Source organism: Pleurodeles waltl, chromosome 1_2 (genome assembly GCF_031143425.1).
Source record: "Pleurodeles waltl isolate 20211129_DDA chromosome 1_2, aPleWal1.hap1.20221129, whole genome shotgun sequence".
In the NCBI taxonomy this organism is placed as follows: Eukaryota; Metazoa; Chordata; class Amphibia; order Caudata; family Salamandridae; genus Pleurodeles; species Pleurodeles waltl.
Window position 1 is genome coordinate 532,951,291 of NC_090437.1, and position 144,179 is coordinate 533,095,469.

The following is a 144,179-nucleotide window of genomic DNA, read 5'->3' on the forward strand; positions in this document are numbered from 1 at the left end:
TTAAAAACAATCATTGGAGCTCTTATCACTGGGCAGCCGCGGATTTCTTCACCACGGGCCAAGACGGGTGTCACTACTCTAATGCATGGGTGATCCCCCCCCTTGCCACATTGTCTCTCCGTTTCACTAACCCAGGGCGGTAGCTCAACCAGTTTAAAAAAAAAAAAATTCAGATTCATTCCTCGGTCTCAAATTATATTGCGACACTCCACAAGTCGTATGGTCCGGGAAGACCTCTGCAGATTCCTCAGGTGATATAGCACGGCCTTTCTCCGTAGTCAAAATCTCTTGATGATCGGTCAGCACAGCAGGTTCCACCAAGGTAGGTAGCACTCTCTTGCAGTGAGTACTATGGACCCAATTCTTTCAGTTCGTCACTCGAACTGCTGTCCTTGTCGCAAAGAGCACCTGCTCTGGGCCTCGCCACCTTGGTTCCAAGCTGCTTGATCTTTCAAAGGACTTAATCATCACCTGGTCACCAGGTCGGAATTCATGGCCTTCACCTGTAGATCTGTCAGGAAGTGCTTCTCGAACCTGTTGATGAATAGAAACCAAATTGTCGGTTAACTGTGCCAAATAATCATTCATCAGGACACAAGGTACATCATATACAGATTTTGGTTTACGAACTCCCCAAATGTTCATTGGCCTTCCAAACGCTATTTTGTGTGGGGTAAGGCCTATTCGAGAGTGTGGCACTGACCTAATAGACAATAATGCCAATGGTAATGCATCCGGCCAAGTTAAAGATGTGGAAGCCTGTATCTTCACTAACTTCAGCTTCAAAGTAGCATTATACCTTTCCACCAACCCTGTTGATTCTGGGTGGAAAACCGCATGGAACTTCTGTTTGATCCCTAATCCTTTCAGGACATACATAATAACTTCCCCAACAAAATGAGGTCTGTTATCATTCCATAAAAGTCTGCATACACCAAACCTAGGGAAAAATTCTTTCAAAAGCTCCTTCGCTGTGGTAATGGCAGTATTATCCTTTGTGGGGTACGCCTCTATCCATTTACTGAAGGCACATACCACCACCAAGACATACTTTAAATTGTTGCAGCGTTCAAGCTGAATATAATCCATTTGTAGAACTTCAAAAGGTGCAGTTGGTGTAGCAAACCCTCCACAGGAGTTTGTGTCCCTTTTCCAGGATTGTATTGTAAACAGATCAAACAAGACTGTACTACTCTCTTAGCTGTACTGGAAATTTCTGGATGTTCCCAAACTTGCGTAAGCAACTTCGTTATTGTTGAATCTCCAACATGTGCCAGCCCATGTGCCATCTGAACCATAGGTTGTACAAAAGCTATAGGAAATTTCCATTTATCCATCTGCTTATTCCGCCAACAGCCCTCATCATCCAATTCTCCATCTTCAGACCCTTGCTCACGTTCTTTCACAGAAGCAGATTTCTGTATATCTAATACGTCTTGTCTAGCATTATGCCAGCGTTCAGCTTGTGAGTTCACTACATACATAGAAGTAGTACTTCGCTGCATCGCAGTCTCACGTGCTACGCGGTCCGCAAGGGCATTACCTTGCCCTATCTTATCAGTCACTCTCTTGTGTGCACTACATTTCACAATCGCTATTTTCTTTGGATATGCCAATGCAGTCAAGAGGTTATGCACTAATTCTCTGTGCATTATTTCCATCCTGTGGGATGTGAGAAAGAATCTCTCCTTCCAAAGCAAACCAAAATCATGAGCCACTCCAAAAGCATAGCGGCTGTCTGTATAAATGTTCACACATAAGTCAGTACTAAGCTCACATGCTCGTGTCAAAGCTATTAGTTCAGCTGCTTGAGCTGACTTCTGTGGTATACAAGCTGTCTCCACTACCGTGTGTATCGTGGTGATTGCATATGCAGCTGAGGTCATACCGTCTGGCAACTTCAAACAAGACCCATCAACCCACAATTCCCCGTCTACATCTGGAAGGGGCGTATCTTGCAAATCAATACAACCCTTTGACTGTTCTTCGGTAAGGAATATACAATCATGTGTTTCTTGTGACTGAGGCCAAGTCACCGGATATGGCAACAAAGTGGCTGGATTTAGTGTTGCACATCTCTTCAGTGTAATGTGAGGAGCCAGCAATGTCAACTCATATCCTGTGATACGAGCGCTAATTAAATGTTGTGTCTTTGTTTGATTTAAAAGAGCATCAACCGCATGGGGTACTAATACCAACAGCTTATGTGACAAAACTATCCCTTCACTCTGACGTATTGACACAGCTGTTGCGGCAACTGAACGAAAACACTCAGGCAACACTCGAGCGACAGGATCAAGTGCTGCTGGAAAATATGCACAGGGACGCTGCTTATCGCTATGTGTCCGTACTAAAACTGACAATGCACATCCATCTTTCTCATGTACGTAAAGTGCAAAAGGCTTCATGTAATCTGGAGTACCTAACACTGGTGCTGAACAAAGGGCTTGTCGCAGCTGCCCGAAAGCAGTCTCACATTTATCTGTCCATGGGAGGGGCATTGGTGTATCTTTAGTCAAAAGTGCTAGCAAAGGTTTGACAATATGTGAAAACCCTAATATCCATTGCCTACAAAAAGAAGTAAGACCAAGGAATGCACGAACATCTTTCTGAGTAGATGGTAATGGTGTGTCTGAAATTGCTTGAATACGATCTGATGTAAGTGCACGGCCCTCCTTAGACAAAAGGTGACCTAAATAGGTTATCTTTGGGCTGCAATATTGCAATTTCTTTCGTGACACTTTATGATGGTGTGAAGCAAGAAAAGAAAGTAAGGACAAAGTGCACTTTTCACATTGCTCAGGGGTATCAGCCGCCAACAAAATATCATCGACATATTGTATGAGAGCCACACCTTCAGGCAAAACAAAAGAATCAAGTTGTCCAAAGGCATAGTACAAGAACTAATTGCTCCCTCAACTTCCTCATAAAAGGCGGCTGTATTTTTCCACGGGTCAGGAAATGCTATTTTAAGTGCCATTACTCTGCCCTATTGCAAGGAGTATACACCCAATTATAAATAAAATAACCCTTAGCATCAACAGACGTTTTATCATCACTTGTACCCAATCCTTCAGGAAGAACATACAAAGGCGTGGCCTCCCGCATTGGTTTCGCGTGAACTATCATAGTCTTATCTGTTCCGAAGATGGAAGCTTGCACCCCACCGGTCTGAGATGTCCGTGCAACTACGTCCACAGCCCTTTTCTCCTCTTGCAAGCGGACTGCCACAACACATAATTTCACCAAACGCCTGATTGCATCAGCCACCTGGGAGAAAACAAAAAGACCATCGCGCATTTGCTGATGATCAGCTGCTACATCATCGGGCTCTAACTCATCAGAATATTTCCGATATAGTTCAATAACTTCGGAGCCAAATGCCTCAGTAAAATATAGCTGCTCCTTTTCCGTCCACCCTTTCATGTTATCTAAAAGTTCAGAAGCAGAGACAAAGCTATGAATTGTTTTACGAGCAATAGATCTAAGCTCAGACGCACGGTCAGCAGGCAACATAGAGCGACTGTCTCGCATCTTCAGTTGCTCCGAACTAGAGGCCTTAAATAACTCAAGAGGGGCAGAAGGAACGACATACGGAGGTGGGGGGCGATCTAATAACAAGAAATCATCATGTGGTTTATTAAGGATAGGATAAAGAGGTTGCCTAACGGTGTATTGGCCAGTTACCTGTAATGTACGTTCTTTCTCTTCTAGCTCCTTTAAGTCATTTATTTATTTATTTCTCATTTCCAATGCTTTCACATATACATTCTTCCGCTGCTTTTTCTCAAGCAAGGCTTGCTCACGCTTCACTCGTCCACGCACTTCTTTCTCCCACATTCGCACACAGTCAAACATATCTTGCCTAGACTTTTGCTTACACATACATTGTTCCACATACTCAATCTTTCGCAAATCAAATGACCCATGCATAGGCCAACGTAACTCAGGATCCGCACAAGTGTATTTATTCCATAATGTGCTGTACATTATAGAAGAAAGACCATGTTTAACATACATATCTCTATTGGGCACCCCTCTGGGGGTGGTGGTTGCGATTCTTCCAGTCTCAAATTGGTACCATTACAAAAGCAACACATCCTACAAAGTGCGCTAAAAACAGGCATGCCAAAAATAGTGCAGAATATGCAATATTATAATCAAAGTAGCACTTAGGTGCCATTCAAATCAAAATTAAATTGGAGAAAAATCTCCTCATTACCTGCCTATATAAATTGCTATTTATATATCAATTCAAAGGACACAAATTGACTAGTCACCCAAAACACGAGAGCCACAGTAAGTAGTGCTAAACTACATTACCAAACAAAGGCATCAAAACCCACAGCAAGTGCCGTAAAACGGCTCTTACCAATCACAGGGTGTCCAGGTTCCAACTGCCAAGTTCTAAAATCGACCAAATGGTCACTGCATGACGAATGAACAAAAAGGATCTCAGTCGAGGACCGGCGCCACCTGGATGTCAAGTCAGAAGGAAGGGAAAAACACTGTGGTTGCCAAGACTCCGGTCTCCTCAGGCATTGATCGTCCGCAGCGAGAACCCAATCCTTCATCGCGACCAATCCGTTGGGCGTCCGAGTCGCCGATAAGTCCCTGTTCGGGCGCCAATTTGTTGAAGTAAGCCTCAGCAAGGCCTACTAGTGCAAGGGGTTCACCTTTCTCTGCACAAAGTCCTCAGACCATGTAGGAAGAAGTTGGCACAGAAACTGAAATAAAAGACAAAGTTTATTAACCTCATGAGGTGGTACTACAGTTCAAACAGCACCCTTCGGTAATGTTTGAAGTAGCACCCTGAACTGAGAGAGCATGGTCCTTTTATACCCACGCAGGGGCTAAAAGGAGTTGGTACAATTATAGAAGCAAGACTTGAATACATGTAAGGTCATGTGGAAATGCACAGTCGACAGGTAGGAGAAGCTGACAGGTTTCAAGGACTAACAGCTGCAGACCTTACTGAGCATGTGCGAAGTGGAAGATGCTAAATATAACTTGTCACTAGGCAGATTTTCAAGAGTAGTTAACAGAAAGGTAGGACAGAGCACATGGTGAGCACATGGCAGCATGTGGCAGAGAAAATGGCTGCCATAAATACAAAATGGATTCAGTGAAATGTTCACAACAGATACTGAATACAAGAATTCTTCTGCTAATGCTTAATCTAATCGCTACTAAACTTCAACAACCCCATTCACGAGCTTCTCCAACTCCTCCGATATGAAGGCAGGGGCCCTTTCCCCAGATGCATGAGCGATTGTCTCTTCCAGACCGAGGTCACAGCAGCACTTGCAGTGTAGTTCCTCTCCTGTCGAAGATCAGGTATTGAGTGATTGAACAGATAGAAAATGGCGGTCACCTCCGCGGCGGTGCGTACCGTCACCACCGGCGTACATCGTCATTGGCTCCTGGGACCCATAGGGTCCAATGTTAACCAAAGCAGAATTGCGCCCCGGTCTTCGACCGCCTACTGTGAAGGTGTACAACACCAGCGCAGTTACCTCACATCCCATTGTCCCACTTTACAGGTCAGGCAGCCGCCATTTCAGGGGCCCACATGGCTTCATTTTCAACTGCATCACACATACCTAGGCCTAGACTCAACACACATACAGACCACCTTTTCTGTATGATTGGAGTTCTGGGTAAACTGTGGGTACATACATCTGAGTTGTTTGACTCTGTGCTCGCTGTTGTCCTTCATAGGCACTGTCCGCTGGGACATGTGAGGAGATGGCGGCATCCTCCGGTGTACTGACCGTTGGTGGACCTGTCCACAATGGAGGAGCGACATTTGCTAATCACCTACAGGCTTGACCGTGCCACAATCCAGGAACTGGGTACCCAGTTGGAGCCAGACCTGATGTCAGCAATCCGCCATCCCACAGGAATCCCCCCTCAAGTGCAGGTGCTGTCAGTGCTCCATTTCCTTGCAAGTGGCTCATTTCAAACTAAAGTGGCCATGGCATCAGGGATGTCCCAGCCTATGTTTTCCAACGTACAGTATTGTCCAGAGTGTTGTCTGCCCTTCTGAAACACATGCAGAGCTACATTGTTTTCCCTCAGGTGGAGGATTTGCCTACAGTGAAAGGTGATTTCTATGCCCTGGGACATATCCCCAACATCATAGGTGCCATTGATGGGACCCATGTGGCTTTGGTCCCCCCCCCACAGGAGTGAACAGGTGTACAGAAACCGGAAGAGTTATCTTTCTATGAATGTACAGATGGTATGTTTGGCAGACCAGTACATCTCCCTTGTGAATGCCATGTTCCCTGGCTCAGTGCATGACGCCTACATCCTGCGGAATAGCACCATCCCTTATGTGATGGGTCAACTCCAGAGGCACTGTGTGTGGCTATTAGGTGAGCACCTGGAAGCTAGTCAGTGGGAATGGTTGTCTGGGGTTATCCCTTCAGGTTAGAGCATGTCTAACAGTTGCCCCTCGCCATTTGCAGGTGACTCTGGTTACCCCAACCTGTCATAGCTACTGACCCCAGTGAGGAATCCCAGGAAAAGAGCAAAGGAACGCTACAATGAGGCCCACAGGCGAACTAGGAGGGTGATCGAGAGGACCTTCGGCCTCCTGAAGGTCAGGTTCAGGTGCCTCCAAATTAATGGTGGATCCCTATTCTACTCACCAAAGAAGGTGTGCCAGATCATCGTGGCCTGCTGTATGCTTCACAACTTGGCTTTGCGACTCCAGGTGCCTTTTCTGCAGGAGGATGGTCTAGATGGTGGTGTTGTTGCAGCTGTGGAGCCTGTGGACAGTGATGAGGAGGAAGCAGAGGAAGAAGACATGCAGAACAGGGACTCAGTGATCCTGCAATATTTCCAGTGAGACACAGGTAGGAATACAAACCTGCCTACTACATGTACTTTGACAGCACTACCTCTCTCCTGTCTGTCGTTTTCACCCAGTGTATGGTCACTGAGTTGTCACTTTCCCTTACGATTTCACAGATGTGGGTCCCACTGTGTGACATCTGCTTAGATTCCTCATGGACTAGAGCTGTGTGACATAGGTATGTTGACATTACTATTTAAAAAACATTTTGTCACTGTAATTGCTAATACACTATTTCGAAATCACAGACTCCAGATCATTTTGTGCTTTAGGTGTGTTTATTTAAATGCTCAATATTGGAGGGGGTAGTGAAACAGTGAGGGGTGATGGTGGAGGAATGTCCATGGCAGAGTCCAGTCTATTAATCTCACAGGTGCATTGCTCACATGGGCATAGTAAGTGTAGCTGGGGCAGTTTAATTATGGACAGGGTGACAAAGTGGGACAGTAGGATGACAATCAGGGTGGTCTCATTTCTTGGCGGGGGTCACTGATGGTCCGGGCTGGTCATCTAGATCCAGTTGGACAGAGGTGCTGTCATCACTGTGGGCCTCTTCAGTTGGTGGTATGGATATGTGTGGACCCTCCGGTCTGGTGACGTTGAGTAGGGGTCTTGCAGGGGTATAAAATGATGTTTATTAAATCTGTGTGTGTAATGGTGTGCAATGGGTGGGTGACCATGTACCCCAGTGCTAGCATTCCTGTGTGGGAGCTTGTGTGATGATGGTTTAGGGTGGTGTATGGGTGTGTGCAGTGTGCATACTTTGGTGATGGGTGTTCATGCTTTGTTGTTGCATGCAGGGCTTGGTGTTGGGATGTGTGGTCTGTGATGTTGGGACATATGTGAGGAGTTGGGGTGCTGGGGGTGAGGGTGAGGGTGGGGGTATGTGATAGCATGCAGGTAGGGTGGGGATGTAATAGTAAAGCTTTGTCTTACCAGAGTCCATTCCTTCACCTACTCCTGTGAGGCCCTCAGGATGCAGAATCGGCAAGACCTGCTCCTCTCATGTTGTTAGTTGTGGGGGAGGAGGTAGGGGTCCGCCGCCAGTCCGCTGAACCGCCAGGTGGTGTCTTGAGACCACGGAACGCACCTTCCCCCTTAGGTCGTTCCACCTCTTCCTGATGTCCTCCCGATTTCTTGGGTGTTGTCCCACTGCGTTGACCCTATCCACTATTCTTTGCCATAGCTCCATCTTCCTAGCGATGGAGGTGTGCTGCACCTGTGGTCTGAATAGCTGTGGCTCTACCCGGACGATTTCCTCCACCATGACCCTGAGCTCCTCCTCTGAGAACCTGGGGTGTCTTTGCCATGCCATGGGGTGGTGTAGGTGATGTGTGGGGTGGAGTGTGTGGTGATAAGTGTGGTGATATGTAGTGGTGTGTTGTGTGAGGTGCATGGAAGTTGTGTGGGCGATGGTGTTGTGTGCCTGTGGATGCTGTTGTTCTTGCTGGTGCTGTCTCTCTCTGGCCTTCTTTCTGAATTTTTGGTTGTAGGGGTTTGTGGGTGATGTGGGTGTGTGTTTTAAATTGTATTGGGTGTTTGGGAGTGGTGTATGTATGTGTATCAGGTGTGTGTATTTTGAAGGGTCCAATGTGGCTGTGTTTTGTAAATGTGTGTGTATTTTGAGCGCGGCGGTGTGTACCGCCAATGGAATACCGCGGTTGAAAGACCGCCGTGTGGATTTTGTGGGTCGTGATAGTGTGGGCGTATTTCTGTTGGCGTGACAGTGGAGGTTTTGTTTTCGCCAGTTTATCACTGACCTTTGGTGTGGCAGACTTGTGTGGGTGTCTGATTTTTGGCGGATTCCGAGATGTGGGTCATAATAGCTGTAGCGGAATTCCGCGGCCGCGGCGGTGTGTTGGCAGTCTTCTGCACGGCGGTAATCGCCTTTTACCGCCAATGTTGTAATGACTGCCCTAGTGTCCCTATTTGGTGAGGGCCAACGCCCAGGAAGTCAAGACCACTCACTCATAGCCTAGATCACAAGCCTTTTGCCTACCTGCTAAGAACAGCAGACATGTGACAAGGAGCAAGCACATGTGGGGAATGAATACCAGCAGGGATCCTATGGAGTGGATCCCAGTGAGTGAAGTGTGAAATGTCTAGTCCAGTTGGAACAGTTGCATGAGTGCCACCTGTCTGCCCGTCTCGTAGAAGTCAGCAGCCGTCTATGCCAAATGTGGCCACCATGAAGTTAGGGCTATTTCCCTTGTTGTTGAAGAAATTGATCCCTGTATGTCAGGTAAGAACCACTGTTAAGTTAACTCTCTCACCTTTACTGTATAAAGTCATTGATACCTATATGCTAAGTGGAGGCCACCATAAAATTCAGACCGTTTCCCATGCTGCGTGAAGTCCACAACTCCCATTTGCATTTCAGATAAGGGCACCTTCCTGCATCAAAACAATTCTAAGAGGCATTTCTTCTCTCTATAAATTCAGAACACAGAGAAAGAGGAAGTAACCAGGAAAAATAATTATATTTCTCCTCATGCTTAATCTTGGGGCGGTGTAGGATTGTGATGCATTCCCAGGACTACAAGTAATGGTAATTCTGGGAATGTGCCAAAATTAATTGGTGGATGAGTAGGAACACTCACGCTCCACCCATAGAACGCATTACCAGGGCAGAGTAACACAGAACAGTGATTTGTGCTGCGTTGCGTTACTCTAGATTTATCAAGCCAGGCAATGCCCCAAAAGGTGATAAATCTAATTTAAGAGTTGCTTCGCTCCTGCACCCAGTTATGTGGTGAAAGAGCAGCACAACTCTTTGTTAAAAATGCCCCTCAACATATATAAATGAGATTTTTACTGTTGGCCCAAAAAACACTAGAATCTTGGAAGGATTATCCCTCATGTAAATGCTGTAAAGGTAGTGGATATTGTTTGGGGTCATTAGCACATGCAATCTGTATCTGCCCACATTTAATGGACCTGATTCACAAAGCTAAACTTACACTTATCTTTTTATGTGGAGTGTCTCCACACCTGTATATATGCTACTGGTAAATGTCTTTGTGAATAGCAAACAATAAAAGTTTTACACTCATGTTTAAAAAAAAAAACTTGGTGTAATGTTGCTTAAGGAAGCCATGACATTGTGTATGAAGGGTGTAGACCCACAGTTAATTTGATGATTATTAGATTATCTTGAACAAGCAATATTAGCATTGCAGAAAGTGGAAATGGCTTCCCACGCTCTTGCCTAATTTGCATTAAGTCTGTGATTTGAACAATAAGCAGAATGTATGAGTTTTATCATCATACAGAAGCACAGATCACTTTCATCTCAATGTTCCAGAGAACAGCAGTTGAACAAAAAACTGTCCCTGTGAGCTTAAACAGTTTACTTAACTGTGAGTTTAAATGGTGCACATTAGCACACATCACCTTACTGCTAATTTCCTTGTTCTTTAACTTTTGTTAATTGAAAAGGTAGGTTCATATAGGGGGTCATTACAACCTCGGCGGTCTTTTTACAAGACTGCCGAGGGACCGCCGTGCGGAAGACCGACAGTAGTGGCGGTTTGCCGTCCTGCGTATTATGACCGTTGGCTGCCCTCCGTCGTTTTTCCGACGGAGAGCTGCCAACAGCCATACTTGCGGGCGGCGGGGAAGTGGAGGTTGCTCCACCTCCACCGCCACACCAACAGAACACCCACCAGCTGATCACGTCCTGTGATTCTGCGCAGCGGTGTTCTGTTGGTGGTGTGGTGTCGGCGGAGCTGCCCCCATGGCTCCTGTCCCCTCCCGGCGGATCGACGGAACAGTTAAGTCGATCGTCCGTTAGGGGAGGGGGGTGGAGGGGTATTGTGTGTTGTGTGGGTGCATGGGGGTGTGCGTCTGTGTATGTAGGGGGTGTGTGAGTGTGTGTATGCTTGCGGGGGTGTTGCATGTTTTGGGAATGAGTGCGTAAATGTCTGTGGGTGTGTGTGTATGTTTAAATGTGGGTGTACGCTTCTGACTGTGTGTGTGGATGTTGGCATGTATGTCGCTATGTGAGCGTGTATGTGTGTTGGTGGTGCCTGAGTGCGTGTCGGGTGTGTATGTGTAAGGTAATGTCGGGGGTCGGGGTGGGGAGGGGGGCCCTGCCACCTTTGAGGGGTAGCAGGGGTGGTGGGGGATGTAGGGGAGGGAGTCGGGGTGGGGGTGGGGGGCGGCAGAGACCCCTATCAGTGCCAGGGAAGGAATTCCCTGGCACTGATAGTGCTTACCGCCATGGATTTCATGGCGGTTTCTACCGCTGGAAATCCACGGCGGTAAGCCAGGTCAAAATACCGGCGGTGGTATTGTGACGGCCGCCGGGCTGGAGACCCAGGTCTCCAGCCCAGCGGGCAGAACGGAGAACCAGCGGATGACCATGGCGGTAACCATCATGGTCATGATTCCACAAGGTAAGACCGCCAGCCTGTTGGCGGTCTTACCGCCGGTTTAACACTGACCGCCAGGGTTGTAATGACCCCCATAGTGATCACTGGCTGGGGTTACATGAATAACATGGAAGGAGGGCATCACTCTCCAGCACTAGTGAAGGCAAAGACGGAAGGGTGATCTTTGTGAGAGTTTATTGCATTGCACAAATGAGTATAAATTTGATGATTTTGATATTTTTAACATTTCATGGAATGTACAACTACTTTTATTGTGGTAATGATTTAAATTAACCGCACAATACATACAGTTTGATTAAATAGAATAATGGCACAGTGGTCCATATGCTGGACAAAACCCCTACCTAATCCTGTGATTCTGTGCGTTGCACAGTAAAGACGCTCAGTTTATTTAAGCTTCTCCTATTTGCAGTAGGCGACAAAGCCCAAAACATTATGGATCCTGGTATAGCTTAGACATGAACATTTAAATAAATTAGGTTTTGTAAAAGTCTACTGAATTTAGGATAACCATCAATTTTATCACATCAAATACACACAATTACATGTTTGGTTTTAAGAAATACATTATGTATTTTCTGTCTTGTTGAAAAAATGCCTTTTAGTTTTGTTGGTTAACATTTAAAAATGTAATGTACTTAAATACCTGAAATTGGGATGCAAGAGTGTATCTTAATTATTGTTATTTAGGGGTGCCATTTGAGACAACTTTAGTTGTTTCTCCATATTATTGCTTTTCAAAAAACATCAGAAATAATATGCAACCACAGAGGAGCTTTTGCCACGGGCATCCTCCACTGATCTGGTAAATTGCTTCTTACTGTATATGACTCTTTGGCTTCATTCACTGTGAGTGACCCCACAAAACATGTGAATATTGTTCACATCTGCTTGAAAGTAGATTCTTTCTATTCAGAGTCACATCCGGTTCAAGTGTATTTTATTTTTATTTAGTTTTTATGTTGTCTTAAAATACATTGGCCCTCATTACAACCCTGGCGGTCGGTGGTAAAGCGGTGGTAAAACTGCCAACAGGCCGGCGGTAAAAAAAATGGAATTATGACCATGGCGGAAACCACCAACATAGACAGCCACTTTAACACTCTGACCGCCACGGCGGTACAAACAAACAGCATGGCGGTCACCGCCAACAGACAGGCGGAAGGCAATGTTCCCCCCACACTATTATGACAGGCCAATCCGCCACCTTTTCTGGGGCGGATTCAACGCGAACAAAAACACGGCGGAAACAGGACTTGGAAGGGAAAACACTCACCTCTACACACCCCACGAGATACCAGGACGCCATGGAGCCTGAACTCCAAATCCCCCCTACGATAGTCTTCCTGCTCCTCTACCAGGTGCACGAACGACAGTGGCGACGACCACAGTGAGTACTGCACTTACAGCACAGGGGAGGGGGAGGGAAAAAAGAGTGACACACACGCAACACCCCCACCCCAACCCTCACCCACAACAACATACACACAAATACATGCTGCAACATTACCTTGACACCCCCCCCCCTTCCTGGAAGAACTCAATGAATAAAGGAAATGCTTGTAACCATCATAATCAACAATAATCCATTAGTAAAAAATGTATATACACTATAAACAATTATGTACACCAAGAATTCAAGTCCAGGTACTGCACCTATATAGTCCGTGGACCACTGGGCCCAAAATGCATGGGCAAGGCCCACACTCGATACCCGACTGAAATGGAGAGAACACTGCAGGGGCATCAGATCGAAATAAAACAGGCACCTCAGGGGGAAGGGAAAGGGGGGACCTCAGCTGGATGAGTGCACGAAGCCAGCTCCACGAGGGGGCTCTATGCCCATTGATGTATCCTGGGGAGTGCAAAGCCACAGTCTCTCAAGTCTCTCCAGTGGGTGGTTTGCCCACTGTTGCATCCTGGGGAGTGCAAAGCCACAGTCTCTCAAGTCTCTCCAGTGGGTGGGTTGTCCACTGCTTTATCCTGGGGAGTGCAATGTCACAGTCTCTCAAGTCGCTCCAGTGGGTGGTTTGCCCACTACGTTATCCTGGGGAGTGCAAAGCCACAGTCTCTCAAGTCTTGCCAGTGAGTGGGCTACCCACTGTTTTATCCTCTGGAGTGCAAAGCCACAGTCTCTCATGTCTCTCCAGTGGGTGGTTTTCCCACTGCTTTACCCTGAGGAGTGCAAAGCCACAATCTCTCAAGTCTCTCCAGTGGGTGATGTGCCCACTGCTTTATCCTGTGGAGTGCAAAGCCACAGTCTCTCACGTCTCTCCAGTGTGTGGTTTGCCCACTGCTTTATCCTGGGGTGTGCAAAGCCACAGTCTCTCAAGTGGATAAGTCTCCACTGGATCTGGCGGGGGCTTTGTGCCCAGAGTGCTTCAACCTGCCAAGGACTGAGGTAGTGGATGTCTTTCTCCACTGGTTCTGGAGGGGGCTTTGTGCCCAGAGTGCTTCATCCTGCCAAGGACTGAGGTAGTGGATGTCTTTCTCCACTGGTTCTGGAGGGGGCTTGGTGTCCAGAGTGCTTCATCCTGCCAAGGACTGAGGTAGTGGATGTCTTTCTCCACTGGTTATGAAGGGGGCTTGGTGCCCAGAGTGCTTCATCCTGCCAAGGACTGAGGTAGTGGATGTGACACTGATGGTGGTGCAACATGCAAGCTGCCAAGTCCCCTGGAACTGAACACCAACCTTGTACGAATGACCACTGGGGATGGCAGCCATGTCTGCGGTGGTGCCACTGGCTCAGGATGTCGCAGGGCCACTGGTGGTGCTAGCGGTGGGGTCAGTAGAGGCGTTGCTTGCAGCGGTCACTGTGGGGGTGGTGCTGGCCTCACTGACTGAGGTGCAGGTGGCTGGCTCACTGACTGCCGTGCTGGTGGCTGGCTCACTGACTGCCGTGCTGGCGGCGGTGTCAGTAGAGGCAGTGCTGGTGGCGGGCTCACTGACTGCGTTGACTTGCCTTTCATTTTCAGGCCTTTCCCCACCTTGGATGGTGGCGCAGCTGTCTTGCCACTTCCAACAATTGTCTTGTCTGAGCCCTTGGTGGCAGGTGTTTTGGTCTTCTCCCTCTGGGATGTGGGGAATTTTTTTTTGTTTTGGAGGAGGAGGAATGTCCTTGGCCTCGCTCCTTGGGACACTGGCAGCCCTGTTGCATGGTGCACTCCAAAATCTGGCTATGGCTGGCACCACTGTGCCCGGTGATGTGGTGGCTGATGTGCTGGTTTGGGACCTGGAAAGGCGGGCCCTAGGGGACGGACGGGGTGGGGGAGGTGCAGTAAAGAGGTCAAGATTTGATGGGAAAAGCTTTTTAGACACACTGGGACGGGTAGATGGAGGGGGTTTGGGTGTGGAGGAAGAGGTAGTGGTTGTAGGAGGTGTTCGTTTACTGACTTTGGGTGAAGGTGCATGGGCTGGAGGCTGTCGTGAGGTGGATGGCTGTTGGGTGGGTGTGTGACTGCGTTTGTGTACTTTGGGAGGAGGGCTCACAGACACACTGGGAGAGGACACCGGGGATGTGTGAATGGTAGTGGGGGTGGTGAGTGCACGTGAGCGGCTTGTGGTGATGGGCGTGCTGTTGATGGAGGTAGTGGTTGAAGTTGTAGTGCAGGCAGGTTTGAGTGGATATGTGACAGGCAGGGAGGAGGGAGACGTGGAGGAGGTGGACACAGTGGAGGCAGTGGATGTTGGTATGTGTGCATGGGTATGATGCTTGTGTGAGTGCCTGTGGGATGTGTGGTGCTTATGTTTGCCAGAGCCACCCTTGTGTGTTGAGGTGTGTGCATGCTGGTCTGATGGTGTGCTTGGGATAAGCTGAGGTACTGGGGATTTGGTCTGGATGGAGGAAGTTGGAGGGGGGGGGCTGGACACAGGGACAAAGGCTGCCATCAGTGCAGAGGCCAGAGCCTGAAAAGCTCGCTGTTGGGCTGCCTGGCCAGAATGAATGCCCTCCAGGTATGTATTTGTCTGTTGCATCTGCCTCTCTAGACCCTGGATGGCATTCAGAATGGTAGACTGCCCAACAGTGAGGGATCTCAGGAGGTCAATAGCCTCCTCACTGAGGGCAGCAGGGCTGACTGGGGCAGGGCCTGAGGTGCCTGAGGTGCCTGGGGTGAAGGAGATACCCACCCTCCTGGGTGAGCGGCCACGGGACACACGCTGAGAGGCTGCTGGGAGGGCAGTGCTGGTAGGGGGGTGGTGGCTGTACCTGTGATGCAGTGGGCACAGAGGGGCCCACCACAACAACGGAGCTTCCATCAGAGGAGGAGTCGGTGTCGCTGGTCTCTGCTCCTGTCCCCGCCGTGGAGCTCCCCTCGCCCTCCGTCCCACTGGTGACTTCAGACTCCGTTGTCTCGCCCTCCAGGGCCATGTGGGATGCAGCTCCCTCCTGCTCCGGTGGCACAGCTCCTCCGCCTGATGATGCTAATGCACACAAGAAAAGGGAGACCACAAAAAGAGGGGGAAGAAAGAAGAAAGACATGTTCAGTGAATGCAATATCGCTACCGTTGGCGGACACTACAGACACAGCAGCCCTCTGCACTACGCCATGCACTTAGAGTTCCCTAATTAATCACAGGGATATGGGGTACATGGCCTATGCCCAATTGCTGCACACATGGAAGTCATAGGAGCCTGACTAGGTGTAGATGGCTCTTACCACTGGTGGGGTTGGGGTGCCACTTAGCCTACCTCACAAAGGGTCCTTGCTGACAAAGCTCGCCCTAGCCTAGGGGAACCCACTGCCCACCTCCCCCACCCAGCCACTGCCAGGATCCGGAACATCAGGGGGTTCATGGTGCGACGGGCACCCCTCCTACATTGGTGTGATGTGAAGGCAGGGGCCCTTTCCCCAGACACATGAGCCATTGTCGCTTCCAAACTGAGGTCACAGCATCACTTGCAGTGTAGGTCCTCTCCTGTCAAAGATCAGGTATCAAGTGAGTGAACAGACAGAAAATGGCAGTCACGTCCACGGCGGTGCGTACTGTCACCGCCGGCATACATCGTCATTGGCTCCTGGGACCCGAAGGGCCCAATGTTAACCAATGCAGGATTGCGCTGCAGTCTTCAACTGTTTACCGCGACGGTGTACAATGCCAGAGCAGTTACCTCATATCCACATTACGGGACAGGCAGCTGCCATTTCAGGGGCCACATTGCATTACTTTTAAATGTGTCACACATATCTAGGCATTGCATACACACAAAGACAGTCACATAGCGGATTGACAAATGTGTGCAATAAAATTGTTTTTTTACTACCTCAGTGTTGGCTGACTCTGTGCTGCTGTTCCCATCCATAGGGCACGTCCGCTGGGGCAGGTGAGGAGAAGGCGGCATCCTTTGGTGTACAGACCGCTGGTGGACCTGTCGACAGTGGAAGAGAGACATGTAATAGTCACCTACAGACTTGATCGTGTCACATTCCAGGAACTGTGTGCCCAGTTGGAGCCATACCTGATGTCAGCTATCCGCCATCCCACAGGAATCCCCCCTCTAGTTCAGGTCCTGTCAGTATTCCATTTCCTGACAAGTGGGTCTTTTCAAGCAACAGTGGCCATTGCATCAGGGATGTCCCAGCCTATGTTCTCAAATGTGTTGTCCAAAGTGTTGTCTGCCCTGCTGAAACATATCCACAGCAACATTGTGTTCTCTCAGGTGGAGGATTTGCCTACAGTGAAAGGTGACTGATATGCCCTGGAACATATCCCCAACATCATAGGTGCCATTGATGGGACACATTTGGCCTTGGTCCCCCCCCCCGCAGGAGTGAACAGGTGTACAGAAAACGGAAGAGCTACCATTCAATGAATATGCAGATGATGTGTTTGGCCGACCAGTACATCTCCCATGTGAACACCAAGTTTCCTGGCTCAGTGCATGACGCTTACATTCTGAGGATTAGCAGCATCCCTTATGTGATGGGGCAACTCCAGAGGCACTGAGTGTGGCTAATAGGTGAGGACAAGGACCCTATACCCTGTGAATAGTTCTCTGGGTCTGGGGATGTCCCTAAGGGTTAGTGTGTGTGTAACAGTTGTCCCTCGACATTTGCAGGTGACTCTGGTTACCCAAACCTGTCATGGCTACTGACCCCAGTGAGAAGTCCCAGAACAAGGGCAGAGGAACACTACAACGAGGCACAACTTGGCTTTGCGACGACAGGTACCTTTTCTGCAGGAGGATGGTCCAGATGGAGGTTTTGTGGCAGCTGTGGAGCCTGTGGACAGTGAAGAAGAAGAGGCAGATGAAGAGGATATCGACAACGGAAACAACGTGATCCAGCAATACTTCCAGTGAAACACAGGTAAGAAGATGTCACTGGCTCACACATCTCATATAATTGTTAGACCTATCATATGTCTGTCACTTTCCCCCGGTGTATGGACCCTGACCTGTCACTTTGCCTTTCCATTTCACAGATGTGGGTCCCACTGTGTGACCTCTGCTATGTTACCTCATGGACTAGAGCTGTGTTACATAGATATGTTGACAATACAATGGACATTGATATTTTCCTCAGTTATTGCAAACACACATTTGTGAAAGCACAGACTGACTCCAGCTTGTTTTGTGATTCAAGGGTGTCTATTTAAGTACAAAATAGTGGAGGGGCTGTAAAATGGTCAGGGGTGATGGTGGAGGAATGTCCATGGCAGAGTCCAGTTATTTGTCTCACAGGTGCATTGTCCAAAGGGGCATAGGAAGGGCAGCTAGGGTAGTTTAAGGATGGACAGGGTGACAAAGTGGGACATAAGGATGACATTCAGTGTGGTCTCATTTCTTGGCGGTGGTCTTGGCATTGTTCTCTGTTTTTGTTCTGGATCTCAGGGACCGTTTGTGGGATGGTTCTCCATCTACAGGGTTTGGGGTGCTGGTGTCATTGTCCTGTGGTGGTGCCTCCTGTCCACTTTTGTCGGCGGAGGTGATGGGCAATTCATGGTCCAGGCTAGTGTCAGGGGCCCCTTGTTGTGTCACAGTGTCCCTCCTGGTGTTCACAAGGTCCTTCAGCACTCCTACAATGGTGACCAGGGTGGTGTTGATGGACATGAGTTCCTCCCTGAACCCTAAATACTGTTCCTCCTGCATCCGCTGGGTCTCCTGAACCTTGGCCAGTACTGTTGCCATCGTCTCCTGGGAATGATGGTATGCTCCCATGATGTTGGAGAGGGCCTCGTGGAGAGTGGGTACCTGGGCCTGTCCTCCCCCTGTCGCACAGCAGACCTCCCAGTTCCCCGGTTTTCCTGTGCCTCTGTCCCCTGAACCGTGTGCCCACTGCCACTGCCCCCAGGTCCCTGCTGTTCTTGGGTTGGTGGGTTTGCCTGGGTTCCCTGTAGTGGTGGACACACTGCTGCTTGATGTGTCCTGGGGACAGAGGTATGGGCCCGCTGGGTGGGTGCTGTGCTGGTGTTTCTTGAGGGGGAGGCTCTGTGGTGGTTTGTGACTGTGTCAGGGGAACTGACTGTCCCGAGGTCCCAGAAGGGCCGGGCTGGTCATCTAGATCCAGTTGGACAGGGTCATCTAGATCCAGTTGGACAAACCTGCTGTCATCACTGTGGGCCTCTTCTGTAAGGGGGGTGGACATGTCTGGAACCTCCTGTCCAGTGACGTTGGGTAGGGGTCCTGCAGGGGTGGAAAGGCATAATTATTGCATGTGTGTGTGCCATTGTGTGCAATGGGTAGGTGACCCTGTACCCCAGTCTTACATTCTTGTGTGGGACCTTGAGTGATAAAAGTTTTGGGGTCTGTGTGGGTATCTGTAGTGGATATGCTTTGGTGATGGGTGTCCATGCTTTGTCGTTGCATGCAGAGCTTGGTGTTGGGATGGGTGGTTTGTGATAGTGGGACATATGTGAGGTGTTGGAGTGATGGGGTGAGGGTGGGGGTATGTGATAGCATGCAGGTAGGGTGGGGGATATGGTTGTTAAGATTTGACTTACCAGAGTCCATTCCTCCAGCTACTCCTGCGAGGCCCTCAGGATGGAGTATAGCCAAGACCTGCTCCTCCCATGTTGTTAGTTGTGGGGGAAGAGGTGGGGGTCTGCAGCCAGTCCTCTGAATTGCAATCTGGTGTCTTGAGACCACAGAACGCACCTTCCCCCGTAGGTCGTTCTACCTTTTCCTGATGTCATCCCGTGTTCTCGGATGCTTGACCCTGTCCACGATTCTGCACCATAGCTCCATCTTCCTAGCTATGGAGGTGTGCTGCACCTGTGATTCGAATAGCTGTGGCTCTACCCAGATGATTTCCTCCACCATGACCCTCAGCTCCTCCTCAGAAAACCTGGGGTGTCTTTGTGCTGATATGGGGTGGTGTGGGTGATGTGTGAGGTGGTGTGTGTTGTGATGTGTGAGGGGATGTGTTTGTGTGTGTTGTGTGAGGTGCGTGGATGTTGTGTGAGTGATGGTGCTGAGTGCCTGTGGACGCTAGTTTGTTGATGGTGTTGTCTCTCTCTGGCCTTCTGTCGCAATTCTGGTCGTAAGGGTTTGTGGGTGATGTGGGTGTGTGTTTTATATTGTATTGGGTGTGTGGGAGTGGTGTGTGTATGTGTATCAGGTGTATGTATTTCAAATTGTCCAATGTGCTTGTGTTTTGTAAATGTGTGCGTATTTTGAGCGTGGCGGTGTGTACAGCCAGTGGAATACCGCGGTTGAAAGACCGCCTTGTGGATTTGTGGGTCGTGATAGTGCTGGCGTATTCCTGTTGGTGTGACGGTGTCAGTTTTGTTATCGCCAGTTTATCACTGACCTTTGGTGTGGCGGACTTGTGTGGGTGTCTGGATTTTTGGTGGATTCTGAGTTGTGAGTAGTAATAGCTGTAGCGGAATCCTGCGGCCGCAGCGGTGTGTTGGCGGTCTTCTGCACGTCAGTAAGCGGCATTTACCACCAATGTTGTAATGAGGGCCATACTATTTATTGTGTCTGCCCTTCATCTGCCTTTTGGATGCCCCATTAAAGGGTATTCCATTTTCCAGCTACATTTTCAAGTTGCTGTCATAAAGTGCTAGGCAACGCTGTGTAACACTATAGCTGCCTGAAAAAGTAGAACTTGGTTGAGAGGTGATTTATTTGTGTCTTCAAAAATAGTAACATGCAACTGAAAGGCTTGGTACTCAAAAAAGGCACTGGTAAAATGGCTGCTTCAGGGAATGTTTTATAGTTTTCAATTGTTTCTATCCCAGACCTTTTGTGTCCCTGTTTAGGTCACTGCACATTTAATGTATCCGTTTATTTGGTGGTATATGCTTGCAATAGCAAATAAAAAATAGTTGAACCATTGCATAAGCTTGTGAAGGCCAGTCTTGTGGGCTTTGTCAATTATTGTTTCTGGTGTTTCCAATTTACCATATTGCTTACTTATCACTGCATGGTTAAGTGCAAAATAACACCCATTTTACCTCCCATACCTTTGCATATTTTTGTCAGTGATCAAACCATGCAATGGATACATTGGAGAAACAGTGAAAATAGTTTAAAATTAAAAAAACGAGGGCCCAAAATCCAAAGGTTGGGTCTCAAAACAGTCAGTCTTTTTGCACACTAAGGGGGTCATTCCGACCTTGGCGGGCGGCTACTGCCGCCCGCCAGGCAGAAACCGCCATGCGGCCGCCAATGCGGCCGCACTCCCGCGGCCCCCATTCCAACATTCCCGCTGGGCTGGAGGGCGCTAACCAAGTTGCGCCCGCCGGCCCAGCGGGAATGAGGCCGCAACACAGAAGCCGGCTCCGAATGGAGCCGGCGGTGTTGCGGCCGTGCGACGAGTGCAGTTGCACCCGTCGCGCTTTTCACTGTCTGCTAGGCAGACAGTGAAAAGCTGCCCGGGGCCCTGTTAGGGGGCCCCTGCACTGCCCATGCCAGTGACACCCCTTACCGCCAGCCTCTTCCTGGAGGTGAAAACCGCCAGAAACAGGCTGGCGGTAAGGGGGTCATAATCCCCAGGGCAGCGCTGCAAGCAGTGCTGCCCTGGCGGATTATAGCCGCCGGGGCAGAAATGGCAGAAAACCGCTGGCCCCGGCGGACCGACCACGGCTTTACCGCTGCGGTCGGAATAGGGAAAAAAGCACCGCCAGCCTGTTGGAGGTGCTTTGGTCTTTTTTACCCTGGCGGTCTCGAACCGCCAGGGTCAGAATGACCCCCTAAATGTGAGAGCCAGCCTACAATTGTATGTGCAGTGACTGCACAAAACTCTTCCAGCACAAAATCATCATTGGCCAGGATTTGTAGAATTCTAACCCATTGATATTATTGAGGTAATAACTTGTCTGTAAATCTGACCAAACAGTCTTAAAATGCAGATGTATGGACCTGCAAGGGACCACAGACTTCCATTCCTAAACTTACATTTACAAATTACCAAAACGAGTTTTAAAGTAGTCCATGTTCCTTTAAGAAGGAACACACTTCAGTTATGTGAATTGCAGGCCTTGTGATTGTAAAATGGTCATATACATTGGTCCGTTGTGTCCTATCAAAAACACTTCCTCTCTCTCACTCAGCAGTCTCTCTATTTCGTTCTCTCTTTCTATGTCTCCCCTCCCCGCCCTTTCCTCTCCATCATTGTGAGAGATCTCAAAGGGGCTGGGACAATACAAGTTGTCACAAACAAATAAGTGCCTTTGTTTTCAATGGTGCACTTCGTCTTGGGTCACCCCAATCCTCGTTTTACTATTTTGAGGTTATTTAAAACATACATTTTATGATTTAGACAAGATTTGAGTCAGTAAGGCCAGACCATATTTTACAATACACAACAAAGCTACCTAAATTAAAGACGTGCGGTGAGCTACAGCTATGATAAAATATTGTACAGATAGTGCTAAGAGAACACTATGAAAAGTTTTGGTTAATGTTTTACATGATTGGGGTTAGTGTTAATGTATGGGATAAGTGCTTAAACAGTGATCACTGCAAACAATCAATAACACTGACTAACTATGGTATTTAAAGTTGCAAAATGGGTCACTGAAATAAATAATGTCAACCCAACCGAATATTGCCTTAACCACAAATATTACCTGTTAACTATCTTAATAGATCTCTTGAACATAACAATGACATTCTTTCACAATTTTCTCACTTTATTCAGTTTGGACATGTATTTATATGTTCCTCACTGTTGTTGGCTGCACCTACTTTAAAGAATCTTGCACAATTAATATCTATCCTGAAGCAATCTTGCCCTCACATTGAAGAGGTAAAGTTCTGATTAAATATGCGTTTTCACCTCTGTGATGGCTCCTGGCCAGTAATCTGCTTTCAGAATCCATGAAAACATTATTGGTCCATCGCTCTTTTGTCCATAAAAGTTGGGCTCAATCATTTGAAGAACCCTCAGACTCTCCAGAACTAAAACATCTAAAGCAATGAGCTCGAATGGCCTGAACAAAACTGGAGGACAATGAGATACAGACATTATCAGTAAAAGTGAAAATCTGACTTTGATTAAAATATATAAAAAGCATATTTGCCGCTCACATGGTAGTCAGAAAAAGTTTCCTGGATTAAAAAGCTCAAAAAAGCGTCAAATAATTTTGTTAACTCCTTTTAGCTGATTAAATCAAGCACTGATTAGCCTGCTTACTCTTCTTCTATAAGTCCATTAAAAACATTCTGTAGTTATTTTTACACACATTGTAATGATATAATTTGACAAACAGACAGAGGTACTCTCCTCCTGAACTGCGAATGTGGCTGTTTCGAAGCAAGATACTCCTGTTCTTCTTCTCAATCAAGCATTATCACTTTACTAAATTAACAAACACCAGCTGATGCAATCAGAGATCCAGAACCAACATGACTCCTCAAGCAATGGTCTTCCATTTTTCCGCTGTTGTGGAACTCATTCATTTATCAATTTTTGTGTCCTATTGAAAGATGGGGATTATCACTCACATCATCAAGGGTCCTTTCCTGCCTTTCAAAACTCCAGTTTGTTGCAATCTGTTAGAAATGGGGTCTTTGGTTGACAGTCAGGTTACCCCCTGTTCAAGCAAGGACCCGCACTCTAGTCAGGGTAAAAGATAATCACCCTCAGCTAACCTCTGCTTACCCCCTTGGTAGCTTGGCAGAGCAGTAGGCTTAACTTCAGAGCGCTAGGTGTAAAGTATTTGTACCAACACACACAGTAAATTAATGAAAACACTACAAAACGACACAACACCAGTTTAGAAAAATAGGAAATATTTATCTAAACAAATCAAGACCAAAACGACACAAATCCGACATACACAAGTCAAGTTATGAATCTTTAAAGATGAAACTAAAAAATACCGCTTAGAAACAAAAATGCTTCGATGAGATGTTAACACAGCGTCATGATGGAGTCGTTCCCAACAAGCCGACACCAGCGGCGCCGGACACGGAGTCGTGTAGACCCCCAAGAACAGTACCTTTGGTGAAGAGTGAAAACAAGCCGATGCGCGAAGTCGGGGATCGCGGCGTCTGTGCGAAACATTGAATACACACACTTCGAGCAGCGTCGGTGAGGACGGGGTGTGGCGACTTCCACGGAGACGTGGACTTCAGCGGGGCTGCAGCGGCGTCGGGCCTGCGAAGAGCGTCGCGTTCCAGCGAAGGTCACGGCGTCAGGTGCAGGCGGCGTTACCGGATTCAGCAGCGGCGTCGTTCCTGAGTCGTCCGAAGTCGATGTCTTTGGATTTCCACCAGCTTTCCTTTCAAGGGCCCAGGGACTGGATAGGGCACCACTTGTCAGAGCAGGAGTCTCTCCAGAGACTCCAGGTGCTGGCAGAGAGAAGTCTTTGCTGTCCCTGAGACTTCAAACAACAGGAGGCAAGCTCTAAATCAAGCCCTTGGAGATTTCTTCACAAGATGGAAGGCACACAAAGTCCAGTCTTTGCCCTCTTACTCTGGCAGAAGAAACACTGCAGGAAAACTCCACAAAGCACAGTCACAGGCAGGGCAGCACTTCTTCCTCAGCTATCAGCTCTTCTCCAGGCAGAGGTTCCTCTTGGTTCCAGAAGTGTTTCTCAAGTCTGTAGATTTGGGTGCCCTTCTTATGCCCATTTTAGTCTTTGAAGTCACCTTTCTTCAAAGGGGACTCACACCTACTTGTGAAATCCTGCCTTGCCCAGGCAAGGCCTCAGACACACCCCAGGGGGTTGTAGCCGGCATTGTCAGAGGCAGGCACAGTCCTTTCAGATGAGAGTGACCACTCCACCCCTCCCTCCTAGCAGAGATGGCTAATCAGGAAATGCAGGTTACAACCCAGCCCCCTTTGTGTCACTGTCTAGTGCGAGGTGAAAAACAACCCAACTGTCAAACTGACCCAGACAGGGAATCCACAAACAAGGCAGAGTCACAGAATGGTTTAAGCAAGAAAATGCTCACTTTCTAAAAGTGGCATTTTCAAACGCACAATCTTAAAATCAACTTTACTAAAAGATGTATTTTTAAATTGTGAGTTCAGGGACCCCAAACTCCACATGTCCATCTACTCTCTAGGGGATTCTACACTTTAATCATATTTAAAGGTAGCCCCCATGTTATTCTATGAGAGAGACAGGCCTTGCAACAGTGAAAAACGAAGTTGGCAGTATTTCACTGTCAGGACATATAAATCACATTACTATGGCCCTCATTACAACTTTGACGGGCGGCGGAGGCCGCCCGCCAAAGTTGCGCCACAGGAATACCGCACCGCGGTCTGAAGACCGCGGCCGGCATTCCAAGTTTTCCCCTGGGCTGGCGGGTGGCCGCCGAAAGGCCGCCCGCCAGCCCAGGGGAAAACGACCTTCCCACCATGAAGCCGGCTCGTAATCGAGCCGGCGGAGTGGGAAGGTGCGACGGGTGCTACTGCACCCGTCGCGTATTTCACTGTCTGCTAAGCAGACAGTGAAATACAAGCAGGGCCCTCTTACGGGGGCCCCTGCAGTGCCCATGCCATTGGCATGGGCACTGCAGGGGCCCCCAGGGGCCCGCGACTCCCCCTCCCGCCATCCGGTTCCCGGCGGGAGAACTGCCAGGAACTGGATGGCGGGAGGGGGAGTCGGAATCCCCAAGCCGGCGCAGCAAGCTGCGCCGGCTTGGAGGATTCCTTGGGGGCAGCGGGAAACCGGCGGGAGACCGCCGGTTTCCCTTCTCTGACCGCGGCTAAGCCGCCGCGGTCAGAATGCCCCGCGGGGCACCGCCGGCCTGTCGGCGGTGCCACCGCGTCCCGCGGCCCTGGCGGTTACAAACCGCCAGGGTCGTAATGAGGGCCTATGGCCCTCATTCGGACCTTGGCGGGCGGCGGAGGCCGCCCGCCAAAGTCCCGCCGTCAGGTTACCGTTCCGCGGTCGAAAGACCGCGGCGGTAATTCTGACTTTCCCGCTGGGCTGGCGGGCGGCCGCCTTCAGGCCGCCCGCCAGCCCAGCAGGAAAGAGGCTTCCACGATGAAGCCGGCTCGGAATCGAGCCGGCGGAGTGGAAGCTGTGCGACGGGTGCAGTTGCACCCGTCGCGTATTTCACTGTCTGCGCAGCAGACAGTGAAATACATTTAGGGGCCCTCTTACGGGGGCCCCTGCAGTGCCCATGCCAGTGGCATGGGCACTGCAGGGGCCCCCAGGGGCCCCGCGACCCCCCCTACCGCCATCCGGTTCCCGGCGGGAGAACCGCCGGGAACTGGATGGCGGTAGGGGGGGTCGGAATCCCCTCGGCGGCGCAGCTAGCTGCGCCGCCTTGGAGGATTCCAATGGGCGGCGGTACACTGGCGGGAGCCCGCCAGTGTTGCAGGTCCGACTGCGGCTTTACCGCCGCGGTCGGAATGCCCATTGGAGCACCGCCCGCCTGTCGGCGGTGCTCCCGCGGTCCTCCAACCCGGCGGTCATGGACCGCCAGGGTTGGAATGACCACCTATATGTCCTACCTTATCCATGCACTGCACCCTGCCCTTGGGGCTACCTAGGGCCTACCTTAGGGGTTCCTTACATGTAAGAAAAGGGAAGGTTTAGGCCTGGCAAGTGGGTACACTTGCCAAGTCGAATTTACAGTGTAAAAATACACTTACAGACACTGCAGTGGCAGGTCTGAGACATGATTAGAGGGTTACTTGTGTGGGTGGTACAACCAGTGCTGCAGGCCCACTAGTAACATTTGATTTACAGGCACTGGGCACCTCTAGTGCACTTTACTAGGGACTTAACAGTAAAACACATATACCAATCATGGCGAACCAATTACGTACACATTTTAAACAGGAGCACTTGCACTTTAGCACTGGTTAGCAGTGGTAAAGTGCCCAGAGTAACAAAAACAGTAAAATCAGAGTCCAGCACACATCAACAACCTGGGGAACAGAGGCAAAAAGTTAAGGGAGACCACGACAAGGATGAAAAGTCTAACACAATCCTATTACAACCCTACTGAATCTGGCTTCGATTTTGGAAATTGAGGTTATTTAACAATTTCAGTCTTTTCTGAACCTCAAGTATATCTTGTATCTTCAATTCAAACTGTTGCATATGTTTGAAAAAGTCATGGTAAGATTCTGAGAGAACTCCTTTAACTTCACTGATGCGGGGGCTGTATCACTTCCAGTGATACTAGACTTCTCTACAGCTGACACTATGGTGGACCATGGCATGCTGTTCACACACCTAGCCACAGTGGCCATAGCCACTGTAAAAATCATTAAATGGTTCCATTCGTTTCAAAACAGTAGCCACATGACCTTTTTATGGATTAGCTCTTTCTCCAGCACTGTTTCACATATATATGCAACCTCTGTTTGATCTGGTTAAAGATCCATGAATTCAGACTGAACTATGAACAAATGTTGCCATGGTTCATAGTCTCATCAGCATATGCAAAGCCATGGTTTGATTAAAGAGAACATTTTACAGCTCAGTCAATCCAAAAATGGACATCAATTTATTGTTGACAGATACATGCCAATAACCTATTATTACAACATCAAGTACTATAATTAAACTGCATTAAACATTGCCAACTGTAGCACTCAGTTTGGCCAGTAATGCTCACATCAAGAAATTATATTGTCAATAAATTAGGTGGTAGTCTTGGAATCACAGTTTGAAATCTGCTTACTATCAGTGCTGTCTGCAATAATATTAAAGAACATGTAACACAGCTTTACATGTGTTAAACTTGGCATTCTTGGCGTGGTGTCCCCTAACTTTTTGCCTCTGTTTCCCAGGTTGTTGATGTGTGCTGGACTCTGTTTTTGCTGTTTTTGATACTCTGGGCACTTTACCACTAATATCCAGTGCAAAATTGTAAGTGTTCCTATGTAAAATGTATGTGTAATTGGCTTTCCATGATTGACATACTTGATTTACTAGTAAGTCTCTAGTACAGTGCGTAGAAGTGCCCAGGGCCTGTAAATACTTCTAGTGGGCCTGCAGCACTGGTTGTGCGACCCACATGAGTAGCCCTGTAAACATGGCTCAAACCTGCCACTGCAGTGTCTGTGTGTACAGTTTTAAAATGCCAATTCGGCCTGACAAGTGTATCCACTTGCAAGGCCTAAACCTTCCCTTGTCCTACATGTAAGGCACCCCTAACGTAGGCCCTAGGTAGCCCCATGGGCAGGGTGCAGTGTATGTTTAAGGTAGGACATATACTAATGGGTTTTGTATGTCCTGACAGTGCAATACTGTCAATATATTTTTCACTGTGCAAGGCCTATCTCTCTCATAGGTTAACATGAGGGCTCCCTTTAAATATCATTAAAGTGCATATTCCCCTTAGGAGCATATAGAAATATAGAGTTTAGGGTTTCTGAGCTAAAATTTGAGTGAAGTTGGTTTTTAGATTGTGTGTATGAAAATGACACGTTTAGAAAGTAGGCATTTTCTTGCTTAAACCATTCTGTGACTCTGCCTGTTTGTGCATTCCCTGTCTGGGTCAGTTTGACAGTTGGGCTGTTTGTACCTCTCTCTAGACAGTGGCAAAAAGGGAGCTGAGGTGTAGCCTGCATATCCTGATGAGCCATCTGTGCTAGGAGGGAGGGGAGGAGTGGTCACTCACACCTGAAAGGGTTGTGCCTGTCCTCACACAATACAGTCTCCAAGCCCCTGGTGAGTGTCTGGGGCCTGGCCTGGGCAAGGAAGGATCTTACAAACAAGAGAGACTTTCCTTTGAACTTTACCTACTTCAAAGGCAGAAAGAAGTATAAGTAGTGGGCCCAAAACCCCTGAAAATGAGATCACTTCTGGATCTCTGCGAAGGAGAAGAACTGAAGAGCTGAAGAGCTGAGGAGAAGTGCTGCCCCTTCCTATGATGGTGCTTTGTTGGGCTATCCTGCAGTTGCTGCTTCTGCCTGTGAAAGGGGGCAAAGACTGGACTTTGTTTTACATTCCTGCTTGAGAAGAATCTCCAAGGGATTGGACTGAGCTTGCCTCCTGTTGTTGAAGTCTCAGGGCCATCAAGGACTTTCCCTGCCAGCACAGGACTCCCTGCTGAGACTCCTGTCCAGCCAAGTGGTACCCTATCCAGTCCCTTGGCCCTTGAAAGGTGAAGCTGGAAGCCAAGAACTGAAAATCCATGCACAGAACGCCGTGCAGCTTTATTTTTTACGCTTACCATTTACTTTGTGTAACAACAGCATTCTCACTGTTTTCTAAGGATTAAAGTGGTCATTACAACGATGGTGGTAAAAACTACCTAACGCCGCAGTAACGGCTGCCAAAATACCATCACCGCAGCTACTATCTGTCCACCAGATTATGAGCACTGCCAGACTTTCGCCACAAGAAGGGCAGAAATCCGGCAGTGATCATACTGGCGGACGGTGGTAAGCTGGCACTGCTACCACCAACACCGCCACGCCAGTTGAACGCCACAAGCAATATCATGTTCTGTGATAAAGCGTGGAAGTGTTCTGCTGGCGGGCACTGCTGGCAGTAGCAGCGCCCCTTCCATTCCCTGACAGAAAACCCCCTTGACAAAGGTAAGTCGGGCTTCCGACTTAGGAGGAGGATGAGGGGTGCTGTGTGTGTGTGTCTGGTTGTGTGCGTGAATGTGTGAGTGAGTGTGTGAATGCGTCTGTATGCGTTGTGTTGTTTGCGTGTTTTATGCATGTAAGTGAATGCGGGTAATAATGGTGAAGTGAGTGCATGTCTGCATGTCAGTGTGTTTGTGTGTACGAATACGAAAGTAGACCCTTCTGAATGTCCCCTTTGTGTCCCACCCTGTCACCTTGTCCACTCTGAACTGCCTTTGCCCCCCTTCCTTTGGCCCCTTGGACACTAGACCTGTGCTACAAACAGACTGGAACAATACCCTGGAATTACCTCTACGATCACCCCATTCAATTTCACCTTTCCATCTATAATTTTCTCTAAAATAAACACCCTTGAACACAACTTAAGTGATTGTGTTTTATGTGCTGAAAATGTGCAAGTATGGAAACAGTCACATCCTGAGTAAATGATCTGAACACTGTGATAGCATACAAATGATGACCAGTAGCTCTCTGTAGTCATCACATCAGTACACAGTTGTCATAACACCAACATCTGCAAAATGGGAAGGCATAGGGGACAGTAAGTTGAGATGCAAAGGAAGTGAATGCCATCCTGCTACAGCCACACTGAAAACATCAATAGTTAGAGGAATGGTCAGTTCCAGTGTCTCACCTGTTTGTTATTGGAAGTATTGACGTATAACTGATGATCTGTTGTCCACAGTCTCATCCTCTGCCTCCTCATCCTCACTGTCCTCAGGGTCCACTGCTGCCACAGGGGTATTTCCAATCATCTCCTCCTGCAGAAAAGGCACATGTTGTCTGAGGCCAGGTTGTGCAACATGCAGCATGCTACTACTATCTGTCAGACCTACTCAGGTGGGTACCACAGGGATCCACCTGTCAGATTGAGGCATCTGAACCTGGCCTTCAGGAGTCCGAAGGTATGTTCGATGATCCCCCTGATTCGCCCATGTGTATCATTCTACCGATTCTCAGCCCCTGTTATAGCATTCCTCACAAGGCTCAGAAGCCATGATAGGTTTGGGTAGCCAGAGTCACCTGCAAGTATTGGGGGACGAACATTAGCCTTACACAATGGTATGGGGATAACTCCTGAAGGCATACACTGACATTCACTGTGTGGAGACTCAGGCTCAATTATTAGCCACAGCCTGTACCTTTGTAGTTGTGCCATCACATTTGGGATGCTGCTATTCCCTAGGATGGGAGATGTACTTGGCCACCAGGCACACCATTTGGACACTGAGTGAGTGAAAACTCTTCAGATTCCTGAACATCTGTTTATTGTGGCAGTGGGAGACAAATGTAAAATGTGTTCCGTCAGTCGCCCCAATAATGTTAGGTGTATGTCCCATTGCATAGAATCCTGCCTTCACAGTGGCCAAATCATCCACCTGGGGGAAAGCAATGTAGCTGCACATGTGTTTGACCAAGGCAGACAAAGCCCTTGCCAGCACTATTGAGAATATTGGCTGTGACATTCCTGCTGCCAAGCCCTCTGTCACTTGGAAAGAACCAGTTGCCAGGAAATGGAGCACTGAATAAACTTGCACAAGAGGTGGGGATCCCAGCAGGATAACAACAGCTGATATTGGGCCAGGCTCCAATTGATCACACAGCTCTGTGATAGTGGTCCTGTCCAGTCTATAATTGAGTACTATGGGCCTGTCCTCCAGTGTAGCCAAGTCCACAAGGGATTTGTACACAGGATCTTGTCTCCTCTGCCTATTCATCTGCAGTGGTAGGTACCTAAGGGACACAAAAGTGAGTATGGTGTCACAGTTTGAACAATACAACCACCACCTCAGTGTACATAGAGCATTAACGTGATGGGACAATGGGAATGGCAATGTATGTGAAATTTATAGCAATGATGCTGTTCTCGATTATCTGAATGTTGTCCACCACCATAAAATGACGACTGCCTGTCCTGTATGTAGGGACAGGTGGAAGTGACATAACTCCGCCGGCATTGGGCATCATGGCAGAAGGCGCTCTTGTACCACCATGCTAGTCCTCATTGGCTAATACAGGGCTCTATGGAGTACAGTGGCCAATGGGGATCACGAGCGGCGGTGACGGTGTACACCGCCGTGGACGTGACCACCATAGTCTGTCTATACCCGCACTTGATTCCTGACTTTAAATAGGACAACACCTACACTGTGTGTACTGCTGTGACCTGTGTCTGGATCCTGCCATGGCCCATGTGACCGGGTAAAGGGCCCCTGCCTTCACTTTGGAGGAGTTGTAGCGCTTGGTGGATGGGGTCCTACCTCAGTATGAACAGCTGTCTGTGCCTCTAGACCAACAGGTGAGTCCACTTTGGACACAATGCATTTGACAAGGTTTCATGGAGATGTGTGTGTAAGCATCATTTGGGGGGTGGTATGTCTAGTGATAGTGTACATGGTGGACGCCGGGTGATGTGTGTGCCAATGGAGATGTAAATGGGATTTGTGGGCCATATGTGTGACAGGCTGGATTGTATGTGTAATGGTGTCCTCCTGTCTGTATTACCCCTGCAGGTCAGCACCCATCAGAAGAAGGGATTGTGGTGTGCCATTACCAAGGATGAGCAGAATCTGGGGGTCTACAGCAGGCAAAGCACCCATTGTAGGAAAAGGTGGGAGGACCTGAGACGTTGGGCCCAGAAGACCGTGGAGACCCATCTGGGGATGCCCTCCCAATGATGGAGGGATGCCCATCAGAACCTGACCCCCCTGAAGGCCCGCATACTGCTGGTGGCCTACCCAGACCTGGATGGGCTTGTGAGGGCATCACAGCAGCCACAAGGGGGTGAGTACAGTGAGCGTAACAACAATTATTGGTATGTGCTGTGGTATACTGGTGGTGGGTTTCAGTTATTGGGTGCCCCTTAATGCCAGGTCAGACATTGCAGCGTGATTCAGCTCGAGGTAAATGGGTGTCTTGCAAAATCTGGTAACCTAGCTAGGTTGAATTCCATGTCAGACAGGGCTTAGTGGGTCTCAGGAGGGGTGCAGTTGGCGGTGGTTGGCTCTCATCATGCTGTGGCACCTAGCCAATTGAATGCCAGTGTGGTGCATAGTGCACAATCCTGATCACTGTATGTCATGGTAATGTGTATGCCAACTGAGGTGTTGGTGCTCTAATTGACCCAGTGCTCCCTTTCTCTCTCTCCCCCTTTTTTCTTCTGTCATCCTGTCCATGTCTTCATTGGCATCATCAGGCGGAGGAGCAGGGGCACGGCGACAGAGAAAGCTGCATCCCACAGGATCCAGGAGTCAGAGTCCACAGACGCTGAGGGAACCTGTGGGACGGAGGGTGAGGGGAGCACCACAGCGGAAACAGGAGGTGACAACACTGACTCTGATTCCTCCTTCGATGGAAGCTCAGGTACAGCTTCCACCCCCTGTACAGCCCCACCCTTCCTGTACCTCCCACTGAGTTGCCTGTGCCTGTTCACCCAGGAGGGTGGGCATCTCCTTCGCCCCAGGCACCTCAGACCCTGCCCCAGTAAGTCCTGCTGCCCTCAGTGAGGAGGCTATTGACCTCCTGAGATCCATCTCTGTAGGGCAGTCAACCATTGTAAATGCCATCCATGGTCTGGCATCCCAATGCAGTGCATTCCTGGAGGGCATACACAGTGTATTGGCAGCCCAACAGAGATTGTTTCATGCTCTGGCCTCCTCTCTGATGGCAGTCAGTGTCCCTGTTCCTACCGTCCCGTCTCCAACTATCACTTCCCAGTTACCTTAACCCAACCCATCCCATGCACACATACAGACAAGCATGCACACAAAACATCACACAAGAGTGGCACAGACAAACACAGGCAGCACATTTCAGGCCACAAGCACTCCCACAAACACCAGAGAGTTGCACACACAATAACATCCACTGCCTCCACTGCTTCCCCCTCCTCCTTCTCCCTCACAATCACATCCGCACTCACACCTGCATGCGCACTATCAACAGCCACCATCACCATAATCACACCAAGCAGCACACAAACCACACTTGCAGACACCTCCACAACATCCATCCACACGTCCCCTGTGTCCTCTCCCACCCTGTCTGCCAGCCCTCATAAGAGACACAGACACATACACTCAGACTCCCAACAGCCATCCACCTCACATCAGTACACTGCCCATGCACCTGCACCAAAGTACACTTCCAACAACCACTCCCTCAACCTCCACTCTCCACTCTCATCCCTCTACCCTCATCCTGCCACACCATTCCTTGCCCAAACATGACCGCTTACCCCCCATCACCCTCCTGTTCTGCCCGTAAGAGCAGGGTCCCAGCGACGCAGCCCAGTACCTCAGTCAAATAGTCTGCCACTGCTCCCATCAAATCAACAGCTGCTGGCACAATGGGGCCCCAGAGTGTGACGGCTGCCATTCCTACTGTGAGCACACCCCTGCCTAAGAAAGGGAGGGCTAGGGTGGTGAAACCCAAGGGACATTAGACGGGGACAGTGGAGCCACCTCATAGTAGTGGAGGCAAGAAAGGGAAGGTTCCCAGTCTACCACCCAAAAAAGTGAAGGATCACACTCTACCACCCAAGAAAGGGATGGATCCCATTCCAGCACCCAAAAAAGGGAAGGTTCCCACTCTACCAACAAAGAGAGGCAAGAGGCCCCCTCCACCAGCAGTGGGCAAGGAGCCCTCACCGCAAGCAGAGGCAGGCAGGGTAACACATCAACCAGCAGTGGTCAAGGAACCCTCTCCTCCAGCAGAGGCAGGCAGGGTAACACCTCCACCAGCAGTGGACAAGAAACCCTCACCTCCAGCTGAGACACAGCAGCCCTCACCTCCAGCAGAGGGCATGTAGGTCACCATTCAGGGAGCGTTGTACAAGAAGCCCCCTCCAGAGCCAGTGGGCAAGTTTCCCACCTCAGAGACCGTGACCGTGCACTCCTCAGCAAAGGAAAATGGGCATGGAGTCCCCTCCAGAACCAGTGGGCAAGTTCCCCACCTCAGAGGCTGTGACCTTGTGCTCCCCACCAAAAAGAAATGGGCATTGAACCCACTCCAGAACCACTGGGCAAGTCCCCCACTTCAGAGACTGTGATTTTGTACTCCCTAGCAAAGAGAAATGAGCATGGAGCCCCCTCCAAAACCAGTGGGCAAGTTTCCCACTTCAGGTGATGTGCCCACCCCCCCCTTCCCCCTGAGGTGCCTGCCCGTTTCCAACATGATGCCACTGCACAGTGTATTGCAGATATTGTCAGGAAACAAGTTGGGGCTTGGTCTGTGCCCTGTGGCCATGTGGGCCTTTTGTAGTTCGGACTGGCCATTGGCCCTTTCTGGACATTTACTCCTATTTTTTTTCACATAGACAATATGGTGGTTGTTGGCATCAAATTACAATATCAGGTGAACCTAAATGAAGTCCTTGCATTATTATGACATGGGTCCTGTGACATTTGTTTTCCTCTGCATCTGGTTGTGTGTATGGTGTGTCTGTGAATGGTGTGCGTTGTGCATGTGTGTGTGTCACTCTCCTTTTCCTCCCTCCTTCCCTTATGTGCTAGGTGTCTGTACTCACCGTTGTCGTCTTTGTCGGCGTTTGGTGTTCCAGGTGGAGCATGGCATAGAAGAGCATCGGGAAGACTTGAAGTTCCAGTTCCACGGCGACAGTGGTCTTCTCTGTGTCCCTGATGGTGAGTCTTTCGTTTTCTGTACTGTCTTTCTGCCAGGTTTTTGATGGTGTTGGTACTGCCCCAGAAATCCTGGCAGTTTGCTATGTCATAATACAGTAGACGGTACCATGGCTTCTGCCTGGCTGTAGGTGGTTACCCACTTATCTTTCGTCTGTGACTTTCGGGGAAGTGCTCTGTGGGTCATAAATTACACCCACTATAACAACAAAAAGTAAATGAAAGGTCACTGTACACAGCAATTTGTGGTCCTTCAGAAAGAGTTGTTTGAGTTGTCCCCTTCGGTTTGATGCCAGGTTCAGAAGGCGAGGTATAGCAGTTTGATACACAACATCTCAACACAAACAATCTCCCATCTACCGTGTGACACATGGCTCATCCCTAATTTCCACGTGGAGCAGTCAGTACCCCATTCAACCACCTGACAATAGGACAGTTAGGAAATTGCTGTCTACTCACCCCCTTGTGGCTGCTGGCTGTCCTCAAATGCCCATCCAGCTCTGGGTAGGCCAACTCCAAAATGCAGGCCACTAGGGGGGTCATGGTCCGATGGGCACCCTGCCCACTTTGGGAGGACAGCCCCAGCTGGGCATCCTCGATCTTCCGGGCCCAGCGTCTCACGTCCTCGCACCTGTTTCTGCAGTGGCTTTCCAAATCCCTTTATTCTGATGGGCATTGATCTGCATGGCTGCAAAAGACAAGACAAGAAATGATGTCCTCAAGTCCCATCCAAAATGGCTCAGTCACAGTCATGTCACTACACAAATCTATGAACATTCTTTTTTGTCCAAACTGTCCAAGTGTGCCACATACCAGCCACTGAACACAGGGATATGACTAAAAGCACTTCCCAATCTGCGGACCAAACCACCACCCTGCTCAGTCCCTCCACTGACTACGTAGGCCAACTGACATCTAGTGGGACATGCTCTAGCAATCTGACTGAGAGCTGAGGAAGCATGGGACACGTCACACCTCTGTGGCTTCTGAATGTTACACTCCTTACGCATGAATGCATTAATACACTTGCACTTTGTGAGAATGATTACCTGCATTCATTCACTGCAGGCTACTGACAGAGTATAAACAAAAGCATTACACATGGGTAATGGTGAAGGGACTGGTTTGATGGGTATAGAAGGTGTCTAACATGTCCATGTGTGGACATGTGGAATGACAAATGCATACTCATGGTACCTCATGTGGGGTGGTTCTGTATCATGTACCTGTACCTCTGAGCATTCTTCTGTACATATGTTTCTCCCCTACAGAGATGGCATCCAGCTAACAAAGGCATGCATTATCCATTTTCTGCGATGTGACCAAACAAATGAGTCACATATCTTGGGTTCTCAGGATTCAGAAATCATCATATCATCATTTATTTTATGCAACAAGCCTTGACAGGACAAATATGACCTGCATGATGATGTTAACAGGGCTGTGGGAGAAGGGACCTATCAGGAGTCAGATGCACAGACCATTGCCTCCCTACAGGGAGTTCTCATCAACCACTCCTTCACTTGAGTAAGTATGTAATGATATGTGATTACTGTAACTGTATGGGGAACTGTAGGGGTCAGGATGTGTTGAGTAGGGTATTTTCTTTCAGCATATAGGAGATCTCATGCTATGCAGTATACAGCCAAGGAATGCTTGCTAAGTCAGACCAATGTTGCTACCTTGATGTTTTGCTTTGTTTGTGTCACTCACATTGCAATGTCAGTGGATCCACTGACGTTTGATATGAGGTTTGGGTCATATGTATTTTTTCCTGCCTAAACGCCTTGTATTGTGTTTTATCCAGGTGTCAATGTGTTTCTTCATTGCAGGCAACAGTGCCTGTGCCACAATACTAACATAGGTGTCAAAACCAGAGCAGTACGCGCTCTATTGGCGACAAAAATGCAAAAACCCAGCACTCTCAAAACAACGTAATTTATGCATTGTGCTGATATGTTGTGGTTTAACCTTTTGCATTGCAAAGTTCAATCCTGAAAACTTATTTTTAATATGCTTACAAATACTGTTCCTTTGCAATGTATTGCTGCAGGTTTTCAGAGTGTGTTAGGGTGTGGCCCCTTTCCAGGGCCTTCCAGAGACTTTCCCTGCAACATGCCTGGGCGTGGTTCTGGGCTGGGCCAAGACTCTATAAAAGAGAGCCAGCCCAACTCCCAGTGCTCACTATTCAGAGGTCCCGGTGCATAGCAGCAGCTTCTTCCTGATCTCCTGTCCCGGCGGCCTATTTGGATCTTCCAGTCTTCTGCCCTTCATCCTTCATTGGTGATCATTGTTCCAGGCGGTAAGACAGTGGTTGGACTGTTCCGACACCATTATTGAGAATTTTCATATTCTTGGTTTAATTCTTAAATGAGTAACAGATTACTTGCGCGCTACAATTTCTTCACATTTATATGGTAGTTTACAAATAGGGAAGACGCGCGATTTGTTTCATAAAGGTTTGACTTTGTTATTCATTGCGTGCTACCATTTCTTGACATTGGCATGGTGGCTTAAGAATCGGCAAGACGCGCAATTCATTTTCTGGTGTTTAAACATTGTTGTCCACTGCTCGCTACTATTTCTTGACATTTACATGATGTTTTACAAATTAGCAAGACGCGCAACTCGTTTCATGAGGATTTGTTGTTCATTGCACGCTACCATTTCTTGACATTTACATGGTTGCTTAAGAATCGGCAAAAGAAGCGCGATTCATTTCATTGTACTTTGATCTTGTTATTTATTGTGAGCTGTTATTTCTTGACATTTACATCGTGTTTTACGAATCAGCAAGACGCGCTATTCAATTAATGATGATTTGACTTTGATATTCATTGCGTGCTACCATTTCTTGGTATTTTACATGGTGACACTTGAATCGGCAAGACTCATGATTCTCTCCTCGAGTTTATTTCATGTTGTTTATTGTATGCCACTATTCTAAGATATTTATTATGTAATATTCAAGTTGACAAGTTATGTGATTTGTTTCCTGAATCCATATTGTGTTATTCATGGTGCTCAATCCTTTTATGATGTTTACTATATATATATATATATATATATATATATATATATATATATATCTGCAGTATGCGCAATTTGTGTTGAAACATTTTAAGAGTACACAGAAGGCCAGAGTTTCTAGATGCAATATTGTATGGTCCTAGTATACATTCTCAAAACAGGATTTATATGACTGGTTTAAAATTTCGTCAGAATGTTTTTTCTGATTCTCATGTAAAGGAAAGTACTTGAATATGAAAGTTTTCATTTAATTCATCTTGATTCCCTTACAGGTATCTGGCCATCTTGAAACTTAGTCATTTTAAACTTAACTCTTAGATTGTTCATGTTTTCAGAGTGACTAGGCTTAGAATCATAGTCTAGTATTGATTTCAGGAGATATAATTTTCATATTGTGTGTTCTAACCTTTTTCTTACTACAGGTCTCCTTCCCAGCTGTTCCCTTCCTAATCCCCTCTTCCCCTCTTGAACTCTCTCAGTCTCTGTGATTTATCTATCAGAGTCTTGGAGCTGTTCAGTGGTGGATGTGTTGGGAACGTGCACAGACCCCGAGGATCTGGTTACTCTGACAGAATAGTGAGCCCACAAATTATTATCCTCCTGGCTTGTGTATGTTCTCAGCATGGCCACGCTAGACGAGTTAGTCAAGGCTATCACCCAGCTCCAAGCGGAGCTGGTATCATCCAAAGAATTGACAAGTAGCTTAGCAGAGAGAGTGAGTCAGTTGCAAGATAAGGTAGAGAAGAAGGAACAAAGTCCCACAGGTGTGTCTTGGGCAGGTACTTCTTCTCAGTCTTCTGGAAGTAATCCCTAAATGTTCCTTCTGCAATTCCTTTAGCTCCCCCAGAACGTTTCTCAGGTGACCCTTTGAAAGCGCAATCTTTCTTGGTTCAAGTGGAACTACACTCCATCTGCAGACCAAATACTTTCCCCGATGCCCAGTCCAAAGTAGCTTTCTTGTTATCATATCTGTCTGGGGATGCAGCTACTTGGGCAATTCCTCTTGTGCGTAAAAATAGTCCCTTGTTGTACAACTGGAGAATTTTGTTTGTGAATTTGAGAGAGATTTTGATCGTAGAACTGTAACACAGTCAACAGATTGTGAATTATTAGATTTACGCCAAGGGAATCAAGACCTAGGGGTTCATTACAACCCTGGCAGACGGTGTTAAAGCTGCAGTAATACCGCAAACAGGCTGGCGGAGAAAAAAAGTGAATTATGACTGTGGCGGAAACCGCCAACATAGACAGCCACTTTAACACTCCGACCGCCACCGTGGTACAGACAAGCAGCGCGGCGGTCACCGCCAACAGACAGGCGGGAGACAAAGTACCGCCCACAGTATCACAACCTACCAATCCGCCACCTTTTCCGCGGCGGATTCACCGTGGATAAAAACACGGCGGAAACAGCTTTTGCAATGGGAAAACGCTCACCTTAACACACTCCACGAGGAAGGAGGGCACCATGGAGTCCGAACTCCAAATACTCCCTGCGCTTGTCTTCCTGCTCCCCTTCGAACATCAGCAACCGCGACACCGAAGACAACGGTGAGTACTGCACCTACGACATAGGGGAGGGGGAGGCAAAAGTCAAGGACACACACAAGCAACACCCCCACCCCCACCCCGAACCTCACCCACTACAACACACACACCAATGCATATCCAAACATCACAGTAACAACCCACAACCCCCCCCGGAAGAATGCAAATACAAAAGGGAATCAGTGTAACTATTGTAATGAATAAAAATACAGTAAGCTCATATATACAGAAATATATACACATTCCAAATATATACATCACGATTAGTAGTGCTGGTATGCACAATTCAATGTCCGTGGACCACTGGGCCCAAAATGCATGGGCGAGGCCCACACAAAATACCTGTCCAGAAACGGAGAGAACACTGCAGGGGCATCAGATAGAAATACAACAGGCACCTCAGGGGGAAGGGAAGGGGGGGGCGCCTCAGCCGGATGAGTGCAAAGCCAGATCCACGACGGGGCTCCATGCCCATTGATGTATCCTGGGGAGTGCAAAGCCACAGTCTCACAAGTCCCTACAGTGGGTGGGTTGCCCACTGTTCCATCCTGGGGAGTGAAAAGCCACAGTCTCTCAAGTCTCTACAGTGGGTGGTTTGCCACTGTACCATCCTGGGGAGTGCAAAGCCACTGTCTCTCAAGTCTCTACAGTGGGTGGCTTGCCCACTGTACCATTCTGAGGAGTGCAAAGCCACAGTCTCTCAAGTCTCTACAGTGGGTGGGTTGCCCACTGATCAATCCTGGGGAGTGCAAAGCCACAGTCTCTCAAGTCTCTACAGTGGGTGGGTTGCCCACTGTACCATCCTGGGGAGTGCAAAGCCACAGTCTCTCAAGTGGATAACAGTCTCCACTGGTTCTGGAGGGGGACTGGTGCCCAGAGTGCTTCATCCTGTGAAGGACAGAGGTAGTGGATGCAGTTCTCCTCTGGTTCTGGAGGGGGAGTGCTTCATCCTGTGAAGGATTCAGGTAGTGTATGCAGTTCTCCACTGTTTCTGAAGGGGGACTGGTGCCCAGAGTGCATCACGCTCCTCGTGACGCTCCCAGTTCCGTCACTGTCCCAGCCGCACATGGGCTAACGATGCTTGAGTTGGCGGTGCTTGCCCTGTTCAGTGGTGCTTGCCATGGCAGTCTTTGCCCTGTTCAGCGGTGCTTGACTTTGCTGTTTCTGACCTGTTCAGCGGTGCTTGCCCTGTTCAGCGGTGCTTGCCATGGCAGTCTTTGCCCTGTTCAGCGGTGCTTGACTTTGCTGTCTGTGACCTGTGCAGCGGTGTGTGGCATGACGGTCCCTCAGTGCCCAGCGGGGCTGTGGGTGCCGGGGCCCTCCAGGGCACTGACGCTGGCGGTGGTCTCCGGACAGGTGACGATAGTGCTGCCCTCCAGGGCACTGATGCTGGCGGTGGTCTCCGGACCAGTGACGATAGTGCTGCCCTCCAGGGCACTGACTCTGGCGGTGGTCTCCGGACCAGTGACGATAATGCTGCCCTCCAGGGCACTGACTCTGGCGGTGGTCTCCGGACCAATGACGATGGGGCTAGCGGTGGCGTCCTGGCCAGTGGGGAGGATGGCGGCCTCCTCCGCCGTGCTGCTCTTACCAAACTTTGGAGACTTCTTCTGCCCCTTCACCACCTTGGGAGTGGTCACAGCTGACTCAACACTCCCCCCGGCACCCTTGGGGCCAGCTTTGCCGGCAGGAGTCTTCACCCTCTCCCGTCGGGCACTGTCCAACTTCTGGTGCTTTACAGGGGGTGGACTGGCAGTGCTTTGGCTCCGTGTCACACTGGCTGCCCTGGTGGCCGGTGCACTCCACATACCTCTAACACGCACCACTGGTACCGGACTTTTTTTGGCTGAGGTGCTAGTACGGGACCTATGAATTGGAGGGGTGGGGGAGGTGGGACAGAGGTCAAGGTTGCTCAGGAAAAGTTTCTGACAAACACTGGGACGGGTAGCTGGAGGGGGTCTGGGAATGGAGGAAGAGGAGGTGGTTGTAGGAGGTGTAACTTTAGATGATTTGGGTGCAGGTGCAGGTTCTGGAGGCTGTTGTGAGGTGGATGGATGTTGGGTGTGTGGGTGTCCGCGTTTGTGTACTTTGGGAGGGGACGTCACAGACACACTGGGAGAGGACACAGGGGATGTGTAAATGGTAGTGGGGGTGGTGAGTGCAGGTGAGCGGGGTGTGGTGCTGGGTGTTCTGGTGCGAGTCCTAGTGGCTGTAGTGGTAGTGCATGCAGGTGAGAGTGTAGACGACGCTGGGAGGGAGGAGGGAGACGAGGAGGAGGGGGACACAGTGGAGGCAGTGGATGTTGCTGTGTCTGTATGTGGGTGATGCTTGTGTGAGTGCCTGTGGGATGTGTGGTGCCTATGTTTGCCTGAGCTGCCCTTGTGTTGAGGTGTGTGCAGGTTGGTCTGATGGTGTGCTTGGGATAGTCTGGGGTTCAGGTGATTGGGTCTGGGTGGAGGAAGTTGGAGGGGGGAGGTTAGACACAGGGACAATGGCTGCCATCAGTGCTGAGTCCAGAGATTGCAGGGTTCGATGATGGCAGCCTGACCAGAAGGAATGCCCTCCAGGAATGCATTAGTGTGTTGCAACTCCCTTTCTACACCCTGGATGGCATTCACAATGGTAGACTGCCCAACAGTAAGTGACCTGAGGAGGTCAATGGCCTCCTCACTGAGGGCAGCAGGGGTGACAGGGGCAGGGGCTGACGTGCCTGGGGCGAAGGTGATGCCCACCCTCTTGGATGAGCGGTCACAGAGCGAAGGCTGAGGGGCTGCTGGGAGGGCGGTGCTGGTAGGGGGAGTGGCAGCTGTACCTGTAGAAGTGGGGGGCACAGATGGCGCCACCACCACAAGGGAGCTCCCATCGGAGGACGAGTCCATGCCGCTGTTTGCTGATCCGGTGACTGACATGAAGCTCCCCTCTCCCCCCGTCCTACTGGTGTATTCTGTGTCTGTGGTGTTGCCCTCCATGGCCATCTGGTATGCAGCCCCCTCGTGCTCCGGTGCCACTGTACCTCCGCCTGAAGATGCTGATGCACAAAAGAACAGGGAGAGCACAAAAAGGGGTGGGGAAACAGAAGAAAGACAGGTTGAGCGCATGGCTTACCGCTACCGTTGGCGGACAATGCAGACACAGCAGCCCACTGCACCACGCCGTGCTCTTGGCCTCTACATATTCAGTTCCTGGGATATGGCCTACATGGCTATGAGTGTCATCTAACCACATAGATGACACAGGGGCATGTATACCTGTACTAGGCACTCTACAGAGGTGGGGTGGAGAGGCACATGACCTGGATTCCGGAGGGGCCTAGCCTATGGAACTCGCCCTGGCCTAGGGAAACCCACAGCCCTCCTCCCCCACCCAGACCACTCCACTGCGCGCAAAGTCATGAGAATGTGAGTGTACTCACCCCCTTGTGTCTGCTGTGATGCCCTCAAGCGCCCATCCAACTCAGGGTAGGCCACCGCCAGGATCTGGAACATCAGGGGGGTCATGGTTCGACGGGCACCCCTCCCACGTTGGGAGGCCATCCCCAGTTGAGCCTCCGCCGTCTTCTTGCTCCAGCGGCGAATGTCCTCCCATCTTTTACGGCAGTGGGTGCTCCGTCTCTGGTGGACCCCCAGGGTCCGGACGTCCTTGGCGATGGCACGCCAAATATCCTTCTTCTGGTGGGCGCTGACCTACATGACATGTACAGGGGAAGAAGAGAAGTCATTAGCAACAGCACCGTCAAAGTGAGTGGCCCACATCCCTGCCTTGCCATGTGGCACATGCAATCACACTTCTACATGCTCGCAGGACTCTGCCCCCTTCCTACTGACATCCAGCCCTCTTCACCCAGGCATAGCCAATACAACGTGCTCCCTGTGTACTTACCTGTTGGTCTGGAGGACCGTAGAGTAGCGTGTACTGGGGGAGGACCCCGTCCACGAGCCTCTCCAACTCCTGTGCAGTGAAGGCAGGGGCCCTTTACCCAGACGCACCAGCCATTGTCTCTTCCAGACCGAGGTCACAGCAGCACTTGCAGTGTAGGTCCTCTCCTGTCGAAGATCAGGTATCGAGTGATTCAACAGCTAGAAAATGGCGGTGACGTCCGCGGCGGTGACGTCCGCGGCAGTGCGTATCATCACCGCCGGCGCACTTCATCATTGGCTCCTGGGACCCATAGGGTCCAATGTTAACCAATGCAGCATTGCGTCGCGGTCTTTGACCGCATACCGCGACGGTGTACAACGCCAGCGCAGTTACCTCACATCCCATTGTCCCACTTTAGAGGTCAGGCAGCTGCCATTTCAGGGGCCCGCATGGCTTAATTTACAACTGCGTCACACATACCTAGGCCTACACGCAACACACATAGAGGAAGGATATTGGGGCATATTTATACTCCGTTTGCGCCGAATTTGCGTCGTTTTTTTCGACACAAATTCGACGCAAAACTAACTCCATATTTATACTTTGGCGTTAGACGCGTCTAGCGCCAAAGTTCATGGAGTTGGCGTAATTTTTTGGCGTGAACACCTTCCTTGCGTTAATGAGATGCAAGGTGGGCGTTCCCGTCTTAAAAAATTACTCCCAGGCATGTGCGTGGTATTTATACTCCCGGGCAAAAATGACGCCCGGGAGTGGGCGGGGCAAAAAAACCCGCATTTGCGCCTCTTTTTAACGCCTGGGTCAGGGCAGGCGTTAAGGGACCTGTGGGCTCAGAATGAGCCCAGAGGTGCCCTGCCCCCAGGGACACCCCCTGCCACCCTTGCCCACCCCAGGAGGACACCCAAGGATGGAGGGACCCATCCCAGGGAAGAAAAGGTAAGTATTTTTTTTAATTTTTTTTTGTGGCATAGGGGGGCCTGATTTGTGCCCCCCTACATGCCAGTATGCCCAATGACCATGCCCAGGGGACATAAGTCCCCTGGGCATGGCCATTGGGCAAGGGGGCATCACTCCTGTCTTTGCTAAGACAGGAGTCATGTTAATGGCGTCTGGGCGCCAAAAGAAAATGGCGCAAATCGGGTTAAGACGATTTTTTTGCCTCAGCCTGACTTGCCCCATTTTTGGACGCCCAAACGCCATTTTTCCCTACGCCGGCGCTGCCTGGTGTACGTCGTTTTTTTTCACGCACACCAGGCAGCGCCGGTCGGCTAACGCCGGCTAACGCCATTCAATAAATACGGCGCCCGCATGGCGCTTCAGAATGGCGTTAGCCGCGCTCATTTTTTTGGCGCAAAACTGCGTTAGCGCAGTTTTGCGTCAAAAAGTATAAATATGGCCTATTGTATTTAGTGTCGTGTTCTGTGTAGCTGTGGGTACATACCTTAGAATTTGTTGACTCTGTGGTCGCTGTTGTCCTTCCTAGGCACCGTCAGCTGGGACATGTGATGAGATGGCGGAATCCTCCAGTGTACCGACCGCTGGTGGACCTGTTGACAATGGAGGAGCAACATTTAATCATCACCTACAGGTTTGACCGTGCCACAATCCAGGAACCGTGTACCCAGTTGGAGCCTGACCTGATGAAACCAATCCGCCATCCCACAGGAATCCCCCCTCAAGTGCAGGTGCTATCAGTGCTCCAGTTCCTAGCAAATGGGTCATTTCAGACAACAGTGGCCATGGCATCAGGGATGTCCCAGCCTATGTTTTCCAACGTGTTGTCCAGAGTGTTGACTGCCCTGCTGAAACACGTGAGGAGCTACATCGTTTTCCATCAGGTGGAGGATTTGGCTACAGTGAAAGGTGACTTCTATGCCCTGGGACATATCCCTAACATCATAGGTGCCATTGATGGGACCCATGTGGCTTTGGACCCCCCCCACAGGAGTGAACAGGTGTACAGGAACCGGAAGAGTTATCATTCGATGAATGTACATATGGCATGTTTGGCAGACCAGTACATCTCGCAGGTAAATGCTATGTTCCCTGGCTCAGTGCATGACGCCTACATCCTGCGGAATAGCAGCATCCCGTATGTGATGGGTCCACTCCAGAGGCACTGTGTGTGGCTATTAGGTGACTCTGGTTACCCCAACCTGTCATGGCTATTGACCCCAGTGAGGAATCCCAGGACCAGGGCAGAGGAACGCTACAATGAGGCCCATGGGTGGACTAGGAGGGTGATCGAACGCACCTTCGGCCTCCTTAAGGCCAGGTTCAGGTGCCTCCATATGACAGGTGGTTCCCAATTCTACTCACCGAGGAAGGTGTGCCAGATCATCATCGCCTGCTCGATGCTTCACAATCTTGCTTTGCGACGCCAGGTGCCTTTTCTGCAGGAGGATGGTCCAGATGACGGTGTTGTGGCAGCTGTGGAACCTGTGGACAGTGATGAGGAGGAAGCAGAGGAAGAAGACATTGATAACAGGGACTCTGTCATACAGCAATATTTCCAGTGACACACAGGTGAGAACAATTTTGTATACTATTACAATCACTTTCACACTTCTACCTCTATCCTGTCTGTCAATTTGAAGTATTATCTGCTAACTGAGTGATACATTTCCATTACGGTTTCACAGGTGTGGTTACCAACGTGTGTCATCTGCTTGCAACCTTCATGGACTTGTGATGTGTGACATAGGTATGTTGACATTACTATTGAGAACGGAGTTTGTCACTGTAATAGCTAATACACATTTTCAAAATCACAGGCTGACTCCAGATTGTTTTGTGGTTCAAGGGTGTTTATTGAAGTGCTAATTATTGGAGGGGGTGTCAAAATGGTGACGGCTGATGGTGGAGGAATGTCCATGGCAGAGTCCAGTCTATTAGTCTCACAGGTGCATTGCCCATATGGGCATAGCAAGTGGAGCTGGGGCAGTTCCAATATGGACAGGGTTACAAAGTGGAACAGTGGGAGGACAATCAGGGTGGTCTCATTTCCTGGCGGGGTCTTTCCACCTTGCTCTGTCCTGTTCCTGGATCTCAGTGACCGCTTGCGGGTTGGTTCTCCGTCTGCAGGGGGTGGGGTGCTGGTGTGGTGGTCCTGTGGCAGGGCGTTCTGTCCACTAGCGCCGGCGGAGCTGGTGGGCAGTTCATCATCCATGCTAGTGTCAGGGGCCCCTTGGAGTGCCACAGTGTCCCTCATGGTCTTTTGTATGTCCTTCAGCACCCCTACGATGGCGCCCAGGGCGGAGCTGATGGTTCTGAGCTCCTCCCTGAACCCCAAATACTGTTCATCCTGCATGCGCTGGGTCTCCTAAAACTTGGCCAGGACCTTTGCCATCGTCTCCTGGGAGTGGTGGTATGCTCCCATGATGGAGGAGAGGGCCTTGTGGAGAGTGGGTTCCCTTGGCCTGTCCGCCCCCTGTCGCACGGCAGCCCTCCCAGTTCCCCTGTGTTCCTGTGCCTCCGTCCCCTGGACCGTGTGCCCACTACCACTGCCTCCAGGTCCCTGTTGTTGTTGGGGTGGTGGGTTATCCTGGGTTCCCTGTAGTGGTGAACACACAGCTGACTGACGTGTCCTGGGTACGGAGGTATGAGCCCGCTGCGTGGGTGCTGTGCTGGTGTTACCAGAGGATGAAAGGTCAGTGTTGGGCTGTGCCTGTGCGAGGGGAACCGACTGTCCCGAGGCCCACGATGGTCCGGGCTGGTCATCTGGATCCAGTTGTCCAGAGCTGCTGTCATCACTGTGGGCCTCTTCTGGGGGTGGAGTGGAGATGTCTGGACCCTCCTGTCTGGTGACGTTAGGTAGTGGTCCTGCAGGGGTATAAAAGCATGATTATTGCATCTGTGTGTGTCATGGTGTGCAATGGGTGGGTGTGCGTGTACCCCAGTGCAAGCATTCCTCTGTGGGGGCTTGTCTGATGATGGTTCGGGGGTGTTATGGGTATGTGCAGTGGGCATGCTTTAGTGATGGATGTCCATGCTTAGTTGTGTCATGCAGGGCTTGGTGTTAGGATGGGTGGTTTGTGTTATAAGTACATTAGTGAAGAGTTGGAGTGATAGGGGAGGGGGTGAGGGTGGGGGTGTGTGATAGCATGCAGGTAGGGTGGGGGATATGATAGTTAAGATTAGAGTTACCAGTGTCCATTCCTCCACCGACTCCTCCGAGGCCCTCAGGATGCATAATGGTCAAGACCTGCTCCTCCCATGTTGTTAGTTGTGGGGGAGGGGGTGGGGGTCCGCTGCCAGTCAGCTGAATCGCGATGTTGTGCCTGGAGACCACTGAACGCACCATCCCCAGTAGGTCGTTCCACCTCTTCCTGATGTCCTCCCGATTTCTTGGGTGCTGTCCCACTGCGTTTACCCTGTCGATGATTCTTCGCCATAGCTCCATCTTCCTGGCTATAGAGGTGTGCTGCACCTGTGATCCAAATAGCTGTGGCTCTACCCGTACGATTTCCTCCACCATGACCCTGAGCTCCTCCTCTGAAAACCTGGGGTGCCTTTGGCGTGCCATGGGGTGGTGTAGGTGATGTGTGGTGTGGTGTATGTGGTGATGAGTGTGGTGATGTGTAGTGGTGTGTGGAATTTTGTGCGTGGATGTTGTGTGGGTGATGGTGTTTTGTGCCTCTGTGTGGTGGGGTTCTCTATTGCTGTGCTCTCTCTCTGTCGCCTTCGTCTCTGATTTTGGGTCGTAGGGGTTTGTGGGTGATGTGGGTGTGTGTTTTATATAGTGTTGGGTGTGTGGGAGTGTTGTTTGTATGTGTATAAGGTGTGTGTATTTCAAATTGTCAATGTGGCGGTGTTTTGGAGATGTGTGTGTATTTTGAGCGCAGCGGTGTGTACCGCCAATGGAATACCGCGGTTGAAAGACCGCTGCGTGGATTCGTGGGTCGTAATAGCATGGGCGTGTTTCTGTTGGCGTGACAGTGGAGTTTTCATTTTCGCCAGTTTATCACTGACGTTTGGTGTGGCGGACTTATGTGGGTGTCTGAATTTCGGCGGATTCCGAGATGTGGGTCATAATAGCTGTGGAGGAATTCCGTGGCCGCGGCATTGTATTGGCGGTCTTCTGCATGGCGGTAAGCGGCTTTTACCGCCAATGTTGTAATGACCCCCCTAGTGTCATATTTAGCCAACTTTAACCGGCTGGTTGCCGAGACATACTGGCCTGAAGAGAAACAAGCGGTCTTGTTTTACAAGGGACTCAAAGAGGAACTAAAAGATATCTTAGCGCAAATCGACCCACAACCTACAGACTGTCAAGAATTAATAAATCTTGTCTTGAGACTTGATCATCGTTTAGCAGAACGTAAAGGAACGCGTAAAAAGATTGAAAAATATTCATGGTGCGTGCATGATAACAGAGACTCAATAACTCCGAAAGAAAGAACGCCGGAACAGATGGAAATTGGAACCATCAGAAGACTATTGACCAAAGATGAAAAGGACCTACGCAAAAAAAATGGAAAATGTCTTTATTGTGGGCGAAAAGGTCATTTTGCCAAAGATTGTCCAATCAAACCAAAGAAAAAGCAAGGTCCAGTTCAGAAGGTCGCAGCCAATGCACCAGTCGAGTTGGAAAATTAAAACACCCAAGATGCAGAGAAGGGTTGCTCTTGGGTGTCACCATGGACCCTTCACAATCTAGACATCTTAAACTGGAAATAAGAGTTCAGGTCAAGAAAAAGATCTATTTCAAAAAAGCTCTAATCGATTCTGGGGCTACTGGGAACTTTGTTGATGTCCAATTGGTTCGTGCATGGGGGATCCCATGTGTTGAAAAGAAGACCCCAGAAATCATCCAGGCAGTCGATGGAAAACTCTTGACTGGAGGTCGGGTAACTCTTCAGACTATCCCCTTGTTGATGATTTGTGAAGATAAGAATCAAAGAAAGAAACATAAAGAGAAAATCATCCTTGACATGATTCATGCTCCCCAATATGGGATTATCCTCAGCTTGCCATGGTTAACTCATCACAATCAGGAGATCAATTGGGCAGAATGAAAAATCGTGTTCTCATCCGCGCTATGTAACAAACAATGAGGGTCATTCTGACCCTGGCGGCCGGTGGCCGCCAGGGCCACCGACCACGGGAGCACCGCCGACAGGCTGGCGGTGCTCCAATGAGCATTCTGACCGCGGCGGTTCAGCCGCGGTCAGAAGCGGAAAGTCAGCGGTCTCCCGCTGACTTTCCGCTGCTCATTGGAATCCTCCATGGCTGCGGAGCGCGCTCCGCAGCCATGAGGATTCTGACCCCCCCTACCGCCATCCAGTTCATGGCGGGAAAGCCGCCATGAACAGGATGGCGGTAGGGGGGGTCGCGGGGCCCCTGGGGGCCCCTGCCGTGCCCATGCCAATGGCATGGGCACGGCAGGGGCCCCCGTAAGAGGGCCCCAAAATGTATTTCACTGTCTGCCTTGCAGACAGTGAAATACGCGACGGGTGCAGTAGCACCCGTCGCACCTCCCCACTCCGCCGGCTCGATTACGAGCCGGCATCCTCGTGGGAAGGTCGTTTTCCCCTGGGCTGGCGGGCGGTTTAACTGGAACCGCCCGCCAGCCCAGGGGAAAACTCGTAATACCCGCCACGGTCTTTTGACCGCGGCGCGGTAATTTGGAGGGCGGGATCCTGGCGGGCGGCCTCCGCCGCCCGCCAGGGTCATAATGAGGCCCAATGTCTCCAAAAGATTCAAGTACCAAAAGTTTGCAACTCTTACATAGCTACTGCCGCGGAGAAAGAAATTCAGCTGCCCAAACAGTATTCATCTTACAAAGAAGTATTTGATGAGAAAGGAGCAGAGACTCTACCTCCTCATAGATCTTATGACTGTCAAATTGATCTAGCCCCAGGTGCGATACTTCCCAACTGTCGTGTATATGCCCTGTCAGAACATGAAAATCAACATTTACGAAAATACCTAGATCAATTTTTGGAGAATGGCTTCATTCACCCCTCCAAGTCTCCTGCAGCTTCGCCTTTGTTTTTTGTTCCAAAACCTAATGGAGAACTTCGAACTTGCATCGTCTATAGGGGTTTGAACAAAGTCACCATCAAGAATAAATATCCTTTACGCCTAATTCCGGTCTTATTGGAACAAGTAAAGAGAGCAAAAATCTACACGAAGCTTGACCTTTGATTTGCTTATCATTTGGTCAGAATGAGAGAGGGTGACAAATGGAAAACAGCGTTCAAGAGAAGATATGGCCTTTTTTAATACACTGTCATGCCTTTTGGTCTGTGTAATGCTCCAGCAGCATTTCAATTTTTCTTGAATGACGTTCTTAGAGAGTACCTCAACATATTTGCCATAGTCTACATCAATGACATTTTGATCTACTCAGACAATGAAAATGAACATGTCCAACATGTCAAGAAAATTCTTGCAGCCCTTCGAAAACACCATTTATATTGAAAACTAACCAAGTGTGAGTTTCATGTTATCACAGTTGAGTTTTTAGGGGTTATTCTTACCCCTCAAGGTATGGTGATGGCAGAAAAGAAAGTAAAAGCCGTATCTGATTGGCCCACCCCAAAGACTGTTCGTGATGTACAATGTTTCCTGGGGTTTGCACATTTTTACCGGAGGTTCATAAATCATTTCTCCCAGACAGTGGCTCCAATCACTAAGCTACTAAGAAAGAAAGAAACGTTTGTATGGTCCCCAGAAGCTGATCAAGCCTTCTCGACTTTGAAGGAAGCTTTCTCCACTGCCCCAGTCTTGACTCATCCTGATGCGAATCAACCTTTCATAGTGGAAGCTGATGCTTCAGATGTAGCAATATGAGCCGTCTTATCACAATGAAATAAAGACAATGGTCAACTTCATCCTGTAGCTTATATGTCTCGGAAGTTGAAAGAAGCCGAACAGAACTATGTCATTGCTGAAAAAGAGCTTCTGGCGATTTGTGACGCCTTTAAAGAATGGAGACATCATTTGTTGGGTGCCAAATACACTGTCACATTATATCCTTGAATCTTCAATTCATGAGTTCCGCCAGACTTTTGACCCCTCGGCAATTATGCTGGATGCTTTTTTTTGCCGAATTTGATTTTGTAGTAACCTTCCGGCCTGGTAAAGATAATCGCAAGGCTGACGCCTTGTCTCATCAAGAGTCTACCACGTTGCCTGCATTTCAAGCCTCCAGAGCTATCATTGCTCCTGACAAGGTTCTATGTATCATAAAAACTGAAGATTTATTTGAAGAAATTCGCAACTCTTTCACTGTTGAAAAATGGCAAACATGGGCCCAAGTAGATCCCAAAAGGTCAATCAAGCAAGGTTTACCCTTTCATGACGCTCGTTTGTTCGTACCCACTACCAAACTTCGCAAGATAGTGTTTCATTGGTTGCATGTTATACCTACGGCAGGTCACCCAGGTACTCCTAAAACTCTTGAACTGATCCAACGCTATTTTTGGTGGCCTACCCTAACAAAAGATATAAAAGCAATGGTAAACAACTGTGAAGTTTGTGCTCGCATTAAAACAAGTCATTCAAAACCGAAAGGGTTGTTACATCCACTTCCAACCCCAAATCGTCCATGGGAGCACATTTCTTTAGACTTCATTACCGGTCTGCCAGTGGTTCAACAGCATTCAGTAATTCTGGTGGTAGTAGATAGTCTCACGAAATATGGACATTTCGTCGCCTGTAAAAAAGTGCCCACTTCTAGTGAATTGGCAACTATTTTACTGAACAGAGTGGTTCGTTATCATGGCCTGCCAAAGGTTATCCTCTCCAATCGGGGTGACAATTTTCCTCCAATTTCTGGAAGTAAACACTCCAAGTGACATCTACGCTATCTACTAGTCACCATCCTCAAACAGATGGTCAAACGGAGAGACTAAATCAGAATTTGAAACAATACCTACATGCCTACGCTGAAAAGGCACTTCATTCTTGGACATCTATGCTCTGGTTAGCTGAGTTAGCTTACAATAACTCATTCCACACTTCTATTGGCGTTACACCCTTTTTTGGTTTATTTGGCTATCATCCTGACACCTTGCCCATCACAATTCCTCAAGAAAGTTCTCTTACTCCAGCTGTGTCAGAAACCATTCAGCATTTACATCAAACCCAGAAACTGATTCAACAGCATTTAGAAAAAGCCAAACAAAAATATAAAAGGCATTATGACAAGAAACATTGTGAGGGACCGCAATATCAACCAGGTGACAAGAAGAAGCACATGTTTAACCCCAAATTCATAGGTCCTTATACTGTCCTTCAGCAAATCAATCCAGTGACCTATAAACTACAATTCCCCAGATCCTTACGGATTCATCCAGTGTTCCACACTTCCCTCTTGAAAAAGGCAGTCCAAAAGGTCCACCCTCATCCAGCTCCTGTTCTAGTACAAGGGGAAGAAGAATACGAAGTCAAGAAAGTGTTGGATTCTAAACTGAGAAGGCGTAAACTATGGTACTTAATCTCATGGAAAGGTTATGGTCCTGAAAGTAACTCATGAGTTTCCGCATCTGATGTTCATGCTCCAGTACTTGTGAGACGCTTTCATCGTCTTAATCCAAGCAAACCAGGCCCTAGAGCGCGTCTGGGAGAGGAGAGTACTGTCAACACCAGAGCAGTACGCGCTCTATTGGCGACAAAAATGCAAAAACCCAGCACTCTCAAAACATTGTAATTTATGCATTGTGCTGATATGTTGTGGTTTAACCTTTTGCATTGCAGAGTTCAATCCTGAAAACGTATTTTTTAATATGCTTACAAATACTGTTCCTTTGCAATGGATTGCTGCAGGTTTTCAGAGTGTGTTAGGGTGTGGCCCCTTTCCAGGTCCTTCCAGAGACTTTCCCTGCAACATGCCTGGGCGTGGTTCTGGGCTGGGCCAAGACTCTATAAAAGAGAGCCAGCCCAACTCCCAGTGCTCACTATTCAGAGGTCCCGGTGCAGAGCAGCAGCTTCTTCCTGAGCTCCTGTCCCGGCAGCCTATTTGGATCTTCCAGTCTTATGCCCTTCATCTTTCATTGGTGATCATTGTTCCAGGCGGTAAGACGGTGGTTGGACTGTTCCGACACCGTTACTGAGAATTTTCATATTCTTGGTTTAATTCCTAAATGAGTAACAGATTACTTGCGCGCTACCATTTCTTGACATTTATATGGTAGTTTACAAATAGGCAAGACGCGTGATTTGTTTCATAAAGGTTTGACTTTGTTATTCATTGCGTGCTACCATTTCTTGACATTGGCATGGTGGGTTAAGAATCGGCAAGACGCACAATTCGTTTTCTGGTGTTTAAACATTGTTGTCCATTGTGCGCTACTATTTCTTGACATTTACATGATGTTTTACGAATTGCCAAGACGCGCAACTCGTTTCATGAGGATTTAACTTTGTTGTTCATTGCGCGCTACCATTTCTTGACATTTACATGGTGGCTTAAGAATCGACAAAAGAAGCGCGATTCATTTCATTGTACTTTGATCTTGTTATTTATTGTGAGCTGTTATTTCTCGACATTTACATCGTGTTTTATGAATCGGCAAGACGCGTGATTCGATTAATGATGATGTGACTTTGATATTCATTGCGTGCTACCATTTCTTGGTATTTTACATGGTGACACTCGAATCAGCAAGACGCACAATTCTCTCCTCGAGTTTCTTTCATGTTGTTTTTTGTATGCCACTATTCTAAGATATTTATTATGTAATATTCGAGTTCACAAGTTATGTGATTTGTTTCCTGAATCCATATTGTGTTATTCATGGTGCACAATCCTTTTATGGTGTTTACTATATATATATATATGCAATATGCGCAATTTGTGTGGAAACATTTTAAGAGTACACAGAAGGCCAGAGTTTCTAGTTACAGTATTGTATGGTCCTAGTATACATTCTCAAAACAGGATTTAAATGACTGGTTTAAAATTTAGTCAGAATGTTTTTTCTGATTCTCATAAAAAGGAAAGTACTTGAATAAGAAAGTTTTCATTTAATTCATCTTGATTCCCTTACAGGTATCCGGCCATCTTGAAACTTAGTCATTTTAAACTTAACTCTTAGATTGTTCATGTTTTCAGAGTGACTAGGCTTAGAATCATAGTCTAGTATTGATTTCAGTAGATATAATTTTCATATTGTGTGTTCTAACCTTTTTCTTACCACAACACTCCTTCCCAGCTGTTCCCTTCCTAATCCCCTCTTCCCCTCTTGAACTCTCTCAGTCTCTGTGATTTATCTATCAGTGTCTTGGAGCTGTTCAGTGGTGGACGTGTTGGGAACGTTCACAGACCCCGAGGATCTGATGACTCTGACAATAGGTTTGTGTCATGCCACTAGATGCTTGCTCATTGTAATAGGATGGACTCATGATCAGGGACTGTTTACTGCTCTCTGTCTGTGCCATGGCGTATGTTAAGTTGGCCGACATGGTTTTGCTATGTGATACTGCTCTAGCTAGTCACAAGATACACTAATTTGTTAGACTATTCTATGGACAAGGCGTGACAAAGCCCTTTCTTCTGTGGTCTGGGGGACAGTACTTTTGTGATATCTAGTCTGACTCAAGATGGTTCTGTCATTCTTGGTTATGACTGTTCAGATATTTTAACAGCCTATGTGCTGTTCTGTGCAACAAAATGTTTGACATGACCAGACACTTGTGTCATGATGTTTCTAATTCTCCTCAGCATGACACTGCCTGAGACATATCCTCCTTCCATTACCATCTTATGTCTTCCTCATGTGCATCACACGGGTTTCCATGGTGGGAACCCCGTAAGGGAGCAGAGGCCAATACTTTACACTGTTCCCACCGGGCAGCCTTGCAAGAACCTCGTAATACAATGTTCCTGCTGGGCAGCCCGGATGGAACATTGTAATACAGTCGGGGGATGCCACTGCCATGACAGTAGCATACTCCCCTGAGTTTGGCGGTCAGCTTGTCCGACAGCTAAAGTCATAATGAGGCCCTTAGAATCAATAGCCAAAATCATAATATAAAAAAATATATTTTCTACATAGCACCCAAAAGACAAACAACCTTAACCAGCATAACCAACTTATTTTTAAATAAATATTAAACACATACATAAGTCAAAAAATATACAACTAAAGTTTCGTATAAGACTGATGGATAAAATTATTATGTATATTAATTATTCAAAAAATACTAAAAAGTCAACAACCAAGAAGCTCAAAATTGCAAGTAAAATCAAATACAAACAAAATAATTAAAACCCATAAAATTGTATATAACAATTATTAATCAAATAAAATATACATACACAAGAAAATATAACATTTCCCAGAAAAAAAAACTTTCTTATAACCTACTATTCTGTAGCTCCTGATCTTTCTTTATATCGAAGTAGTGAAAAATATATTCCACCAAGAAGGGAAAAAAGTTCAAAAAAGTTCAAAAATGCTCCCAGAATTGGAAAATAAACAGGTGCAATTGGAATTAATCAAAGCAATCCAAAGAGTTTGGCCCTTATTACGAGTGAGGTAATCTTATGACTCACAGAGGCGGTCTGGATCACCGCATATGCAATGGTCTGAATGCCACATAACAACCCTGGAGGTCAAACCGGCCAGGATCTTGGATTCCAGCAGTCTGGCGGTGGCAGAGATCCTAATCCACCAGGGCAGCACTGCAGGAAATACTGGTGGAAAACAGGTGCAGGAGGTGACAGGCGGACCCTTGGCATGGGCAGTACAGGGACCCCTCTGCCCAGCCCCATAGCAATGTTCATTGTCTGCTTTGCAGACAGTGAACATCGCGAGGGTGCTGGTGCACCCTGCTGGCTACAGCATTGCTCCAGGCTTGATTACAAGCTGGAGACAATGTTGAATCCTGTTTCATGCTAGGCTGGCAGTTGTAAACTGAGGTTTCTGCCTGCCAACCTAGCAGGAAACTCTTAATGGGTCCAGTGGGGAGGTAGCCAGTGTGGCAGCAACCTCCCCACTGGAAGTTCAGTGGACAGTGCAAAACGTCCGCTGAACTCCTAATCAGGCCTTGAGTATTCCATCAAAACAAAACTGAAAATGTTTTAAAAGGACACGTTCCTGGAAAACCCGAATAATGAAAGGAAATCAAAATTAAACATATTGGTTTACTAGAAAATCTAAAATGAATTAATTAAAAAAATATATCAAATTAAAATGTTCATCACATCCGTAAACCTGTAAAATAAAATACAATACTCACCTACAAAAAGCAGTATCTTCAAACATATCACAAAAATCAAAATTAATCTATACAAATGAAATATATAACATACTATTATAAATATCAACAATACATTGCAAACAACCATAACCTAAGCCTAATACAAAACACCAGTAAACAAAGCTACCAGCTAAATATTTGAAAAAAAAAACCACAGACAACATTATAACTACTATGTACTAGCATCACTTACATCCCCCCACTCTCAAACCGCTATAAAAACCTTAAGAAAAGTCCTAACAGCAGCAACTTTCCACAACCTGAACCATGAGAATGAACTAAAAATTGGACATATTGTTTCAAAAGTTAGATTATAGTAAAAAATGGTCCCTAAATGAAACTAATAAAGGACTATATTCCTATAGAAAATAATGGGGATTTTAATACAAATGTTTAAAGGTTTTACAAAATATACATACGCTTACATATTGTGTAACATGTCATTAAAGTGATAAGAAAAGAAATATGTGATAAGAAAATATGAAATAGTTATATATAGTGCAAAATAAATACTACTGAAAATGTAGTATATTTTAGGTTAATTTTATTTGAAATTGTTTAAAAATGTTTTAAACCAGCTCCACCATGTGACAGAAATTAACAAGTAGAACTGCATAGGATGGTCTAAATATTGCTTACAAGAATTATGTATTATTAAAACTATAAACACAACTTTTGAAATGTAACTAATGATTTTTTTCCTATGTGTACAATTATAGAAGTGATAAAAATGTATACATATATTTAATATAGTGTTAGTACAAAAATGAAAATGAAAATTACAAGCTGTCTAATGTACCTTTATTATTATAAAAATACAAGTAATATTTAGTATGTGGAAATTTCAATTTCCCATCTTTGGGAAATTCTTGTATATGAAAGTGTTTAAACTTGATATCCCCACTTCAATCTACACTACTTTGGGGAAACTGCTGGACACTAAGGGGGTCATTCTGACCGCCGGGGCCAGGGTCGGCGGGAGCACCACCGACAGACCGGCGGTGACCCGCAGGGCATTCTGACCGTGGCGGTTCGGCCGCGGTCAGACAAGGAAAACCGGCGGTCTCCCGCCGGTTTTCCGCTGCCCCTGTGAATCCTCCATGGCGGCGGAGCGCGCTCCGCCGCCATGGGGATTCTGACACCCCCTACCGCCATCCTGTTCCTGGCGGGAACAGGATGGCGGTAGGGGGTGCCGCAGGGCCCCTGGGGTAGGGGGTGCTGCAGGGCCCCTGGGCCCCCATAAGAGGGCCCCACTTTGTATTTCAGTGTCTGCTTTGCAGACACTGAAATACGCAACGGGTGCCACTGCACTCGTCGCACCTTCCCACTACGCCGGCTCAATTCTGAGCCGGCGTCATCGTGGGAAGGTTGATTTGCCCTGGGCTGGAGGGCGGCCTTTTGGCGGTCGCCCGCCAGCCCAGGGCAAATCCCAAAATACCCTCAGCGGTCTTTCGACCGCGGAGCGGTATTTTGGTGGGGGAAGTCTGGCGGGCGGCCTCCGCCGCCCGCCAGACTTAGAATCACCCCCTAAATGTTTACCTTTATTATTCCCATTCCAATCAAAGCCATTTTGAGGAAGGTGTTGGACTAAAGGGTTTAATATCATATTACCTGTGGCTTGGATTTGTTAAATACTCTGCAGTTATTTGAACACTGCAATATAAACTATAATAGCTGCAGTTTGTACTTGTAACTGATTGTGCACAGCAAAATCCATCCTAAGCCAAATGGATGCACACAAAGTCAGAAAGAAACTTGCGAGGTGCCACTGCGCGCAGCCCATTGAACCAACTAGAGAATTTTTACAGAATACATGATAGATGTGAGATTAATCTGGAATACTTGCACTTTCTTTTATTAATCAGGGTTTTAAAAATGAGTGTAATCGTAAAGATTTTAATTAATCATGGACAGCTAATTATATAGAGTCCTAAATCCTGAAAAATACAACCCTGGTTATGCTTACTACTTCTACTCCAATATAAATCGCTGTTGGGAAGGTGTCGTAAAATAAAGGGGTTACTTTTAAAATTTCCACTTATATTATTTTGGAGAAGACGTTGGACACCAAAGGAGTTACATTTATTAACAATACTGCATAGGAAAACATGTAAACAAATGTGTTTTCAAATAAATACAACCATTACCTATAACAAAATCTTACCTGATAAATATTCCATATATATCCAACATTGCTAATTAGCATACTAAATAATGATTTATCATTCATAAATATAAATTAATTACAAATTACATTTAATAGTATAACTAAATAATTTAAATAAATACTGTACAAAAATCAAAATAAAGCCCTTCATATTCTGATTAATATTATAAAAACATTTATTATTATATATTTAACAATATACAATGCATACATTTAAATATCTATAGCTATTTCTATCTAAAGCTCTATCTATGTATATATAGAGCTATATCTATATACATATTTATATAGCTATATCTATATATATCCATATCTATCTATCTATATCTATTCACTTTGAAAAAGGCTAAAGGGACGTTATAGTTAGTTTGACATTTTACCCAATCAAAACAATAGAAATTCAGCAGTTATAGTTATACTTACATTTACATTTATACTTATAGTCATACTTATGTTAAGTAACTATAAATTGTAGTCTAAAATTACTAAACAGCACGTTATCGTCTTTGGTCTTCTCAGTGAATTTCTATGTTTTTTTAACCTCAATATAATATATATTTACCATACATTAACACAACCACAATGACCAGGGGCTGCGGTCAACCCCTCCAAATGTACCCAACCCCACACTGCGTGCATCCTTTGGCCATGCATGACAGGAGTTTGGTGTATGAATAGGTGTGTGTTTTTTAGGACCGCTTTGGATCCACTGATCCATCATGGATTTACACTGGAGATCATACTGAGCCCCGAAAAAGACCCAGAGATTTGCGGTTTAGCTGAAAAAACAAAACTAAATTGTGCACTGTTTTTGCCTATGAGGGGCCCCTCCATGTGACCTATGGGGTCAGAACACCTGTATCCTGACCTCTTTGGGTTTTTCTCCCTTTTACTTCTCTTCCCTGCCCAATCGAGAAAGAAAATGGCAGCTCCGACATTCCTGTCAGGTTATGTCAGCCAATCAGAGCCTTACTTTTTCCCAGAATATGCAGATCCTCTGTGAACAGGTCAGCAGAGGATTTGCATCCTTAGATATATAATTTCTTTTTTCTTTATTAACTCTGAAGCTACTGAACAGATTTACACCAAATTACAAAAATGTATGATTTCTGTACTAAGATCTAGCTTTCTGCTAAATTTGGTGTAATTCCATCCAGCAGTTCATACTGCAGTCATGTTTGAAATCCCTATGATAAATTGCATGGGGAAATAAGGTTTTGGGACCCCCGCCCCTCTTTTTCTCAGCCCCCTCTCAATGAATCACCCCAAAACTTTCCAACCAGAAGTAAAACTGAGTGGCAAACCAGTTTCAAAAATGTTGCAGAGGGGGCGTGGTCTGGCTGCCGGATTGAATGGGTGCCTGATGGAGAAGCTCCGTGTGCCGGGCTGGATTGGGGCCTCGACGGGGGCACCATTCTCCGCTTCAAGCCTCCTCTGCAGCTTCACAGACCCTCAGGAGGCTGGTCCAGGAGCCATGAAGACCCGCAATTCGGAACGGCCGTAATTGCTTTTTCAGAAACCCAACCGGGTGAGACCCAACGAGGTGCGAAGAGCCACGCCCTCGAGTGACCGGGGGCGTGCGAGGCAGCAATGGCGTCCGAGAGCGCCTCAACACCGGAAAACGAATCCGCCAGCGCCCCGCGACTTGCTCTCCAAACGGGGCACATGAGTAAGGAGTAGAGCGGGTGTGCCCTCCCAATGATGGGCCTCTTCAAAGGAACACTGACCCTGGCACCCCAACTCTGAATGTACATTGTGAGGCTTACTAGGAACACCTCTGGCGCATATGCAGGATCACCAACCTCGCCAACCTCGGAGTACGGCAACTCGTCACCACACCCACCCACATCGCCGGCCACACGCTTGATCCCACCTTCACCACAAGCGCCTACGTCACCTTCGACCACACCACCGAGCTCTACTTGACAGATCACCACTGCATCCACTTCACCTTCAAGAAACAAACCAAGAACCACCGCCCCCAACAACCACCTCGCCGCTGCTGGAGCAAAGTCACGGAAGAGCAACTCAACAACACCCTTGCCCAGAACCCTCCCACCGACCCCACCAACCCAGACACCGCCGCTCTTAACCTCAGACAATGGATCACCAACTGCCCCAACTCCCTAGCACTGCTCAAGAACCCACCCAACAACCAAGCCTGCAAAAAAGCCACCTGGTTCACCGACGAGCTCCAAGCCTCCAAACGCGCCTGCTGCAAACTTAAAAAGAAATGGCTTCACGAACGCACCCCCGACAACCACACAGCCCTTAAGGATGCCTCCCGCAAGCACTACCAATTCATCAGAATAACCAAGAGGTCCTCCTTCAAAGACCGCCTGGATAACAACGCACATGACAGCAAAGAGCTCTTCAGCATTGTGAAAGAACTCTCCAACCCCAGCACCAACGTCAACGACATCCCACCATCTCAAGAACTCTGCAACTTTCTGTCCACCTACTTCCTCCATAAAATCACTGACATCCACAACAGCTTCTCCACCACATCTACGCCAGACCCCATCCCCGCTAACACCACCCACACCAACCACCTGACCTCCTGGGCTAACGACACAGAGACACTCAAGATCATGAACTCCATCCACTCAGGATCTCCGTCGGACTCATGCCCTCACCACGTATACAACAAAACCGACGCAATCATCGCCCACCAACTACGGAAGGTCATCAATATCTCCTTCGAAACAGCAACTTTCCCAGAAAGCTGGAAGCATGCCGAAATCCACACCCTCCTGAAGAAGCCCAAAGCTGACACTCAAGATCTCAAAAACGTCCGTCCCATCTCCTTGCTCCCGTTCCCGGCGAAGGTCATCGAAAAAAACGCCAACACGCAACTGACCTGCCACCTCGAAGACAACAACATCCTGGACTCCTCCCAGTCAGGGTCCAGACGGAACCACAACACCAAGACCGCCCTCCTAGCCGCCAGAGACGACATCAGACGCTAACTGGACAACGGAGAAACATCAGCCCTCATCCTCCTGGACCTATCTGCTGCCTTCGACACAGTCTGCCACCGCACCCTGATAGCCCGCCTCTTTGAAGCCGGAATACAAGACAAAGCCCTCAACTGGATCGCTTCCTTCCTCCACGGCCGAACCCAAAGTGTACGACTCCCCCCCTTCCAATCAAAAGCCACCGACATCATCTGCGGCGTTCCCCAGAGCTCCTCCCTCAGCCCTACACTGTTCAATATCTACATGGCCCACCCTCGCACAGGTGGCCTGCCAATATGACCTCAACATCATCTCCTATGCCCATGACACTCAGCTCATCCTCTCCCTCACCAAAGACCCGCACAACGCCAAAACCAACCTCCACGATGGCATGAAGGCCATCGCCGAATGGATGAGAAACAGCCGGCTGAATTTGGACAAAATGGAGGTCCTCATCCTCGAACCTACCCCCTCAGCCTGGGACAACTCGTGGTGGCCGACCACACTGGGAACCCCTCCAACTCCCACCAACCATGCACGCAATCTAGGATTCATCCTTGACTCCTCCCTCTCCATGTCCAAACAGGTCAACGCAGTCTCCTCATCCTGCTACAACACCCTCCGCATGCTCTGCAGGATCTACAAGTGGATCCCGACCGAAACAAGAAGAACCGTGACACAGGCCCTTGTCAGCAGCAAGCTAGACTACGGCAACGCACTCTGCACAGGCATCCCTGCCAAACACCTAAGACGCCTCCACCACATCCAAAATGCCTCCGCCTGACTGATCCTCAACGTACCCTGCCGCAACCACATCTCCCACCACCTGAGAGACCTTCACTGGCTCCCCATAGACAAGAGGATCACCTTCAAGCTACTCACCCACGCACACAAGGCCCTCCACAACACCGGACCTGCCTACCTAAACAGCAGACTCAGCTTCTACACCCCCACCCACCAGCTCTGCTCCTCAAACCTCACCCTGGCCACCGTCCCCCACATCCAGCGAAAGACCTCCGGCGGCAGATACTTCTCCTACCTCACCGCCAAGACCTAGAACTCCCTCCCTACCAACCTACACCAGTCCCAAGACCCACTCACATTCAGAAGACTCCTCAAAACCTGGCTCTTTGATCAGTAACAGCACCACTCCCTCCTACCCCAGTGCCTTGAAACCCTCACGGGTACGTAGCATGTTTTATAAATTCTATGATTGATTGATTGATTGCAGGAGAGGGCAGCACAGTTCTATACAGAGTCTTCTTGGACGAAACTGGCATCATTCCCCGAGGACCTGACAGGGAGATCCTCGTTAGGGTGACATGGCTGATTATTTCAGCGGAGCATTTCAAAGGGAGGGGTCTCTTACCTGTCTACAACAGCACTATGATTGAGATCACAATTAGCCTGCCACCCCGGATCCCTCACTGCGGCCACCGTTATTCTACCTCCTATTCCTCCACTTCCACATCAATTGGGCAGTCTGAGGTGGACTTAGACCTAGTACAATCTGTTCCCAGCAGTCCCGGAGACAGGGTTTATGAACACCCAGATCGTCTAGATGAGAAGGAGGGACGCCACCCAGTGGACGTGCAGTTATACAGCCTACTCATCAAATTTGAAAACCCTCCTCCAGACCCAAACTGCTGGATTGACAATGGCTGCAGTCTCAGTAGCCTGACTGACTACGCTACGGACTACGAGAAGCAGGAACGGGGTCCGACACACACGTTCCTACCAGGTACTTTATTTCTAGGGCCTTCGTAACTTTGGGGAAATGCCAAACAGGAAGCCTTCAGATAAACACTCCCATCAGCTGCTGTTCTCTGAGGCCATTGCACAACCAAAAACCATGGCGGCGCAGACGGCCCCTCCGTGTCCCACGCCCTCGCCAGCTGACCTCCCTATGTTGGAGGCGACAGACTGTATATTGCAAGAGGAACCTGGATATTAAGGCCCATATTTATACTTTTTGACGCTAAACTGCGCTAACGCAGTTTAGCGTCAAAAAATTTTGCGCCGTCTAACGCCATTCTGAAGCGCCATGCGGGCGCCGTATTTATGGAATGGCGTTAGACGGCGCAATCAGACCGGCGCTGCCTGGTGTGCGTGGAAAAAAACCACGTAGACCAGGCAGCGCCGGCGTTGGGAAAAAATGACGTTAGGGCGTCTTAAAATGGCGCAAGTCAGGTTGATGCTAAAAAATCGTCTTAACCCGATTTGCGCCATTTTTTCGACGCCCAGACGCCATTTCATGACTCCTGTCTTAGTAAAGACAGGAGTCATGCCCCCTTGCCCAATGGCCATGCCCAGGGGACTTGTGTCCCCTGGGCATGGTCATTGGGCATAGTGGCATGTAGGGGGGCACAAATAAGGCCCCCCTATGCCACAAAAAAAATAAAAAAATAAAAAAAATTATACTTACCTGAACTTACCTGTACTTCACTGGGATGGGTCCCTCCATCCTTGGGTGTCCTCCTGGGGTGGGCAGGGGTGGCAGGGGATGTCCCTGGGGGCAGGGGAGGGCACCTGTGGGCTCATTCTGAGCCCACAGATCCCTTAACGCCTACCCTGACCCAGGCGTTAAATTCAGGCGCAAATGCAGGTTTTTTTGACCCGCCACCTCCCGGGCGTGATTTTTGCCCGGGAGTATAAATACGACGCATTTGCGTCGCCGTCATTTTTTTAGACGGGAACGCCTTCCTTGCATCTCATTAACGCAAGGAAGGCGTTCACGCAAAAAAATGACGCTCTTTCTTCATACTTTGGCGCTAGACGCGTCTAACGCCAAAGTATAAATATGGCGTTAGTTTTGCGCCAAATTTGCGTCGAAAAAAACGACGCAAATTCGGCGCAAACGGAGTATAAATACGGGCCTAAATATGGCCTTTTTGAACCAGTTCGTAGGTGGATTACATATAACGGCAAATCCAGATACTTTACCAAACCCAAGGACCTCGGCTCCTTCCTGAACAGTCTTGCCCCCCACCCCATGGACACTGCCTCCGCGCATCTGGAATTTGACTCCCTCCATACCGGGGATACCTTCGCTGCTCCATCCCTGTTGTATCAACCTCGCTAAAGAGAGGCAGAATATACGAACGATCACCTAAATCTCAGGACAGTCTTGACCATGTCCTTCAAGCAGTGAATGACCACACTCAGGACCACGGCAGAGACAAGTCTCGTTCTCCCTTGAAACCAACAATCTACAAGCATCCATGACACCCGCCCTCTGGGTGCCCGGAGGACTTCTTCATCTGAACCGGCACCAGGCTTCCTCCCTTCGGACAACAATGTGTCAAATTCAACTGTTATTATTGATGTCTTCCACTCTGGCGGGAGGAGATTTGGGAGGGATTTGGGCCAATGCAAAGTATTATCATCAGTGATAGGTTTGAGGTGATCTTCTCCTGCTTTATTACCAACACTTTGTTGTTTTGGGGTTAGAATCACGGTCGGAAATGTGGAAGCCACAGTGATGGCAAACGTCCTGTTAAATTACTGTTGCATATTTTCTCTGATACAGTTGCTATAAGAGGCATTTATTTAATGTTATTGTATTATGTATGGCATTGATTACCCAATGCGAATCATATGACTTACCTTTGGCTGTGGGTTATGACCCTACCGACAGAGGCCATTTGTTCCCTCTCTCCTGCACTTCCCCACCTGAGTTCTCTATTCTATCTCCCTGTAGAACTGTGGCCACAGGACGTCTCCTACTCCCCTCATGACAAGTCTCCCCCATGTCCCATCAGCATTCTTCATATCCCGGCAAAGGGAAAGGCTAGCCCTCCCCCTGTAAATTACTTATTCACACTTGCCAAACTAGAGGGATGTAGTGGGATTTTGGCTCTCACATCGTGCTTTCCGGGGGCCATCACGCCTTCCCAAGATGTCCCTCAGACAGAGTTACACAGCTACCCCCCTGTTCACAGCCCCTGACAATAGCGGTCGTACATTTGCCAACCCTCGAAGCAGACTCCCTTGATATTGTTAGCCCCGGACTGAGATGGAGGCTGCACAGCCCTCACCCTTTCTTTCTGTTCAGCAGGGCACCACCTCATGATTACTTACTTGGGTAACCGGCCAGATTACAACCCCTCCCGCCACATCTCTTCGTACAACGTCCCATTATACTCCATATTTCATATTCCCTATCTCCTAATTAATAATTCATAAGCCATGATCCATTATGTCCCGCCTTCCCAAACTTCATCCTTCATACTTCTAGCTTTTTTGCACCCTGCCCCTTATCACTCAACATTGCCCAACAATGAGGCTCCTTAGCGGACCTATCGGATTGTAAGTGAACTATCAGTCCCCTTCCTCTCCCCCTATTGGTGTCCTCCCGGCGCGCGGGCCTTACAGGTTCTGACCTGCAGTTTAGTAGGACTCCCGGGAGCGAGATACAGCTTGCCCACTGCTGTCTTCATTCATCTCCCTTTTTCCTATACTCATTTACTTCTTTTCCTCTTTCCTCACTCTTTACACCCCTTTTCTCCCTCCTGAGCTTATTAGATTGTTTGCTCTTTTCCGTTCATCTGGGGGCTTCTTATCCCTCTCTATTTCTTTCCTCCCCTGCTCACCCTGCGTTTTCCATATCTCCCTGTCTTGCACCTTTGACTGCTTGACTTCTTTTCTCTTGTGGCCGAGGGCTTTATTCATTCCTTCCCCCTTTCTTTATTTGTCTTTCCCCAGCACACGCCCGCTCGAAGCTTTATTACTCATATCACCTCTTTTCCTTCCCTCTATCATCGAACACAGAACCCTTTGCTTCCCTTTGACTAGGCTTCCACTACGCCCAATAATGGAGTCGACAACCCCACTCACGGTTATGTCTTGGAACGTACACGGCATGACCCACTATATCAAGCATCAGAAGGTCCTATCTTATCTCCGCTCCCAAAAAAACGGCATTTCCCTACTTCAGGAAATACTCCTCTCCCCATCAGAGTCAGAAATACTCCGGAGAGATTGGGTGGGCAGGATGCTTTTCACCATCTGTACACAGTGGAACGCAGGGCTCAGGGAGGAGATGCGGAGTGGCAATACTTATTCATCGTTTCCTACAGTTCCGGCTTCTTAAGACATGGTGCGACCCGGAAGGGATCTACGTCCTCACCAACCTCACCATAGGCTCTTCTACAATCTGTATCAGTTCCATATATGCTCCCACGGGCTCCAAACGTTCCTTTTTCCTCTCTCTCAATCGTCTATTAACACAGATTGGCACCTCCCAATATATACTAGGTGGGGATTGGAACATTGTGCAGGACGCCATCCTGGATCGCTCAAGTGGTCTTGATACGGGCAATAATGCAGACCGGGCCCTCCTACATGACGTCCTATCGGATCATGGTCTATTGGATTACTGGCGCCTCTCCCACCTCTCCGACTGAGAATACACTTTTGTTTCCTCGGTCCTGGGGACTCAATCTCGGCTATACTATTTTTTGATTAATCATCTGTTATTGCAGTCGATATGAATGTCTGAAATTCTTCCAGCCGCACTGTCTGATCATTCCCCGGTTTTATTAACCTTGGAGCCAGGGTTGTTCTCACCCAGCCGTAAGCCTTGGCGTCTTTCAAATCCCAGATACTGAACCCCGATCCCAGATACTGAATCACACGTCGCCACATACTTTCAGAATAATAAGGGCTCGGTTTCCTTGCCCCAGCTTCTCTGGGCAGCGGCGAAGGCAACGATTAGAGGTCATGAGAGATGAGGCCATTTCCAATGTTCAAAGGAGGTATCAACAGAGCAAACTAGAAGATTGTATTGACCAGGCCGCCCGGGAGAACACCCAAACGCCCACCCTGTCCAGTCGTCGCCGCCTAGAACGAGCCAAAATGGAGCTCAACTCCCTTTATACCTCGCAGGCGGAATATGCCTTACAACGGATGAAAGGTCGCCACTATGAACACAGAGAGAAGGAAGGTCGCCTACTGGCTGCCCAACTCCATCAAAGGGAGGCAGCACTAACCATACCAGCAATACGCAATCATGACGACACATTTATTACGCACCTTCAGGCAATCGCGGATGAGTTAGGCTGTTATTCCAAGCCCTATATACCCCAGAAACAAGTGAGGATACAGATCGCATGGACGCCTTCTTTGGGAGAGCAAACATACCCTGTCTCTCGGCTAAAGGCAGATCGCTCCTAGAGGGTGACATCAGCAAGCAGGAGATCCAACAGGCGATAGCCAATTTACCATATCATAAAGTACCTGGGGAGTATGGGTTCACGTCTGAATTTTATAAATGGACAGCAGCTGACACTGTAGATTCCTTATACAAGGCATTCTGGGGGGCTAGACGGGTTCCTTACACCCAAAGCCTCCATTACAGTCTTACCCAAGCCAGGTAAGGACCCTCTTCTGTGTGGAAGCTACCACCCCATATTGCTCCTCAATGGGGATATAAAGATGTTGGCAGGGATATTAGCATCTCGCTTCAAGAAGGTCATTCCCTCCCTGATTCACCACACACAAGTGGGTTTCGTGCCGGGCCGCTTATCAAGAAATTTCCTCCGCACACTCTTTCATGCTAGCTGGACAGCGAGACTCGCGAGAGGAAGCGCTTGCTCTCTCACTGGACACCGAGAAGGCATTTGATCGAATAGAGTGGTGATACCTCTTTGAAATACTAAAACATTTTGGCCTAGGGACTTGTTTTAGCAACAGAGTGCACTTACTATATGAGTCCCTGATGGCCCAGGTAAACTGTGGAGGATTCCTCTCGGACACCATCCACAGAGGGACACAACAGGGCTGCCCGCTATCCCCATTATTGTTTCTATTGGCCGTGGAACAATTAGCAGTGGCTATTCGCAGCTCCAACCTTATATCTGGAATTTCAGTCCCAGGCGGAAGTTCTGTCATTTACTTATGTACGGAAAATATTTTACTTACTCTTACCGACCTGACCAATTCCCTCCTAGCCCTTAGAAAGATCCTAATGGAATTTGAACTTCTTTCGGGCTATCAAATTAACTGGGATAAGAGTGAAGCACTACCATTATCTCCTGTAACAGTCCCGGTCAAATGGAAACAATCACGCCTTCATTACCTGGGCATTGACATTAACAAAGGTTTGGATAAAATGGTGACAGACAATTTGGGCCCATTGCTTAGCAATATGAAATGGGATTTTAAGAAGTGGAACCATTTAGGCCTCTCTATGTGGGGCAGAGTTCAGGCGGTGCGAATGGTGACCTTACCAAGATTTTTATATGTCTTGGGCATACTCCCCTTGCAAATACCCTTATCCCTCCTTCGAGAGATAGACCGTTGCATCCAAGCTTTTGCCTGGGGGTCCATACGTCCACAGCTACCTAGATCTGCACTACTAGCCCGGCGTGAGTTTGGAGGTCTGAGTCTTCCCTCAGGCAAACACTACACCTCCGCATTGCATCTCTCACAATTGATCTTTTTACTCCCGGGAGTAAGGGGTCCGCCACTCTGGGTGGAAGTAGAATGGACACTTACGGGTGCCTCATCAGGCCTCCAGATGCTCAATGATGCTGGTCCGGAATATCAGCGAACCACCAATCCTATGATTGGAGCTATGCGGAAAGCATGGCGGTCCTTAAAAGTGGATCCCCATATACATGATAGAGCCCCATTATGGGGCAATAAAAGTTTTCAAATTGGGGGTAAGACTATTTTCTGGAGAGAGTGGTGCTTGAGAGGTCTCACGTGAGTAGATCAGCTCATATCGGGAGACAAATGGAAGTCGTTCTCAGAGCTCAAGGAAGAATTTGATCTTCCTGAACATTATTCATGGTGTTTCCTCCAGCTCTGACATTGTCTAGTGAGATGTCTCGGTTACCCCCCCCCCCAACGGGGACTTATACAATCCCCAGTACTCCAATACCTGGAAACCCGGGGTCAATTGAAGTGGGCTGTATCTGGACTGCAGGTATTGTTAAACCGACATCTCTTCTCACTCCCCCTCCTTAATTCCCTCAAGAATAAGTGGCAGGTGCACTTACAGATCGACTACGACCTAGAGGATTGGGCAGATTTATTTGATTCCAGAGACCAGGGGTGCCTGATAGGTCGGCTTGAAATCTTGTCTTTTTAAAACCTTACATGATTGGTATTGGACCCCCAGAAACTGCGTACTACAGGATTACTGTCTCACGCCTCTTGCTGGAGATGCCTGCACGTTCATTGTGATTTACCCCATATTTTACATGATTGCCCGGCCATTCTGCCTTTTTGGCGGTCGGTGGGGAATACACTTAGGGAAGTGTTGCCCCTACCGTCTCTCCTCACCCCCTCCCTTTTACTACTGCACGAAACTGGAGGGCTCTATGAACTTTCCCGACCACAATGCCGTTTATTGCGCACCGCACTGGCCACAGTAAAACTATGGCCCTCATTACAAACCTGGCGGTAAATCCAGTTTACCGCTGTACCGAAGACCGCCAACATACCGCTGCAGCCGCAAAATTCCGCTACAGGTATTACGAACCACAGCTCGGAATCCACCACAGTATAGACACACACACAAGTCCACCACACCAAAGGTCAGTGATAAACTGGCGATAACAAAACCAACACCATCACGCCAACAAGAATACGCCCACGCTATCATGACCCACGAATCAACGCAGCGGACTTTCAACCTTGGTGAACCATTGGCGGTACACACTGCCGCGCTCAAAATACACACACATTTACAAAACACCACCACATTGGAAAAATTGAAATACACACACCTGATACACATACACACACCACACCCACACACTCACACCACTATAAAACACACACCCACAAACCCTTTGTACCAGAAATTTGATAGCAGGCCAGAGAGAGACACTACCTTAAACAACACCAGCATCCACAGACACACAACACCATCACTTACACAACATCCACGCACCTCAACAACACATACCAACGCATCCCCTCACACATCACAACACACACCATCTCACACATCACCCACACCACATCATGGCACATCAACGACACCCCAGGTTCTCTGAGGAGGAGCTCAGGGTCATGGTGGAGAAAATCGTCCGGGTAGAGCCACAGCTATTCGGATCACAGGTGCAGCACACCTCCATTGCAAGGAAGATGGAGCTATGGCGCACAATTGTTGACAGGGTCAATGCAGTGGGACAGCATCCAAGAACTGGGGATGACATCAGGAAAAGGTGGAATGACCTACAGGGGAAAGTGCGTTCCGTGGGCTCCAGACACCAGATTGCAGTACAGAGGACTGGGGGTGGACCCCCACCTCCTCTCTTACAACTAACAACATGGGAAGAGCAAGTCTTGGCAATACTGCATCCTGAGGGCCTCGCAGGAGTAGCAGGAGGACTGGACTCTGGTAAGGCAAATCTTTACTACTTTATCTCCCGACCTACCTGCATGCCATCACATACCCCACCCTTACCCTCGCACCCATCACCCCAACAACCCACAGATACCCCACCAACACAACCCACATATCCCAAAAACAAGCCCTGCATGTAAAACCAATGCATGGGCACCCATCACCAAAGCATGTCCAGCACAGATACCCACATAGACCCCAAACCAACTATCACACAAGGACCAAGCCAAGAATGCAAGCACTGGAGTACAGGGTCACTCACCCATTGCACATGATGGCACACACAGATGCAATAATCATGCTTTTACACCCCTTCAGGACCCCTACGCAACGTCAATGGGCAGGAGGTGCCAGACATGTCCACTCCCCCCACAGAAGAGACCCACAGTGATGACAGCAGCTCTGCACAACTGGATCAAGATGACCAGCCCGGCCCATCAGGGACCTCTGGACAGTCGGTTCCCCTGACACAGTCACAAGCCACCACAGACCCTCCCCCCTCAGGAAACACCAGCACAGCACCCACACAGCTGGCCCATCCCTCTGTCCCCAGGACACGTCAATCAGCAGTGTGTCCACCACTATAGGGAACCCAGGCAACCCCAATAACACAGGACGATCAGGGACCTGGGGGCAGTGGCAGTGGGCACAAGGTTCATGGAACAGAGGCACAGGACAACAGAGAAGCTGGGAGGACTGCTGTGCGAAAGGGGGGGGACAGGCCCAGGGAACCCCCTCTCCATGAGGCACTTTCCAACATCATGGGAGCTTACCATCATTCCCAGAGGACGATGGCAACAGTACTGGCCAAGTTTGAGGAGACCCAGCGGCTGCAGAAGGAACACTACCTTGGGATCAGGGAGGACTTGAGGTCCATTAACAACACCCTGGTCACCATTGCAGGTGTGCTGGCAGACCTTGTCAACACCAGGAGGGGCACAGTAGCACAACAAGGGGCCCCTGACACTAGCCTGGACGATGAACAGCCCTCGGTAGTGGACAGAAGGCACCGCTACAGGAACACGACACCAGCACCCCACCCCCTGCAGATGGAGAACCACCCCGCAAATGGTCCCTGAGATCCAGGAAGAAGACTGAGAACATTGCCAAGAACCCTGCCAGGAAAAGAGACCCCCTGAATGTCACCCTTCTGTCCCACTTTGTCACCCTGTCCATCCTTAAACTGTCATTGCTCCACTTCCTATGCCCCTTTGGACAATGCACCTGTGAAACAAATAGACTGGAGTCGGACATGGACATTCCTCCACCATTCCCCCAGCCCATTTTACAACCCCCTCCACTTATTAGCACATAAATAAACACACTTCAGTCACAAAACAATCTGGAGTCAGTCTGTGCTTTCACAAATGTGTAATTGCAATAACCATGGAATATAGGAATGTCAATTTACTTGTGCACATTCCGATGTAACACAGCTGTAGGCCAGGAGGAAGTATAGCAGAGGGCACAAAGTGGGACCCACATCTGTGAAATGGAAAGGCAAAGTGACAAGTCAGGGTCCATACACTGAGTGAAAATGACAGACTTATGCTAGATCCAACAATAGTATGAGATGTGGGAGGTACTGACATCTTCTTGCCTGTGTCTCACTGGAAGTATTGCATGATTATGTTGTTTCGATTGTCGATATCCTCTTCTTCTGCCTCCTCTTCTTCACTATCCGCAGGCTCCACAGCTGCCACATGAACACCAGCTGGTCCATCCTCCTGCAGAAAAGGCACCTGCAGTCGCAAAGCCAGGTTGTGCATCGCACAGGAGGCCACGATGATCTGGCACACTTTTTTGGTGAGTAGTATAGGGAACCACCTGTCATATGGAGGCACCGGAATCTGGCCTTCAGGATGCCGAAGGTGCATTCGATTACCCTCATAGTTTGCCCATGTGCCTCATTGTAGCATTCCTCTGCCCTTGTCGTGGGATTCCTCACTGGGTCAGGTTGGGGTAACCAGAGTCACCTGCAAATATTGAGGGACAACTGTTAGACAAACGTCAAACCCTTAGAGACAACCCCATACCCAGACACCTATTCACACAGTATTGGGTCCTTGGCCTCACCTATTAACCACACACGGTGCCTCTGGAGTTGCCCCATCACATAAGGGATGCTGCTATTCCTCAAAAAGTAAGCGTCATGCACTGAGCCAGGAAACTTGGCATTCACATGGGAGATGTACTGGTCTGCCAAACACACCATCTGCACATTCATCGGATGGTAGCTCTTCCGGTTTCTGTACACCTGTTCACTCCTGTGTGGGGGTACTAATGCCACATGTGTCCCATCAATGGCACCAATGATGTTGGGGATATGTCCCAGGGCATAGAAGTCACCTTTCACTGTGGGCAAATCCTCCACCTGAGGGAACACGATGTAGCTGCGCATGTGTTTCAGCAGGGCAGGCAACACTCTGGACAATACGTTAGAGAACATTGGCTGGGACATCCCTGATGCAATGGCCACTGTTGTTTGAAAGAACCCACTTGCTAGGCAATGGAGTACTGACAGGACCTGCACTAGAAGGGGGATAGCTGACATCAGGTCTGGCTCCAACTTGGCACACAATTCCTGGATTGTTGCACCAAGTCTGTATGTGACTATGATGTGTCTCTCTTCCATTGTCGGCAGGTCCACCAGGGGTCTGTACACTGGAGGATGCCGCCATCTCATCACCTGCCCAAGCAGACGTGCCCTATGGAGGAGAACAGCGAGCAGAGAGTCAGCCAACACTGAGGTATCACAAAATGTCATTTGCAGAAATGTATTAATCTTCAATGTGCTTGCAATTGTGTGGATTCCAGGCCTAGATAGGTGTGATGCAGTTATTATTAATGCCATGTGGCCCCCTGAAATGGCAGCTGCCTGACCTGTAAGGTGGGACAAGGGGATATGAAGTAACTGCGCCGGAGTTCTTCACCGTCGCGGTGGCAGGTCGTAGACTGCGGCGCAAGTCAGCATTGGTTAACGTTGGGCCCTATGGGTCCGAGGAGCCAATGACGATGTACGCCGGCGGTGACGGTATACACCGCCGCAGAAGTAACTGCCATTTCCTGTCTGTTCACTCACTTGATCACTTGATGCGTGTCCTTCAACAGGAGAGAACCTACACTGCAAGTGCTGCTGTGACCTGTGTCTGGAAGCGACGATGGCTCATGTGTCTAAGGGCCCCTGCCTTCACATCAGAGGAGTTAGAGAAACTAGTGGATGGGGTCCTCCCCCAGTCCACGCAACTGTACGCTCCTCCAGACAAACAGGTGAGTACACTGTGAGCATGCTGAATGGACAATGCCTGCTTTCAGTGGTGTGGCTGGAAGATACATGGGGGGCCTGAGACCTACATGTGCGGATGGTGAGTGTATGTGTGTCAGGGCATGGGTGGGAACTGGTGGGCAATGAGTATGACAGTCCAGACGGGTGAGTAGTGTCCTTTCACCCTGTACCATTCCTCTAGGTCAGGGCCCACCAGAAGAAGGACGTCTGGAACCTGGGGGTCTCCCACAGACGGAGCACCCACTGCCGTAAAAGATGGGAGGACTTGCGCCGCTGGAGCAAGAAGATGGTGGAGGCCCAGCTGGGGATGGCCTCCCAACTTGGGAGGGGTGCCCATCACACCATGACCCCCCTGATGTTCCAGATCGTGGCGGTGGCCTATCCGGAGTTGGATGGGCGCTTGAGGGCATCACAGCAGCCACAAGTGGTTGAGTACACTCTCATTCAGCTGACTCTGCACGCATTACGAGGTGTCTGGATGGGGGAGGTGGGCAGTGGGTTCCCCTAGGCCAGGGCGATCTTGGTAGGCAAGGTCCCTTGTGAGGCAGGCTACGTGGCACCCACACCCCACTAGTGGTAATAGCCACCTACACCTAGTCAGGCTCCTGTGACGTCCAGGTGTGCAGCAATTGGGCTTTGGCCTTGTACCCCATGGGCATGTACAAAATCTAGGAACTATAAGTGCATGGCGTAGTGCAGATGGCTGCTCACTGTCTGTTGTGTCCGCAACGGTAGTGGTGTTGCATGCACTGAACATGTCTTTCTTCTGTCTCCCCCCCCTTTTTGGTTTGTCTCCCTGTTCTTGTGTGCAATAGCATCATCAGGCAGAGGAGCACTGGCACAGGAGCAGGAGGGAGCTACATCCCACTTGGCCCTGGAGGATGAAGCTATGGAGACTGAAGCCACCAGTGGGACGGAGGGCGAGGGGAGCTCCATGGCGGGGACAGGAGCAGAGACCAGTGACAGCGAATCCTCCTCTGATGGGAGCTCCCTTGCCGTAGGTGGCCCCACTGTGCCCACCACATGAACAGGTACAGCCGCCACCCCCCTACCAGCACCGCCATCCCACCAACCCATCAGCGTTTGTCCCTTGGCCGCTCACCCAGGAGGGTGTGTATCTCCTTCGCCCCAGGCACCTCAGGCCCTGCCCCAGTCGTCAGCCCTGCTGCCCTCAGTGAGGAGGCTATTGACCTCCTGAGATCCCTCACTGTGGGCAGTCTACCATTCTGAATGCCATCCAGGGTGTTGAGAGGCATTTGCAACAACCAAATGCATACCTGGAGGGCATTCATTCTGGCCAGGCAGCCCAACAGAGAGCATTTCAGGCTCTGGCCTCAGCACTGATGGCAGCCATTGTCCCTGTGTCCAGCCTCCCCCCTCCAACCTCCTCCACCCAGACCCAATCCCATGTACCTCTGCCTATCCCAAGCACACCATCAGACCAGCATGCACACATATCAACACACAAGAGTGGCTCAGGCAAACATAAGAACCACACATCCCACAGGCACTCACACAAGCAACATACCCATGCACACATACCAACATCCACTTCCCCCACTGTGTCCCCTTCCTCCACATCTCCTTCCTCCCTCCCAGTCTCGTCTCCACTCACACCTGCATGCACTACATCCTCAGCCACTATCTCCATCACCAGCACGCCCATCACCACACACTGCTCACGTACAATCACTACCATTCACACATCCCCAGTGTCCTCTACCAGAGTGTCTGGGAGTCCTCCTCCCAAAGTACACAAACGCAGGCACACACCCACCCAAAAGCCATGCACCTCACAACAGCCTCCAGCCCATGCACCTTCACCCAAATTCAGCAGACGTACACCTCCTACAACCATACCTCTTCCTCCACTCCCAAACCACCTCTATCTTCCCGTCCCAGTGTGTCTAAAAAACTCTTACTGGCTAACATTGACCTCTTCCCTACACCTCCCCCCCCCAGTCCTTCCCCTAGGGCCAGGCTTTCCAGGTCTCAGCCCAGCACCTCAGCCACCACATCCCCAGGCACAGTGGTGCCAGCAACTGCAGGGTCATGGAGTGCGCCAACCATCAGGGCTGCCAGTGTGCCACATAGCAAGGGCAAGGACATTCCACCACCTGCCAAGGTGTAAAAGGTGCCCACATCCTGGAGGGAGAAGTCAAAACCACTAGCCACCAAGGGGTCAGCGAAAACAAAAGGGGATAGTAGCAAGACAACTGCACCACCATCCAAGGTGGGGAAGAGGCAAAAACAGAAGGGCAGGTCAGGAGAGGGCATGGTGGCACAGACTGAGGGACCAGTGTCACACCTTCTGTCCATATCCACGCCAACCTGTACAGCGGCGAACACCACCACCTGCACTGCCACCTACACGCCACATGCACCGACACCTGCACCGCTACCTGTACCGCCTCCAGCACGTCTACAGCCGCTGCAACTGTCCCCAGCCTCTTCCCCGGTGGGAAGCCGTCCGAGGCTGCAGGAGACATCCTGCTTTCTCCCTCATCAGGTGCTGACACATGCCCTGCTGCCAGCCCCGCCGCCACAGACCCCGCCGCCAGCACCGCCACCAGGACCGCCACCAAAGACCCCGCCGCCAGCACCGCCACCACAGACCCGGCCGCCAGAAGTGCCACCACAGACACCGCCGCGAGCACCTCCGTGACATCCTCGGACAGTGGCACCACCGCTGACATGCCTACCATCCCCAGTGGTCAGTCTTCCGAGGCTGATGGTGAGTACCAGGTCCCTGGCAGCTTCCATGAAGCATTACTGTCATCACTGTTGGCACCTGCAGGTGGAATGCGAAGTCGCAGCAGTGTGGGGTATGTTGCGGCCTCCATGGCGTATCATGCTACCTGTACCTCGCAAATGTCGTGCCATGCAGACTCAGGTGAGTGAATTGTACCGGCCACACTGCAAATAGCGCACTCTGGGCACCATGCCCCCTCCAGAACCAGTGGAGAGATACATCCACTACCTCAGTCCTTGGCAGGATGAAGCACTCTATGCAAAAGGCCCCCTCCAGAGCCAGTGGAGAATCACATCTACTACCTCAGTCCTTGGCAGGGTGCAGCAGTCTGGGCACAAGGCCCCCTCCAGAACCAGTGGAGAATCACATCCACTACCTCAGTCCTTGGCAGGATGAAGCACTCTGGGCACCATGCCCCCTCCAGAACCAGTGGAGAATCACATGCACTACCTCAGTCCTTGGCAGGATGCAGCACTCTGGGCACCAGGCCCCCTCCAGAACCAGTGGAGAATCACATCCACTGCCTCAGTCCTTGGCAGGATTAAGCACTCTGGGCACCAGACCCCTCCAGAACCAGTGGAGATTGTTATCCACTTGAGAGACTGTGGTTTTGCACTCACCACGGTAAAGCAGTGGGCAAACCACCCACTGGAGAGACTTGAGAGACTGTGGCTTTGCACTCTCCAGGATAAAGCAGTAGGCAAACCACCCACTGGAGAGACTTGAGAGACTGTGGCTTTGCACTCCCCAGGATACAGCAATGGGCATGGAGCCCCCTCGTGCAGCAGTGGCATCATTAATTCATCTGGTTGAGGTGCCCCCCAGCTCCCTGAGGTGCCTGTTTCATTTCGATATGATGGCCCTGCATTGTTCTCACCGTTTCCAGTCAGGGATCTAGTGTGGGCTTCGCACATGCATTTTGGGCCCAGAGGTCCACGGACAATGATTGGAGCAATATCCGGACTTGTGTAGTTGGTGTACATAATTGTATTTACTGGATTTTGAACTTTGATAATGAGATTTCACATGATTACATTTGTTCAAATCATTTCCTTTTGTCCTTGCGTTCTTCCAGGGGGTGTGTAGGTGTATGTGTAATGTTGCTGATTATATTTGTGCGTATGGTGTTGTGGGTGAGGGTGGGGATCGGGGTGTTGCGTGTATGTGTCACTCTCTTTTCCATCCCTCCTCCCCTGTGTTGTAGGTGCAGTACTCACCGTGGTCATCGCCTCTGTCTTTGGTGCTCCTGATAGAAGAGAAGGAAGACCAGCATCAACAGTATCTGCAATTCGGGCTCCATGGCGTCCTGGTTCCTTGTGGGGTGTGGAGAGGTGAGTGTTGTCCCTTCTGTGTACTGTTTCCACCGTGTTTTTGTTCGCGTTGGTTCCGCCCTAGAAAAGGTGGCAGATAGGTCTCTTGTGATACAGTGGGCAGTACATTGTCTTCCGCCTGTCTGTTGGCATTTACCACCACGTGTTTGTTTCTACCGCCGTGGCGGTCGGAGTGTTAAAGTGGCTGTCTATGTTTGCGGTTTCCGCCATGGTCATGATTCAATTTTTTTTTTCGCTGGACTGTTTGCGGTATTACCGCCTCTTTAACACCGACCGCCAGGGTTGTAATGAGGGCCTATGTATCCTCAGGCATTGGCGTGCAGTAGCCGCCCCTTCCCATGAGGAATGGATCACTGCAATGTACCAGGCAGCCTCCCACAAATTACTTATATATGACTTACAGGATAGAGCAGATTTGTTTTTACAAACATGGTTGCCCTTTCTCTCTAGGTCAGTGAGCTGAGTTCTTCCTATGAAAGGTCGCAATAAAACCGCCCGGAAGGAGCTCTGCTTTTGTGATCCATTTGTCATTATTCATTGATTAGATCCATCCCTTTCGATCCTGTAATGGCCTCCGTTGAATGCAAGCACGCACTCTATCAAGGATGTACCGATCCTCTATTTCTATCTCTTTCCCTCCCCTTCCCCTATCCCCTGTCTTTTCTATTTTCATTTTAATTATCTCCTCTTTTTCATGTTCTCGTCGTTTCACCTATTTTATGTCCTCTGTTTTGCACCCTTTCCCTATTTGTGTAGTTCTTCCCCCCTTGGTCACTACCACTATCACTACCACTACCATTACTCTTATCATTATTAATTTCTTTCTCATACACATTTCCACTTTTTTTCTCTGCTCCTTTTCTTTCTTCTTTCTTCTTATTCTTATTCACATTCTTTCTCCCGTTCTGTCCTCCCCTATTCCTCTTCCTAGCACATTTGTCTTTCCCGATCCTTCATTGCTTTCATTTTTATTGCATAATCATAGTGCTACCCTTCTCTCTTTGCTAGTCTGATTTGTATATTCCTCCTTCTTCAGATAACTTCCCCCCCTCGCTCATGACCATTTCATATTAGTGTCTTCTACCATCCAGGGATGTCTAGTCTCTTTGCCTGCATTACTCTCACTGGGGAGTTTTCACACTTCTGTGTCCCCTTCTTTCACATTCAGGTCCCCTTTCAGGTTCCTCTCTCCCTATCCCAAGGGCAGGTTACTATCCTTTTTTACAATATACTGGGGCGTTGTTCTTTATCCCCAGCTCATACCTTCTAGCTGGAGGTCTCCCAGAGTTATCTTTTCTCCATCATTCATCATCTTCCTATAACATCCTAATACTGCCTGTCCCTCTCGCTTACCTAGTAAAGGGATGCTTTGGGATGGTAGGTTTGTCCCTGTCCCTTATTGGGGTTAGGGGCAGAGCAGACAGAGAATGTTAGAACTTTATTGTGTCCTTATGCTGGAAATACGATACTGTACTAGAGTTACACCATATAGTTATAGTGTTTTTGCTTTATGGTTTTACTATAGTAGGATAATGCATTAGTGTATTCTTGTACTACTCTGCTATGATTATTTTCTCTACGCTATGTTAACAATAGCTGTATGACATGGACACAGATATTCTCCTAATTTGTTTATTATCCTTATGTGTGTAATTATATCAGACTTTCGGATGTAAACAGTACGCAACCCTTGAAGGCCTATGGTCTGCCCTTTTGTATATTGCTTTGGACTATGAGCACAATAAAAAAGTACAACACAAAAATGTTGCAGAGATTTGTCAAATGACACCAAAGTTATTGGCAAAACAAAAAATAATTTTCTTATGGAAACTAGGTCTTAACTATAACTACTTACTGGCCCCTGCCAGTAGGTAATATCTATATATATCTATAAATCTATATCTATAGATTCTTTTAAATGCTCATCACCACTGCAAAGAAATGAGCACCCAGCATGCTGGGGTTCATTATGCCAGGAAATCTATTGATATCACATTACAGAAATCAAGGTTTTGAGCATTTCGGCTCTATAAGCAGCCTTTCTCTATAACCACCATGCCCAAGAGTGCAAACACATTTATACTCTACATGTCTCTCTTCGATGATGTATTCCCTTTCCCATAGGAGTGGAAGAAATACTCAAAGGGAACAAGCTTTGAATGTTGCCAACAAATTTTCAATTCACTATGTGACTTCCCACTCAATATTATTGTACAGCCCCCTCTAAGTAAGGGCATATAAAACAACAAATGTTTATTATTTTCAATCTAAATGGTTCTAACATTCAAATGAAAATGAAAATAAATAGTATATACATAACTGAATCATGTTACTATAATGACTGTTTTTTTTTCTTCCAAAAGACACCACCTGGCCTGCCAACCCAAGTGGATGACTGAGTATTAGATGAGCAAAAGTACCTAGCACATTATTTTGTTCTACAAAACAAATGTTAGATAAATATTAAAAGCAATTTCATACACAATTTAATTAATTTGGGTTATTAAATCATATAATATACAACATAATGTGTGCCACTTCATAACAATAAACCTAATATGAAGTAAAAGAAAAGATAAGGTAAATTTAAGTGAGACTCTTACCAATTATTAATAGAACCCAAAGAAATCAACAAGTTGTGGCTGTGTACAGGCGGTGCGCACTTCCAAAATTTGTCATGAGTGTTGAGAGTTCATAATGGTGTGTCTTATTAGACAGAAGGGAGTGCTCAAGTGGTAGTACACCCAGCCACAGGGTGTGGTAAGCTGTCACCTAAAAGATCACAGTCCATGTAAGAGAAAAATAAAACCACGGCACATCACGGGATCACGGTGAGAACACTTTATTCCTCAGTGTTAGATCAGGGTGAGAGTTCACTGATAACATGAAAGGCAATAGATGCGTAATATGGAGGCACTGTACAATTCTCATGTCTGTGAGGAAACAGCCGACACGTGTTTCGTCATCATTGACTTTTTCAAGGCTGTAAACATATACAAATAGGATGTATCAGTCACAAGAAATGACAATGTATTGAAGTCAGATTGGATATCAGTGTTAGAAAGTGAGGAATAGTTGAAAGCAGTGAATCGAAAAGAGAAGCCCAGTGTTATAGAACAGTGTGTCAGACGACTGTGAGCACGAGTGAGGAGAATGTCCACAACTACCAATGTGTTGAGTGACTAATAACAGGGCATTAGGTGGCAGTGCAAGAAAGACATACAGGTGCTCGTATGTAGAAGAGAAATAACAGAATACAGACGATCATGCCAAAGCCCATAAGTGCCAACTATAAGACACTAATGCTGGTATTGTACCGAACGATTAATACTCATCACCAGCGCAATGAAGTGAAACAAAGAAAGAAGGAAGCAAGAAGATGTGCTGTTTGAAAAACGGTACAGATGAGCGGAAAAATGCAGGGGCATACCTTGTAGAGTATGAACTATATGGTTAATGTTGGTAGAGTTCCGAAGATCATGAACTGTACAGCAGAGTGTACAGATGGTGACAAAAGATGTAATTATATTCCATGGTAAGTCTGTAAGAAGAAAAAGAGGAAAACAGAAAAAAGCAAAAAGAGGGTAAACCGATATGGGGTTTAACTAGAAAACTTATACTAGAACTTATACTAGAAAAATAAATAGAAAAATAACAGGAGGAATGCCATCTAGAAAACAAAAAAAAGGGAAAAGTCAATGTAAAGAGGAGAATAATAATATATTTAGAGAAAATATATACCCAGGAAAGCGGAAGAAAGGGAGGGGCCTCAGTATGTGAAAAATGCATACTAAAATAATAAATTTAAACGAAAATGCAGTGATACTAGATGTCGATAGAAGTGATCTTTTGAGATGTTGCTCTTAATAAGTAAAAATGGAGGATTTAGTAAAAAACAAGATTATAGGTATGTATAAATCATATGTAGGAGATTTATTGATAGGTAGGTACTGGTCTGTTACGGAGTCAGATGTGCGCCTGATTACTGAAGGACTGAAAAACTTGAAGTCCCCGAGACGATTAACAATGTAACAAGTCGTTTTAGGATCAATGGACTGAGGACACCTCCTCGTGAGCGTTCTGTATTTCTCTATATTTATCTATATTCTATATTTTCTCTAAATATATTATTATTCTCCTCTTTACATTGACTTTTCCCTTTTTTTTGTTTTCTAGATGGCATTCCTCCTGTTATTTTTCTATTTATTTTTCTAGTATAAGTTTTCTAGTTAAACCCCATATCGTTTTACCCTCTTTTTGCTTTTTTCTGTTTTCCTCTTTTTCTTCTTACAGACTTACCATGGTCTCTGGAATATAATTACGTCTTTTGTCACCATCTGTACACTCTGCTGTACAGTTCATGATCTTCGGAACTCTACCAACATTAACCATATAGTTCATACTCTACAAGGTATGCCCCTGCATTTTTCCACTCATCTGTACCGTTTTTCAAACAGCACATCTTCTTGCTTCCTTCTTTCTTTGTTTCACTTCATTGCGCTGGTGATGAGTATTAATTGTTCGGTACAATACCAGGATTAGTGTCTTATAGTTGGCACTTATGGGCTTTGGCATGATCGTCTGTATTCTGTTATTTCTCTTCTACATACGAGCACCTGTATGTCTTTCTTGCACTGCCACCTAATGCCCTGTTATTAGTCACTCAACACATTGGTAGTTGTGGACATTCTCCTCACTCGTGCTCACAGTCCTCTGACACACTATTCTATAACACTGGGCTTCTCTTTTCGATTCACTGCTTTCAACTATTCCTCACTTTCTAACACTGATATCCAATCTGACTTCAATACATTGTCATTTCTTGTGACTGATACATCCTATTTGTATATGTTTACAGCCTTGAAAAAGTAAATGATGACGAAACACGTGTCGGCTGTTTCCTCACAGACATGAGAATTGTACAGTGCCTCCATATTACGCATCTATTGCCTTTCATGTTATCAGCGGACTCTCACCCTGATCTAACACTGAGGAATAAAGTGTTCTCACCGTGATCCCGTGATGTGCCGTGGTTTTATTCTTCTCATTAATATAACCCACATAAGCTTCAGCTGATCACAGTGTACCAGTCTACCACTATGGAATGTACTGAAAGAAATCTGCATGTAATATCATCTTGTGCCCACAAATGGACATGTAGATCTATTTCCACATTTAAACACATCTGGGCATTAACATCAAGTAGGCAAATTTAACGTGATTCCAATCTTCTCAAATGTTGTTCCCTGTTTCCACCTGACACTCTTCTAGGAACTGTGTCAAGCACTAAGTAACTCAGCTCAACCACCTAGCCAACATTGCACTCCTCAAAATGTCTAGTCACTAGATAATTGTTGTCTTTATCTTTGATCACTCTGATGTATTGCAGAAAGCGGGGATGAACCTTCAAGGTTGTGCTCCCTACAAAAAGTTTGGGACATGTGCACTGGAGAGCATAAACAGCAAATTCACTTTTGCAGTTTAGAGCTTTGTAGATAAGTATGGGAGCATTTATTAATGATGAACTAACTTATGAGGTACTATCTGCAAAGGCATAGGCCTTACACTTATGGCACTTCCAGAATCCAGGGTTATTCCTGAGCCAGGAATTATCTCTAGTCAACTCAGAACCACTGACCACTAGATGTTTCCTCATGGACCTGGCTTTACAGAAAGTCAACAAAGGGCTGTTGGATAATTTTTGATCAGATGTCGGTACTTGTTCAATATTTCTCAAAATTGGAAGTGCTGATCTCTGAACCCAGCGATCGTGCGTAATTCTTGACCTTCTGCCTTCTTAGGCTTCTCCCCAAAAGAAGTTCCTCCCTTGTTTTTGTATTCGCTCTCGCTCTTGCCCCTTGTATCAACACCTCACTGTAACCTCTTTTTGCAAATCTACTGGCCAATTCTTCCTGAAAGGCCTTCAGTTGTTGTAAATCACTGCAGTTCCTGCACATGTGCAAATTTTCAGCATGAGCAATGCTGTATTTCAATTTATTGGGATAGAAATTGCTAACATGTAATATGGTGTTACCTGCTGTGGCTTTTCCAAACGTTCTGGTCTGTATCCTGCCTTGTTTCACAAAGATCATTGGATCTAAAAAGTACACTTGTTCCTTGCTAACGTGGACAGAGAAGTACAGATTTAAATCATTGCTGTTAACTCTCTCTGTAAAGTGATGTGAAGATTGTTCCATGCCTCTCCAATTAACAAAAATTCTGTTGATGAAATGTGTCCATAGTACGATATTCTCTAAATATTCCTGCTCAAGTTTACACACTAGCGCCTGCTCCTCCCTCCAGTCCATATGGAAACTAGCACAGCTGGGGGTGAACGAGGTACTCATCGCCGTCCCTCTCCGCTGTTTATAGGTATCCTTACTAAATAAGAAGAAGTTATTCTCCAGACACCAGAGTGTCATCGTTAGGAGCATTTGAGTGTGATTGTACAGGGGAATGGATCTGGTGTTCAGTAAGTATTGTAGATCCCTTAAACCATCTTCATGCAAAATGCTAATATAGAAAGAAGACACATCTCAATTTACCAACACAAATCCATCCTCCCACCAAATATCATACTCTCTTCTCTGGAAGTCTTATGTGTCTTGGATATAGGAGGGTACATGTTTAACATATTGTTGTAGAAAATAATCAAAGAATCATGAGGTATGTTCAAAGAGCCCTCCTCATGCAGATATGATTGTTCATCCCGGAAGGAGTCTTAGCATTCTTGTGGATATTGGGGATACATAAGAAGATTGGAAAGATCGGAAAATCAGTTCTAAAAAATGAACGAGTCTTCTTGAGTAACCAAGCCTAACCCCACTCCATCTACCTAACACTGACCAATATGCTGAATCTACCCTCTTCACTTCACCATGATCAAATTAGCAATAACAACTTGCATCATTCAATTGTTTGAATGCTTACTCCATATACATCTCCAATGGCCAAAGAACAATATTACCTCCATTATCTGCCTGTCATACAGCCACATCACTTCTGCTGTTTAGTTCAGCCATCAACACCTTATATTTAGAAAATGTTCTTTTCAATCTTCTTCTACTTCCTTTCCCACTTTGAATTTGCATGTTCTTTTGTTCTCATGTCACTGAGTCAGGCAAATATCAAGAGAGTCTCAGGCAATGAACAGTATAAATGTTGAATTCAGCCTGAATAGAGTCACTGGGCTCTCCTAGACATCCATGCCCTGTTCTTGAAATAATATTTCCTTCGAAATGACTTCATAACTTTCATTCTCCCTCTCCAGGCCAGCCAGTTATTTTATTAGAGAAATATCCAACACCAAAAAGTTTCCTGCATAACCCTGTGAGTACGAGGGCAAACTCTGGCCCTCATTACAACCCTGGCGGTTGGTGTTAAAGCGGCGGTAATACCGGCAACAGGCCGGCAGAAAACAAAATGGGATTATGCCCGTGGCGGAAACTGCCAACATAGACAGTCACTTTAACACTCCGACCGCCACGGCGGTAGAAACAAACACGTGGCGGTAAACGCCAACAGACAGGCGGAAGACAATGTACTGCCCACTGTATCACAAGAGGCCTATCTGCCACCTTTTCTGGGGCGGAACCAACGTGAACAAAAACACGGTGGAAACAGTACACAGAAGGGAAAACACTCACCTCTCCACACCCCATGAGGAACCAGGACGCCATGGAGCCCGAATTGCAGATACTGTTGATGCTGGTCTTCCTTCTCTTCTATCAGGAGTACCAAAGACGGCGGCGACAACCACGGTGAGTACTGCTCCTACAACACAGGGGAGGGGGGAGGGAAAAGAGAGTGACACACACAAGCAACACGCAAAACCCCCACCGCCACCCTCATCCTCACCCAAAACAACATACACACAAATACATGCTGCAACATTACATTTACACCCCCCACCTCCCTGGAAGAATGCAAGGATAAAAGGAAATGAGTTGAACAATTGTAATCATGAAAATTCCAGTAGTCAAAACTCGAAATACAGTATATACAATTATGTACACCAACTACACAAGTCCAGAGAGTGCACCAATTATTGTCCGTGGACCACTGGGCCCAAAATGCATGGGCAAGGCCCACACATGATACCAGACTTTAAATGGAGAGAACACTGCAGGGGCATCAGATCGAAATGAAACAGGCACCTCAGGGGGAAAGGAAGGGGGGGCACCTCAGCCGGATGAGTGCACAACGCCACTGCTCCAGGAGGGGGCTCCATGCCCACTGCTTTATCCTGGGGAGTGCAAAGCCAGTCTCTCAAGCCTCTCCAGTGGGTGGTTTGGCCACTGCTTTATCCTGGGAATTGCAAAGCCACAGTCTCCCAAGTGGATGCCTTTCTCCACTGGTTCTGGAGGGGGCATTGTGCCCAGAGTGCTTCATCCTGCCAAGGACTGAGGTAGTGGATGCGATACTCCACTGGTTATGGAGGGGGCATTGTGCCCAGAGTGCTTCATCCTGCCAAGGACTGAGGTAGTGGATGCGATACTCCACTGGTTCTGGAGGGGGCTTTTTGCCCAGAGTGATTCATCCTGCCAAGGACTGAGGTAGTGGATGAAATACTCCACTGGTTCTGGAGGGGGCTTTGTGCCCAGAGTGCTTCATCCTGCCAATGACTGAGGTAGTAGATGTGATACTCCACTGGTTATGGAGGGGGCATTGTGCCCAGAATGCTTCATCCTGCCAAGGACTGCGGTAGTGGATGCGATACTCCACTGGTTCTGCAGGGGGCTTTTTGCCCAGAGTGATTCATCCTGCCAAGGACTGAGGTATTGGATGAAATACTCCACTGGTTCTGGAGGGGGCTTTGTGCCCAGAGTGCTTCATCCTGCCAATGACTGAGGTAGTAGATGTGATACTCGACTGGTTCTGGAGGGGGCATTGTGTCCAGAGTGCTTCATCCTGCCAAGGACTGCGGTAGTGGATGCCTTTCTCCACTGAAGGTGGTGCATCATGGAAGCTGCAAAGGGTCCTGGAACTGACCACCAAGCTCGGACGACTGACCACTGGGGATGGCAGCCATGTCTGTGGTGGTGCCACTGGCTCAAGATGTTGCGGGCCGCTGGAGGTGCTTGTCGTGGTCTCAGATGCAGCGGTTCTGGTGGCGGACACCGTGGCATCGGTGCTGGCGACTGACTCCGTGGCAGCGGTGCTTGTGGCGGGCTCTGTGGCATCGGTGCTGGCGGCGGACTCTGTGGCATCGGTGCTGGCGGCAGACTCTGTGGCAGCGGGCTCTGTGCCATGGTGCCGGTGGCGGACTCTGTGGCATCGGTGCTGGTGGCGGACTCTGAGCCAGCGGTGCTTGCGGTCGGGCTCTGTGACATCGGTGCTGGCAGCTGTTCTGTAGCGGTGGTGCTGGTGGTGGGCTCAGTGACTGCGGTGCTGGTGGCGGACTCAGTGACTGCAGTGCTGGTGGCGGGCTCAATGACAGCACTGCTGGTGGCGGTGCATGTGGCAGTGCAGGTGGCAGTCTTCTCCGCCGTAGAGGTTGGCGTTGACGTGGACAGAAGGTGTGACACTGGACCTGCCCTTTATTTTCTGAGCCTTCCCCATCTTGGATGGTGGCGCAGCTGTCTTGCCACTATCCCCTTTTGTTTTCCCTGAGCCCTTGGTGGCAGGTGTTTCAGCTTCTCCCTCCTGGATGTGGGCAACCTTTTTACTTTTGCAGGTGGTGGAATGTCCTTGCCCTCGCTCTGTGGCACACTGGCAGCCCTGATGCTAGGTGCACACCAATAGCCCGCAGTTGCTGGCACCACTGTGCCTGGTGATGTGGTGGCTGAGGTGCTGGGTTGGGACCTAGAAAGCCTGGCCCTATGGCCGGGGGGGGAGGTGTAGGGAAGAGGTCAATATTAGCCAGGAAAAGTGGTAGTGGTTGTAGGAGGTGTACGTTTGCTGAATTTGGGTGAAGGTGCATGGGCTGGAGGCTGTTGTGAGGTGGATGGCTGTTGGGTGGGTATGTGCCTGCGTAAGTGTACTTTGGGAGGAGGGCTCACAGACACACTGGGAGTGGACACAGGGGATGTGTGAATGGTGGTGGGGGTGGTGAGTGCACATGAGCGGTGTGTGGTGATGGGCATGCTGGTGACGGAGGTAGTGGCTGAAGATGTAGTGCATGCAGGTGTGAGTGGAGACGAGACAGGTAGGGAGGAGGACAACGTGGAGGAGGGGGACACAGTGGAGGCAGTGGATGTTGGTATGTCTGCATGGGTATGATGCTTGTGTGAGCGCCTGTGGGATGTTTGGTGCTTATGTTTGCCAGAGCCACCCTTGTGTGTTGAGACGTGTGCATGCTGGTCTGATGGTGTGCTTGGGATAGGCCGAGGTACAAGGGATTGGGTCTGAGTGGAGGAAGTTGGTGGGGGGAGGCTGGACGCAGGGACAATGGCTGCTATCAGTGCTGAGGCCAGAGCCTGAAATGCTCTATGTTGGGCTGCCTGGCCAGAATGAATGCCCTCCAGGTATGCATTTGTTTGTTGCAAATGCCTCTCGACACCCTGGATGGCATTCACAATGGTAGATTGCCCAACAGTGAGGGATCTCAGGAGGTCAATAGCCTCCTCATTGAGGGCAGCAGGGCTGACTGGGGCAGGGCCTGAGGTGCCTGGGGCGAAGGAGATGCCCACCCTCCTGGGTGAGCGGCCACGGGACACACGCTGAGGGGCTGCTGGGAGGGCGGTGCTGGTGGGGGGGTGGAGGCTGTAACTGTTGATGTGGGGGGCACTGCAAGGGAGCTCCCATCAGAGGAGGAGTCGTTGACGCTGCTGTCACCTCCTGTCCCCGCTGTGTAGCTCCCCTCGCCCTCTGTCCCACTGGTGGCTCCAGTCTCTGTTGTCTCGCCCTCCAGGGCCAAGTGGTATGCAGCTCCCTCCTGCTCCGGTGCCACTGCTCCTCTGTCTGATGATGCTATTGCACACAAGAACAGGCAGACCACAAAAGCAGGGGGGGGAGACAGAAGACAGACATGTTCAGTGCATGCAATACCACTAACGTTGGCGGAAACTACAGACACAGCAGCCCTCTGCACTACGCCATGCACTTATAGTTCCTGGATTAATCACATGCCCATGGGGTACAAGGCCTATGCCCGATTGCTGCATACATGGAAGTCGCAGGAGCCTGACTAGGTGTAGATGGCTCTTACCACTGGTGGGGTTGGGGTGCCACATAGCCTGCATCACAAAAGGTCCTTGCCTACAAAGATCACCCTGGCCTAGGGTAACCCACTGTCCACCACCCCTACCCAGACACCTCGTACTGCGCGCAGAGTCAGACGGATGTGACGGTACTCACCCCCTTGTGGCTGCTGTGATGCCCTCAAGTGCCCATCCATCTCCGGATATGCCACCACCAGGATCTGGAACATCAGGGGGGTCATGGTGCGACAGGCACCCCTCCCAAGTTGGGAGGCCATCCCCAGCTGGGCCTCTGCCGTCTTCTTGCTCCAGCGGCGAATATCCTCCCTTCTTTTCTGGCAGTGGGTGCACCGTCTGTGGTGGACCCCCAAGGTCCGGATGTTCTTGGCGATGGCACGCCAAATATCCTTCTTCTGGTGGGCACTGACCTAGAGGAATAGTATAGGGGAAAAGAAAAAACTTCAACAGTCCAGACAATCACAGTCATTGGCCCACATTCCCACCCTTGCCCTGATGCACATACACTCACCGTCCACTCATGCAGGCCTCAGTCCCCCCATGTATCTTCCATCCACACCACTCCAAACAGGCTTTTCCCATTCAGCATGCTCACAGTGTACTCACCTGTTTGTCTGGAGGACCGTAGAGTAGCGTGTACTGGGGGAGGACCCCATCCACTAACTTCTCCAACTCCTCCGAAGTGAAGGCAGGGGCGCTTTCCCCAGACACATGAGCCATCATTGCTTCCAGAATGAGGTCACAGCAGCACTTGCAGTGTAGGTCCTCTCCTGTCGAAGGTCAGGTATCAAGTGAGTGAACAGACAGAAAATGGCGGTCACGTCCACGGCGGTGCTTACCGTCACGGCCGGTGTACATCGTCATTGGCTCCTGGGACCCATTGGGTCCAATGTTAACCAATGCAGGATTGCGCTGCGGTCTTCGACCCCCTACCGCGACGGTGTAGAATGCCAGCGCAGTTACCTCATATCCTCTTGTCCCACCTTACAGGTCAGGCAGACGCCATTTCAGGGGGCCACATGGCATTACTATAACTGCGTCACACCTATCTAGGCCTTGCATACACACAGTAACAGGTACATTGCGGATTAACAAATGTGTGCTAATGACATTTTGTAATACCTCAGTGCTTGCTGACTCTCTCATTGCTGTTCTCGTGCACGTCCGCTGGGGCAGGTGACGAGAGGGCGGCATCCTCCGGTGTACAGACCGCTGGTGGACCTGTCGACAATAAAAGAGAGACACGTTATAGTCACCTACAGACTTGATCGTGCACCAATCCATGAACTGTGTGCCCAGTTGGAGCCAGACCTGATGTCAGCAATCCGCCATCCCACAGGGATCTCCCCTCTAGTTCAGGTCCTGTCAGTACTCCATTTCCTGACAAGTGGGTCTTTTCAAACTACAGTGGCCATTGCATCAGGGATGTCCCAGCCAATGTTCTCAAACGTGTTGTCCAGAGTGTTGTCTGCCCTGCTGAAACATATGCGCAGCTACATCGTGTTCCCTCAGGTGGAGGAATTGCCTACAGTGAAAGGTGACTTCTTTTCCTTGGGACATATCCCCAACATCATAGGTGCCACTGATGGGACACATGTGGCCTTGGTACCCCCTCGCAGGAGTGAACAGGTGTACAGAAACAAGAAGAGATACCATTCTATGAATGTGCAGATGGTGTGTTTGGCCGACCAGTACATCTCCCGTATGAATGCCAGGTTTCCTGGACCAGTGCATGACGCTTACATTCTGAGGAATAGCAGCATCCCTTATGTGATGGGACAACTCCAGATGCACCATGTGTGGCTAATAGGTGAGGACAAGGACCCTATACCCTGTTCATAGTTTTCTGGGTCTGGGGTTGTCCCTAAGGGTTAGTGTGTGTCTAACATTTGTCCCTCCGAAGGGAGAAAACCAAAATTCCCAAACTTGAAGGTACCCCATTTAATGCGGATACTCAGATCCTAGTCACGATAGACATTGAAGCCTTATATACGAACATTCCACAGAGAGAAGCTTGGCATTCGGTTGCCCGCCTATTCGAAAAGGAAGGCATGACAAAACATTCTGCCTTCATCCTACAGTGCTTAGACATTGTCCTTCAAGAGAACTTCTTTGAATTTGATGGACAATTGTACCAACAAAAGAAAGGAGTCAGTATGTGGGCAGCTTGCGCACCAGTGTAGCTAACATCTATGTGGGATTCTTTGAGGAAATGCACATATATAATGAGATGGCGCCTTTTTTTTAAAATATCCACTATGGTCGCGCTATATAGATGATATTTTTTTCATCTGGACAGGCCAAGAAGAACACCTTAATTAATTTAGTCAGTGGATTAATGTTTGTGACCCTAATCTAAAATTGACCATCCATACCAACAGAAAAAAGGTGGAGTTTTTAGACATCTGGATTGGCCATAACAATCTCCAACTCGAGATTTTTCTGTTTACTAAACCCACAGCCAAAAATACCATACTTCATTTTGACAGCTTCCATCCTACTAGCCAGAAACAAGGGATACCCTTCAGTCAGTTTCTACGTATTCGTATAAATTGTTCCAATCTGCGGGATTTTGAATATCATGTGGACATCTTGCAACAAAAACTCACTTTGCGAGGGTATCGAAGAAGACTTATTAGAGATTCCTATAAAAGAGCCAAGTACTATAACAGGACCAGCATGTTTGAAAAACAGAATAAAAACCCTAAGTCTCAGATGGTCTGTGTAGTCCAACATTCCAATCTAAATGAAAAAATTAGAAAGATTATTCTGTCTAACTGGCGTATTCTTAACAGTAATCACAACCAGGTACCATTGGATCGCCCGCTTCTGGCCTTGAGGAAAAATCTAAATATCTCTAATAAATTAGTTAGAACTTCTCTACCGAAAAATGAAGATTTTTGCCAGAAGTCCTCCGTGACATCCACGGACAGTGGCACCACCGCTGAAATGCTTACAATCCCCAGTGGTCAGTCGTCCGAGGCTGATGGTGAGTACCAGGTCCCTGGGCAGCTTCCATGAAGCATTACTGTCATCACTGTTGGCACCTGCAGGTGGAGTGCGAAGTCGCAGCAGTGTGGGGTATGTTGCTGCCTCCATGGTGTATCATGCTACCAGTACCTCGCAAATGTCGTGCCACGCCCACTCAGGTGAGTGAATTGTACCAGCCACACTGCACGTGGTGGACTCTGGGCACCATGCTTCCTCCAGAACCAGTGGAGAGATACATCCACTACCTCAGTCCTTGGCAGGATGAAGCACTCTGTGCACCAGGCCCCCTCCAGAGCCAGTGGAGAATCACATCCACTACCTCAGTCCTTGGCAGGGTGCAGCACTCTGGGCACAAGGCCCCCTCCAGAACCAGTGGAGAATCACATCCAATACCTCAGTCCTTGGCAGGATGAAGTACTCTGGGCACCATGCCCTCTCCAGAACCAGTGGAGAATCACATGCACTACCTCAGTCCTTGGCAGGATGCAGCACTCTGGGCACCAGGCCCCCTGCAGAACCAGTGAAGAATCACATCCACTACCTCAGTCCTTGGCAGGATGAAGCACTCTGGGCACCAGGCCCCCTCCAGAACCAGTGGAGACTGTTATCCACTTGAGAGACTGTGGCTTTGCACTCCCCAGGGTAAAGCAGTGGGCAAACCACCCACTGGAGAGACTTGAGAGACTGTGGCTTTGCACTCCCCAGGATACAGCAATGGGCATGGAGCCCCCTCGTGCAGCAGTGGCATCATGAATTCATCTGGTTGAGGCGCCCCCTCTCCCCCTGAGGTGTCTGTTTCATTTTGATATGATGGCCAGGCGGTGTTCTCACCGTTTCCAGTCAGGGATCTAGTGTGGGCTTCGCACATGCATTTTGGGCCCAGTGGTCCACGGACAATGATTGGTGCACTATCCGGACTTGTGTAGTTGGTGTACATAATTGTATTTACTGGATTTTGAACTTTGATAATGAGATTTCACATGATTACATTTGTTCAAATATTTTCCTTTTGTCCTTGCGTTCTTCCAGAGAGTGTGGGGGTATATGTATAATGTTGCTGATTGTATTTGTGCGTATGGTGTGGTGGGTGAGGGTGGGGATCGGGGTGTTACGTGTTGCATGTATGTGTCACTCTCTTTTCCCTCCCTCCTCCCCTGTGTTGTAGGTGCAGTACTCACCGTGGTCGTCGCCGCTGTCTTTGGTGCTCCTGATAGAAGAGAAGGAAGACCAGCATCAGCAGTATCTGCAATTCGGGCTCCATGGCGTCCTGGTTCCTCGTGGGATGTGGAGAGGTGAGTGTTTTCCCTTCTCTGTACTGTTTCCGCCGTGTTTTTGTTCACGTTGGTTCCGCCCCAGAAAAGGTGGCAGATAGGCCTCTTGTGATACAGTGGGCAGTACATTGTCTTCCGCCTGTCTGTTGGCGTTTACCGCCAAGTGTTTGTTTCTACCGCTGTGGCGGTTAGAGTGTTAAAGTGGCTGTTTATGTTGGCGGTTTCTGCCATGGTCATGATTCCATTTTTCTCCGCTGGACTGTTTGCGGTATTACCGCCGCTTTAACACCAACCGCCAGGGTTGTAATGAGGGCCTATGTATCCTCAGGCATTGGCGTGCAGAAGACGCCCCTTCCCATGAGGAATGGATCACTGCAATGTACCAGGGAGCCTCCCACGAATGACTTATATATGACTTACAGGATAGAGCAGATGTGTTTTTACAAACATGGTTGCCCTTTCTCTCTAGGTCTGTGAGCTGAGTTCTTCCTATAAAAGGTCGCAATAAAACCGCCCGGAAGGAGCTCCGCTTTTGTGATCCATTTGTCATTATTCATCGATTAGCTCCATCCCTTTCAATCCTGTAATGGCCTCCGTTGAATGCAAGCACACACTCTATCAAGGCTGTACTGATCCTCTATTTCTATCTCTTTCCCTCCCCTTCCCCATCCCCTGTCTTTTCTATTTTCATTTTAATTATCTCCTCTTTTTCATATTCTTGTCGTTTCACCTATTTTATGTCCTCTGTTTTGCCCCCTTTCCCTATTTGCATAGTTCTTCCGCCCTTGATCACTACCACTATCACTACCACTACCATTACTCTTATCATTATTGTTAGACCTGACAGCCTTAGGGTGGTCACCCCTAACTTTTTGCCTGCCTCCCTCCACTTTTTGGACACTGTTTTTGCTGGATTTTAGACTTTGCACACTTTACCACTGCTAACCAGTGCTAAAGTGCATATGCTCTCTCCCTATAACATGGTAACCTTGAATCATACCTGATTGGTCTATTAATTTACTTATAAGTCCCTAGTAATGTGCACTCTATGTGCATAGGGCCGGTAGATTAAATGCTACTAGTGGGCCTGCAGCACTGGTTGTGCCACCCACTTAAGTAGCCCCTTTTCCTTGTCGCAGGCCTGCCATTGCAAGGCCTGTGTGTGCAGTTTCACTGTCACCTCGACTTGGCATTTAAAAGTACTTGCCAAGCCTAAACCTCCCTTTCTCCACATATAAGTCACCTCTAATATGTGCCCTAGGTAACCCCTAGAGCAGGGTGCTGTGTGGGTGAAAGGCAGGACATGTACCTGTGTAGTTTACATGTCCTGGTAGTGTAAAACTCCTAAATTCGTTTTTGCACTACTGTGAGGCCTGCTCCCTTCATAGGCTAACATTGGGGCTGCCCTCATACAGTATTGAAGTGATAGCTGCTGATCTGAAAGGAGTAGGAAGGTCATATTTAGTATGGCCAGAATGCTAATATGAAATCCTGCTGACTGGTGAAGTTGGATTTAATATTACTATTCTAGAAATGCCACTTTTAGAAAGTGAGCATTTCTTTGCAATTAAATCTTTCTGTGCCTTACAATCCACGTCTGGCTGGCCTTAGTTGACAGCTCCTTGTGCATTGACTGAGACACACCCCAAACACAGGGTACTCAGCCTCACTTGCATACATCTGCATTTTGAATGGGTCTTCCTGGGCTGGGAGGGTGGAGGGCCTGCTCTCACACAAAGGACTGTCACACCCCTTACTGGGACCCTGGCAGACAGGATTGAACTGAAAGGGGACCTGGTGCACTTCTTAGCCACTCTTTGAAGTCTCCCCCACTTCAAAGGCACATTTGGGTATAAAACAGGGCCTCTGCCCTACCTCATCAGACACTTGCTGGAGAAGAAACCTGAACCAGAAACTACATCCTGCCAAGAAGAACTGCCTGGCTGCTCAAAGGACTCACCTGTCTGCTTTCTACAAAGGACTGCTGCCTTGCTGTTGGCCTGCTGCCTTTCTGAACTCTTTTCTGGCTGTGAAAGTGCTCTCCAAGGGCTTGGATAGAGGTTGCCTCCTGTTCCCTGAAGTCTCAGGAACAAAAAGACTTCTCTTTTTCACTTGGAGGCTCCGTGCGCCGAAAATTTCGACGCACAGCTTGTTCTGCGGCGAGAAAAATGCCGCACACCGACGCTGATCGACGCGACGCCTTCAGGACGACCGGAACTTCGATGCATGGCTTCGCAAGGACAATGCCGCCTGACCTCTAGGAGAGATCGCCTGCTGTGAGATCGTAATTTCGACGCGCAGCCCCGCAGAACGACGCACAGCCGAAAAACAAGCAGGAAAATCCACGCACAGACCAGGGACATCTGGTAATCCCCGCGATCCACAGAAAGAGACTGTCCGCGTGCCGGAAAAACGACGCACGACTTCCCCGCGTGAAAAATAACGACGCAAGTCCGTGTGTGCTGGGGAGAAATCGACGCACACACCCTTTTCCCACGTATTTCTTCTTCTGTGGCCCTCTGAGGAGATTTTCCACTCCAAACCATGTACTTTGTGCTTGAAAAAGACTTTGTTTGCTTTTTAAAGACATAAGACACTTTGGGGGTCATTCTGACCCCGCCGGGGCCAGGGTTGGCGGGAGCACCGCCGACAGGCCGGCGGTGCCCCGCAGGCCATTCTGACCGCGGCGGTTCGGCCGCGGTCAGATGCGGAAAACCGGCGGTCTCCCGCCGGTTTTCCGCTGCCCTTGTGAATCCTCCATGGCTGCGGAGCACGCTCCGCCGCCATGGGGATTATGACACCCCCTACCGCAATCCTGTTCCTGGCGGGTCTCCCGCCAGGAACAGGATGGCGGTAGGGGGTGCCGCGGGGCCCCTGGGGGCCCCTGCAGTGCCCATGCCAATGGCATGGGCACTGCAGGGGCCCCCGTAAGAGGGCCCCACTTTGTATTTCAGTGTCTGAAATACGCGACGGGTGCCACTGCACCCGTCGCACCTCCCCACTCCGCCGGCTCAATTCTGAGCCGGCGTCCTCGTGGGAAGGATGATTTGCCCTGGGCTGGCGGGCGGCCTTTTGGCGGTCGCCCGCCAGCCCAGGGCAAATCCCAAAATACCCTCAGCGGTCTTTCGACCGCGGAGCGGTATTTTGGTGGGGGAAGTCTGGCGGGCGGCCTCCGCCACCCGCCAGACTTAGAATGACCCCCTTTATATAACTTTCCAGTGATATCTCTAGAAATTCACATTGCAACTTTATTCGTTTTGACCTACAATTATCCTGATAAATATTATATATATTTTTCTAAACACTGTGTGGTGTATTTTTGTGGTGCAATATGGTGGTATTGTATGATTTATTGCACAAATACTTTACACATTGCCTTCTAAGTTAAGCCTGACTGCTCGTGCCAAGCTACCAGAGGGTGGGCACAGGATAATCTTAGATTGTGTGTGACTTACCCTGACTAGAGTGAGGGCTTTTGCTTGGACAGGGGGTAACCTGACTGCCAACCAAAAACCCCATTTCTAACATTGGTGATCAGTGGTGAGGATAGGACTTGTATTTGTGCAGTGACATACAGTAGCTAAGTATTTCACTACCTACCCACAGTTGAAGGTCAACTTTATTTTCATCTCTTTTTGCAAATTTGTTTTTTCCTGACAATTTTCAAAAACTAAATCCTCACTCAACATGTCTCTGACTGGGTCTCAGATAGGAGCCTTTGACCTAGTCCTGTTGGATACATATACGGTCAAACAACTAAAAGGATTTTGCCGGGCAATGAGGGTAACTACCCAAAGGGCCTCCAAAAAGTAGGACTTTCAAGTGGCGCTGAGTGCCTGGGCAGAAGCCCATTTAGAAGAGGATGATGAGGAAGAGGAGCTAGAAAATGGCCCCTCAGAGGATTTGTCACTATCTATGGATGGTGTTACCACTGCAATTGTGCCCCCTTCAAGACCAGGGAGCAGTGTCTCTGTGCAAAGCCTGACCGCAGAGGAAAGGAGAGAGGAAATGGAGTTCCAATTGCAAATGGCAAAAATGAAAATTGAGGAGGAAAGAAGGGCAGAGAGAGAAGCCAAGCAAGCTGAGGCTGAAAGAGTAGCCAAACAGATTGAAGCTGAAAGAGCTGAAGCTGCAGCTGAGAGAGCCTTGGCTGAAAAGAAACTGTTATTGGCTCATGAACTGAGTCTCAAGGAGCTGGATCTCAAGGCAAAGCAGTCTGAATCCAGCAATAATGGTGGCAGCATACTGACAGGACCGGCTGGAGAAAAGAAGGTTCGTATACCCAAAAATGTGGTGCCCAGTTTTGTGGTGGGAGATGACATAGATATATGGTTAGCTGCTTATGAAGTTGCACTAAGGGCTCATGAGGTTCCTGAAGGGCAATGGGGGGTAGCTATGTGGGGTTATGTACCACCATTGGGGAGGGACACACTTCTCACATTGGATCAACCTGATCAAAACACATACCCACTTCAGAAACCCACTTTACTTGCCAAGTTTGGGCTGACCCCTAAGGGATACCGTCAGAGGTTCAGGGACAGCACCAAACAAACCACACAAACATGGGTAGATTTCTTTGACTTCTCCAGTAAGGCACTGAATGGATGGGTGCGGGGCAACAAAGTAGATGATTATAAAGGTTTATATGACTTGATTCTGAGAGAGCATATGCTTAATACTACTTATACAGAGTTGCGCCAGCACTTAGTGGATAGTAAGCTGACTGATCCCAGGAAGCTTGCTGAGGAGGCGGACCTCTGGGTTAGCACCAGAGTGTCCAAGAAGGTACCTGGGGGGACACCCACAAAGGTGGTCAGGGTTCCCAACAGAAGAAAGAGGGGGGAGATAAACTTACAGATAAGGAACTCTCCAAAGGCCCCCAAAAGAATCCCCAGGGAGGGGGTGGCAACCCTTCCTTTTCCAGATTTGGGAAAAAGCCGTGGACATATGATAGCTCAGGAAAATCCAACCCCAAATGCATGGAGTGTTACCAGTATGGTCACTATAAAGGCGACCCCCAGTGCCCCAAGAGAGCACCGTCCACTACCGAACAGACACCTGGGTTGACTAGTGTAGCACTCGGGGGGAGATGGACCCAGATAGCTTTGGGGAACAGGTAGAGATTTCCCTAGTGTCCCTGGGAGAAGGAGAAATGGTGCCAAAAGCCCACATGCCCCAAAATACTTCCAAGTACAGGCAGTGGGTCACCATTGATGGGCAGAAGGTGGAGGCTCTGCGTGACACAGGACCCAGTATGACTACTATCAAGAGTCAGCTGGTGTCAACAGAGCAGATAGTTCCTAATACATTCCACCAGGTCATAGTCGCTGACAATCATGAGAGTCACCTACTGGTGGCTCTGGTTCCCTTTGAGTGGGGGGGTCTCTGGTACTCTGAAAGTAGCTGTGAGTCCTGCCATGCCTGTAGATTGTCTGTTAGGCAATGATCTTGAGCATACTGCTTGGAAAGAAGTGGAGCTCAGGTCTCACCTGGAGATGTTAGGGATACCTGAGTGGGTCTGCATGACCACACGGTCCATGGCTGACCGAGAGGGAAGTCAAGGGCGTCTGGATCCTGGAACAATGGCCCAGGGAGCTGCCAAGAGGAGGGGCAAAGGGCGCGGTAATCCGGCCCCAGAAGTTCCTGCAGTGGCTGACAGGACTCCTGAGGAGGATGCTCCCGAGCCAACTGGGGAAGACATTGCCACCCTAGGTGACTTACCTGAGCTTGCTGGCTGGCAAGTTGAGGGTGGACCCACCAGGGAGGAATTCTGCAAGGCGCAGAAAGAATGTCCCACTCTGGAAGGTCTGCGGAAACAAGCCTCAGACCAGGCGGCAGGTGAAGCCTCTGGCGATCACCACATATATTGGGAGAATGATCTCCTCTACAGTGAACCTAAGGTTCCGGCCTTTGGGGCAGCGCGTACGCTGGTGGTCCCCCAGTGTTACCGAACCTTCCTACTGGGTCTGGCTCACGACATTCCCCTGGCAGGACATTTGGGGCAAGGCAAGATCTTTGACAGGCTTGTCACCCACTTTTATTGGCCCAGAATGAGGACAAACTCAGATAAGTTCTGCAGATCTTGTCCTACCTGCCAGGCCAGTGGTAAAGCAGGAAAAAGGGTTAAAACCCCCCTGATTCCACTTCTTGTCGTTGGCACCCCCTTTGAAAGGGTAGGCATCGACATTGTTAGTCCATTGGACCCCAAAACTGCCTTAGGCAACAGGTTCATCCTGGTTTTGGTGGACCATGCCACCCGTTACCCAGAGGCAATCCCTCTGAGGACCGTAACTGCAACGGTGGTGACCAGAACTCTGATGGGGATATTTACCCGTGTGGGATTCCCCAAGGAGATAGTGTCTGACAGAGGCACTAACTTCATGTCTGCATACATGAAGTCTCTGTGGGATGCGTGTGGTGTAACCTACAAGTTTACCACACCCTATCACCCCCAGTCTAATGGTCTTGTGGAGAGATTCAACAAGACCTTGAAAGGCATGATTGGTGGCCTCCCTGAGGCCATGAGGCGTAAGTGGGACGTCCTCTTACCATGCCTTCTCTTTGCTTACAGAGAGGTCCCCCAGAGGGGGGTAGGGTTCAGTCCCTTTGAGCTTCTCTATGGGTACCCTGTCAGGGGACCCTTAAGCATTGTCAGGGAGGGGTTGGAGAAAGCTCCAAAGGCACCCCCTCAGGATGTGGTCAGCTACATGTTGGCCCTCCGCAACCAGATGACCCGCTTCTGGAAAGAGGCCCAAAGTAACCTTGAGGCCAGTCAAGAGGTAATGAAACGCTGGTATGACCAGAAGGCCACCCTGGTAGAGTTTCAACCTGGAGACAAAGTGTGGGTAATGGAGCCAGTAGAGCCTAGAGCTCTCCAGGACCGCTGGTCTGGCCCATTTGAAGAAAAGGAGCGGAAAGGGGAGGCCACTTACCTAGTGGACCTCCAAACCCCTAGGAACACCCTAAGGGTGCTCCATGTTAACCGACTAAAGGCTCATTTTGAGAGGTCTGAGATCAACATGCTTCTGGTCACAGATGAAGGAATGGAAGAGGAGAGTGAACCTCTCCCCGACCTCCTCTCTGCCCAAGAAGGTGATGGGTCAGTGAACGGGGTCATTCTTTCTGACTCCCAGACTCTAAACCAGAAAGGAGACTGCTATGAGCTGTTGGAGCAGTTCTCCACCCTGTTCTCTCTTACTCCTGGACTGACCCACCTCTGTGTTCATGACATTGACACCGGTGACAGTCTCCCTGTGAAAAACAAAATTTACAGGTTATCGGATAAGGTGAAGGCCAGCATCACGGAGGAGGTCTTCAAGGTGTTAGCTCTAAGAGTTATCGAGAAATCCAGTAGTCCCTGGGCCAGCCCAGTGGTGTTGGTCCCTAAGGCTACTGCCCCAGGTGCGAAGCCAGAACTCCGGTTCTGTGTGGACTACCGGGGTCCCAACTCAGTCACACGGACTGATGCTCACCCCATCCCCCGAGTTGATGAGCTCGTTGACAGGCTGGGCGCTGCCAAGTTCCTGAGTACGTTTGATCTTACTTCAGGGTACTGGCAGATCGCCCTGACTGAGGGGGCTAAAGAAAGATCTGCATTTTCAACCCGTGATGGCCATTACCAGTTCCGGGTGATGCCGTTTGGATTTAAAAATGCCCCGCTACCTTCCAACAGTTGGTTAACGGGGTGCTAGCTGGCAAGGATGCCTTCTGTGCAGCCTACCTGGATGACATAGCTGTCTACAGTTCCAGCTGGGAGGAACACCTGCTCCACCTCAAGGAGGTGCTTCAGGCCCTGCAACAGGCAGGCCTGACCATCACGGCTAGTAAGTGCCAGATTGGGAAGGGTTCCGTGGTGTACTTGGGACACCTAGTGGGTGGTGGCAATGTGCAGCCACTCCAGGCCAAGATTGAAACTATCAAGGCCTGGCAACCACCTAGAACTCAGACTGAGGTGAGAGCCTTTTTAGGCCTCACATGATACTACCACAGATTTGTCAAGGGCTATGGTACCATTGTGTCACCCTTGACAGAACTCACTTCCAAGAAACAACCTAGGTTGGTGAATTGGACAGAGGCTTGTCAGAAAGCCTTTGACTCCCTGAAGGAAGCCATGTGCATGGCCCCCGTGCTCAAGGCCCCTGACTACTCCCAGGAATTTATTGTGCAGACAGACGCTTCAGAGCATGGCATAGGGGCAGTCTTAGCACAGCTAAATGAGGAGGGCCTAGACCAACCAGTAGTCTTTATTAGCAGAAGGCTATTACCATGGGAACAGAGGTGGAGTGCTATTGAGAGAGAAGCTTTTGCTGTGGTCTGGGCACTGAAGAAGCTAAGACCCTACCTGTTTGGGACTCACTTCTGGGTTCAGACAGACCACAGGCCCCTCAGATGGCTCATGCAGATGAGGGGTGAGAATCCAAAACTCTTGAGGTGGTCCATTTCCCTACAGGGGATGGACTTTACGGTGGAACATCGCCCAGGGGTTGACCACGCCAATGCTGATGGTCTCTCCAGATACTTCCGCCTTAGCGAGGAGAGCTCCCAGGAGGTCAGGTAGCTCTCCCCACTTTCAGCTGGGGGGGACACATGTTAGACCTGACAGCCTTAGGGTGGTCACCCCTAACTTTTTGCCTGCCTCCCTCCACTTTTTGGACACTGTTTTTCTGGCTTTTAAACTCTGCGCAACTTTACCACTGCTAACCAGTGCTAAAGTGCATATGCTCTCTCCCTTAAAACATGGTAACCTTGAATCATACCTGATTTGACTATTAATTTACTTATAAGTCCCTAATAATGTGCACTCTATGTGCATAGGGCCGGTAGATTAAATGCTACTAGTGGGCCTGCTGCACTGGTTGTGCCACCCACTTAAGTAGCCCCTTTTCCTTGTCTCAGGCCTGCAATTGCAAGGCCTGTGTGTGCAGTTTCACTGTCACCTCGACTTGGCATTTAAAAGTACTTGCCAAGCCTAAACATCCCCTTTCTACACATATAAGTCACCTCTAATGTGTGCCCTAGGTAACCCCTAGAGCAGGGTGCTGTGTGGGTGAAAGGCAGGACATGTGCCTATGTAGTTTACATGTCCTGGTAGTGTAAAACTCCTAAATTCGTTTTTGCACTACTGTGAGGCCTGCTCCCTTCATAGGCTAACATTGGGGCTGCCCTCATACAGTATTGAAGTGATAGCTGCTGATCTGAAAGGAGTAGGAAGGTCATATTTAGTATGGCCAGAATGCTAATATGAAATCCTGCTGACTGGTGAAGTTGGATTTAATATTACTATTCTAGAAATGCCACTTTTTGAAAGTGAGCATTTCTTTGCACTTAAATATTTCTGTGCCTTACAATCCACGTCTGGCTGGGCTTAGTTGACAGCTCCTTGTGCATTCACCCAGACACACCCCAAACACAGGGTACTCAGCCTCACTTGCATACATCTGCATTTTGAATGGGTCTTCCTGGGTTGGGAGGGTGGAGGGCCTGCTCTCACACAAAGGACTGCCACACCCCCTACTGGGACTCTGGCAGCCAGGATTGAACTGAAAGGGGACCTGGTACACTTCTTAGCCACTCTTTGAAGTCTCTCCCACTTCAAAGGCACATTTGGGTATAAAACAGGGCCTCTGCCCTACCTCATCAGACACTTGCTGGAGAAGAAACCTGAACCAGAAACTACATCCTGTTAAGAAGAACTGCCTGGCTGCTCAAAGGACTCACCTGTCTGCTTTCTACAAAAGACTGCTGCCTTGCTGTTGGCCTGCTGCCTTGCTGAACTCTTGTCTGGCTGTGAAAGTGCTCTCCAAGGGCCTGGATAGAGCTTGCCTCCTGTTCCCTGAAGTCTCAGGACCAAAAAGACTTCTCTTTTTTACTTGGACGCTCCGTGCGCGAACATTTTGACGCACAGCTTGTTCTGCGGCGAGAAAAATGCTGCACACCGACGCTGATCGACGCGACGCCTTCGGGACGACCGGAACTTCAACGCACGGCTTCGCAAGGACAACGCTGCCCGACCTCTAGAGGAGAGATCGACGCAACGCCTGCCGTGAGATCGTAATTTCAACGCGCAGCCCCGCAGAATGACGTGCAGCCGGAAAACAAGCAGGAAAATCCACGCACAGACCCGGGACATCCGGTAATCCCCGCGATCCACAGAAAGAGACTATCCACGCGCCGGAAAACAACGCACGACTTCCCCGCATGAAAAATAACGACGCAAGTCCGTGTGTGCTGGGGAGAAATCGACGCACACACCCTTTTCCCACGTATCTCTTCTGTGGCCCTCTAAGGAGATTTTCCACTTCAAACCAGGTACTTTGTGCTTGAAAGAGACTTTGTTTGCTTTTTAAAGACTTAAGACACTTTGGGCCTGATTACTACTTTGGAGGAGGTGTTAATCCGTCCCAATAGTGACGGTAAAGTGACGGATATACCACCAGCCGTATTACGAGTCCATTATATCCTATGGAACTCGTAATACGACTGGTGGTATATCCGTCACATTTGGGACGGATTAACACCTCCTCCAAAGTTGTAATCAGGCCCTTTATATCACTTTCCAGTGATATCTCTACAAATTCACATTGCAACTTTATTCGTTTTGACCTACAATTATCCTGATAAATATTATATATATTTTTCTAAACACTGTGTGGTGTATTTTTGTGGTGCTATATGGTGGTATTGTATGATTTATTGCACAAATACTTTACACATTGCCTTCTAAGTTAAGCCTGACTGTTCGTGCCAAGCTACCAGAGTGTGGGCACAGAATAATCGTGGATTGTGTGTGATTTACCCTGACTAGAGTGAGGGCTTTTGCTTGGACAGGGGGTAACCTGACTGCCAACCAAAAACCCCATTTCTAACAATTATTAATTTCTTTCTCATACACATTTCCACTTTTTTTCTCTGCTCCTTTTCTTTCTTCTTTCTTCTTATTCTTATTCACATTCTTTCTCCCGTTCTATCCTCCCCTATTCCTCTTCCTAGCACATTTGTCTTTCCCGAACCTTCATTGCTTTCATTTTTATTGCATTATCATAGTGCTACCCTTCTCTCTTTGCTAGTCTGATTTGTATATTCCTCCTTCTTCAGATAACTTCCCCCCCTCGCTCATGACCATTTCATATTAGTGTCTTCTACCATCCAGGGATGTCTAGTCTCTTTGCCTGCATTACTCTCACTGGGGAGTTTTCACACTTCTGTGTCCCCTTCTTTCACATTCAGGTCCCCTTTCAGGTTCCTCTCTCCCTATCCCAAAGGCAGGTTACTATCCTTTTTTACAATATACTGGGGCGTTGTTCTTTATCCCCAGCTCATACCTTCTAGCTGGAGGTCTCCCAGAGTTATCTTTTCTCCATCATTCATCATCTTCCTATAACATCCTAATACTGCCTGTCCCTCTCGCTTACCTAGTAAAGGGATGCTTTGGGATGGTAGGTTTGTCCCTGTCCCTTATTGGGGTTAGGGGCAGAGCAGACAGAGAATGTTAGAACTTTATTGTGTCCTTATGCTGGAAATACGATACTGTACTAGAGTTACACCATATAGTTATAGTGTTTTTGCTTTATGGTTTTACTATAGTAGGATAATGCATCAGTGTATTCTTGTACTACTCTGCTATGATTATTTTCTCTACGCTATGTTAACAATAGCTGTATGACATGGACACAGATATTCTCCTAATTTGTTTATTATCCTTATGTGTGTAATTATATCAGACTTTCGGATGTAAACAGTACGCAACCCTTGAAGGCCTATGGTCTGCCCTTTTGTATATTGCTTTGGACTATGAGCACAATAAAAAAGTACAACACAAAAATGTTGCAGAGATTTGTCAAATGACACCAAAGTTATTGGCAAAACAAAAAATAATTTTCTTATGGAAACTAGGTCTTAACTATAACTACTTACTGGCCCCTGCCAGTAGGTAATATCTATATATATCTATAAATCTATATCTATAGATTCTTTTAAATGCTCATCACCACTGCAAAGAAATGAGCACCCAGCATGCTGGGGTTCATTATGCCAGGAAATCTATTGATATCACATTACAGAAATCAAGGTTTTGAGCATTTCGGCTCTATAAGCAGCCTTTCTCTATAACCACCATGCCCAAGAGTGCAAACACATTTATACTCTACATGTCTCTCTTCGATGATGTATTCCCTTTCCCATAGGAGTGGAAGAAATACTCAAAGGGAACAAGCTTTGAATGTTGCCAACGAATTTTCAATTCACTATGTGACTTCCCACTCAATATTATTGTACAGCCCCCTCTAAGTAAGGGCATATAAAACAACAAATGTTTATTATTTTCAATCTAAATGGTTCTAACATTCAAATGAAAATGAAAATAAATAGTATATACATAACTGAATCATGTTACTATAATGACTGTTTTTTTTTCTTCCAAAAGACACCACCTGGCCTGCCAACCCAAGTGGATGACTGAGTATTAGATGAGCAAAAGTATCTAGCACATTATTTTGTTCTACAAAACAAATGTTAGATAAATATTAAAAGCAATTTCATACACAATTTAATTAATTTGGGTTATTAAATCATATAATATACAACATAATGTGTGCCACTTCATAACAATAAACCTAATATGAAGTAAAAGAAAAGATAAGGTAAATTTAAGTGAGACTCTTACCAATTATTAATAGAACCCAAAGAAATCAACAAGTTGTGGCTGTGTACAGGCGGTGCGCACTTCCAAAATTTGTCATGAGTGTTGAGAGTTCATAATGGTGTGTCTTATTAGACAGAAGGGAGTGCTCAAGTGGTAGTACACCCAGCCACAGGGTGTGGTAAGCTGTCACCTAAAAGATCACAGTCCATGTAAGAGAAAAATAAAACCACGGCACATCACAGGATCACGGTGAGAACACTTTATTCCTCAGTGTTAGATCAGGGTGAGAGTTCACTGATAACATGAAAGGCAATAGATGCGTAATATGGAGGCACTGTACAATTCTCATGTCTGTGAGGAAACAGCCGACACGTGTTTCGTCATCATTGACTTTTTCAAGGCTGTAAACATATACAAATAGGATGTATCAGTCACAAGAAATGACAATGTATTGAAGTCAGATTGGATATCAGTGTTAGAAAGTGAGGAATAGTTGAAAGCAGTGAATCGAAAAGAGAAGCCCAGTGTTATAGAACAGTGTGTCAGACGACTGTGAGCACGAGTGAGGAGAATGTCCACAACTACCAATGTGTTGAGTGACTAATAACAGGGCATTAGGTGGCAGTGCAAGAAAGACATACAGGTGCTCGTATGTAGAAGAGAAATAACAGAATACAGACGATCATGCCAAAGCCCATAAGTGCCAACTATAAGACACTAATGCTGGTATTGTACCGAACGATTAATACTCATCACCAGCGCAATGAAGTGAAACAAAGAAAGAAGGAAGCAAGAAGATGTGCTGTTTGAAAAACGGTACAGATGAGCGGAAAAATGCAGGGGCATACCTTGTAGAGTATGAACTATATGGTTAATGTTGGTAGAGTTCCGAAGATCATGAACTGTACAGCAGAGTGTACAGATGGTGACAAAAGACGTAATTATATTCCAGAGACCATGGTAAGTCTGTAAGAAGAAAAAGAGGAAAACAGAAAAAAGCAAAAAGAGGGTAAAACAATATGGGGTTTAACTAGAAAACTTATACTAGAAAAATAAATAGAAAAATAACAGGAGGAATGCCATCTAGAAAACAAAAAAAAGGGAAAAGTCAATGTAAAGAGGAGAATAATAATATATTTAGATTCACTGCTTTCAATTATTCCTCACTTTCTAACACTGATATCCAATCTGACTTCAATACATTGTCATTTCTTGTGACTGATACATCCTATTTGTATATGTTTACAGCCTTGAAAAAGTAAATGATGACGAAACACGTGTCGGCTGTTTCCTCACAGACATGAGAATTGTACAGTGCCTCCATATTACGCATCTATTGCCTTTCATGTTATCAGCGGACTCTCACCCTGATCTAACACTGAGGAATAAAGTGTTCTCACCGTGATCCCGTGATGTGCCGTGGTTTTATTCTTCTCATTAATATAACCCACATAAGCTTCAGCTGATCACAGTGTACCAGTCTACCACTATGGAATGTACTGAAAGAAATCTGCATGTAATATCATCTTGTGCCCACAAATGGACATGTAGATCTTTTTCCACATTTAAACACATCTGGGCATTAACATCAAGTAGGCAAATTTAACGTGATTCCAATCTTCTCAAATGTTGTTCCCTGTTTCCACCTGACACTCTTCTAGGAACTGTGTCAAGCACTAAGTAACTCAGCTCAACCACCTAGCCAACATTGCACTCCTCAAAATGTCTAGTCACTAGATAATTGTTGTCTTTATCTTTGATCACTCGGATGTATTGCAGAAAGCGGGGATGAACCTTCAAGGTTGTGCTCCCTACAAAAAGTTTGGGACATGTGCACTGGAGAGCATAAACAGCAAATTCACTTTTGCAGTTTAGAGCTTTGTAGATAAGTATGGGAGCATTTATTAATGATGAACTAACTTATGAGGTACTATCTGCAAAGGCATAGGCCTTACACTTATGGCACTTCCAGAATCCAGGGTTATTCCTGAGCCAGGAATTATCTCTAGTCAACTCAGAACCACTGACCACTAGATGTTTCCTCATGGACCTGGCTTTACAGAAAGTCAACAAAGGGCTGTTGGATAATTTTTGATCAGATGTCGGTACTTGTTCAATATTTCTCAAAATTGGAAGTGCTGATCTCTGAACCCAGCGATCGTGCGTAATTCTTGACCTTCTGCCTTCTTAGGCTTCTCCCCAAAAGAAGTTCCTCCCTTGTTTTTGTATTCGCTCTCGCTCTTGCCCCTTGTATCAACACCTCACTGTAACCTCTTTTTGCAAATCTACTGGCCAATTCTTCCTGAAAGGCCTTCAGTTGTTGTAAATCACTGCAGTTCCTGCACATGTGCAAATTTTCAGCATGAGCAATGCTGTATTTCAATTTATTGGGATAGAAATTGCTAACATGTAATATGGTGTTACCTGCTGTGGCTTTTCCAAACGTTCTGGTCTGTATCCTGCCTTGTTTCACAAAGATCATTGGATCTAAAAAGTACACTTGTTCCTTGCTAACGTGGACAGAGAAGTACAGATTTAAATCATTGCTGTTAACTCTCTCTGTAAAGTGATGTGAAGATTGTTCCATGCCTCTCCAATTAACAAAAATTCTGTTGATGAAATGTGTCCATAGTACGATATTCTCTAAATATTCCTGCTCAAGTTTACACACTAGCGCCTGCTCCTCCCTCCAGTCCATATGGAAATTAGCACAGCTGGGGGTGAACGAGGTACTCATCGCCGTCTCTCTCCGCTGTTTATAGGTATCCTTACTAAATAAGAAGAAGTTATTCTCCAGACACCAGAGTGTCATCGTTAGGAGCATTTGAGTGTGATTGTACAGGGGAATGGATCTGGTGTTCAGTAAGTATTGTAGATCCCTTAAACCATCTTCATGCAAAATGCTAATATAGAAAGAAGACACATCTCAATTTACCAACACAAATCCATCCTCCCACCAAATATCATACTCTCTTCTCTGGAAGTCTTATGTGTCTTGGATATAGGAGGGTACATGTTTAACATATTGTTGTAGAAAATAATCAAAGAATCATGAGGTATGTTCAAAGAGCCCTCCTCATGCAGATATGATTGTTCATCCCGGAAGGAGTCTTAGCATTCTTGTGGATATTGGGGATACATAAGAAGATTGGAAAGATCGGAAAATCAGTTCTAAAAAATTAATAGTCTTCTTGAGTAACCAAGCCTAACCCCACTCCATCTACCTAACACTGACCAATATGCTGAATCTACCCTCTTCACTTCACCATGATCAAATTAGCAATAACAACTTGCATCATTCAATTGTTTGAATGCTTACTCCATATACATCTCCAATGGCCAAAGAACAATATTACCTCCATTATCTGCCTGTCATACAGCCACATCACTTCTGCTGTTTAGTTCAGCCATCAACACCTTATATTTAGAAAAAGTTCTTTTCAATCTTCTTCTACTTCCTTTCCCACTTTGAATTTGCATGTTCTTTTGTTCTCATGTCACTGAGTCAGGCAAATATCAAGAGAGTCTCAGGCAATGAACAGTATAAATGTTGAATTCAGCCTGAATAGAGTCACTGGGCTCTCCTAGACATCCATGCCCTGTTCTTGAAATAATATTTCCTTCGAAATGACTTTATAACTTTCATTCTCCCTCTCCAGGCCAGCCAGTTATTTTATTAGAGAAATATCCAACACCAAAAAGTTTCCTGCATAACCCTGTGAGTACGAGGGCAAACTCTGGCCCTCATTACAACCCTGGCGGTCGGTGTTAAAGCGGCGGTAAACCCGGCAACAGGCCGGCAGAAAACAAAATGGGATTATGCCTGTGGCGGAAACGGCCAACATAGACAGTCACTTTAACACTCCGACCGCCACAGCGGTAGAAACAAACACGTGGCGGTAAATGCCAACAGACAGGCGGAAGACAATGTACTGCCCACTGTATCACAAGAGGCCTATCTGCCACCTTTTCTGGGGCGGAACCAACGTGAACAAAAACACGGTGGAAACAGTACACAGAAGGGAAAACACTCACCTCTCCACACCCCATGAGGAACCAGGACGCCATGGAGCCCGAATTGCAGATACTGTTGATGCTGGTCTTCCTTCTCTTCTATCAGGAGTACCAAAGACGGCGGCGACAACCACAGTGAGTACTGCTCCTACAACACAGGGGAGGGGGGAGGGAAAAGAGAGTGACACACACAAGCAACACGCAAAACCCCCACCGCCACCCTCATCCTCACCCAAAACAACATACACACAAATACATGCTGCAACATTACATTTACACCCCCCACCTCCCTGGAAGAATGCAAGGATAAAAGGAAATGAGTTGAACAATTGTAATCATGAAAATTCCAGTAGTCAAAACTCGAAATACAGTATATACAATTATGTACACCAACTACACAAGTCCAGAGAGTGCACCAATTATTGTCCGTGGACCACTGGGCCCAAAATGCATGGGCAAGGCCCACACATGATACCAGACTTTAAATGGAGAGAACACTGCAGGGGCATCAGATCGAAATGAAACAGGCACCTCAGGGGGAAAGGAAGGGGGGGCACCTCAGCCGGATGAGTGCACGACACCACTGCTCCAGGAGGGGGCTCCATGCCCACTGCTTTATCCTGGGGAGTGCAAAGCCAGTCTCTCAAGTCTCTCCAGTGGGTGGTTTGGCCACTGCTTTATCCTGGGAATTGCAAAGCCACAGTCTCCCAAGTGGATGCCTTTCTCCACTGGTTCTGGAGGGGGCATTGTGCCCAGAGTGCTTCATCCTGCCAAGGACTGAGGTAGTGGATGCGATACTCCACTGGTTATGGAGGGGGCATTGTGCCCAGAGTGCTTCATCCTGCCAAGGACTGAGGTAGTGGATGCGATACTCCACTGGTTCTGGAGGGGGCTTTTTGCCCAGAGTGATTCATCCTGCCAAGGACTGAGGTAGTGGATGAAATACTCCACTGGTTCTGGAGGGGGCTTTGTGCCCAGAGTGCTTCATCCTGCCAATGACTGAGGTAGTAGATGTGATACTCCACTGGTTATGGAGGGGGCATTGTGCCCAGAATGCTTCATCCTGCCAAGGACTGAGGTAGTGGATGCGATACTCCACTGGTTCTGGAGGGGGCTTTTTGCCCAGAGTGATTCATCCTGCCAAGGACTGAGGTAGTGGATGAAATACTCCACTGGTTCTGGAGGGGGCTTTGTGCCCAGAGTGCTTCATCCTGCCAATGACTGAGGTAGTAGATGTGATACTCGACTGGTTCTGGAGGGGGCATTGTGTCCAGAGTGCTTCATCCTGCCATGGACTGCGGTAGTGGATGCCTTTCTCCACTGAAGGTGGTGCATCATGGAAGCTGCAAAGGGTCCTGGAACTGACCACCAAGCTCGGACGACTGACCACTGGGGATGGCAGCCATGTCTGTGGTGGTGCCACTGGCTCAGGATGTTGCGGGCCGCTGGAGGTGCTTGTCGTGGTCTCAGATGCAGCGGTTCTGGTGGCTGACACCGTGGCATCGGTGCAGGCGACTGACTCCGTGGCAGCGGTGCTTGCGGCGGGCTCTGTGGCATCGGTGCTGGCGGCAGACTCTGTGGCATCGGTGCTGGCGGCAGACTCTGTGGCAGCGGGCTCTGTGCCATGGTGCCGGTGGCGGACTCTGTGGCATCGGTGCTGGTGGCGGACTCTGAGCCAGCGGTGCTTGCGGTCGGGCTCTGTGACATCGGTGCTGGCAGCTGCTCTGTAGCGGTGGTGCTGGTGGTGGGCTCAGTGACTGCGGTGCTGGTGGCGGGCTCAGTGACTGCAGTGCTGGTGGCGGGCTCAATGACAGCAGTGCTGGTGGCGGTGCATGTGGCAGTGCAGGTGGCAGTCTTCTCCGCCGTAGAGGTTGGCGTTGACGTGGACAGAAGGTGTGACACTGGACCTGCCCTTTATTTTCTGAGCCTTCCCCACCTTGGATGGTGGCGCAGCTGTCTTGCCACTATCCCCTTTTGTTTTCCCTGAGCCCTTGGTGGCAGGTGTTTCAGCTTCTCCCTCCTGGATGTGGGCAACCTTTTTACTTTTGCAGGTGGTGGAATGTCCTTGCCCTCGCTCTGTGGCACACTGGCAGCCCTGATGCTAGGTGCACACCAATAGCCCGCAGTTGCTGGCACCACTGTGCCTGGTGATGTGGTGGCTGAGGTGCTGGGTTGGGACCTAGAAAGCCTGGCCCTATGGCCGGGGGGGAGGTGTAGGGAAGAGGTCAATATTAGCCAGGAAAAGCCAGGAGAAGTGGTAGTGGTTGTAGGAGGTGTACGTTTGCTGAATTTGGGTGAAGGTGCATGGGCTGGAGGCTGTTGTGAGGTGGATGGCTGTTGGGTGGGTGTGTGCCTGCGTAAGTGTACTTTGGGAGGAGGGCTCACAGACACACTGGGAGTGGACACAGGGGATGTGTGAATGGTGGTGGGGGTGGTGAGTGCACATGAGCGGTGTGTGGTGATGGGCATGCTGGTGACGGAGGTAGTGGCTGAAGATGTAGTGCATGCAGGTGTGAGTGGAGACGAGACAGGTAGGGAGGAGGACAACGTGGAGGAGGGGGACACAGTGGAGGCAGTGGATGTTGGTATGTCTGCATGGGTATGATGCTTGTGTGAGCGCCTGTGGGATGTTTGGTGCTTATGTTTGCCAGAGCCACCCTTGTGTGTTGAGGCGTGTGCATGCTGGTCTGATGGTGTGCTTGGGATAGGCCGAGGTACAAGGGATTGGGTCTGAGTGGAGGAAGTTGGTGGGGGGAGGCTGGACGCAGGGACAATGGCTGCTATCAGTGCTGAGGCCAGAGCCTGAAATGCTCTATGTTGGGCTGCCTGGCCAGAATGAATGCCCTCCAGGTATGCATTTGTTTGTTGCAAATGCCTCTCGACACCCTGGATGGCATTCACAATGGTAGATTGCCCAACAGTGAGGGATCTCAGGAGGTCAATAGCCTCCTCATTGAGGGCAGCAGGGCTGACTGGGGCAGGGCCTGAGGTGCCTGGGGCGAAGGAGATGCCCACCCTCCTGGGTGAGCGGCCACGGGACACACGCTGAGGGGCTGCTGGGAGGGCGGTGCTGGTGGGGGGGTGGAATCTGTAACTGTTGATGTGGGGGGCACTGCAAGGGAGCTCCCATCAGAGGAGGAGTCGTTGACGCTGCTGTCACCTCCTGTCCCCGCTGTGTAGCTCCCCTTGCCCTCTGTCCCACTGGTGGCTCCAGTCTCTGTTGTCTCGCCCTCCAGGGCCAAGTGGTATGCAGCTCCCTCCTGCTCCGGTGCCAATGCTCCTCTGTCTGATGATGCTATTGCACACAAGAACAGGCAGACCACAAAAGCAGGGGGGGGAGACAGAAGACAGACATGTTCAGTGCATGCAATACCACTAACGTTGGCGGAAACTACAGACACAGCAGCCCTCTGCACTACGCCATGCACTTATAGTTCCTGGATTAATCACATGCCCATGGGGTACAAGGCCTATGCCCGATTGCTGCATACATGGAAGTCGCAGGAGCCTGACTAGGTGTAGATGGCTCTTACCACTGGTGGGGTTGGGGTGCCACATAGCCTGCCTCACAAAAGGTCCTTGCCTACAAAGATCACCCTGGCCTAGGGTAACCCACTGTCCACCACCCCTACCCAGACACCTCGTACTGCGCGCAGAGTCAGACGGATGTGACGGTACTCACCCCCTTGTGGCTGCTGTGATGCCCTCAAGTGCCCATCCATCTCCGGATACGCCACCACCAGGATCTGGAACATCAGGGGGGTCATGGTGCGACAGGCACCCCTCCCAAGTTGGGAGGCCATCCCCAGCTGGGCCTCTGCCGTCTTCTTGCTCCAGCGGCGAATATCCTCCCTTCTTTTCTGGCAGTGGGTGCACCGTCTGTGGTGGACCCCCAAGGTCCGGATGTTCTTGGCGATGGCACGCCAAATATCCTTCTTCTGGTGGGCACTGACCTAGAGGAATAGTATAGGGGAAAAGAAAAAACTTCAACAGTCCAGACAATCACAGTCATTGGCCCACATTCCCACCCTTGCCCTGATGCACATACACTCACCGTCCACTCATGCAGGCCTCAGTCCCCCCATGTATCTTCCATCCACACCACTCCAAACAGGCTTTGCCCATTCAGCATGCTCACAGTGTACTCACCTGTTTGTCTGGAGGACCGTAGAGTAGCTTGTACTGGGGGAGGACCCCATCCACTAACTTCTCCAACTCCTCCGAAGTGAAGGCAGGGGCGCTTTCCCCAGACACATGAGCCATCATTGCTTCCAGAATGAGGTCACAGCAGCACTTGCAGTGAAGGTCCTCTCCTGTCGAAGGTCAGGTATCAAGTGAGTGAACAGACAGAAAATGGCGGTCACGTCCACGGCGGTGCTTACCGTCACGGCCGGTGTACATCGTCATTGGCTCCTGGGACCCATTGGGTCCAATGTTAACCAATGCAAGATTGCGCTGCGGTCTTCGACCCCCTACCGCGACGGTGTAGAATGCCAGCGCAGTTACCTCATATCCTCTTGTCCCACCTTACAGGTCAGGCAGACGCCATTTCAGAGGGCCACATGGCATTACTATAACTGCGTCACACCTATCTAGGCCTTGCATACACACAGTAACAGGTACATTGCGGATTAACAAATGTGTGCCAATGACATTTTGTAATACCTCAGTGCTTGCTGACTCTCTCATTGCTGTTCTTGTGCACGTCCGCTGGGGCAGGTGATGAGAGGGCGGCATCCTCCGGTGTACAGACCGCTGGTGGACCTGTTGACAATAAAAGAGAGACACGTTATAGTCACCTACAGACTTGATCGTGCAACAATCCATGAACTGTGTGCCCAGTTGGAGCCAGACCTGATGTCAGCAATCCGCCATCCCACAGGGATCTCCCCTCTAGTTCAGGTCCTGTCAGTACTCCATTTCCTGACAAGTGGGTCTTTTCAAACTACAGTGGCCATTGCATCAGGGATGTCCCAGCCAATGTTCTCAAACGTGTTGTCCAGAGTGTTGTCTGCCCTGCTGAAACATATGCGCAGCTACATCGTGTTCCCTCAGGTGGAGGAATTGCCTACAGTGAAAGGTGACTTCTTTTCCTTTGGACATATCCCCAACATCATAGGTGCCACTGATGGGACACATGTGGCCTTGGTACCCCCTCGCAGGAGTGAACAGGTGTACAGAAACAAGAAGAGATACCATTCTATGAATGTGCAGATGGTGTGTTTGGCCGACCAGTACATCTCCCGTATGAATGCCAGGTTTCCTGGACCAGTGCATGACGCTTACATTCTGAGGAATAGCAGCATCCCTTATGTGATGGGACAACTCCAGATGCACCATGTGTGGCTAATAGGTGAGGACAAGGACCCTATACCCTGTTAATAGTTTTCTGGGTCTGGGGTTGTCCCTAAGGGTTAGTGTGTGTCTAACATTTGTCCCTCCGAAGGGAGAAAACCAAAATTCCCAAACTTGAAGGTACCCCATTTAATGCGGATACTCAGATCCTAGTCACGATAGACATTGAAGCCTTATATACGAACATTCCACAGAGAGAAGCTTGGCATTCGGTTGCCCGCCTATTCGAAAAGGAAGGCATGACAAAACATTCTGCCTTCATCCTACAGTGCTTAGACATTGTCCTTCAAGAGAACTTCTTTGAATTTGATGGACAATTGTACCAACAAAAGAAAGGAGTCAGTATGTGGGCAGCTTGCGCCCCAGTGTAGCTAACATCTATGTGGGATTCTTTGAGGAAATGCACATATATAATATGATGGCGCATTTTTTTAAAAATATCCACTATGGTCGCGCTATATAGATGATATTTTTTTCATCTGGACAGGCCAAGAAGAACACCTTAATTAATTTAGTCAGTGGATTAATGTTTGTGACCCTAATCTAAAATTGACCATCCATACCAACAGAAAAAAGGTGGAGTTTTTAGACATCTGGATTGGCCATAACAATCTCCAACTCGAGATTTTTCTGTTTACTAAACCCACAGCCAAAAATACCATACTTCATTTTGACAGCTTCCATCCTACTAGCCAGAAACAAGGGATACCCTTCAGTCAGTTTCTACGTATTCGTATAAATTGTTGCAATCTGCGGGATTTTGAATATCATGTGGACATCTTGCAACAAAAACTCACTTTGCGAGGGTATCGAAGAAGACTTATTAGAGATTCCTATAAAAGAGCCAAGTACTATAACAGGACCAGCATGTTTGAAAAACAGAATAAAAACCCTAAGTCTCAGATGGTCTGTGTAGTCCAACATTCCAATCTAAATGAAAAAATTAGAAAGATTATTCTGTCTAACTAGCGTATTCTTAACAGTAATCACAACCAGGTACCATTGGATCGCCCGCTTCTGGCCTTGAGGAAAAATCTAAATATCTCTAATAAATTAGTTAGAACTTCTCTACCGAAAAATGAAGATTTTTGCCAGAAGTCCTCCGTGACATCCACGGACAGTGGCACCACCGCTGAAATGCTTACAATCCCCAGTGGTCAGTCGTCCGAGGCTGATGGTGAGTACCAGGTCCCTGGGCAGCTTCCATGAAGCATTACTGTCATCACTGTTGGCACCTGCAGGTGGAGTGCGAAGTCGCAGCAGTGTGGGGTATGTTGCTGCCTCCATGGTGTATCATGCTACCAGAACCTCGCAAATGTCGTGCCACGCCCACTCAGGTGAGTGAATTGTACCAGCCACACTGCACGTGGTGGACTCTGGGCACCATGCTCCCTCCAGAACCAGTGGAGAGATACATCCACTACCTCAGTCCTTGGCAGGATGAAGCACTCTGTGCACCAGGCCCCCTCCAGAGCCAGTGGAGAATCACATCCACTACCTCAGTCCTTGGCAGGGTGCAGCACTCTGGGCACAAGGCCCCCTCCAGAACCAGTGGAGAATCACATCCAATACCTCAGTCCTTGGCAGGATGAAGTACTCTGGGCACCATGCACTCTCCAGAACCAGTGGAGAATCACATGCACTACCTCAGTCCTTGGCAGGATGCAGCACTCTGGGCACCAGGCCCCCTGCAGAACCAGTGAAGAATCACATCCACTACCTCAGTCCTTGGCAGGATGAAGCACTCTGGGCACCAGGCCCCCTCCAGAACCAGTGGAGACTGTTATCCACTTGAGAGACTGTGGCTTTGCACTCCCCAGGGTAAAGCAGTGGGCAAACCACCCACTGGAGAGACTTGAGAGACTGTGGCTTTGCACTCCCCAGGATACAGCAATGGGCATGGAGCCCCCTCGTGCAGCAGTGGCATCATGAATTCATCTGGTTGAGGCGCCCCCTCTCCCCCTGAGGTGTCTGTTTCATTTTGATATGATGGCCCTGCGGTGTTCTCACCGTTTCCAGTCAGGGATCTAGTGTGGGCTTCGCACATGCATTTTGGGCCCAGTGGTCCACGGACAATGATTGGTGCACTATCCGGACTTGTGTAGTTGGTGTACATAATTGTATTTACTGGATTTTGAACTTTGATAATGAGATTTCACATGATTACATTTGTTCAAATCATTTCCTTTTGTCCTTGCGTTCTTTCAGAGAGTGTGGGGGTATATGTATAATGTTGCTGATTGTATTTGTGCGTATGGTGTTGTGGGTGAGGGTGGGGATCAGGGTGTTACGTGTTGCATGTATGTGTCACTCTCTTTTCCCTCCCTCCTCCCCTGTGTTGTAGGTGCAGTACTCACCGTGGTCGTCGCCGCTGTCTTTGGTGCTCCTGATAGAAGAGAAGGAAGACCAGCATCAGCAGTATCTGCAATTCGGGCTCCATGGCGTCCTGGTTCCTCGTGGGATGTGGAGAGGTGAGTGTTTTCCCTTCTCTGTACTGTTTCCGCCGTGTTTTTGTTCACGTTGGTTCCGCCCCAGAAAAGGTGGCAGATAGGCCTCTTGTGATACAGTGGGCAGTACATTGTCTTCCGCCTGTCTGTTGGCGTTTACCGCCAAGTGTTTGTTTCTACCGCTGTGGCGGTTAGAGTGTTAAAGTGGCTGTTTATGTTGGCAGTTTCTGCCATGGTCATGATTCCATTTTTTTCCGCTGGACTGTTTGCGGTATTACCGCCGCTTTAACACCAACCGCCAGGGTTGTAATGAGGGCCTATGTATCCTCAGGCATTGGCGTGCAGAAGACACCCCTTCCCATGAGGAATGGATCACTGCAATGTACCAGGGAGCCTCCCACGAATGACTTATATATGACTTACAGGATAGAGCAGATGTGTTTTTACAAACATGGTTGCCCTTTCTCTCTAGGTCTGTGAGCTGAGTTCTTCCTATAAAAGGTCGCAATAAAACCGCCCGGAAGGAGCTTCGCTTTTGTGATCCATTTGTCATTATTCATCGATTAGCTCCATCCCTTTCAATCCTGTAATGGCCTCCGTTGAATGCAAGCACACACTCTATCAAGGCTGTACTGATCCTCTATTTCTATCTCTTTCCCTCCCCTTCCCCATCCCCTGTCTTTTCTATTTTCATTTTAATTATCTCCTCTTTTTCATATTCTTGTCGTTTCACTTATTTTATGTCCTCTGTTTTGCCCCCTTTCCCTATTTGCATAGTTCTTCCGCCCTTGATCACTACCACTATTACTACCACTACCATTACTCTTATCATTATTGTTAGACCTGACAGCCTTAGGGTGGTCACCTCTAACTTTTTGCCTGCCTCCCTCCACTTTTTGGACACTGTTTTTGCTGGATTTTAGACTTTGCACACTTTACCACTGCTAACCAGTGCTAAAGTGCATATGCTCTCTCCCTTAAAACATGGTAACCTTGAATCATACCTGATTGGTCTATTAATTTACTTATAAGTCCCTAGTAATGTGCACTCTATGTGCATAGGGCCGGTAGATTAAATGCTACTAGTGGGCCTGCAGCACTGGTTGTGCCACCCACTTAAGTAGCCCCTTTTCCTTGTCGCAGGCCTGCCATTGCAAGGCCTGTGTGTGCAGTTTCACTGTCACCTCGACTTGGCATTTAAAAGTACTTGCCAAGCCTAAACCTCCCTTTCTCCACATATAAGTCACCTCTAATATGTGCCCTAGGTAACCCCTAGAGCAGGGTGCTGTGTGGGTGAAAGGCAGGACATGTACCTGTGTAGTTTACATGTCCTGGTAGTGTAAAACTCCTAAATTCGTTTTTGCACTACTGTGAGGCCTGCTCCCTTCATAGGCTAACATTGGGGCTGCCCTCATACAGTATTGAAGTGGTAGCTGCTGATCTGAAAGGAGTAGGAAGGTCATATTTAGTATGGCCAGAATGGTAATATGAAATCCTGCTGACTGGTGAAGTTGGATTTAATATTACTATTCTAGAAATGCCACTTTTAGAAAGTGAGCATTTCTTTGCAATTAAATCTTTCTGTGCCTTACAATCCACGTCTGGCTGGCCTTAGTTGACAGCTCCTTGTGCATTGACTGAGACACACCCCAAACACAGGGTACTCAGCCTCACTTGCATACATCTGCATTTTGAATGGGTCTTCCTGGGCTGGGAGGGTGGAGGGCCTGCTCTCACACAAAGGACTGTCACACCCCTTACTGGGACCCTGGCAGACAGGATTGAACTGAAAGGGGACCTGGTGCACTTCTTTGCCACTCTTTGAAGTCTCCCCCACTTCAAAGGCACATTTGGGTATAAAACAGGGCCTCTGCCCTACCTCATCAGACACTTGCTGGAGAAGAAACCTGAACCAGAAACTACATCCTGCCAAGAAGAACTGCCTGGCTGCTCAAAGGACTCACCTGTCTGCTTTCTACAAAGGACTGCTGCCTTGCTGTTGGCCTGCTGCCTTTCTGAACTCTTGTCTGGCTGTGAAAGTGCTCTCCAAGGGCTTGGATAGAGGTTGCCTCCTGTTCCCTGAAGTCTCAGGAACAAAAAGACTTCTCTTTTTCACTTGGAGGCTCCGTGCGCCGAAAATTTCGACGCACAGCTTGTTCTGCGGCGAGAAAAATGCCGCACACCGACGCTGATCGACGCGACGCCTTCGGGACGATCGGAACTTCGATGCACGGCTTCGCAAGGACAACGCCGCCTGACCTCTAGGAGAGATCGCCTGCCGTGAGATCGTAATTTCGACGCGCAGCCCCGCAGAACGACGCACAGCCTGAAAACAAGCAGGAAAATCCACGCACAGACCCGGGACATCTGGTAATCCCCGCGATCCACAGAAAGAGACTGTCAGCGTGCCGGAAAAACGACGCACGACTTCCCCGCGTGAAAAATAACGACGCAAGTCTGTGTGTGCTGGGGAGAAATCGACGCACACACCCTTTTCCCACGTATTTCTTCTTCTGTGGCCCTCTGAGGAGATTTTCCACTCCAAACCATGTACTTTGTGCTTGAAAGAGACTTTGTTTGCTTTTTAAAGACTTAAGACACTTTGGGGGTCATTCTGACCCCGGGTCGGCGGGAGCACCGCCGACAGGCCGGCGGTGCCCCGCAGGCCATTCTGACCGCGGCGGTTCGGCCGCGGTCAGATGCGGAAAACCGGCGGTCTCCCGCCGGTTTTCCGCTGCCCTTGTGAATCCTCCATGGCGGCGGAGCGCGCTCCGCCGCCATGGGGATTCTGACACCCCCTACCGCCATCCTGTTCCTGGCGGGTCTCCCGCCAGGAACAGGATGGCGGTAGGGGGTGCCGCGGGGCCCCTGGGGGCCCCTGCAGTGCCCATGCCAATGGCATGGGCACTGCAGGGGCCCCCGTAAGAGGGCCCCACTTTGTATTTCAGTGTCTGAAATACGCGACGGGTGCCAGTGCACCCGTCGCACCTCCCCACTCCGCCGGCTCAATTCTGAGCCGGCGTCCTCGTGGGAAGGATGATTTGCCCTGGGCTGGCGGGCGGCCTTTTGGCGGTCGCCCGCCAGCCCAGGGCAAATCCCAAAATACCCTCAGCGGTCTTTCGACCGCGGAGCGGTATTTTGGTGGCGGAAGTCTGGCGGGAGGCCTCCGCCACCCGCCAGACTTAGAATGACCCCCTTTATATAACTTTCCAGTGATATCTCTAGAAATTCACATTGCAACTTTATTCGTTTTGACCTACAATTATCCTGATAAATATTATATATATTTTTCTAAATACTGTGTGGTGTATTTTTGTGGTGCAATATGGTGGTATTGTATGATTTATTGCACAAATACTTTACACATTGCCTTCTAAGTTAAGCCTGACTGCTCGTGCCAAGCTACCAGAGGGTGGGCACAGGATAATCTTAGATTGTGTGTGACTTACCCTGACTAGAGTGAGGGCTTTTGCTTGGACAGGGGGTAACCTGACTGCCAACCAAAAACCCCATTTCTAACATTGGTGATCAGTGGTGAGGATAGGACTTGTATTTGTGCAGTGACATACAGTAGCTAAGTATTTCACTACCTACCCACAGTTGAAGGTCAACTTTATTTTCATCTCTTTTTGCAAATTTGTTTTTTCCTGACAATTTTCAAAAACTAAATCCTCACTCAACATGTCTCTGACTGGGTCTCAGATAGGAGCCTTTGACCTAGTCCTGTTGGATACATATACGGTCAAACAACTAAAAGGATTTTGCCGGGCAATGAGGGTAACTACCCAAAGGGCCTCCAAAAAGTAGGACTTTCAAGTGGCGCTGAGTGCCTGGGCAGAAGCCCATTTAGAAGAGGATGATGAGGAAGAGGAGCTAGAAAATGGCCCCTCAGAGGATTTGTCACTATCTATGGATGGTGTTACCACTGCAATTGTGCCCCCTTCGAGACCAGGGAGCAGTGTCTCTGTGCAAAGCCTGAACGCAGAGGAAAGGAGAGAGGAAATGGAGTTCCAATTGCAAATGGCAAAAATGAAAATTGAGGAGGAAAGAAGGGCAGAGAGAGAAGCCAAGCAAGCTGAGGCTGAAAGAGTAGCCAAACAGATTGAAGCTGAAAGAGCTGAAGCTGCAGCTGAGAGAGCCTTGGCTGAAAAGAAACTGTTATTGGCTCATGAACTGAGTCTCAAGGAGCTGGATCTCAAGGCAAAGCAGTCTGAATCCAGCAATAATGGTGGCAGCATACTGACAGGACCGGCTGGAGAAAAGAAGGTTCGTATACCCAAAAATGTGGTGCCCAGTTTTGTGGTGGGAGATGACATAGATATATGGTTAGCTGCTTATGAAGTTGCACTAAGGGCTCATGAGGTTCCTGAAGGGCAATGGGGGGTAGCTATGTGGGGTTATGTACCACCATTGGGGAGGGACATACTTCTCACATTGGATCAACCTGATCAAAACACATACCCACTTCAGAAACCCACTTTACTTGCCAACTTTGGGCTGACCCCTAAGGGATACCGTCAGAGGTTCAGGGACAGCACCAAACAAACCACACAAACATGGGTAGATTTCTTTGACTTCTCCAGTAAGGCACTGAATGGATGGGTGCGGGGCAACAAAGTAGATGATTATAAAGGTTTATATGACTTGATTCTGAGAGAGCATATGCTTAATACTACTTATACAGAGTTGCGCCAGCACTTAGTGGATAGTAAGCTGACTGATCCCAGGAAGCTTGCTGAGGAGGCGGACCTCTGGGTTAGCACTAGAGTGTCCAAGAAGGTACCTGGGGGGACACCCACAAAGGTGGTCAGGGTTCCCAACAGAAGAAAGAGGGGGGAGATAAACTTACAGATAAGGAACTCTCCAAAGGCCCCCAAAAGAATCCCCAGGGAGGGGGTGGCAACCCTTCCTTTTCCAGATTTGGGAAAAAGCCGTGGACATATGATAGCTCAGGAAAATCCAACCCCAAATGCATGGAGTGTTACCAGTATGGTCACTATAAAGGCGACCCCCAGTGCCCCAAGAGAGCACCGTCCACTACCGAACAGACACCTGGGTTGACTAGTGTAGCACTCGGGGGGAGATGGACCCAGATAGCTTTGGGGAACAGGTAGAGATTTCCCTAGTGTCCTTGGGAGAAGGAGAAATGGTGCCAAAAGCCCACATGCCCCAAAATACTTCCAAGTACAGGCAGTGGGTCACCATTGATGGGCAGAAGGTGGAGGCTCTGCGTGACACAGGACCCAGTATGACTACTATCAAGAGTCAGCTGGTGTCAACAGAGCAGATAGTTCCTAATACATTCCACCAGGTCATAGTCGCTGACAATCGTGAGAGTCACCTACCAGTGGCTCTGGTTCCCTTTGAGTGGGGGGGGTCTCTGGTACTCTGAAAGTAGCTGTGAGTCCTGCCATGCCTGTAGATTGTTTGTTAGGCAATGATCTTGAGCATACTGCTTGGAAAGAAGTGGAGCTCAGGTCTCACCTGGAGATGTTAGGGATACCTGAGTGGGTCTGCATGATCACACGGTCCATGTCTGACCGAGAGGGAAGTCAAGGGCGTCTGGATCCTGGAACAATGGCCCAGGGAGCTGCCAAGAGGAGGGGCAAAGGGCGCGGTAAACCGGCCCCAGAAGTTCCCGCAGTGGCTGACAGGACTCCTGAGGAGGATGCTCCCGAGCCAACTGGGGAAGACATTGCCACCCTAGGTGACTTAACTGAGCTTGCTGGCTGGCAAGTTGAGGGTGGACCCACCAGGGAGGAATTCTGCAAGGCGCAGAAAGAATGTCCCACTCTGGAAGGTCTGAGGAAACAAGCCTCAGACCAGGCGGCAGGTGAAGCCTCTGGCGATCACCACATATATTGGGAGAATGATCTCCTCTACAGTGAACCTAAGGTTCCGGCCTTTGGGGCAGCGCGTACGCTGGTGGTCCCCCAGTGTTACCGAACCTTCCTACTGGGTCTGGCTCACGACATTCCCCTGGCAGGACATTTGGGGCAAGGCAAGATCTTTGACAGGCTTGTCACCCACTTTTATTGGCCCAGAATGAGGACAAACTCAGATAAGTTCTGCAGATCTTGTCCTACCTGCCAGGCCAGTGGTAAAGCAGGAAAAAGGGTTAAAACCCCCCTGATTCCACTTCTTGTCGTTGGCACCCCCTTTGAAAGGGTAGGCATCGACATTGTTAGTCCATTGGACCCCAAAACTGCCTTAGGCAACAGGTTCATCCTGGTTTTGGTGGACCATGCCACCCGTTACCCAGAGGCAATCCCTCTGAGGACCGTAACTGCAACGGTGGTGACCAGAACTCTAATGGGGATATTTACCCGTGTGGGATTCCCCAAGGAGATAGTGTCTGACAGAGGCACTAACTTCATGTCTGCATACATGAAGTCTCTGTGGGATGCGTGTGGTGTAACCTACAAGTTTACCACACCCTATCACCCCCAGTCTAATGGTCTTGTGGAGAGATTCAACAAGACCTTGAAAGGCATGATTGGTGGCCCCCCTGAGGCCATGAGGCGTAAGTGGGACGTCCTCTTACCATGCCTTCTCTTTGCTTACAGAGAGGTCCCCCAGAGGGGGGTAGGGTTCAGTCCCTTTGAGCTTCTCTATGGGTACCCTGTCAGGGGACCCTTAAGCATTGTCAGGGAGGGGTTGGAGAAAGCTCCAAAGGCACCCCCTCAGGATGTGGTCAGCTACATGTTGGCCCTCCGCAACCAGATGACCCGCTTCTGGAAAGAGGCCCAAAGTAACCTTGAGGCCAGTCAAGAGGTAATGAAACGCTGGTATGACCAGAAGGCCACCCTGGTAGAGTTTCAACCTGGAGACAAAGTGTGGGTAATGGAGCCAGTAGAGCCTAGAGCTCTCCAGGACCGCTGGTCTGGCCCATTTGAAGAAAAGGAGCGGAAAGGGGAGGCCACTTACCTAGTGGACCTCCAAACCCCTAGGAACACCCTAAGGGTGCTCCATGTTAACCGACTAAAGGCTCATTTTGAGAGGTCTGAGATCAACATGCTTCTGGTCACAGATGAAGGAATGGAAGAGGAGAGTGAACCTCTCCCCGACCTTCTCTCTGCCCAAGAAGGTGATGGGTCAGTGAACGGGGTCATTCTTTCTGACTCCCAGACTCTAAACCAGAAAGGAGACTGCTATGAGCTGTTGGAGCAGTTCTCCACCCTGTTCTCTCTTACTCCTGGACTGACCCACCTCTGTGTTCATGACATTGACACCGGTGACAGTCTCCCTGTGAAAAATAAAATTTACAGGTTATCGGATAAGGTGAAGGCCAGCATCACGGAGGAGGTCTTCAAGGTGTTAGCTCTAAGAGTTATCGAGAAATCCAGTAGTCCCTGGGCCAGCCCAGTGGTGTTGGTCCCTAAGGCTACTGCCCCAGGTGCGAAGCCAGAACTCCGGTTCTGTGTGGACTACCGGGGTCCCAACTCAGTCACACGGACTGATGCTCACCCCATCCCCCGAGTTGATGAGCTCGTTGACAGGCTGGGCGCTGCCAAGTTCCTGAGTACGTTTGATCTTACTTCAGGGTACTGGCAGATCGCCCTGACTGAGGGGGCTAAAGAAAGATCCGCATTTTCAACCCGTGATGGCCATTACCAGTTCCGGGTGATGCCGTTTGGATTTAAAAATGCCCGCTACCTTCCAACAGTTGGTTAACGGGGTGCTAGCTGGCAAGGATGCCTTCTGTGCAGCCTACCTGGATGACATAGCTGTCTACAGTTCCAGCTGGGAGGAACACCTGCTCCACCTCAAGGAGGTGCTTCAGGCCCTGCAACAGGCAGGCCTGACCATCACGGCTAGTAAGTGCCAGATTGGGAAGGGTTCCGTGGTGTACTTGGGACACCTAGTGGGTGGTGGCAATGTGCAGCCACTCCAGGCCAAGATTGAAACTATCAAGGCCTGGCAACCACCTAGAACTCAGACTGAGGTGAGAGCCTTTTTAGGCCTCACATGATACTACCACAGATTTGTCAAGGGCTATGGTACCATTGTGTCACCCTTGACAGAACTCACTTCCAAGAAACAACCTAGGTTGGTGAATTGGACAGAGGCTTGTCAGAAAGCCTTTGACTCCCTGAAGGAAGCCATGTGCATGGCCCCCGTGCTCAAGGCCCCTGACTACTCCCAGGAATTTATTGTGCAGACAGACGCTTCAGAGCATGGCATAGGGGCAGTCTTAGCACAGCTAAATGAGGAGGGCCTAGACCAACCAGTAGTCTTTATTAGCAGAAGGCTATTACCATGGGAACAGAGGTGGAGTGCTATTGAGAGAGAAGCTTTTGCTGTGGTCTGGGCACTGAAGAAGCTAAGACCCTACCTGTTTGGGACTCACTTCTGGGTTCAGACAGACCACAGGCCCCTCAGATGGCTCATGCAGATGAGGGGTGAGAATCCAAAACTCTTGAGGTGGTCCATTTCCCTACAGGGGTTGGACTTTACGGTGGAACATCGCCCAGGGGTTGACCACGCCAATGCTGATGGTCTCTCCAGATACTTCCGCCTTAGCGAGGAGAGCTCCCAGGAGGTCAGGTAGCTCTCCCCACTTTCAGCTGGGGGGGACACATGTTAGATCTGACAGCCTTAGGGTGGTCACCCCTAACTTTTTGCCTGCCTCCCTCCACTTTTTGGACACTGTTTTTCTTGCTTTTAGACTCTGCGCACTTTACCACTGCTAACCAGTGCTAAAGTGCATATGCTCTCTCCCTTAAAACATGGTAACCTTGAATGATACCTGATTTGACTATTAATTTACTTATAGGTCCCTAATAATGTGCACTCTATGTGCATAGGGCCGGTAGATTAAATGCTACTAGTGGGCATGCTGCACTGGTTGTGCCACCCACTTAAGTAGCCCCTTTTCCTTGTCTCAGGCCTGCAATTGCAAGGCCTGTGTGTGCAGTTTCACTGTCACCTCGACTTGGCATTTAAAAGTACTTGCCAAGCCTAAACATCCCCTTTCTACACATATAAGTCACCTCTAATGTGTGCCCTAGGTAACCCCTAGAGCAGGGTACTGTGTGGGTGAAAGGCAGGACATGTGCCTATGTAGTTTACATGTCCTGGTAGTGTAAAACTCCTAAATTCGTTTTTGCACTACTGTGAGGCCTGCTCCCTTCATAGGCTAACATTGGGGCTTCCCTCATACAGTATTAAAGTGATAGCTGCTGATCTGAAAGGAGTAGGAAGGTCATATTTAGCATGGCCAGAATGCTAATATGAAATCCTGCTGACTGGTGAAGTTGGATTTAATATTACTATTCTAGAAATGCCACTTTTTGAAAGTGAGCATTTCTTTGCACTTAAATATTTCTGTGCCTTACAATCCACGTCTGGCTGGGCTTAGTTGACAGCTCCTTGTGCATTCACCCAGACACACCCCAAACACAGGGTACTCAGCCTCACTTGCATACATCTGCATTTTGAATGGGTCTTCCTGGGTTGGGAGGGTGGAGGGCCTGCTCTCACACAAAGGACTGCCACACCCCCTACTGGGACCCTGGCAGCCAGGATTGAACTGAAAGGGGACCTGGTGCACTTCTTAGCCACTCTTTGAAGTCTCTCCCACTTCAAAGGCACATTTGGGTATAAAACAGGGCCTCTGCCCTACCTCATCAGACACTTGCTGGAGAAGAAACCTGAAACAGAAACTACATCCTGTTAAGAAGAACTGCCTGGCTGCTCAAAGGACTCACCTGTCTGCTTTCTACAAAAGACTGCTGCCTTGCTGTTGGCCTGCTGCCTTGCTGAACTCTTGTCTGGCTGTGAAAGTGCTCTCCAAGGGCTTGGATAGAGCTTGCCTCCTGTTCCCTGAAGTCTCAGGACCAAAAAGACTTCTCTTTTTTACTTGGACGCTCCGTGCGCGAACATTTTGACGCACAGCTTGTTCCGCGGCGCAAAAATGCTGCACACCAACGCTGATCGACGCGACGCCTTCGGGACGACCGGAACTTCAACGCACGGCTTCGCAAGGACAACGCTGCCCGACCTCTAGAGGAGAGATCGACGCGACTCCTGCCGTGAGATCGTAATTTCAACGCGCAGCCCCGCAGAACGACGTGCAGCCGGAAAACAAGCAGGAAAATCCACGCACAGACCCGGGACATCCGGTAATCCCCGCGATCCACAGAAAGAGACTATCCACGCGCCGGAAAACAACGCACGACTTCCCCGCGTGAAAAATAACGACGCAAGTTCATGTGTGCTGGGGAGAAATCGACGCACACACCCTTTTCCCACGTATCTCTTCTGTGGCCCTCTGAGGAGATTTTCCACTTCAAACCAGGTACTTTGTGCTTGAAAGAGACTTTGTTTGCTTTTTAAAGACTTAAGACACTTTGGGCCTGATTACAACTTTGGAGGAGGTGTTAATCCGTCCCAATAGTGACGGTAAAGTGACGGATATACCACCAGCCGTATTACGAGTCCATTATATCCTATAGAACTCGTAATACGACTGGTGGTATATCCGTCACATTTGGGACGGATTAACACCTCCTCCAAAGTTGTAATCAGGCCCTTTATATCACTTTCCAGTGATATCTCTACAAATTCACATTGCAACTTTATTCGTTTTGACCTACAATTATCCTGATAAATATTATATATATTTTTCTAAACACTGTGTGGTGTATTTTTGTGGTGCTATATGGTGGTATTGTATGATTTATTGCACAAATACTTTACACATTGCCTTCTAAGTTAAGCATGACTGTTCGTGCCAAGCTACCAGAGTGTGGGCACAGGATAATCGTGGATTGTGTGTGATTTACCCTGACTAGAGTGAGGGCTTTTGCTTGGACAGGGGGTAACCTGACTGCCAACCAAAAACCCCATTTCTAACAATTATTAATTTCTTTCTCATACACATTTCCACTTTTTTTCTCTGCTCCTTTTCTTTCTTCTTTCTTCTTATTCTTATTCACATTCTTTCTCCCGTTCTATCCTCCCCTATTCCTCTTCCTAGCACATTTGTCTTTCCCGAACCTTCATTGCTTTCATTTTTATTGCATTATCATAGTGCTACCCTTCTCTCTTTGCTAGTCTGATTTGTATATTCCTCCTTCTTCAGATAACTTCCCCCCCTCGCTCATGACCATTTCATATTAGTGTCTTCTACCATCCAGGGATGCCTAGTCTCTTTGCCTGCATTACTCTCACTGGGGAGTTTTCACACTTCTGTGTCCCCTTCTTTCACATTCAGGTCCCCTTTCAGGTTCCTCTCTCCCTATCCCAAGGGCAGGTTACTATCCTTTTTTACAATATACAGGGGCGTTGTTCTTTATCCCCAGCTCATACCTTCTAGCTGGACGTCTCCCAGAGTTATCTTTTCTCCATCATTCATCATCTTCCTATAACATCCTAATACTGCCTGTCCCTCTCGCTTACCTAGTGAAGGGATGCTTTGGGATGGTAGGTTTGTCCCTGTCCCTTATTGGGGTTAGGGGCAGACAGAGAGAGAATGTTAGAACTTTATTGTGTCCTTATGCTGGAATTAAGATACTGTACTATAGTTACACCATCTAGTTATAGTGTTTTTGCTTTATGGTTTTATTATAGTAGGATAATGCATTAGTGTATTCTTGTACTACTGTACTATGATTATTTTCTCTATGCTATGTTAACAATAGCTGTATGACATGGACACAGATATTCTCCTAATTTGTTTATTATCCTTACGTGTGTAATTATATCAGACTTTCGGATGTAAACAGTACGCAAGCCTTGAAGGCCTATGGTCTGCTCTTTTGTATATTGCTTTGGACTATGAGCACAATTAAAAAAGTACAACACAAAAATGTTGCAGAGATTTGTCAAATGGCACCAAAGTTATTGGCAAAACAAAAAATTATTTTCTTATGGAAACTAAGTCTTAACTATAACTACTTACTGGCCCCTGCCAGTAGGTAATATCTATAAATATCTATAAATCTATATCTATAGATTCTTTTAAATGTTCATCACCGCTGCAAAGAAATGAGCAACCAGCATGCTGGGGTTCATTATGCCAGGTAATTTATTGATAGCACATTACAGAAATCAAGGTTTTGCGCATTTCGGCTGTGGAAGCAGCCTTTCTCTATAACGACCATGCCCAAGAGTGCAAACACATTTATGCTCTACATGTCTCTCTTCGATGATGTATTGCCTTTCCCATAGGAGTGGAAGAAATATTCAAAGGCAACAAGCTTTGAATGTTGCCAACAAATTTTCCATTCATTATGTGACTTCCCACTCAATATTATTGTACAGCCCCCTCTAAGTAAGGGCATATAAAACAACAAATGTTTATTATTTTCAATCTAAATGGTTCTAACATTCAAATGAAAATGAAAATAAATAGTATATACATAACTGAATCATGTTACTATAATTACTGTTTTGTTTCCCAAAAGACACCACCAGGCCTGCCAACCCAAGTGGATGGCTGAGTATTAGATGAGCAAAAGTACCTAGCACATTATTTTGTTCTACAAAACAAATGTTAGATAAATATTAAAAAACATTCATACACAATTTAATTAATATGGGTTATTAAATCATATAATATACAACATAATGTGTGCCACTTCATAACAATAAGCCTAATATGAAGTAAAACAAAAGATCAGGTAAATTTAAGTGAGACTCTTACCAATTATTAATAGAACCCACATAAGCTTAAGCTGATCACAGTGTACCAGTCTACCACCATGGAATGTACTGAAAGAAATAACATCTTGTGCCCACAAATGGACATGCAGATCTTTTTCCACATTTAAACCAATCTGGGCATTAACATCAAGTAGGCAAATGTAACGTGATTCCAATCTTCTCAAATGTTGTTCCCTGTTTCCACCTGGCACTCTTCTAGGAACTGTGTCAAGCACAAAGTAACTCAAATTAACCACCTAGCCAACATGGCACTCCTCAAAATGTCTAGTCACTAGATAATTGCTGTCTTTATCTTTGATCACTCTGATGTATTGTAGAAAGCGGGGATGAACCTTCAAGGTTGTGCTCCCTACAAAAAGTTTGGTACATGTGCACTGGAGAACATAAACAGCAAATTCACTTTTGCAGTTTAGAGCTTCATTGATAAGTATGGGAGCATTTATTAATGATGAACTAACTTATGAGGTACTATCTGCAAAGGCAGAGGCCTTACACTTATGACACTTCCCGAATCCAGGGTTATTCCCGAGCCAGGTACTATCTCTAGTCAACTCACAACCACTGACCACTAGATGGACCTGGCTTTACAGAAAGTCAACAAAGGGCTGTCTGGCTGGCACCTTATCTCCAATTATTGGATAATTTTTGATCAGATGCCGGTACTTGTTCAATATATCTCATAATTGGAAGTGCTGATCTCTGAACCCAGCGATCGTGCGTAATTCTTGACCTTCTGCCTTCTTAGGCTTCTCCCCAAAAGAAGCTCCTCCCTTGTTTTTTTATTCGCTCTCGTCCCTTGTATCAACACCTCACTGTAACCTCTTTTTGCAAACCTACTGGCCAATTCTTCCTGAAAGGCCTTCAGTTGTTGTGAATCACTGCAGTTCCTGCACATGTGCAAAGTTTCAGCATAAGCAATGCTGTATTTAAATTTATTGGGATAGAAACTGCTAACGTGTTACCTGCTGTGGCTTTTCCAAACGTTCTGGTCTGTATCCTGCCTTGTTTAACAAAGACCATTGGATCTAAAAAGTACACTTGTTCCTTGCTAACGTGGACAGAGAAGTACAGATTTAAATCATTGCTGTTAATTCTCTCTGTAAAGTGTTGTGAACATTATTCCGTGCCTCTCCAAATAACAAAACTTTTGTTGATGAAATGTGTCCATAATACGACATTCTCTAAATTTTCCTGCTCAAATTTACGCACTAGCGCCTGCTCCTCCCTCCATTCCATATGGAAATTAACACAGCTGGGGGTGAACGAGGTACTCATTGCCGTGCCTCTCCGCTGTTTATAGGTATCCTTACTAAATAAGAAGAAGTTATTCTCCAGACACCAGAGTGTCATTGTTGGGAGCTTTGAGTGTGATTGTACAAGGGAATGGATCTGGTGTTCAGTTAGTATTGTAGATCCCTTAAACCATCTTCATGCAAAATGCTAATATAGAAAGAAGTCACATCTCAAGTTACCAACACAAATCCATCCTCCCACCAAATATCATACTCTCTTCTCTGGAAGTCTTATGTGTCTTGGATATAGGAGGGTACATGTTTAACATATTGTTGTAGAAAATAATCAAAGAATCATGAAGTATGTTCAAAGAGCCCTCCTCATGCAGATATGATTGTTCATCCCGGAAGGAGTCTTAGCATTCTTGTGGATATTGGGGATACGAAATAAGATTGGAAAGATCGGAAAATCAGTTCTAAAGAATTAATAGGCCTCTTGAGTAATCAAGCCTAACCCCCCTCCATCTACACTGACCATTATGCTGAATCTACCCTCTTCACTTCACCATGATAAAACTTGCACTAACAACTTGCATCATTCAATTGTTTGAATGCTTACTCCATATACATCTTCAATGGCCAAAGAACAATATTACCTCCCTTATCTGCCTGTCATACAGCCACATCACTTCTGCTGTTTAGTTCAGCCATCAGCACCTTATATTTAGGAAAATGTTCTTTTCTATCTTCTTCTACTTCCTTTCCCACTTTGAATTTGCATGTTCTTTTGTTCTCATGTCACTGAGTCAGAAAAATATCAAGAGAGTCTCAGGGCATGAACAGTATAAATGTTGAATTCAGCCTGAATAGAGTCACTGGGCTCTCCTAGACATCCATGCCCTGTTCTTGAAATAATATTTTCTTCAAAATAACTTCATAACCTTCATTCTCCCTCTCCAGGGCAGCCAGTTATTTTATTAGAGAAATATCCGACACCAAAAAGTTTCCTGCATAACCCTGTGAGTACGGGGGCAAACTCTGGCCCTCATTACAACCCTGGCGGTCGGTGTTAGAGCGGCTGTAATACCAACAGGCCGGCGGAAAACAAAATGGGATTATGACCGTGGTGGAAACCGCCAACAAAGACAGTCACTTTAACACTCCGACCGCCACTGCGGTAGAAACAAATAGTGAGGTGGTCACCGCCAATAGGCAGGCAGACGAAAATGTACCGCTCACACTATTATGAGAGGCCACTCTGCCACCTTTTCGGGGGCGGAACCAACGCGAACAAAAACACAGCAGAAACAGGACTTGGAAGGGAAAACACTCACCTCTCCACACCCCACGAGGAACCAGGATGCCATGGAGCCAGAATTCCAGATACTCCCTGCGATGGTATTTCTGCATCTCTATCAGGAGCACCAAAGACGGCAGTGACGACCACGTGAGTACTGCACCTACAACACAGGAGAGGGGGAGGGAAAAGAGAGTGACACACACAAGCAACACGCAAAAACCACACCGCTACCTTCATCCACAACAACATACACACAAATACATGATGCACCATCACATTTACACCCCTCACCTCCCTGGAAGAACGCAAGGATAAAAGGAAATGAGTTGAACAATTGTAATCATGAAAAATCCAGTAGTAAAAACTCGAAATACAGTATATACAATTATGTACACCAACTACAAAAGTCCAGGGAGTGCATCAATTATTGTCCGTGGACCACTGGGCCCAAAATGCATGGGCAAGGCCCTCAAATGATACCAGACTTCAAATGGAGAGAACACTGCAGGGGCATCAGATCGAAATGAAACAGGCACCTCAGGGGGAAAGGAAGGGGAGGCACCTCAGCTGGATGAGTGCACAACGCCACTGCTCCACGAGGGGGCTCCATGCCCACTGCTTTATCCTGGGGAGTGCAAAGCCACAGTCTCTCAAGTCTCTCCAGTGGGTGGTTTGCCCACTGCTTTATCCTGGGGAGTGCAAAGCCACAGTCTCTCAAGTCTCTCCAGTGGGTGGTTTGCCCACTGCTTTATCCTGGGGAGTGCAAAGTCAAATTCTCTCAAGTCTCTCCAGTGGGTGGTTTGACCACTGCTTTATCCTGGTGAGTGCAAAGCCACAGTCTTCCAAGTGGATGCCTTTCTCCACTGGTTCTGGAGGGGGCATTGTGCCCAGAGTGCTTCATCCTGCCAAGGACTCAGGTAGTGGATGCAATACTCTACTGGTTATGAAGGGGGCGGATTCCGTGGCATCAGTGCTAGTGGCGGACTCAGTGGCAGCAGTGCTTGCGGCAGGCTCTGTGGCATCGGTGCTGGCAGCAAACTCTGTGGCAGCGGTGCTTGCAGTGGGCTCTGTGGCATGGTGCTGGCGGCAGACTCTGTGGCATCGGTTCTGGCGGCGGACTCTGAGCCAGCAGTGCTTGCGGCGGGCTCTGTGGCATCGGTGCTGGCTGCGGGCCCTGTAGCGGCAGTGCTGGCGTTGGGCTCAGTGACTGTGGTGCTTGTGGCAGGCTCAGTGACTGCGGTGCTGGTGGCGGGCTCAATGACAGTGGTGCTGGTGGCGGTGCATGTGGCAGTGCAGGTGGCGGTCTTCTCCGCCGTACAGGTTGGTGTCGACTTGGACAGAAGGTGTGACACTGGTCCCATAGTCGGTGCCACCATGCCCTCTCCTGACCTGCGCTTTATTTTCTGACCATTCCCCACCTTGGATGGTGGCGCAGCTGTCTTGCCACTATCCCCTTTCGTTTTCCCTGAGCCCTTGGTGGCAGGTGTTTTCGGCTTCTCCCTCCTGGATGTGGGCAACTTTTTTACTTTTGCAGGTGGCGGAATGTCATTGCCCTCACTCTGTGGCACACTGGCAGCCCTGATGCGTGGTGCACACCAATAGCCCGCAGTTGCTGGCACCACTGTGTCTGGTGATGTGGTGGCTGAGGTGCTGGGTTGGGACCTGGAAAGCCTGGTTCTAGGGGATGGCTGGGGGCGGAGGTGTAGGGAAGAGGTCAATATTAGCCAGGAAAGGTTTTTTAGACACACTGGGACGGGTAGATGGAGGGGGGTTGGGAGTGGAGGAAGAGCTAGTGGTTGTAGGAGGTGTACGTTTGCTGAATTTGGGTGAAGGTCCATGGGCTGGAGGATGTTGTGAGGTGGATGGCTGTTGGGTGGGTGTGTGCCTGCGTAAGTGTACTTTGGGAGGAGGGTTCACAGACACACTGGGAGAGGACACAGGGGATGTGTGAATGGTAGTGGGGGTGGTGAGTGCACATGAGCGGTGTGTGGTGATGGGCGTGCTGGTGATGGAGGTAGTGGCTGAAGATGTAGTGCATGCAGGTGTCAGTGGAGACGAGACAGGGAGGGAGGAGGACGACGTGGAGGAGGGGGACACAGTGGAGGCAGTGGATGTTGGTATGTCTGCATGGGTATGATGCTTGTGTGAGCGCCTGTGGGATGTTTGGTGCTCATGTTTGCCAGACCCACCCTTGTGTGTTGAGGCGTGTGCATGCTGGTCTGATGGTGTGCTTGGGATAGGCTGAGGTACAGGGGATTGGGACTGGGTGGAGGAAGTTGGTGGGGGGAGGCTGGACACAGGGACAATGGCTGCCATCAGTGCTGAGGCCAGAGCCTGAAATGCTCTATTTTGGTCTGCCTGGCCAGAATCAATGCCCTCCAGGTATGCATTTGTTTGTTGCAAATGCCTCTCGACACCCTGAATGGCATTCACAATGGTAGATTGACCAACAGTGAGGGTGCTGGTAGGGGTGGGTGGCGGCTGTAACTGTTGATGTGGGGGGCACCGCAAGGGAGCTCCCATCAGAGGAGGAGTCGCTGTCGCTGCTGTCACCTCCTGTCCCTGCCGTGGAGCTCCCCTCGCCCTCCGTCCCACTGGTGGCTTCAGACTCTGTTGTCTCGCCCTCCAGGGCCAAGTGGGATGCAGCTCCCTCCTGCTCCGGTGCCACTGCTCCTCCACCTGATGATGCTATTGCACACAAGAACAGGGAGACCACAAAAAGGGGGGGGAGACAGAAGAAAGGCATGTGGCGGAAACTACAGACACAGCAGCCCTCTGCACTACGCCATGCACCTATAGTTCCTAGATTAATCACATGCCCAGGGGGTACAAGGCCTATGCCCGATTGCTGGACACATGGAAGTCACAGGAGCCTGACTAGGTGTAGATGGCTCTTACCACTGGTGGGGTTGGGGTGCCATATAGCCTGCCTCACAAAAGGTCCTTGCCTACAAAGCTCACCCTGGCCTAGGGGTACCCACTGCCCACCTCCCCTACCCAGACACCTCGTACTGCGCGCAGAGTCAGATGGATGTGACGGTACTCACCCCCTTGTGGCTGCTGTGATGCCCTCAAGTGCCCATCCAACTCCGGATATGCCACCACCAGGATCCGGAACATCAGGGGGGTCATGGTGCGACAGGCACCCCTCCCACGTTTGGAGGCCATCCCCAGCTGGGCCTCTGCCGTCTTCTTGCTCCAGCGGCGAATATCCTCCCTTCTTTTCTGGCAGTGGGTGCTCCATCTGTAGTGGACCCCCAAGGTCCGGACGTTCATGGCGATGGCACACCAAATATCCTTCTTCTGGTGGGCACTGACCTAGAGGAATAGTATAGGGAAAAAGGAAAAACTTCAACCATCCTGACAATCACAGTCATTGGCCCACGTTCCCACCCTTGCCCTGACGCACATACACTCACCATCCGCTCATGCAGGCCTCAGTCCCCCCTATGTATCTTCCATCCACACCACTCCAAACAGGCATTGCCAATGCAGCATGCTCACAGTGTACTCACCTGTTTGTCTGGAGGACCATAGAGTAGCGTGTACTGGGGGAGGACCCTATCCACTAACTTCTCCAACTCCTCCGAAGTGAAGGCAGGGGCGCTTTCCCCAGACACATGAGCCATCATTGCTTCCAGAATGAGGTCACAGCAGCACTTGCAGTGTAGGTCCTCTCCTGTCGAAGGTCAGGTATCAAGTGAGTGAACAGACAGAAAATGGCGGTCACGTCCACGGCGGTGCTTACCGTCACGGCCGGTGTACATTGTCATTGGCTCCTGGGACCCATTGGGTCCAATGTTAACCAATGCAGGATTGCGCTGCGGTCTTCGACGGTGTAGAATGCCAGCGCAGTTACCTCATATCCCCTTGTCCCGCCTTACAGGTCAGGCAGACGCCATTTCAGGGGGCCACATGGCATTACTAATAACTGCGTCACACCTGTCTAGGCCTTGCATACACACAGTAACAGGTACATTGCGGATTAACAAATGTGTGCTAATGACATTTTGTAATACCTCAGTGTTTGCTGACTCTCTGATTGCTGTTCTCGTGCACGTCTGCTGGGGCAGGTGATAAGAGGGCGGCATCCTCCGGTGTACAGACCGCTGGTGGACCTGTCGACAATGAAAGAGAGACACGTTATAGTCACCTACAGACTTGATCGTGCAACAATCCATGAACTGTGTGCCCAGTTGGAGCCAGACCTGATGTCAGCAATCCGCCATCCCACAGGGATCTCCCCTCTAGTTCAGGTCCTGTCAGTACTCCATTTCCTGACAAGTGGGTCTTTTCAAACTACAGTGGCCATTGCATCAGGGATGTCCCAGCCAATGTTCTCAAACGTGTTGTCCAGAGTGTTGTCTGCCCTGCTGAAACATATGCGCAGCTACATAGTGTTCCCTCAGGTGGAGGAATTGCCTACAGTGAAAGGTGACTTCTTTTCCTTGGGACATATCCCCAACATCATAGGTTCCACTGATGGGACACATGTGGCCTTGGTACCCCCTCGCAGGAGTGAACAGGTGTACAGAAACAAGAAGAGATACCATTCTATGAATGTGCAGATGGTGTGTTTGGCCGACCAGTACATCTCCTGTATGAATGCCAGGTTTCCTGGACCAGTGCATGACGCTTACATTCTGAGGAATAGCAGCATCCCTTATGTGATGGGACAACTCCAGATGCACCATGTGTGGCTAATAGGTGAGGACAAGGACCCTATACCCTGTGAATAGTTGTCTGGGTCTGGGGTTGTCCCTAAGGGTTAGTGTGTGTCTAATATTTGTCCCTCCGAAGGGAGAAAACCAAAATTCCCAAACTTGAAGGTACCCCATTTAATGCGGATACTCAGATCCTAGTCACGATAGACATTGAAGCCTTATATACGAACATTCCACAGAGAGAAGCTTGGCATTCGGTTGCCCGCCTTTTCGAAAAAGGAAGGCATGACAAAACATTCTGCCTTCATCCTACAGTGCTTAGACATTGTCCTTCAAGAGAACTTCTTTGAATTTGATGGACAATTGTACCAACAAAAGAAAGGAGTCAGTATGTGGGCAGCTTGCGCCCCAGTGTAGCTAACATCTATGTGGGATTCTTTGAGGAAATGCACATATATAATGAGATGGCGCCTTTTTTTGAAAATATCCACTATGGTTGCGCTATATAGATGATATTTTTTTCATCTGGACAGGCCAAGAAGAACACCTTAATGAATTTAGTCAGTGGATTCATGTTTGTGACCCTAATCTAAAATTGACCATCCATACCAACAGAGAAAAGGTGGAGTTTTTAGACATCTGGATTGGCCATAACAATCTCCAACTCGAGATGTCTCTGTTTACTAAACCCACAGCCAAAAATACCATACTTCATTTTGACAGCTTCCATCCTACTAGCCAGAAACAAGGGATACCCTTCAGTCAGTTTCTACGTATTCGTATAAATTGTTCAAATCTGCGGGATTTTGAATATCATGTGGACATCTTGCAACAAAAACTCACTTTGCGAGGGTATCGAAGAAGACTTATTAGAGATTCCTATAAAAGAGCCAAGTACTATAACAGGACCAGCATGTTTGAAAAACAATAAAAACCCTAAGTCTCAGATGGTCTGTGTAGTCCAACATTCCAATCTAAATGAAAAAATTAGAAAGATTATTCTTTCTAACTGGCGTATTCTTAACAGTAATCACAACCAGGTACCATTGGATCGCCCGCTTCTGGCCTTGAGGAAAAATCTAAATATCTCTAATAAATTAGTTAGAACTTCTCTACCGAAAAATGAAGATTTTTGCCAGAAGTCCTCCGTGACATCCACGGACAGTGGCACCACCGCTGAAATGCTTACAATCCCCAGTGGTCAGTCGTCCGAGGCTGATGGTGAGTACCAGGTCCCTGGGCAGCTTCCATGAAGCATTACTGTCATCACTGTTGGCACCTGCAGGTGGAGTGCGAAGTCGCAGCAGTGTGGGGTATGTTGCTGCCTCCATGGTGTATCATGCTACCTGTACCTCGCAAATGTTGTGCCACGCCCACTCAGGTGGGTGAATTGTACAAGCCACACTGCACGTGGTGGACTCTGGGCACCATGCTCCCTCCAGAACCAGTGGAGAGATACATCCACTACCTCAGTCCTTGGCAGGATGCAGCACTCTGGGCACCAGGCCCCCTGCAGAACCAGTGAAGAATCACATCCACTACCTCAGTCCTTGGCAGGATGAAGCACTCTGGGCACCAGGCCCCCTCCAGAACCAGTGGAGACTGTTATCCACTTGAGAGACTGTGGCTTTGCACTCCCCAGGGTAAAGCAGTGGGCAAACCACCCACTGGAGAGACTTGAGAGACTGTGGCTTTGCACTCCCCAGGATACAGCAATGGGCATGGAGCCCCCTCGTGCAGCAGTGGCATCATGAATTCATCTGGTTGAGGCGCCCCCTCTCCCCCTTAGGTGTCTGTTTCATTTTGATATGATGGGCCTGCGGTGTTCTCACCGTTTCAAGTCAGGGATCTAGTGTGGGCTTCGCACATGCATTTTGGGCCCAGTGGTCCACGGACAATGATTGGTGCACTATCCGGACTTGTGTAGTTGGTGTACATAATTGTATTTACTGGATTTTGAACTTTGATAATGAGATTTCACATGATTACATTTGTTCAAATCATTTCCTTTTGTCCTTGCGTTCTTTCAGAGAGTGTGGGGGTATATGTATAATGTTGCTGATTGTATTTGTGCGTATGGTGTTGTGGGTGAGGGTGGGGATCGGGGTGTTGCGTGTTGCATGTATGTGTCACTCTCTTTTCCCTCCCTCCTTCCCTGTGTTGTAGGTGCAGTACTCACCGTGGTCGTCGCCGCTGTCTTTGGTGCTCCTGATAGAAGAGAAGGAAGACCAGCATCAGCAGTATCTGCAAGTCGGGCTCCATGGCGTCCTGGTTCCTCGTGGGATGTGGAGATGTGAGTGTTTTCCCTTCTCTGTACTGTTTCCGCCGTGTTTTTGTTCACATTGGTTCCGCCCCAGAAAAGGTGGCAGGTAGGCCTCTTGTGATGCAGTGGGCAGTACATTGTCTTCCGCCTGTCTGTTGGCGTTTACCGCCACGTGTTTGTTTCTACCGCCGTGGCGGTTAGAGTGTTAAAGTGGCTGTCTATGTTGGCGGTTTCTGCCATGGTCATGATTCCATTTTTTTCCGCTGGACTGTTTGCGGTATTACCGCCACTTTAACACCAACCGCCAGGGTTGTAATGAGGGCCTATGTATCCTCAGGCATTGGCGTGCAGAAGACGCCCATTCCCATGAGGAATGGATCACTGCAATGTACCAGGCAGCCTCCCACGAATGACTTATATATGACTTACAGGATAGAGCAGATGTGTTTTTACAAACATGGTTGCCCTTTCTCTCTAGGTCTGTGAGCTGAGTTCTTCCTATAAAAGGTCGCAATAAAACCGCCCGGAAGGAGCTCCGCTTTTGTGATCCATTTGTCATTATTTATCGATTAGCTCCATCCCTTTCAATCCTGTAATGGCCTCCGTTGAATGTAAGCACACACTCTATCAAGGCTGTACTGATCCTCTATTTCTATCGCTTTCCCTCCCCTTCACCATCCCCTGTCTTTTCTATTTTCATTTTAATTATCTCCTCTTTTTCATATTCTTGTTGTTTCACCTATTTTATGTCCTCTGTTTTGCCCCCTTTCCCTATTTGCATAGTTCTTCCGCCCTTGATCACTACCACTATCACTACCACTACCATCACTCTTATCATTATTGTTAGACCTGACAGCCTTAGGGTGGTCACCCCTAACTTTTTGCCTGCCTCCCTCCACTTTTTGGACACTGTTTTTGCTGGCTTTTAGACTTTGCACACTTTACCACTGCTAACCAGTGCTAAAGTGCATATGCTCTCTCCCTTAAAACATGGTAACCTTGAATCATACCTGATTGGTCTATTAATTTACTTATAAGTCCCTAGTAATGTGTACTCTATGTGCATAGGGTGGGGTAGATTAAATGCTACTAGTGGGCCTGCAGCACTGGTTGTGCCACCCACTTAAGTAGCCCCTTTTCCTTGTCGCAGGCCTGCCATTGCAAGGCCTGTGTGTGCAGTTTCACTGTCACCTCGACTTGGCATTTAAAAGTACTTGCCAAGCCTAAACCTCCCTTTCTCCACATATAAGTCACCTCTAATATGTGCCCTAGGTAACCCCTAGAGCAGGGTGCTGTGTGGGTGAAAGGCAGGACATGTACCTGTGTAGTTTACATGTCCTGGTAGTGTAAAACTCCTAAATTCGTTTTTGCACTACTGTGAGGCCTGCTCCCTTCATAGGCTAACATTGGGGCTGCCCTCATACAGTATTGAAGTGGTAGATGCTGATCTGAAAGGAGTAGGAAGGTCATATTTAGTATGCCCAGAATGGTAATATGAAATCCTGCTGACTGGTGAAGTTGGATTTAATATTACTATTCTAGAAATGCCACTTTTAGAAAGTGAGCATTTCTTTGCACTTAAATCTTTCTGTGCCTTACAATCCACGTCTGGCTGGCCTTAGTTGACAGCTCCTTGTGCATTGACTCAGACACACCCCAAACACAGGGTACTCAGCCTCACTTGCATACATCTGCATTTTGAATGGGTCTTCCTGGGCTGGGAGGGTGGAGGGCCTGCTCTCACACAAAGTACTGCCACACCCCTTACTGGGACCCTGGCAGACAGGATTGAACTGAAAGGGGACCTGGTGCACTTCTTAGCCACTCTTTGAAGTCTCCCCCACTTCAAAGGCACATTTGGGTATAAAACAGGGCCTCTGCCCTACCTCATCAGACACTTGCTGGAGAAGAAACCTGAACCAGAAACTACATCCTGCCAAGAAGAACTGCCTGGCTGCTCAGAGGACTCACCTGTCTGCTTTCTACAAAGGACTGCTGCCTTGCTGTTGGCCTGCTGCCTTTGTGAACTCTTGTCTGGCTGTGAAAGTGCTCTCCAAGGGCGTGGATAGAGGTTGCCTCCTGTTTCCTGAAGTCTCAGGACCAAAAAGACTTCTCTTTTTCACTTGGACGCTCCGTGCGCCGAAAATTTCGACACACAGCTTGTTCTGCGGCGAGAAAAATGCCGCACACCGACGCTGATCGACGCGACGCCTTCAGGACGACCGGAACTTCGACGCACGGCTTCGCAAGGAAAACGCCGCCTGACCTCTAGAGGAGAGATCGCCTGCCGTGAGATCGTAATTTCGACGCGCAGCCCTGCAGAACGACGCACAGCCGGAAAACAAGCAGGAAAATCCACGCACAGACCCGGGACATCTGGTAATCCCCGCGATCCACAGAAAGAGACTGTCCGCGCGCCGGAAAAATGACGCACGACTTCCCCGCGTGAAAAATAACGACGCAAGTCCGTGTGTGCTGGGGAGAAATCGACACACACACCCTTTTCCCATGTATTTCTTCTTCTGTGGCCCTCTGAGGAGATTTTCCACTCCAAACCAGGTAATTTGTGCTTGAAAGAGACTTTGTTTGCTTTTTAAAGACTTAAGACACTTTATATCACTTTCCAGTGATATCTCTAGAAATTCACATTGCAACTTTATTCGTTTTGACCTACAATTATCCTGATAAATATTATATATATTTTTCTAAACACTGTGTGGTGTATTTATGTGGTGCAATATGGTGGTATTGTATGATTTATTGCACAAATACTTTACACATTGCCTTCTAAGTTAAGCCTGACTGCTCGTGCCAAGCTACCAGAGGGTGGGCACAGGATAATCTTGGATTGTGTGTGACTTACCCTGACTAGAGTGAGGGCTTTTGCTTGGACAGGGGGTAACCTGACTGCCAACCAAAAACCCCATTTCTAACATTGGTGATCAGTGGTGAGGATAGGACGTGTATTTGTGCAGTGACATACAGTAGCTAAGTATTTCACTACCTACCCACAGTTGAAGGTCAACTTTATTTTCATCTCTTTTTGCAAATTTGTTTTTTCCTGACAATTTTCAAAAACTAAATCCTCACTCAACATGTCTCTGACTGGGTCTCAGATAGGAGCCTTTGACCTAGTCCTGTTGGATACATATACGGTCAAACAACTAAAAGGATTTTGCAGGGCAATGAGGGTAACTACCCAAAGGGCCTCCAAAAAGTAGGACTTTCAAGTGGCGCTGAGGGCCTGGGCAGAAGCCCATTTAGAAGAGGATGATGAGGAAGAGGAGCCAGAAAATGGCCCCTCAGAGGATTTGTCACTATCTATGGATGATGTTACCACTGCAATTGTGCCCCCTTCAAGACCAGGGAGCAATGTCTCTGTGCAAAGCCTGACCGCAGAGGAAAGGAGAGAGGAAAGGGAGTTCCAATTGCAAATGGCAAAAATGAAAATTGAGGAGGAAAGAAGGGCAGAGAGAGAAGCCAAGCAAGCTGAGGCTGAAAGAGCAGCCAAACAGATTGAAGCTGAAAGAGCTGAAGCTGCAGCTGAGAGAGCCTTGGCTGAAAAGAAACTGTTATTGGCTCATGAACTGAGTCTCAAGGAGCTGGATCTCAAGGCAAAGCATTCTGAATCCAGCAATAATGGTGGCAGCATACTGACAGGACCAGCTGGAGAAAAGAAGGTTCGTATACCCAAAAATGTGGTGCCCAGTTTTGTGGTGGGAGATGACATAGATATATGGTTAGCTGCTTATGAAGTTGCACTAAGGGCTCATGAGGTTCCTGAAGGGCAATGGGG